The following is a 144,179-nucleotide window of genomic DNA, read 5'->3' as shown; positions in this document are numbered from 1 at the left end:
CAGCATTTATTGCCCATCCCTGATTGTCCTTGAGAAGGTGGTGGTGAGCCACCTTCTTGAACCGCTGCAGTCCATGTGGTGAAGGTACTCCCACAGTGCTGCTAGGGATGGAGTTCCAGGATTTTGACCCAGTGACGATGAAGGATCGGCAATATATTTCCAAGTCAGGATGGTGTGTGACTTGGAGGGGAACTTGGAGGTGGTGGTGCTCCCATGAACCTGCTGCCCTTGTCCTTCTAGGTGGAAGAGGTCACGGGTTTGGAAGGTGCTGAAGAAGAAGCCTTGGCGAGTAGCTGCAGTGCATATTGTAGATGGTACACACTGCAGCCACAGTACGCCGGTGGTGGAGGGAGTGAATGTTTAAGGTGGTGGATAGGTGCCAATCAAGCGGGCTGCTTTGTCCTGGATGGTGTCGAGGTTCTTGAATGTTGTTGGAGCTGCACTCATCCAGGCAAGTGGAGAGTATTTCATCACACTCCTTACTTGTGCCTTGTAGATGGTGGAAAGGCTTTTGGGAGTCAGGAGTGTTGACAAAGGAAGGCCAACAAGCAGAGCATCAGAATAACTGAGCCTAGAGATAAAAACATGGAAGAAGGTTGCAGTGGCAGAGGGGCTGAAGTAAAGACAGAAGCTAGCAATGAAGATACAGGAACACTAAAGTGAAGGACGAAACATAAAACACGGTGAGCCTGAAACTTCAATATTGTTGGAGCAAAAAGTTGGCATAGAGGAGTGGAATTTTGTGCATAAGTCAGATATACCAGAGTTACACCCATTCTAAAACACACGCTAAATTTCAGGAGAATTGGCTGCTGGAAGAAGATGCACCGGCTCCTATATATAACTGAGGTGGAGAGGGTCAGCAGCTTCAAATTCCTGGGTGTATTCATTACGGAGGACTTAATGTGGTCCCATCACATCGACGTTGTAACCAAGAAGGCATGCCCGACGCCTGTTCTTCCTCAGGAGACTGAAGAAATTTGGAATGGCCCCCCAGATTCTCACCAACTTCTACCGGTGCACCATCGAGAGTATCCTGTCCAGCTGCATCACTACCTGGTATGGCAACTGCACCGCCATAGACCGCAAGGCTCTACAGATGGTGGTGAAAGCTGCACAACATACTATAGGAATTAAACTACCTGCTGTGCAGGATATCTATCCCGAGAGGTGCCGGGGGAAGGCCCTGAGAATCATCAAAGACGCGAGCTACCCCAGCCACAATCTCTTCGCCCTGCTCCCATCTGGTAAGAGATACTGAAGCATACGGTCTTGTACCAGCAGGTTTCAAAACAGCTTCTACCCCCAGGCCATAAGACTCATGAATGATTAATTTATTATTATTATTACTGTTGTTGTATTTATTATTATTGTATTTCTATTAGTATTTTTATAATTGCTATGCCATATTTATTCCAATGTTGGGAGGACTCGTAAAAATCAACATTTCATTGTGCAGTACACACGTCTGCTGCATATATGACAAATAAAATTGAATTGAATTGAATTGAATTGAATTGACAGGATAAGGAAGGTCAAAAGCAGAATACTGCAGCTGCTGGAAATCTGAAATATAAACGGTTTATGAGAATCATTCCAGGAATGAGGGACTTCAGTTATGTTGATAGACTGGAGAAGCTGGGGTTGTTCTCCTTTGGAGCAGAGAAGATTGAGAGGAGATTTAATAGAGGTGTTCAAAATCATGAGGGGTCTGGGCAGAGTAGATAGAGAGAAACTGTTCCCATTGGCAGAGGGGCCGTGAACCAGAGGACACAGATTTAAGGTGATTGGCAAAAGAACCAAAGGCGACGTAGGAAAAAACTTTTTTACGCAGCGAGTGGTTAAGATCTGGAATGCACTGCCTGAAAGGGTGGTGGAGGTAAATTCAATCATGGCTTTCAAAAGGGAGTTGGATAAGTTCCTGAAGGAAAGAAATTTGCAGGGCTACGGGGAAAGGGTGGGGGAGTGGGACTAGCTGAAGTGTTCTTGCAGAGAGCTGGCATGGGCTCGACGGGCCGAATGGCCTTCTTCCGTGCTGTAACCATTCTATGATTCTATGATTCAATCAAAATGCTGGAAATACTCAGCAGCTCAGGCAGCATCTGTGGAGAGAGAAACAGAGTTAACGTTTCAGGTCGATGACCTTTCGTCAGAACCCGAGGAAATGGAGGGTGAAGGCTGCTGTCTCAAACATTCTGCCATTTACACCAGAATAGCACCTAACATACATTCAGCCTGTCGAAAGAAAGAGGAAAGTTTCTTGCATGACTTATCAAACCAGGAAGTGGCTGAGTTCAAAGGCTTTGAATATCCACAAGCTTTATCTAAAACATCAGCTTTGACTGAAACAACTACAAAAATCTTTTCTCAGCTGTATATTCAACAAAGCATTCTGCCAGCTGCCTTTCAGTAGTTTCAGTTAGGGAAATCTTTTGCTGCCCAGCCTTCTGTTATGTAGCTCTTCCCATGGGGTTCATTATGGGTAGTCCCATATATGTCCTTATAATGGAGGCAGAACAGAAGCAGGAAAAGGAAATGACAGAAGCATGGAAATGACTACATTGAAAGGAGAAGACCACCAACTGGGATGTGCGATCAGGGGGTACAGACCATACTGCTGCCCCATTGATGTCTCAGGAGAGGCCTGTTTAAGGAGGCAATGGTTTACTAAGGAGGATTGGGGGCAAGGTATTGACTTGGATAGAGAACTGGTTGGCAGACAGAAAGCAAAGAGTTGGAATAAACGGCTCTTTTTCCGAGTGACAGGCAGTGACTAGTGGGGTACCGCAGGAATCGGTCCTTGGACCCCAGCTATTCACAATATATATTAATGATCTGGACAAGGGAACTAGATGTAATATCTCCAAGTTTGCAGATGACACAAAGCTGGGTGGGCGTGTGTGCTGTGAGGAGGATGCCAAGAAACTCCAGTATGATTTGGACAGGTTGGGTGATTGGGCAGAAGCATGGCAGATGCAATATGATGTGGGTAAATGCGAGGTTATCCACTTTGGTGTCAAAAACAGGAAGGCAGATTATTATCGAAATGGCAATAGATTGGGAGAAGGGGAAGTGCAACGAGACCTAGGCGTCCTTGTGCACCAGTCGCTGAAAGTAAGCATGCAGGTGCAGCAGGCGGTTAAGAAGGCAAATGGTATGTTGGCCTTTGTAGCGAGAGGGTTTGAGTACAGGAACAAGGATGTCTTGCTGCAGTTGTACAGGGCCTTGGTGAGGCCACATCTTGAGTATTGTGTGCAATTTTGGTCGCCTTATCTGAGGAAGGATATTCTTGCCATGGAAGAAGTGCAGCCAAGATTCACCAGGCTGATACCTGTGATGGCAGGAATGACGTATGAGGAGAGATTGGGTCGATTGGGCTTGTACTCGCTGGAGTTTAGAAGAATGAGAGGGGATCTCATTGAAACTTATAAAATTCTAACAGGACTAGACAGACTAGATGCTGGAAGGATGTTTGCGATGGTCGGGGAGTCCAGAACCAGGGGTCACAGCCTAAGGATAAGGGATAAGCCATTTAGGACAGAGATGAGGAGGAATTTCTTCACCCAGAGAGTGGTGAACCTGTGGAATTCTCTGCCAAAGAAGGCAGTAAAGGCCAATTCATTAAATAAAGTCAAGAAGGAGTTGGATATATTTCTTAAGGCTAAAGGGATCAAGGGATATGGAGAGAAGGCAGTAACAGGGTATTGAATTTGGACGATGAGCCATGATCTCATTGAATGGCGGAGCAGGCTCGAGGGCCGAATGGCCTACTCCTGCTCCTATCTTCTATGATTCTATGAGGCATAGCAGGAACGTTGTCCCAGTCCAAACATCCTCTCAACACAAAAATAACAAAGAGACCAGACATATTTCAGAACACAGTTTTAAGGTACACAGACATTTACGACAGGCACTTCTTTTTACCAGTATAACTACCCTGGTGCCATTCTGTACTGTTATTAAACTTATCCTGGTGCTGTGCCAAGGTGATACCTAAGGACCAGGGATGCCAGTGGCGCCTATTAGTGCAGTTGTATCATGAGCCTCTTAGGATCGAAGTGACCCTCGTCTCAGGGCCTGCGAGTCTGAGGAGGACTCTTCAGGAGGCTTTGTTGCCATTGCAGGTGCATGGGCAGCATGGTTCTGGATCCTAACATCTACGTGTGCAGGTATCTGAGGAGGGCTGGAGACAGGGCATCATCATGAAGCCGGACTTTAGCCACACCATTTGTGGGAGGGCAGAACTAACCGTATCATTTAAATCCTTCACCCCCAAGTGATAGTCTCACAAATCTCTCGAAGGCTGGTTTCCATCGTACTTTCCAAACCGATCCCTAAAGCCTGAAGTCTAATGGACAAAGCATCCATATGGAATGCACTGTCTGGTCTGGAGGCCTCTCTGTGAGGGGGCTAGATGCAGCTATTCCTGGTGCAAACACTTGCTCTGGGTAGCGCTGCATTGTGTTGTATGCTCCTCAGTTATTGGTGCTGAGCAGGGTATTAGACTTTGCCATGACCCCTGCCATCTGGCTGGCATCCTTGGAGATGATCCTCAGTACCTCCACATGACTGTGATACTCATCCAGTATCCTTTTTAGAGCAGGACCCCAGAGATCTGAGTCCATAGGTTCAGAACCAAGGGATGACTTCTGTGGAGCCGCCACTCCCCACTGTCAGGTCCCATTTTTACCTCTGACTCTTCTGGGACAATGAGGGTAATGAGTAAATCACACATATCAATAGACTACAAGGAAGGGTTAGAGAAGCAAATAGCTTACCTTGCCTGCTCTGCTGAGGTCAGCAAAGGATGCACTGTAAAGGAGTCCTGGGGTTCAAAGAGATGACATTCATGGTCACAGCCACCTCTCTCTCTACAAACTATGTACCATATTCTTGGTGGGTTTCTTGCTCTCGACTTCAAACAAATTACCTTTGTGTCTCTGTTGGAACAACATGCAGCTTTGGCTTCCTGATGTTTTCCACTTGTTTCTTCAATCTGGCTGCCATTATGTTGCCCTGTTTTCCTGCTTTCACCATTGCTGCCATTCAAGAAGCACCAGCTCTCTGCCTCTCCTTCCCATATTTGTGAGCTCCAATTCACTCCAGGTATTTTGCATCTATTCCTCTTCATGGCCCATTTGGGGCCTAACTTCAGTTTTGACAGCAATTTTTCCCCCCCACCCCCACCTCCACCTCCCCAGTGCATCTCAGGCCTTGCGGGCTGTTTTTCCACAGTCTGCACGCCTCTGCCTATTAAATTATCTTACTGCAGAATGTACGGTGAGGTCAGCGCCATGACCTGAAGGTGGGTAGGTCTCATTCTGCCTCAGTTCTGATGTTGCAACGGTTCCGTTGGAACTTCGGGCTCAGTTAGATAGAAAATACAAGAAACAACTGTGTAAGATTCTGAAAAGTGTAATAAAACTGCTGCTACCGTGTGGAGATCGAAATTGCAAATGAATTGTAAGATGATAACAGACAGATTCAAAATGTAAGAAATCAGCAGGCGTTCTTTGTTTGTGAAGACACAAAATGGTGGTCAGTATGTGTTCTTTGTTTGAGAGGCCACCTGTACAAGAAGGGGAGAACACACATCTCACAGGAACAGGAATGTGTCATGCAGATGGAACTCCAGTTAGGGAAGGTTTGGAGTGGACAGACGTATCCAAGGGAGGCAGAGAGTAATTTACGATCAACGAGGCCTTATAACCCCGTGGCGGGAGTTTTCAGAGATAAGAAGAACAGAGAAGACAAAGCAGGAGGAAGATTGAAATGAGAAAGCTGGCCAGTTTATGTTTCGACCTAAAGTTTCCTTTGACCGATCATCCAGAAATAAAGGAGTATGTATGAAACAATAGCAAAATACTGCAGATGCTGGAAATCTGAAATAACAACAGAAAACGCTGGAAATATTCAGCAGGCCAGGCAGCATCCGTGGAGAGAGAAACAGAGTTAACGTTTTAGGGCGAAGACCTTTCATCAGAGTATGTATGAAAGTTGGACATGGGCTTAGATATTGTTAAAGGGGTACTTTTATGTACATTTGAATCATTAAATGGGCACTTTTATATACAGGTAGACTACCCTTTATCAGGACTTCCGAAAACCGAAACCCTCTAAAAACCGAAGGTTTTTTTGGTCAGCGTAAGTCCAGCATAAGTCATGCGCACGACCCCCCGTGGGCCCCCCCGCAGACCCCCGCCGGCCCCGACCCCCGCCGACCCCGACCCCCGCCGACCCCCCCGCGGACCCCCGCCGACCCCCGCCGACTTACGCTGAGCGTCAGCGTAAGTCGTGCGCACGACCCCCCCGCCGACCCCCCCGCCGACCCCCCCACGGACCCCCGCCGGCCCCGACCCCCGCCGACACCCCCGCCGACCCCGACCGTAAGTCGGCGGGGGTCAGGGTCGGCGGGGGTCCGTGGGGGGGTCGGCGCCGGCGGGGGTCCGCGGGGGGGTCGGCGGGGGGGTCGGGGCCGGCGGGGGTCTGCGGGGGGGTCGGCGGGGGGGGTCGGCGGGGGTCGGGGCCGGCGGGGGTCCGCGGGGGGGTCGGCGGGGGTCGGGGCCGGCGGGGGTCCGCGGGGGGGTCGGCAGGGCGGTCGGCGGGGGTCGGGGCCGGCGGGGGTCCGCGGGGGGGTCAATGGGGGTCGGGGCCGGCGGGGATCCGCGGGGGGGTCGGCGGGGGGGGTCGGCGGGGGTCGGGGCCGGCGGGGGTCGGCGGGGGGGTCGGCGGGGGGGTCAGCGGGGGTCGGGGCCGGCGGGGGTCGGCGGGGGGGTCGGCGGGGGTCGGGGCCGGCAGGGGTCGGGGCCAGCGGGGGTCGGGGCCGGCGGGGGTCCGCGGGGGGGTCGGCGGGGGTCGGGGCCGGCGGGGGTCCGCGGGGGGGTCGGTGGGGATCGTGGCCGGCGGGGGGTCAGCGGGGGGTCGTGCGCACGACTTACGTTGCGCGTCAGCGTAAGTCATGCGCACGACCCCCCGCCGACCCCCCCGCCGACCCCCCCCGCGGACCCCTGCCGACCCACCTTCCGAAATCCGAAATTCTCCGAAAACCGAAACACGGCTGGTCCCGAGGTTTTTGGATAAAGGATAGTCTACCTGTACTTTGAATTGATAAGTTGCAGGCATATTTATTGCTGGAAGTTGTTTGAATTTATTGACAAAGGTGCTTCTATGTTCACTTGAATTTTGAACTATAGTCTGATTAAAAGACCAATTTTATAGATCACATCCTTGTCTGTCATTGTTAAGCTAATTCGTCATTCTCGAGGTTTGAACAGTAGTAAGAGAAAGTGCTACAACAGTAAGCATCAATGGCAAGGACCTGTGCTGCCAGCATGGAAAACATGTATGGAAGCACAGAGCCATGGTAGCGATCTTGGAGGAGTGTGGGAAATTTAATTAACACTGATTTTTGTTTTAGAAAGTAATGTAGACTTTGCACTGACACTGCAAAACGGTGACAGTTGGCGTGTAGATTTTCTTTGTAGGGGTGAGTTGAGGCCATGGTGTAGATTGTGGTTGTGGCAAAGAGTTTGATGAAAACTGGGACCTTGGTGGAGGTTTGGGGAGCATCTTTGGTTGGCATGGAGATGAAAGAGAGAAAAATTGGGCATGCTGATTGACCCACTGTGAGTGTGGGTAAATGTCATGGCTGCTTTGTTCATGCGGTTACCACGGATTAATTAAATCACAGAAAGAGAGGCTTCAGCGACGTGAATCAATTGGAACTCACATAACAGGGCTTCAGTAAAACAGACTTTTTAATGATACTGATTCACAAATCAGGGGATGAATGGTTTTCCTTTGATCCCAAACATGTGCCTGTGAGCCAAGAGGTGTAATTTAGAATTATGAACCCTGAAAGACACAAAATATGAAATAATTTCCTCATAGAATATCCACAAAACAGTTTTTTCTGTTGGTTTATTAAAATAAGTGTCACATTTAACCTGTATCTAGCTTGTGTTATAACTGACCTGGGAGTATTCGATTCTGACGATGTGTGGGAAAAAATGTGGGAAAATGTTTCATTTCACAGCATTACTAGCTCTCATCTTGATAGGCAGAAGATTCATCAAAAAATGTTACAGGCGATTGTTACGAACTAGGGTTAGAGCAGAAAATTGAATCAAATAAAATCTGAACAAACCGTTTAATTCCTAGAGGGGAAAAAATTTATTGGCAGGAAATTCCTTGGAGCTATCATAACTTCACCAAGAAGTGCAGAGGAAACTCTGTTTGCATGCAGAGACTGCTTACGCCAATTAACACTGCATTCCACCAATATGAGAAGATCGTTCCCAATGCTAGAGAATGCCAAGCCACTGGAGGAAGACGTGCCAACATCTGGCATTTAACGGTACATGAGGAAACAATGGCAACAATTGGTTTCAATTCTGGTCTTGCAATTGTGAATGGAGATGTGAGAGTCTCAGTGCCTTAAGTAGGTTCGTTAGAACATATACCTTTTCTTATTGAGTGTTTCTATGTGTTCTTCAATCCTTCCACTACCACTTTCCTCAGAAGAGATCATAAAGTAGCTGATTAACATAGAATGCTGCTCATCAAAGTGAACAGATGTAGGATTGGAGTCTGATGTAGTGGAGCCGAGGCACAAGACATGCCAGCCCCTAGCTGCAAAGCATATAAATGATAATCTCAGGGGGCCTGCCATGAAGAGAAGGAAGCTAGCACAGCATGAGACACATATGGAGGTTCTGTGTGGCCTACCACAAAATGCGTGGCAAATGGCTGGTATAGCAGTGAAGTCCATTGCCCTGCAGTCCACCAACATCCAAGAGGGGCTCAACTCATTGTAAGACAGTCTGCATAAAGTAGCAGCTATCGGACAACGTGCAAACATTCTGTCGATTCATGAGAGATGCAAGCAAGTCAGTCAACTCAACGTGCAGGCAATGAAGGAAAGACTGCAGGTCTTGTGGGGGGGACCATCTCGAGAGGTCAATGTCGACTGGATTGCAAAGTATACCGGGCAGCATCTCAAAGGGACTAAAGGAGATTCAGTTGAATCTTTCTATGGTCAGAGAGGTCCATTCTCACACTGTTCACTGGTAACCAGAACCCTGTTCCTGGAGCCAGTGGAAAAGCTGGTGTGCAGAGCAGCCAAGTACCCAACCCCCATTTGATGCTTGCTCACATTGTGGTGATGCTGCATGAGGTACTTGCAAAGACAGTTGGCCTTTGTGCCACTCCATTGTACCATCCCCATAGGTCAATATTGCACCATACCTGTAAGGAGCCACATTTAAGGCCACAACTGGCCACTACTGTCCCTGCAAATGCCAGATTTCCTACATTTATAACAGTGGCTGCACTCCAAAAATTACTTCATTTACTGTAAATTGCTTTGGGACATCCTGAGGATGAGAAAGATGCTATATAAATGCAAGTCTTTCTTAGATATAGCCTTGCAGCAGATAGCATAATTCTGCCTCTGCTTCTCTGTGAAGAATTGTTTTACCCTTTTAGTTTCATTGAAAAGTAAATCCGGTTTCTCAGATCTATCACAATATGCACAACCTCTCAGTCAATACCTTCCTGGTATTACTCAGGCACCTACATCTGTGAGCCTTTTTAAAGGGCCTCCAGCCTGAAAGTTTGCTCCAAGGCTGTACTTCCACTAATGTTTCTAGGCCTGCTGTTGACTTGACATCCAACCTGCCCACTGGCTGCAAAATGGAACAGTGCTTTGCCCCACCCACATTTGGGTATAGGAGTGTAACTCCCACCTGCTTTGTCTAGCCTGCTTGACACTCAGCCAGAAAATGGAATGGAGTCACAATTTGGCGGTAATATGAATGGACTCCTTTCTGCAACATTTTGCAGTCTTGCAGTCACAATCGGAGCACACTGGTCATTAAAATCCGTCTTAGCACTTTACAGAAAAAACAGGAAAAGAGTGATTATTTTATGCTGCCAGACAGGTGGCCATTTGCCTCTCCTGCAACCAAAGTGTCGCGTCACTAGCATTGAATGTCTTTACCCAAGTTCTTGAAAGGAAGACAAAACCACTGAACAAGCACATTGAGTTTTGAAGGTAAAACAGTCAAATCTAGTTGTACTGCTGTTATATGGTATGTTGATTCCAGCAGGGAGTAATAGGCTCTGTCAAATGCAGAAGTTGACATTTTCCATTACAATGTCACATTGTTTTGATTTATTTGTTTCACAAAATTCGTCAAGCAGCAAGAGAAGCCAAAGAGCAGGGAAAGACAGGAGAAAGGATTGTAGCTTATGCAAAATGATTTGTCAACAGCACTGGCATTTTTATGATGCTGTTAGATCACAAACCTGGGATTGCCATAAGAAATTTAGAAACATAAATTAAGCTGCTAGAAATTTCTCTGAAGCTATTAGTCACAACATCCACCATTCCCCATGTTTGGCTACTCACTCTAAGTACTGAGGAGGAATGCCATAGAGGGGGTTTGGATGTCTTGTTTTATAAAGAATTGTTTTACCCTTTTAGTTTCATTGAAAGTCAAATCCGGTTTCTCAGATCTATCACAAATATGCACAACCTCTCACTCAATAACTTCTTGGCATCACCTAGTCACCTACAGTTCACTGTGCACAGTGGGGAAAGCTGACAATTGACTACTGCCTAGGTGTGTTCCATGTCTCCGTGTTGGTTCCTGTACATGTTTGCCACAAAGTGGGTCACACTGCATTTCCACTATACTGAGAGAGCAGGATAAGCTGTGGTGGGGATAGAAGAACTAACCTGGTATGCTTTTGAGTATCATGGAAATATATGGCAACTGTATGAATAGTATGCCTTTACTGCAGAAAAAGCATACTTGGTAATTATTGGGAATACATGTTGTTGTGTCGGTACCTTTTTGTACATAGACACAATTAGAACTCAGAACTCAGAGATTCAAACATGAAGTGCTTTATTCGAAGGGAAAGGGAAGTTCTGGAGAGTTCCGAACAAAAAGAGCTAAACTTAACCAAGAGAACACCCAACCATTTATCTCCTGTGACAGCGCCACCACAAGTGGGAGGAGAACAAACAATACATAACATATTCCTCCCCTCTTAAATGGAAGGTCCACATTATTCCTCAACAGGTAAGTTACTTTCAATGCACTCAACTAACCTAGGGTAGAGGTAGACTGCCTCAACCCCTGACTTTACCCTGGGGTTTATTCTGCCCCAGTCTTGTGGGTAAGTCGCTAAGCCTACAGATCCAAGCGTCTTGGAGGCCGCCGCTCTCTGACAGGATACCGGTGGTCATCGCTGGCTTCCACAGCAGTAGGCATTGACACAGGCCTAGATGGAGAAGGTGCCTGTGTCAGTTGACAGTCAGGAGTTTGCACAGGTGGAACAGTCTCTTTGACTTCCTGTGTTGGAGAAGAGCATTGTGGCAAAGGATGCTGGTTTGCGGTATCATCCGGAAACAGTTCAGGCCAACCAGCCGTTGGAGCCTCTGTGGCTGTCTCTGCTCCTAGCAACAGCTGATCTGTGTGTCTTCTCCAGACGACGTCCTCAGCAGTCTCAACCGTGTAAGACACAGGGCCCGTCTGCGCGATCACCGTAGCAGGAACCCATTTCGGTCCAGTGTTGTAGTTTCAAGCTAGGACATGCTCTCCCGGATGAAACTGTCTCTCCTTGGCTCTTTTCTCTCTCTTTTCAACTTGAGCTTGTTGTTAATGATGGACAACCTGCTCTACCCTTGTAGGTTTGAGTAAGTCAAAACTTGTCCGCAACTGCCTCTTCATCATGAGTGAAGCGGGGGAAGTTTTGGTTGTGATATGCGGCTCGTTCCTGTAGGACAACAGGAAGCTGTTCACACGTTGGTGGATTGAGCCCTGACCTTGCGATGCCTTCAAGGCGTGCTTCAAAGTTTGCACGAACCTTTCTGCCTGGCCGTTAGTTGTGGGATGATAGGGCGCAGACCTGATGTGTTGGACACCATTCACATGCAGGAAGGTTGCAAACTCCTGTGATACAAATTGTGGACCGTTGTCACTTACGAGTTGTTCCGGTGAGCCATAATGGCTGAACATCTCACCAAGTTTCTCAATTGTTTTCTCTGCCGTGGTAGACCTCATCACAGCGACCTCCGGTCACTTGTTATGAGCATCCACAACCACCATAAACATCTTCTCTTCGAAAGGACCGGCGAAGTCCACATGTACTCGCTGCCACAGTTCTGCAGGCCGATCCCAGGGGTGTAGGGTTGCCAGCTGTTGAACATTCCGGACCCTTTGACATGGGGAACATGTTTTGGCTTTCTCCTCAATATTCCCATCGAGACCTGGCCACCAGAAGTAGCTTCTTGCCATTTCCTTCATCTGAACCATCCCACTGTGGCCTGTATGAAGTTGTTGCAGTATAGGTTCCCTCAGAGGTGGCGGAATGATGACACGGCGTCCCCAAAGAAGACAACCTGCCTGGACGGAGAGCTCATTTCTTTTTGAAACGTAAGGTTTCAAACTAGGAGAATCTCATATAGCTCTCCCTCGAATGACATCGTCCATTACCTCAGACAGGACTAGATCATTGCGGGTGTACCTTCGCACCTGAACTGCAGTGACAGGTGCTCCCTCCACTTGTCTAAAGTAGAAGATGTCTACCTGACGAGGCTCTGGGGGAGTAACAGGCAAGGGTAGCCTCGAGAGACCGTCTGCATTGCCGTGCAAGTCTGATTTGTGATATTTGATGTCGTATGTGTGTCCTGACAACAGTAAAGCCCACCTTTGCATCCTGCTTGCAGCGAGAGACGGAATTCTGGTGTGGGGCCCGAAGATTGAAGTCAATGGACGGTGGTCCATCAGGAGTGTGAACCTTCTCCCAAACAGGTACTGATGAAATTTTCGAATTCCAAAAATGATTCCCAAGGCCTCGCGCTCGATCTGCGCATAGTTACTCTTGGCCTTGTTCAAGGTGCGTGATGTGAAGGCAATAGGTTTCTCTTCACCCGAAGGCATGATGTGGGATATGACTGCTCCCACACCATATGGTGATGCATCACATGCTAGCTGCATGGGTAGCTTTGGGTCGAAGTGTGTCAGGACCTTCGATTTCAGCAATGCTTTCTTTGCTTGGGCGAAAGCTTCATTGCACAATTCAGTCCATTTCCATGTTTTGCCTTGATGTAGCAACTGATGTAATGGCTTCAACAATGTTGCTAAGTTTGGAATAAACTTCCCAAAATAGTTAAGTAGCCCCAGAAATGAATGTAACTGGCTCACATTCTGGGGTGCTGGGGCCTCCACGATCGCCTTGACCTTTGACGGAGCATTATGCAGGCCAGTAGCATCAATCACATGCCCCAGGTACTCAACTGAAGACTGAAAGAATTCACATTTGTCTTTACGAACTCTGAGTCCGTACTCTTTCAGTTGCTGTAGTTTCACATCCAAGTTCAGTAGATGATCCTCCTCATTTGTCCCAGTGACAAGGATGTCATCCAGGTAGCTCTGGACTCCTGGCAGTCCACTCAAAATCTGATCCATTGCCCTTTGGAATAGAGCAGGGGCCGACATAATTCCAAACGGAAGGCAGCAGTACCTGTATAGCCCCTTGTGTGTCACAATTGTCAGCAGCTCCTTTGATTTGTCATCGACATGCATTTGTAGATAAGCCTGACATAAGTCTATTTTGCTGAACTTTTGCCCTCCGGCCAGGCCCGTAAAAAGATCATCAATGAGGGGAAGAGGGTACTGTTCTGCAGACAGCACCGGGTTAATAGTCACTTTAAAATCCCCACAGATTCGAACAGATCCATCCTTTTTCAGGACAGGAACAATGGGTGTGGCCCATTTGCTCACGCTCACAGGCTCCAGGACTCCATTCTCGACTAAGGCCTCCAAGTTAGCCTCAACTTTTGGCCTAATTGCATAGGGTACAGGTCGGGCTTTGTGAAACTTCGGCTTGCTGTCAGGTTTAATGTCCAGTCTCACGCTGATCTTTTTCATGCTCCCAAGTTCCCCATTGAAGAGTTCTGCATGTTTGTTTAACACTGCAGTCAGACCTGACTCCCCTTTTGACATCATGCGGACTGCAGGCCAGTCCAGCGTGATTTTCTCTAGCCACGCACGTCCCAGTAGCGATGGGTAATTTCCCTTTACCACATATAGTGCCAGTTTTGCAGTCTGTCCATTCAATTTAACTGTCACCTCAATGGCGCCTCTCATGGCCACAGCTTCGCTGGTATACGTCTTTAGCACAATGTTTGTTGGCTGAAGGGTAAGATGCTTTAGCATTTTGTTGTAGACAGTGTCTGAAACAAGGGACATAGCTGCGCCTGTGTCCACCTCCATCTGCACTGATTGTCCCTCCACCAGTGGTGACACCCAGTAGCCATTTGAACCACCTGCAACCATCAGTATGTGCACCTCTTCCTCCTCAGAGGTGTCGCTCCCCTCTGTTTTGCTTGTTCCATCATACTGCACTGAATGAACACTCTTTTTCCTCTCTTGTCCAAATACAGACATTTTGCTTCCACGCTTCCCAGCTCTGTCTGTTCTTTTTTTACCTCTACAGGCGCGTTCAATGTGACCCTTTTTGTCACAATTTCGGCATTCCAGCTCCGTACACCAGCAGTCATTAGCATGATGGCCTGTTTTCCCACAACGGTAACATGTGCCATTCCGCGCACCTTTAGGCTCAGACGACACCTTGTGAACTCTCCCTGTTGAACTCAACTGGTGAGCTTCCTTTTCCACCATCTCCATGGAGACACTAACTTCAATGGCCTTTTCAAGAGTAAGGTTGTCTTCAGTAAGAAGGTGCTTCTGTGTGGCTGCACTTTGCAGACCACACACAAATCTGTCTCTAATGGTGTCATTCAGCACCTCCTTGAACTGGCAGTGTTCTGACAACCTTCTTAAAGCAGCAATAAACATCGTCACTGATTCCCACTCCTCTTGATTCCGTTTGTGAAATCTCAATCTCTCAGCAATAACCAGAGGTTTTGGTGAAAAATGTGCTCCAAGAATTTCCACTAGTTGCTTATATGTTTTAGTTCCTGGCTTATCTGGCTGCACAAGGCTGCGAAGTAAATTGAATGTCTTCGGCCCCATTACACTCAAAAAGGTAGGCACAACCTTTTCGTTTGCCACCGCATTCGCCAAGACAAAATAGTCAAAACGTTCCGTATAAGTGCTCCATTGCTCCACATTTTCATCAAAATCACCGATGTTTCCTAATATAGTAGCCATCTCATGTTTCAAATTTAAATTTCTGTTTACTCACTGCACCTGTAACGTATGCAGATTCATCCGCTCCTCGTCGCCACTTTGTTGTGTCGGTACCTTTTTTACCTAGACATAATTAGAACTCAGAACTCAGAGATTCAAACATGAAGTGCTTTATTCAAAGGGAAAGGCAAGTTCTGGAGAGTTCCGAACAAAGAGAGCTAAACTTAACCAAGAGAACACCCAACCATTTATCTCCTGTGACAGCGCCACCACAGGTGGGAGGAGAACACACAATACATAACACACGTCATACTCTGAATGGACATGTCGCAGATTTCCTATAGTGTAACCAACATTACAGCAACCCTGCCACAGCAACTCACGATAAACTATCCATTTCAAGTTTGCTGACGACACAAAACTAGGTGGGATAGTGAGTTGTGAGGAGGATGCAAAGCGGCTTCGGGGTGATTTAGACAAGTTGAGTGAGTGGGCAAATACGTGGCAGATGCAGTATAATGTGGATCAATGTGAAGTTATCCACTTTGGTAGGAAAAACAGAAATGCATTACTTTTTATTTAAATGGTGCTAGATTGGGAAATGTTGATGTATAAAGGGACCTGGGTGTCCTTGTACAACAGTCACTGAAAGCAAACATGCAGTTGCAGCAAGCAGTTAGGAAGGCAAATGGTATGTTGGCCTTCACTGCAAGAGGATTTGAGTACAGGAGCAAGGCTGTCTTAGTACAGGTATACAGGGCCTTGGTGAGACCACACTGGGAGTAGTGTGCAGTTTTGGTCTCCTTACCTAAGAAAGGATATACTTGCCATAGAGGGAGTGCAGCGAAGGTTCACCAGACTGATTCCTGGGATGGCAGGACTGTCATATGAGGAGAGATGGGTTGACTAGGAGTTTAGAAGAATGAGAGAGGATCTCATTGAAACGTACAAAATTCTGACAGGGCTGGACAGACTGGATGCAGGGAGGATGTTTCCCCTGGCTGGAGGGCCTAGAACAAGGGGTCACAGTCTCAGGATACGGGGTAGGACATTTAGGACTGAGATGAGGAGAAATCTCTTCACTCAGAGGGCGGTGAACCTGTGGAATTCTCTACCACATAAGGCTGTGGTGGCCAAGTCACTGAATATATTTAAGAAGGAGATAGATAGATTTCTAGATGCAAAAGGTGTCAAGGGGTATGGGGAGAGAGCGGGAATATGGTATTGAGGTAGAGGATCAGCCATGATCATATTGAATGGCGGAGCAGGCTCGAAGGGCTGAATGGCCTATTCCTGCTTCTATTTTTCTATGTTTCAATTTCTGTATTCACGGGACAGAATTCAGATGCTGACAACAGATCGGGTGTTTCACACGCAAAGTTGTGCTGCAATAAGTGTTGCAACTATTCTGTGTTGACCTTTTGGATAGAATGCTGAGCTAATTAGCCTTTATTGCAAGGGGGTTGGAGTGTAGGAGTAAGGAAGTCTTGCTACAATTGTACAGGGCCTTGGTGAGACCACACCTGGAGTACTGTGCACAGTTTTGATCTCCTTACCCTAGGAAGGGTATACTTGCCTTAGAGGGGGTGCAATGAAGGTACATTAGATTGACTCCTGGGATGAGAGGGTTGTCCTATGAGGAGAGACTGAGTAGAATAGGCCTATATGCTCTGGCATTTAGATGAATGAGAGGTGATCTCATTGAAATGTAAAACATTCTTAGGTGGCTTGACAATGTAGATGCTGTGAGGCTGCTTTCCCAGGCTGGAGAGTCTAGAACTAGGTGTCATAGTCTCAGGATAAGGGGCCAGCCATTTAGGATTGCGATGAGGAGAAATTTGTTCACTCAGAGAGTTGTCAATCTTTGGAATTCTCTACCCCAGAGAGCTGTGGGTGCTCAGTCATTGAATATCGATAAATTTTTGGACACCAAAAGGAATCAAGAGATATGGGGATAGTGCGGGAAGGTGGAGTTGAGGTAGAAGATCAGCCATGATCTTGTTGAATAGCGGAGCAGACTCGAGGGGCTGTACGACCTAACTACCGCTCCTATTTCTTACGTTCTTATTTTCTACAACAGCTTTGTGTCCCTGGCATAAACATAGAGGTTTGGCTTATGCATAAAACATTCTTGTGGTACTCCTCCAGTCAGGAACTTTTAGAGAGGATGGGCAAACTAGTTAAATCTCTTCAGTGCTGAACAGGAACAATTCTAGCATGGACTTTATTTCATCTAGTCCACTGGACTACAAGATTGAACTGTATTGAGTCCAGGAACAAATATGGATTTTGTAGAATAAAGGTGGCAATATCAGTCAATCTTTCTCTACACAGTTATTGGCTAGATCTTCACATCATTTGTCAAGGCATGATATCATTCTGTCCACTGATCTTAATATACCAACTTGAATGGCACAAGTGAGCTCTCACATGTGTTACTAGTTTATAGTGGATGCACATGGTTGGATCCTTTGGCTTCCTTCGAACATCAGGATGTACTGCAAGTGCACATTTAAAGCCAGAGCACCGAACCTTAAGGTAGTACAGCCTGGTTAACAAGGTTGCACCTAGCAGTGCACCCTCTGCAGACATGAAGGCTGGGATAAATGTTGGTCGGTAGATTTAGGGCAATGTCAATATTTTCACAATGAATTCTGGATCAATTTGTGGACTTCAATTCTCAGACTAAAGACTAAGGGCTGGATTTTCCTTGCGGAGGCGAGATGGTGGCGAGAGAACTGTTTGGCGGGTTCCGGTCACGCTCCTGTCTGCAGCCGTTCTGTGAAAATTACTTTCCATAGATTGGCATTGTTAATCCCGCCCTGCGGGGTTGCTGGCCAATTAATAGGAAGCGGGTCTGATGATGTCATTTGATGACGCGTCATCAATCGGTTTCCTTAAAGGGACCACGGCCACATTGATTTTGACAGTTGTGCTGTCAGTGTTCTGCAGCATTGAGGTGCTGCAAACACTGACAAGCACTGCACAAAGGTGCACGTCTGCACCCAGGCTCATGCATGACTCCCTCCATATGCTTACGGAGGGAGTCACAAAATGCAGGGAGACTCTATTTCCTTCCCATGGGCGGAAGACACCTCCCTAGGAGATCAACGCAATCTGGTTGCACATTGCACAGGAGGGAAAAAGCAGGGATGTCGTCAGGAGTCCCAGGCTGCAGTGGTGCCAACCTTTCAATAGAAACATAGAAACATAGAAGATAGGAGCAGGAGTAGGCCATTTGGCCCCCAGAGCCTGCTCCGCCATTCAATGAGATCATGACTGATCATCCAAATTCAGTACCCTGTTCCTGCCTTCTCTCCATATCCCTTGATCCCTTTAGCCTTAAGAAATATATCCAACTCCTTCTTGAATATATTTAATGAAATGGCCTCTACTGCCTTCTTTGGTAGGGAATTCCACAGGTTCACCACTCTCTGGGTGAAGAAATTCCTCCTCATCTCTGTCCTAAATGGCTTACCTCTTATCCTTAGACTGTGACCCCTGGTTCTGGACTCCCCAACCATCGGGAACATCCTTCCAGCATCTAGTTTGTCTAGTCCTGTTAGAATTTTATAAGTTTCGATGAGATCCCCTCTCATTCTTCTAAACTCCAGCGAATACAAGTCCAATCGACCTAATCTCTCCTCATACATCATTCCCACCATCCCAGGTATCAGCCTGGTGAATCTTCGCTGCACTCCTTCCATGGCAAGTACATCCTTCCTCAGATAAGGCAAACAAAACTGCACACAATACTCCAGATGTGGTCTCACCAAGGCCCTGTACAACTGCAGCAAGACATCCTTGTTCCTGTACTCAAACCCTCTCGCTACGAAGGCCAACATACCATTTGCCTTCTTAACTGCCTGCTGCACCTGTATGCTTACTTTCAGCGACTGGTGCACAAGGACGCCCACGTCTCGATGCACTTCCCCTTCTCCCAATCTATTGCCATTCAGATAATAATCTGCCTTCCTGTTTTTGACACCAAAGTGGATAACCTCGCATTTATCCACGTTATATTGCATCTGCCATGCTTCTGCCCAATCACCCAACCTGTCCAAATCATACTGGAGTTTCTCAGCATCCTCCTCACAGCACACTCGCCCACCCAGCTTTGTGTTGTCTGCAAACTTGGAGATATTACATCTCGTTCCCTCATCTAGATCATTAATATATATTGTGAATAGCTGGGGTCCAAGGACCGATCCCTGCGGTACCCCACTAGTCACTGCCTGCCACTCGGAAAAAGAGTCGTTTATTCCAACTCTTTGCTTTCTGTCTGCCAACCAGTTCTCTATCCAAGTCAATACCTTGCCCCCAATCCCATGTGCCTTAATTTTACACGCTAATCTCTTATGTGGGACCTTATCGAAAGCCTTTTGACAATCCAAATACACCACATCCACTGGTTCTCCCTTATCTATTCTACCAGTTACATCCTCAAAAAATTCCAGTAGATTAGTCAAGCACGATTTACCTTTTGTAAATCCATGTTGACTTTGTCCGATCTGGTCACTTTTTTCCAAGTGCTCTGCTATTACATCCTTTATAATGGACTCTAGCATTTTCCCCACTACCGATGTCAGGCTTATCGGTCTGTATATCCCCGTTTTCTCTCTAACACCCTTTTTGAACAGTGTGGTAACATTAGCTATATTCTGCCCTTGCAGCGCGTTCCTATGCAGAGCTAGACAGGTAGCTAACAACTTGATATCTTCCCATAAAAATCACAAGGCTTGACTTTTCTTGTAAACTTTACTGAAAGATTCTTATTGTGAAACTGAAATACAATACAGAAATGGAAGCACACATTAGTATACAATCACATAACTGATATGCATACACAAATTTAGGTACGCCTGAGCAACACAGTACATTTGGCATGTAACTTACCAAACACGTGGAAACACAGCTTACTGTGAATATACATTTAGCAAACTGGAAGGCATTCTCTTTAAATTAGCCCTGTACATAGTGCATCAAAATACAGCTACAAGTTAACCAGCTAGACAGAGAGCGAGCACTTCATGGCTAGCTGTGTAAGTTTGCTTACAGAGAAAAGTTACAAACTAAACATTTTCTGCAAAATATAGTGTACACGAATCATCTGTAACATTCTCAAGTACTTACAGACAAATAGTGTCCAAGGCTGAAGCGTGACAATATAACTTCCCAGACCATGTGTGGCTGCAGGTCTGTGCTATACAGTAGTTTACTTTACTGCACGTTACTGTGCTTTACTGCACTTTACTGCGTTTTACTGCAGTTGCTAGGTACCAAATATCCACTAGGTGGCGGCACACAATGGGAATCGACCCAAATTACTCAAACCCCTGAATTAACTGGAAAACTAACATAAATTCCTAAAGAAAGGCAGCACACTCCCCGCTTGGTACAATTCCATTGTACCACTACAGATACAAAATAAACCTAAAGAAAACGTCCTTTGGCTGCAAACATACTCAGAATCCTTTCTCTAGGTTTCTTCAGAAAGGAGGACTACGATCTCTGAGACTGGCCTCAGAAACACTTTGACAGTACCCTCCTTGACAATCTTCACCTCTACCTTGTGGACCCTCTTGTCCCTGCTCAGCAGAGTTTTGACAACCAGTCCCACTGGCCATTCATTTCTGTGTGCTTGGCTGTCTTTCAGCAAGACAACATCTCCCACTTTGACATTTGGCTTGTCTTCTGTCCATTCCCTACAGCTCTGTAGGGTGCACAAATACTCTCCTCTCCATCTCTTCCAAAAGGTGTCTGCAAGACACTGGACTTGCTTCCACTGCTTCCTGTGCAGCTCAGCCATGTCGAAGTTTCCAGAGGGGGCTGAAATAGCACTCATCTTTTGAGTCAGGAGCATCGCTGGGGTGACGACTGCAGGCATGTCTTGGTCAGTGGACACCGGCACCAGGGGTCTTGCATTCATGATCGCCATGACTTCAACCATGAGAGTGCTCAAGACATCGTGTGTGAGATGAGTGGGTCCCGTCCGAAGCAGCATAGCATCCAGAATACGCCTGGCAACACCGGTGAGCCTCTCCCATGAACCACCCATGTGGGATGAATGCGGGGGGTTAAACACCCACGTGCATCCTTTCTTTTGGAGGTAGCTTCTTACCGCTGCATCATCCATGTGGATGTCCAACTCCTTACAGGCACCCACGAAGTTAGTCCCTCTGTCGAAGCGGAGAAGTTTGGCTGGACTACGGATTGAGAAAATCCTCCTCAGAGCACTGATGGTTAGGAAAGCTTTGTCATCCATGGATAGTGCTGGCTTGTCATCATCCTTGGACCTTTCAAACACTGAGCATCCTAGGCTGTCTGTGCCTGCCTCTTCCTCACAGGCAGAGGAGGTTGACCTATGATGCTGTGTCATGCCATCGTAGTCTTCCTTTACCTGGATCCTGTTTGGGCATGGGCTGAGACAGGATGTGCGACTGTTGTGCAACACGTTTGCTTTATAGACGCTGATATCCGCTGGTTTGTGGGATGTTCCCAGGCAAACTCCACCCACGAGGACCCATCCCAGGTCAAGCTGCTGCGCATAAGGAGCATTGTGGGGCCCGTTGATTTGCTCATGCACCTTGTGCACCCTTAAGATGTCTCTTCCCAAGAGCAGGAGGATTGGAGCGTCCGGGTCCACAGCTGGAATCTTGTTGGCAACTGGCTGTAGGTGGGGCTGATGGCGTGCGACCTCTGGGGAGGGAATTTCCATCCTATCATCTGGCATCATGTCACACTCAATTAAGGTGGGGAGGGGAAGCTCTAGTTTCCCATCCATGGACTCGATCATGAAGTTACCGACTCTCCTACCCGTAGTCTCTGTTGTCCCTGAACAGGTTTTTAGCGTGTATGGAGCTGCGCTGGCCTTGACTTCAAAGAGATTGAAGAATTCTGTCTTCGCTAGAGACTTGTTACTTTGCTCATCAAGCACTGCATACATCTTGATTGCCTTCTCCTTTCTCCCTGCAGGATATGCTTTAACCAAGCAGATTTTGGAGCATGAGCGTGGGCTGCTTGCATTTCCACAAACCTCTGTACACTTGGAGGTGACTGAAGAAGATGCGCTTTCGCTTAGCTCCCCGCTATCCTCTTTGTCAACCGCAGCACTCTCGGTGGTCGAAGGAGGAGGACCTGGATGCAGGGCTGCGATGTGTTTTTCACTGTTGCACTCAAAGCACTTGATTGTTGCCTTGCAGTCTTTTGCTATGTGCATAGTCGACCCACAACACCTGAAGCAGATGCGATTCTCTTTCAGGTATGATTTGCGCTCATCAATAGGCTTGCCTCTAAAGCTTCGACACTTTTTGAATGGGTGGGGCTTCTTGTGTATTGGACACTGACGATCTGGGTCATCCACTTTATTCCCAGCAGAACTGGATTGGTTGACTGGGGGTTCGGCTGGAACATCTGTTTTGTGCGCGCTCACAGAGGCTTTGTTGCTGTACTTTGTGGGTTTCTCTGTTCTCGAAGGAGCGTGACTGCTGGAGGTGGAGAAAGTGAAACTTGGATCATTCCTCACCTTTGCCTGTTGTTGGATGAACCTGGAGAAGAGAGAGAAGGGAGGAAATGTGTAGTGTTTGCACCTTTAAGAGCCCCTGTGTACTGTAATACCGGTAGTGACCACTCGGGTATATAAGCCTGTATAGCGTCTTGTATCTTTTAGTTCACCTCCAGACTTTGTTCAGTAAACACCTGTTAAACCAACTCCTGCATTCCGTGTCTCCATTAACACATGGATACAACAGTGGCGACGAATTGGAAACGGACTTACCTGCAATTCGGCAGCACCTCAAGGAGATCAATTCCTCAGACGAAGGTCGAAGAAAAAAAAACAACAAAGAAAAGCTGTGGTTTCACCAGCTAGCCGGGCTGGTGGCAGGTACTGCATTAATCCTTCCTGGGCGGCGGGCTGTGGCTCGATCGGGTGGCTCTGCAGCGGGGCCGAGCAGCGAGTCGGAAGGCGGAGGCAAACAGAGACGAAGGGTGGAGCACTCGGGAGACGGCCGGTGCTGCAAAGCAGGTCGGCGTTCGGACCAAGCAGAGGGAGGGAAAAGTCCCAGCGAGTCCGGCGGGAACGAGTCTCCAACTATTAAAAATATCTGTGTAAATAAAAACCGCGGAGAACAGCGTTGTCAGCAGTGGCAGTGGCGGGAAAGCGTGGGAGATGCCATTTTTTTCTCGGCAGGGAAGAAAGGAAAGCGCGGGAGGCGCCATTTTTGATTTTCAGGATGCCTAAGACTGGCAATATTACTGCTTTCGATAGAGATATAGAGGATTGGACCACATATGTGGAAAGAGTGGAGGTATATTGCACAGCGAATGAAGTAGAGGATGATAAAAAGGCATCGGTACTTCTAAATCTGATGGGCGCAAGGACATACGGGCTGTTACGAAACTTAATCACTCCAGCCAAACCGATGGACAAGAATTTTAAGGAGATTGTTGATACCCTACAGGAGCACTTAAACCCAACACCGCTGCTGATAGCGGAACGATTCAAATTCTTCAGGAGGAATCAGCACAAAAATGAAAGTAACGCTGATACCTCACCGAATTAAAAAAGCTGTCAAAGCACTGCCAATTCGGGGCAGGACTGGCAGATTCTCTACGAGACAAATTCGTCTGCGGTCTCCTAAGCGAAGGAACACAGAAAAGGCTACTTTCTGAGAAAGATTTGACACTGGACAAGGCTTTCAGTGTGGCTGTATCATACGAAGCAGCAGCAAGAGGAGCTGCAGAGATACAGCAAAAGCCACAGGACTTCGGCACCCATGAAATGACACGGGGTTTCGAGAGATGTTATCGCTGCGGCAGATCCACCCATGACCAGAGGGACTGCTGGTTCAAGGACAAAGCATGTAGGCAATGCGGAAAGATGGGACACATTGCACGTGTATGCCAATCTGGAAACAAAAAATCCACTGACAGAAAAAAAATCAATAAGGAAAAGTACAGAAAGGTACAAATGATGACAGACAGTAGATCCGAAGACCAGAAGAGCGATAGTGACTCCGGAAACAAGAGACTAAGCTGTCTCAAATTACATAATGTAATTGCCAAAGAAGATTACCAGACCATTTGGGTTACCCTCACGATAGCGGGGTCCCCAGTTAAAATGGAGCTAGATACAGGATCAGCTCTGACCGTCATAAGTCGACGGGATTACGAGCGGCTATTTCCGCATATACCTTTGAAAGACACATCCATTATCTTGAAGACATATACGGGGCAGAAAGTATACCACAGAGGGAAATTAAGGGTGCCTGTTGTATACAATGGCAAGGAAATACAGAAGTTGTATTTATACATTCTGCAAGATGGTGGTCCACTGTTGTTGGGACGTGAATGGATCAGGAAGATACGTTTAGACTGGCATTCCATTCAGGCACTGATGGTGACCAGTAAGAAAAAAAATGATGATGACGTCATACCTGAATGATTAAAAGACATCTTGGCTAACGCCAAAGAAGTGTTTCAACAGGAACTAGGAACCTTGAAAGGCGTCACTGCCTCAATAAAAGTGGAAGATGCGGCAATTCCCAAGTTTTTTAAGGCAAGGCCGGTGCCATACGCAATTCGTCCAGCTGTCGAGGCAGAGCTGGAGAATTTGGAAAAAGCAGGCGTGTTATCCAAGGTAGATTGGAGCGAGTGGGCAACAGCCATCGTCCCGGTCCTGAAGAAAACATTGAATAATGATAAATCTGAAGAACAGAGAAAAATTTGCATCTGTGGGGACTTCAAGGTGACTGTAAACCCGGTCCTTCACACGATACAGTATCCTCTTCCGAGGATAGAAGATATTTTCGCCTCATTATCCGGAGGGAAACGTTTCACCAAAATTGACTTGGCACAGGCATATCTACAGATGGAGGTTGAGGAGGCCTCTAAAAAGTATCTCACGATAAACACACACAAAGGCCTGTATCAGTACAATTAACTGGTTTTCGGAGTAGCATCAGCTCCAGCTACCTGGCAAAGAGATATGGAGCAAGCCCTGCAAGGGATTCCGGGGACTCAATGCTACCTAGACGACATCCTTGTAACAGGAGAAAATGACAACGAGCACCTTGCCAATTTGGAGCAGGTGCTCACTAGGCTGAGAGAACGGGGCCTATGAGCAAATCGCCCCAAGTGCGAATTTTTCCAGAATCAAATATCATATTGTGGCCATATAATTAACGAAGAAGGGTTGCATAAGTCACCTGAAAAAATTGAAGCGGTCATAAAAGCCCCAGCACCTGAAAATGTCTCACAATTAAGGTCGTTCCTGGGATTGATAAATTACTATCATAAATTTTTACCGAACTTGTCAACTGTTCTGCACCCTCTTAACGCACTGCTACAAACGGGAGTAATTTGGAAATGGAGCGAAGACTGTAAACGTGCCTTCCATAAATGCAAAGGCTTGATCACGTCCAAGGAAGTGTTGGCTCATTACAACCCATCACTGCCAATCAGACTGGCGTGCGATGCATCCCCTTACGGCGTAGGAGCGGTATTATCGCATAGATTCCCTGATGGCTTGGAGCGGCCGATAGCTTTTGCGTCACGTTCATTGAACTCAGCTGAGTGCAACTATGCCCAGATCGACAGGGAAGCACTCAGCCTGGTGTGGGGAGTGAAGAAATTCAACCATTACCTGCACGGACAAAAATTTACCTTGTTGACTGACCATCAACCCCTCGTCTCCATATTCAACCCTAAAAAGGGCGTTCCCATTATGACAGTGCAAAGGCTACAGAGGTGGTCCCTTTTCCTAGGGGCACACCAATATGACATAGAATACAAAGGATCAAAACAGCATGGGAATGCTGACGGTTTATCGCGCCTACCGTTGCCAACGGTGGAAGAGGCACCTACAGTGGACCCAGTGGAGCTGTTCCACTCAACCATAGTGGAATGTCTACCAGTAACAAATTCTACCATTGAAAAGGAAACGAGAAATGACCCGACTCTCTCACGAGTCTACGATTTAACGGTGAAGGGATGGCCAGCACATGGCGAACCACTGTTGCCAGCATTCTCGCAAAGAAGAGAACAGCTGTAAGTGTGCCGAGGAATCTTGATGTGTGGATCCAGAGTGGTGATTCCACCCAAACTCCAGGATAAAGTGCTAAAGGAGCTTCACGAGGGGCATCTGGGTGGAGTGAAAATGAAGAACCTAGCCAGAGCTTTTGTGTGGTGGCCAGGTATCGATGGAGACATCGAAGAAATGACCAAGAGCTGTCTAGGATGCCAGAAGGTCCAAAACGCCCCACCACAAGCCCCTCTACATCCATGGGAGTGGCCCTCATCTCCATGGCAAAGGGTACATATCGACTTTGCTGGTCCATTTATGGACTCAATGTTCTTAATCGCGGTTGATGCACACTCCAAGTGGCCGGAGGTAATAAAGATGTCCTCCACCACCACGGAAAAAACCATCACAGTATTAAGGACCATATTTGCCAGGAATGGGCTGCCTGAACAGATCTGTTCTGATAATGGACCGCAATTTGTGTCCGAAGAATTCAGGAAGTCCTTAAAAAACAATGGGGTTAAGCACTACACGTCCGCCCCATACCATCCCGCCACCAATGGATTAGCTGAAAGGTTTGTCCAGACCTTCAAGAAGGCCATAAAGGCCATGGGTAATGAAGACATAAATCTACAACATAAGGTAGATAACTTCTTGTTTGCGTACAGGAATGCAACACATATGGTTACAAACCAAACCCCCGCCATGATGTTTTTCAATAGAAGACTAAGATGCCAGCTGGATTTGATCAAGCCAAACATCAGAAGGGACGTAGAGAACCGGCAATTTCAAGGCATGAATGAAAGGCCAACTAGAACCTTCCAGATAGGTCAACAAGTTTTGGCCCGGGACTACCGTACCGAGAAATGGCAGCCTGGAACTATTTGCACACGACTAGGACCGCTGATGTATACCGTGGACATTGGTGAAAGCATAATAAGGCGCCATGCTGACCAGATCATAGTCATCCGAAAAGGGACAACCTACACCACAACTCTATATGCCTAATGATGAAGCAGAGATACCCATAGTATCTACCTCCGATCCGGTGATACTGGAACCAGATGAACCCGACACTGGCATTCAAGCCGAATCGACCTTGCCAAAAGAACCTACTACACCACCGAAAACTACTGCACCACCGAGGCATTATCCAGACCGAGTCAGGAAGCCTCCAGAGAGACTGACTTATAATTGATTAACTGCAGCAAATGTGTAGATTATTGTTCTTGTAAACATGTTAATTAATGATTACTTAAAATGTTATGTACTAATTATCTAAAAGGGGAGGAATTGTAGTGTATATACCTTTAAGAGCCCCTGTGTACTGTAATACCGGTAGTGACCACTCGGGTATATAAGCCTGCATAGCGTCTTGTATCTTTTAGTTCACCTCCAGACTTTGTTCAGTAAACACCTGTTAAACCATCTCCTGCATTCCGTGTCTCCATTAACACACGGATACAACAAAATGCTACTCCGTTGTCCTCCTTGTACTTGGATCCCTTATCTATCCATTTCTCTTGAAGGTTGTAGGGGAGCGTTTCCACTATTGGGTTTACCCCAGGAGCTGCATCCAAATACGAGAGGCCTGTCAGGTAACCTTCTCCCTTAGCACACTCCAGTTCGAGGAGAATGTCACCCAGTTCTCGAAGCTCGACATTATCTTTGTTGGTTAGCTTCGGAAAGTCCTCAATCTTCTTAAGCAGTGCGTGTTCAATGACTTCTGGTGTCCCATAACAGTCTTCGAGGCGTCGCCAAACCAGGTTGAGGCCTGCTGTGAGATTGCGGACGTGCGCTGAGCGAATTCTCCTCGCCTGTTCTGACGGCTCAGCTCTGAGCCACTTTATCATCAAATCTAGTTCTTCTCTGGCTGACAGATTCAAGTCCTTGGTGGTACTCAGGAAGGACGCTTTCCATGACCAATAATTTTCAGGACGGTCATCAAATTCTAGAAGACCTGAACTTAACAATTCTCGGCGGATGAGGTACCTAGCGAGGTCTTGTGCTCCTTGTGGCTCGGGTGAGGACTGCTCGGCTAGATTGGTTGAGTGCTGTGGAGGTCTCTGCAGGTAAGTCTTACTTGTTTCTTCTCTTTTAAGCTCAGTGTCTCCGAAAACAGGCTGTTTGTTACTGTGGTGAGTAGCTGGTTCTGCGTCGAGATACCTGGATGTTTCCTTGAAGAACAATTTGGAGTGTTGTTGGATATACACACTTGTACGTTGCACCGGACTGAGGGGCTGTTCTAGATCATATGCTTCATGGCTGTGCTCCCCGCCTTCGTTCTCCTCACCTTCTTCATAAGCTGCAGCTTCAGCTTCAGCGACAGCGGCAGCTCTCTGGCTTTGGAGAATTTGGAGACTGGCGTCGAGGTCAGCTCTCTGCTTCATAAAGTCAGCTCTCTGCTTCATCACACTAGCTTCTTTTTCAGCGAAGGACAATTGAGCCTGGGCAGCTTTTGCCTTGGCATGTGCTTTGGCGGCTGCATAAGCTGTCGATGACGACGGTCTGCTGGACCGCCGAGATGATCTAGAGGATGCTTTAGAGGACTGTGACTTGGCATCATTTGCTCGAAGAGGCTCATGCTTCTCGGTTGGCTGGTCGACGTCCTCTATGGTATATTGTCTTCCTGAGTGTAGACTCATGGTAGCTGAGTGGTATCTTCTTGTGCTTGAGCCCGCTGTGCTGTTGTCTTTTCACTATTCTGCCCTTGCAACGCGTTCCTATGCAGAGCTTAGACAGGTAGCTAACAACTTGATATCTTCCCATAAAAATCACAAGGCTTGACTTTTCTTGTAAACTTTACTGAAAGATTCTTATTGTGAAACTGAAATACAATACAGAAATGGAAGCACACATTAGTATACAAGCACATAACTGATATGCATACACAAATTTAGGTACGCCTGAGCAACACAGTACATTTGGCATGTAACTTACCAAACACGTGGAAACACAGCTTACTGTGAATATACATTTAGCAAACTGGAAGGCATTCTCTTTAAATTAGCCCTGTACATAGTGCATCAAAATACAGCTACAAGTTAACCAGTTAGACAGAGAGCGAGCACTTCACGGCTAGCTGTGTAAGTTTGCTTACAAAGAAAAGTTACAAACTAAACATTTTCTGCAAAATATAGTGTACACGAATCATCTATAACATCCTCAAGTACTTACAGTGTCCAAGGCTGAAGCGTGACAACAATATAACTTCCCAGACCATGTGTGGCTGCAGGTCTGTGCTATACAGTAGTTTACTTTACTGCACTTTACTATGCTTTACTGCACTTTACTGTGTCTTACTGCAGTTGCTAGGTACCAAATATCCACTAGGTGGCGGCACACAATGGGGATCGACCCAAATTACTCAAACCCCTGAATTAACTGGAAAACTAACATAAATTCCTAAAGAAAGGCAGCACAAGCTACCTGCCAATCCATGGGTACTGTTCCAGAGTCTATCGAATTTTGGAAGATGACCCGCAATGCATCTACTATTTCTAGGGCCACTTCCTTAAGTACCTTAGGATGTAGATTATTAGGCCCTGGGGATTTATCGGCCTTCAATCCCATCAATTTCCCTAACACCATTTCCCTACAAATACTGATTTCCATCAGTTCCTCCCTGTCATTAGACCCTATGTTCCCCGACATCTTTGGGAGGTTATTTGTGTCCTCCTTTGTGAAGATAGAACCAAAGTATGTATTTAATTGGTCAGCCATTTCTTTGTTCCCCATTATAAATTCCCCTGATTCTGACTACAAGGGACCTATGCTTGACTTCACCAATCTTTTTCTTTTCACTTATCTATAAAAGCTTTTACAGTCAGTTTTTATATTCCCTGAAAGCTTACTCTCACACTCTATTTTCCCCCTCTTAATTAATCCCTTTGCCCTCCTTTGTTGAATCCTAAACTGCTCCCAATCTTCAGGTTTACTGCTTTTTCTGGCCAATTTATATGTCCTCTCCTTGGATCTTATGCTATCCCTAATTTCCCTTGTTAGCCACGGTTGAGTCACCTTTTTTGTTTAATTGTTATGTCAAATTGGGATGAACAAATTCTGTAGTTCATCCATGCGATCTTTGAATGTTTGCCATTGCCCATCCACCGTCAACCCTTTGAGTGTCATTCCCCAATCTATCCTACCCAACTCGCACGTCATACCATCGTAGTCCCCTTTATTTAAATTCAGATTATTATTTAAATGCTCTCAGTAGATCAAGAACTGTTATTGCAAAGCCACACTCAAACTCACCCAGCTGTGCCATCATCACATCCCCATCACTCTGCCTTCCCTACCCTACTCCTGCACATCCTTACTCACACCAACTTACCTTGCACCTCCACCCATCCCTCTCTATCTACATTATCACATCCCCATCTCACTAGCCACTCCTCACACTCACCCTCATCCTACTGCAAGCATACCAACTAACCACACAAGGGTAGGCACTTGGGTGGTTTAGCCAATGTTCTTGTGAACTTTCTGGTAATGTGTTGTGATACATTGGAATCTATATTTTCCATACTTCACCTTATTGGACAGATCTGTCCGTACCTTGAGAAGTGTCTTAGTGAGTTCCAGTGAGTGTTGAGACATAATTCCACCCCCCTACTATAGTGATGAGTGTGAAACGAATGGCTTGGACATTTTCGGGATGTTCTATGGTGCTGGTGTGGGATGGTGTTAACCTGGCGCATCATGTGGCAGCCAGGGTGTACTGTGTCAAGTGCAGTAAATCTGGCCATGGTGATGCCATCGCTGGCCTCCCGGGCAGCAATGTTGTCAGGTCTTGATGCCCTGTGTCCTGTGCAGCACCAGGTGATGGTAGAGAAGGTTGGTGTTGTTGTTGGTGATGTTGTTGGTGATGTTGGTGTGCCTGGTGATGTTGGTGTTGGAGCTGATCATGGAAGGATTCAGAGGACCAAGGAAAGATTTTTTCAAGGGCACTGATGTTGCTGGAATAGATGGCAGCTGCAGTTTAGATGACAGAAGCGATCTGTCACTGGTGAGAGAGGTTGTTCCAATGAGGTGCCACTGGATATACAGTTGGCTCTAAACACTTGCAACCTAAAGAAATCTCTATATGTCTTACAAATGCAGTAACCAACAGTTTCTGAGCTCTGAAACTGAACAGCTGCAATATGGTATCCTTTATACCACTTCTGCAGCTGTCACGCTATTAGATAAATCAAAGCAGACTCAACTCATGCCAGGGTGAGCTGGCGTGTTCCCTGAGCAGCAGGGAACCCATGGGGGAGCACGTAAAATTGCAAGGTAGCCTCAAAATAGTATTAAATTGGCTGTTAACAAGCCATTTAATGATCTAAATTGTCTCCCCCGCCGCTTGGTGTTGGGTCAGTTCTGCGCAGACAGACCCGACACCTGGGAGACTTTGCTATTTTGGCAGCGGACCCGCCTCCAAACCCACACTCTGAGCACCAGCAAAATCCAGCCCTAAATATTACTCCATTGGTGATCATCACCTTGGGTGTGTCTTGCTTGAGTCAATTCAGGCAGAACAAAAATTTACCACCAAATCATAATGTATTAAGGGTGTATTTTATGTCTGCAATGACTGAATCACTGCTTAAGTTTCAGATGGATTTTCCATTCTATAGTGATTGGTATCATCAGTAAAATTATTTTTAATTATATTCACTAGCTTGCTAGTGAAGATGAGATACAGAGTAGGGTGAGAATGCTCCCTTGAGGGACATCTGCAGAGATATTGAAATAGGATGATGAGTCACCATCGTGTTTTGAGATTTTTGTTTGGTCACTTTGCCACAGAAAATTTGGGAAAATAGAGTGAATTGAGTTTTTAAAAGCATCACGAATTCACACAAATTATAAAAAGAGGCTCTCAGACAATAGATAGCTAAGATGCTAATGAGCTTGTGTGAATGTTTCCTGATAGACTACATAAAAAGCAATTCTTTTGGACTGTCCCAGTAATTGAGAAAAAAACCTTTCATCTGTTGTGTTGGAGAGTCATTGGCCCCGATTTTCTGCCAGCCGTCGGGCGGCTTTTCGGGCGGGTGGGGGGCCGAAAGTCGCCGAAATAGGGGGTCGCGACCCCCCCTGCCTGATTCCCCGCCCCGTCCGACTTTCGGACCACCGTTTCTCCGTGAGCCGATTCAGTCCCGCCCGCCGCTGGCGGGACTGGCCGTCGGGACTCTAATCAGCAATTATTGGCATGTTTAATGCCATTTTAGGGTGCCCTTGCGATTTTCAGGGGTTCCCCACGCTAAACACGCCTGCGGGGAACCCCGCTGATGAAACCTGGCGTGAAGCTTGCCGGCTTGCTTGCTCTCAGCTGCAGGTCATTCGGGAAAGCTGCGATTTAAAGGGACAGCATTTGTATGTTGAAGGACCTTGTCGTTGCAGGCTTGGGGCTACTTCTTCAAGGCTTAGGCACAGCTGCGGAAGGTTGGAGCCTCACACACTTCTCCAAAGTGATCTCCTGGGAAGCCCCTCTCGCCACCCTCACTCAGCGCTTCCTCAGCGGAGGCATCTACCAGAAGCATGGGACGCCTTTTCTTCCTTCCCTTCTTGCCATTAGAGGATCTCCAGCAGCAGAGGTGGCAGCAGCAGAAACAGGAACAGCAGGATGAGCACCAGGAGCACCAGGCTGCTGCTCACTCACCTGAAGTTGCACAAACCAGAAGGGGCCAGCACTTGGAAGTGGCTTGAGAGCACCTTGCTGCACTTGAGGGGGCCATGGGAACTTGTATCTGCACTGGCAGTCCTACTCAGAAGGACTTCCATGAAGGTCTGGTTTCTCTGTTGAATAGATGGCCAACGCTCCTCAAGAGATGTCATTTTCTTATGAGCACTCACCATGTTTTCCATACCCTGGCGAGTTATCTCCTCCATGGAGGTTGCCAACCTTTCCATGGTGATGCGTTCCTGCACCAATTACTCCACAAAGACTCTGCTCATGGTCGCTATGGACTCCTTCATTCACTCCGCTCTCGCAGCGACCCTGGAGACAAAACCTGCCAGAGACTCCTGCATCTGCGCATGGAGACCCATCACCTCTTCTCTTGCGGATGGACCCAGAGGCAGAGGGTCGAAATGCAGCGCAGCTGAGCTGAGCTGGCAGAGTCCTGCGCCCTCCGACAAGGACTCTCCACTGCTGTCCCTGTCTCCAGAATCTGCTGAGGCTCACTTGTGAGCTGTGAAACACCAGGTGACAACACTACTCTATGTCCCGAAGGTTCCCCTGAAGTGTGAGTGTCTGCGCTGGTGCTGCGTACACTTACTTCTGCTGACGCTGTGCCCTCAGAGGTTGGAGCTTCCTCTGAGGAGTCTGGCTGCATAGCCTCTTCCTCCTCCACAGTGGGGACGGGGGCTCTGGATGGTCCTGTGGGGGAGTAGAGGAAGGAGTTAGAGATGTGATGCCAAGGTTACATGTACATTCGAGTTGACATCTGTTGACACCTGCATCCATGCAGCCTTGGTCTCAGTGGGAGGCTTCTTCCTGCCTGACCTAGGGAAGAGGACCTCCCTGTGGGCCCTAACCCCATCCAACAATGCCTGCAGTGAAGCTTCGTTGATTTTGGAGGCAGCTCGGGGTCTGGCACTGGCCACAGCTGCTGCAGGCTCCTCTGCCATCCTGTATGGTTCATTTGGAAGCCAACAGAGGAAGCAATGCTGGCTGTGGACCTTGAAAGCACCACGAATGATGATATTATACAGTGGGGCTTCCTGACTGGAAATGGACAATAAGCAAGGCTGCCCACATGCTGGAAATTAATTGGCCACTTGAGGGAAAATTGCGTGCAGCTGGCTGACCCATTTTTTTGTGTGTCAGATCCCCACATTCGGGGAATGCGACCATTTCCCACACAATCCACAAAATCGGGCCCATTGTCTCATTTTTGGCTATGGACACAAGAGATAAAACACGGGCAGATAGGTTTTTAAATCAGAATGTCACAAAGCAATCAGGCAACAAAGGTTATGAGATGGAGAGACTGCAGGTGAGAATGGTCAGAAAATACGTCCGCAATTTTGCCGGTGCTCAGAGGGTGGGTTTGGAAGCAGGTCAGGAGTTAAAATCCAAATGATTGATGGTGGGTTGCTAACCTGCCGCCATACCACCTCCATGCAACTTTGCAAAGTGTCGGGTCTGCGAGTCCCGATCAGACCAGACACCAGGCGGTGAGAGAGGCATTTAAGGCAGTTAACAGCTTGTTAACTGCCTAGATAATGCCTTTTTAACTGTTTTTTTTCCATTTTAAGAAAATTTCAGCGTGTTGCCCGTCGTGCGACAAACACACCAGCTGATTGTGCCGGGTTCAGCAAGGATTTGAATAGTTGACAGCTGCTCCTGCAGCATAAAAGTGGAGGTGCAACATGGCTGACTGTCAGATGACAGAACTTTGTGCTTTGAGGTTTTGGAACATATTTTGCAGGTCTTTTGAGCTTGTGAGTGTTTAAGCTGAGATCCACATGCACTGTGATCTCCTTGGAAGACCCTGTGGCCACATTGACTGAGCGCTTATAACATCTCTTCTTTGACTGATATATATACCAGTGGGATGGGAACCATTTATACCCTCTCATCCTGGTCCTCAGAATCGGAGGAAGAACAGCCACAGCAGCAGCAGAACCCGGCACAACAGCTGCAGCAACAACAGGTGCGCCAACTTCCTCCTCACCCACCTGATGCTGCACAGGGCAGAGGGCGTCAGTGCAGGGCTGCACCTCGCCACAGTAGATACCCCCAACATAGGGTTTACAGGCTGAGGATGAGCTTCCTCAACATGACTGAGCAACAGTGCCAAAGAAGGCTGAAACTTTCGCGAGAGGTAGTCGCGGACATCTGCACAATGCTACACCAAGACCTGGAGCCCAGAGGACTGGGTGGCTGTCAAAGTCACCACTGCACTCAACTTCTTTGCTTCAGGGTCCTTCCAGGGATCAGCAGCAGACACCAGCGGCATCTCCCAGTTGGCCACACACACTTGCATCACGCAGGTTACCGATGCCCTCTTTGCCTCATTGCACAATTACATCCACTTCTCCACGGATGAAGCAAGTGTAACTGCACGTGCAGTTGGCTTTGCAAATATGGCAGGCTTCCCAAGGGTGCATGGCATCGTAGACTGCACACATGTGGCCATTAGGGCACTCCATTACAACCCAGCTGTATTTGTCAACTGCAAGGGCTTCCACTCCCTTAATGTCCAGCTGCTGTGTAACCACAGGAAGAACATTATGCATGTTTGCACCAAGTTCCCTGGCAGTTGCCATGACTCATTCATCCTGTGGCAATCTACTGTGCCTCAGCTCTTCAATCCACCAAGACAACTTTCTGGCTACTTGGAGACAAGGGCGATCCCCTGAAAGAAATGGCTCATGACACCGATGAGGAGGCCATCAAACGAAGCTGAGGAGCGCTACAAGGTGAATCATATTTCCACCAGAAGCATCATTGAGCAAACCGTCGGCTTGCTCAAAATGCAATTCAGAGGCCTCGAAAGATCTGGTGGAGCCCTGCAGTACACCCCAGCCAGGGTCTCCAGAATCATTGCTGTCTACAGTGCCTTCCACAACATCACAATGCAGCGTGGCTTAGCACTGCCTGAGGAACAAGTGGCTCAGCGCACAGCCTCCTTGGAAGAGAAGGAGGAAGCGGCAGATGAGGGATAACTTGCGGGGGCGGATGTGCTAATTCAACCAGCACGCGACCACATTGCTGGTCATGAGGTAAGGGATGCACTCATCCATACTAGATTCGCATAAGTATACGCATCAACCACATGTGGCTAGCATGTGGAAATGAATGTCTGGACGACCTTCTTAAAACACCATACATCATCTGTACAATAAACTGTGGTTTCCTATCACTCTCACCACCATCATTACACATGAAAGATGCCCTGAGCCCTCACTGTGTAACTTCAATTTCTGAGCATACATAGGCCAAATCTTTTATTCTTTGCCATCACTTTTGTTTAATAAAGTTAAAATCAGGATGACAAACTTTACTTTGTAAGAGAAGAAAACACCCAAGTGACTACCCTTGTGACTATTTGTGTGCTGACTTTCTCTTACGCGTGCTTCTATGTGGTGTTTCCCCTGTGGCTTCAGCAGATGTAGAGGCACCTTGCTCACTTCTATGCTGCACCTGCTTAGACGCCTTTGGCGGGCGTCCTCTGGGTTTGGGAGCCTGGGAGGGCTCCGAGACAGTCTGTTCTTCCTGCGGCTGTGCAGGGCTGAGACGGCCATCTCAGTTGGGTGCAGAATCTGGGGCTCTGACCAAGGGCTCCGAGTGGTATGGTCATGTGAGCGCTTGGAGAGGAGCCCATTCTTCCCTGTTGTCGACCACCAACATCCCTCTCATGGGTCACCCACACTTCACTGCTAGCAAGTGGCCGGAGAGCACCTTGCTGCACATCAGTGAGGCCATGAGAACCCGTCTCTGTACTGACAGTCCTCATAACGGGGACGTCCATGCTCCTCTGGTGCCTTTCTTCAATAGATGCCTATCTACTCTCTATAGCAGACCATCTATTTAGAAGAGTCACCGTGCTCATTTGAGTCTGGTGATTTATGTCCTCCATGGTTGCCATCCTTTCCATGGCAGCATGTTCATTCGTCATTGTGTTCACCACGGCAGTGCTCATGTTTGAGATGGACTCCTCCATTCTCTGCACACTCACAGTTACCGTGGATGCAAACCCAGTCAGAGGCTCCTGCACTTGTTCCTGAAGTTCCAGCACCGCTCTCTTTCTGGATGGCCCCAGAGCCACAGCGTCCACATGCAGCTGAGCAGAGCTAGGAGCATCCTGCGCCCTCCGACGAGGACTCTCCACTGCTGTCCCTGTCTCCACCATCTGCTGATGCTCACTTGTGAGCTGAGCTACACCAGTTGACAACACTACTCTATCTCGCAAAGGACCCACCAAGGTTTGCGTATCTGCGCTGGAGCTGACTGCGCTGATGTCTGGTGACGCTGGTCCCTCAGAGGCTCCAGGTTCATCTGAGGAGTCATCCAGCTCTTCCTCCTGGACAGTGGGGAGGGGGGCTCTCGATGATCCTGTGGGGGAGTAAAGGCATGAGTTAGACATGTGATATTTAAGTACCAGAAACATCCTATTGTGCAGATGATCAAAACTCAATTTGTATGAATATCAGATGCCACATCAGTTACTCATGAAATCTAAATCTATGCAGTTTTCCTGCAATTCCCTAAACATTGGTTAGACGTGCAACAACAAACAAACAATGTATAACTATGCAAACTATTCTGTCACCAGCTTGCTCAACTGCGCCCGCCTCCCCGTCCCCCACTTCCAGTTCCTCTGTACCTCTGACGATGTCATGAGCAGCCTCCTCAGCACTTGTTAAAGTAGCCAGGGATGGTGGACCTCCTCCTGTCCTCCCTCTCTCCCTCTTATTGTGGGCTCTCTTTTCCTGCAAGGAGGGACACAAGTGTTGTTTCAGTGAGATTGATGGAGTGAGTGTAGAGAATCCATAACATAGAAGCTAAGAGGGAGACAATGATGGAGTGAGGTGCCAATACCAAGGTGCCTCCCTGTGCGTTGTTAGTTGTTGTCATTGAATAACAATGAGAGTGAGTGTGAGGGGTGCATAGTAGGATGGTGAAGTGATTCTGTACATAGAGAGAGAGGGATAGGTAAGTGTGCAAGGAAAGTAAGGGTAGGTTGGGATGTGCAGGAGTAGGTTGACAATGCAGAGTGCTGGTGATGAGCGGAGATGGGGAGCAGATTGAAGGTAAGTGTGATGTTATACTCACTTTTGCTGAGTGAAGCAGATCATTGTACCTTTTCCGGCACTGCACCCAGGTGCGTGAGCATGACAACCTTGCGCTAACCTCCTCAGCAATTTGCAGCCAGGCTGCCTTTGTCTGCTGAGGAGGCTTCCTCCGACCATCGGGAGGGAACAGAACCTCCCTGCGCCCTCTTACACCCTCCACAAGAGCATGGAGGGAGTCATCATCAAAACGAGGAGCAGTCTTACATCTTGGAGCAGTCATGTTGCAGTGGGCCATTTTCAAGAGCAGCACAAAGAAAATGAAAAGCAAAGGCTACATGGACCCTTTAAAACCAACTGAAGCGATGACATCAGCAGAGACGAGCAGCAGACCCGCACCCACTGATTGGGCCGGGTAACGCGCACGGCGGGCTTAATGAGCCCAGTTAAATGAAAATTGTTATTTGAGAGTGGCTGAAACCGGCAGCGAGACCGAAACCTGTACACCAGCCAACCCGAATCCAACCCGACTCCAACTCCCGCCTCCTGTGGCAAAATCGCGGCCTACGGTTTTTTTTAAAGTCAATTATGATGACCCATTGATGTTGGAAAGCATGGCATCCTCGTTATTTGGCATTGCTACATGAAGATAAGTTGTCCTCTTTGAATTAAAGTGAGTTCAGTCTTAACTTATAATCTGTATGTTCACTTTACTGTGAAGCAGAACAACTTATCGATTTATATCAAAACTCATCTTAACAAGTGATTGCTTGGTTTACCTTTGAAGAAACTGAAGAAGCACTTGTTTGAAAGACACACATATTCCAAAAGGTCATATCACGAAAGATATTGGCCTGGAAATTGCGATTGGAGGCTTGCCGCCCCTGTATGCCTCCGAACTGAAAGAAAACTACACACTTACCTGATGGCTCTGGAGCTTTGGACTCTTGCGGTCCTGGGCCTGCAGGCGTATGCCTACATTAAGGCCCACGGATCCCAGTGGTGTGTGTGGTTCGCAAGCATCCCTGGGATCACGCGAGCCAGGCCAACCAATCAAAAAGGGAGGATTCCTATGACGCTTAGGATTCCATTTACGTCTGGAATCCCCATGAGCATAATAGGAATCGCTTAATAAATAAAATTTCACAACACTAAAACAAAAATAAATGATCACAGGTTCAAAATTAATTAAAATACCCTTTAATTAAACATTTAAAATAAAAATGTAATTATTTGAAAAATAAATTGAAATATTTTTAAATGGGACAAAATTTACCAAAACTAATTTTAAATATAAATGAATGTTTAAATAATTTTAAAAAGTTTTTTTAATGTTTATTTTAACACTTACTCTGGGAAAAGAAGGCCTTGGGCAGATCCCGAGTTCTGGGTTTTCGCGTATGCGCAGCACATGCGGAAACCCAGAACTCGCGGGGCCATTCTGAAGGCTTTCGACTGCGTACGCTGTCAGATGCACCGTGAAATCCGGGCCAATATTACATTCCTGGCAATGTAAGCCAACTCTCATAAAAGCAAGATGCACAGATGGTTTAGGGGAGCAATTAACATCACTGAAACCCAGAAGTTATCTACAGCAGACCTACATTTGCAACAGTAGCCATTTACCATGATTTAACGTATGCATTTTGTAGGGACCTTGTGCGTATAATTAAACATAATTCCAGATATGTTAAAGGTCAGCTCTCAGTGAGGTCAGGTGGCTATCATTGAGGATTATTATTCTGACATGTAATTAGCTTTACAAAATATTACTGGTCCTAGCAGGCTGAAACAAGAGGCCAATTATTACTTTACTCAAGAGTTTACCTAAAATTCAATTCCACAAAGGACAACAGAAACATAATTACAGCTGTAACTACAGTACTGCATTAATAGCATTTGATAAAAATGGAATTTTCTACAATCTCAACCAATATCTTGCCTTCATTTTCAATGTTACCTTCTGAGCCCTGCAGCCTGCAAATTATCTACAATGAAGATAATTCTTAATTGATGACTAGATTATTTGGAGCACGATGACACTTAGACCTACTGAAAATAATGATGTTTGGAACAGGGTAAGAACATATTACCAGAGTTGAGCAAAGAAAACTTTGAACCCAGGCCACCAACCATTAAAAGTCCTTAATCTTCTGTCCTAATTAATGCCATTACAAGCAGCAGCAATCATTTTGATTTAAACATTAAGGTATTTTTTTCCAATGCAATATGAATATTAAGGAGTTGAATAGTGGTTCTTAGAAAATTAGAGTGCAGTTGTTGACTAGACCTGTACATTCAAACTAGTATACTGACAATTGCTGGTTACCGTCCTGCAGGTTCAGGCATATTTCTAAGATTAGCCTTGAGGCTTCTTTGAGGGAGTAATGGTTAATATTAACCATTCCTGACTTAGACTATGTTAGTACAATAGCAAAATACTGCAGATGCAGGAAATCTGAAATAACACCAGAAAATGCTGGGAATGCTCGGCAGGTCAGGCAGCCTCGAGGAGAGAGAAACAGAGTTAACATTTTGGGTCGAGGACCCTTCGTCAGAACTGGAAAAGGTTAGAGAAGTGACAGATTTTTAAGCAAGTGCAGGGGCAGGGACAGGGAGGAGGGGAGGAAAGAACAAAGGGAAGGCCTGTGATAGGATGGAAGGCAGAAGAGATTGACTGACAAAAGGGATGATGGTGCAAAGCAAAAGGAGATGGTAATGGGACAAGTTAAGAGACAAAAGGTGACACTAGATGAGGTGTAACTGGCGATGGCAGAATCATCAACAGCTACCATGTGAGAAAAAAAATATAGGGGCCGAGGTTGTAGTCTGAAATTGTTGAACTCAATGTTGAGTCCAGAAGGCTGTAAAGTGCCTAATCGAAAGATGTGGTGCTGTTCCTCAAGCTTACATTGAGCTTCGCTGTAACAGTGTAAGAAGCCAAGGACGGTGAGGTCAGAGTGGGAGCGGAGCGGAGAATTAAAGTGATAATTGACCGGAAGTTCGGGGTCACGCTTACGGACTGAATGGAGGTGTTCTGCAAAGCGGTCACCCAATCTGCGTTTGGTCTCCCCAATGTAGAGGAGACTGCACCGTGAGCAGTGAATACAGTATACTAAATTGTAAGAAGTACAAGTAAATTGCTGTTTCACCTGGAAGGAGTGTTTGGGGCCCCAATTGTGCTACGTAAGGTATCAGAATTGTGTGGGGCAGGCTGCATGGACCAGAGGGGCTTTTCCTGTCCATCATTGTTCGTTTGTATGTTCGTAGGTCAGGACATGGGTAGGGACCCTCCAAGACAAGTCCCCATCCAGTTTTCTGCCCCTGCCCGATTTGCCAAGATAATCTTCCCTCGTGTTTGATTTTATTTTCATTATTTTAGTTTCAATGTTTATAGTTTAGGTTTAATGTTAACATTTGGATAGCTTTATTACCGTGAAATTAATGTTTGCTTCAACACCACAGTGCATGGGCTGAAAACTTGGAAGTGCAGCCAGCTGAGGAAGTCTTTCCTTTCCCTGGATCTGCTGGCCGTCTAAGGGTCAAATATTCACAGATAAAATCAAGGCAAAAACACCTAGAGAATTATTCAGGTTGCAAAATTTGATGACCTCACATTAGCAACAAACATGCTTTGTTAGCTTTTAATGTGATGTCATCAAGAAATAAGACCGCAGTGGTCACTGGATTTGTTTTACATAATTGTTAGAAATACGTGATATGCATGAATAATTAGCTGGCTTGTACCCAAGTGCCTGTGACAAGGTTGAACACCCTACCCTCATTATAAAGCTCTCAGTTATAATATCATGGGCATGATTTTATACTTTCCGTGATGTGCTTTTCCACAACATTACCTCAATTGTATTACACCACTGTTGCAAGTAAAGCCAACTATTGTATGAACACATTTAACTATTGCAGTAAGATGTTGCGCCTGGGGGCATTATTTTTTCTGCCCGTTGCAAAGCATTTCCTGGATAAATTGCTGTGAAAAATCAACCTGCCCAATAATACCCCAGCTTGCTTAAAAAATCCAGAAAAGCAAACATTAAAATGCTGGAGGGATGACCCTCATTCTGCACTGTGGGTAAATTCCTCTGGTTAAATTGATTCAAAATGATAATCTTGGGGCACTGCTACACCGGAACTTGGAATTTACTGTTGGTTCACTAATCAAGGGTTCATTTACTGTTATCTCAGGTTTTTGAGCAGTGCAGAAGAAGCGTGTTAATCTCTGATTGAACTGATTTCACTAGCTTTGCCAAAAGGTGTTTTAATACACGTACAGTGATCGATCTAACAAGCCCAACATTAATGAATACAGAGTAGCACTTGTTAAGTGCATTGAGCATCCATGGAAAGCCCTGAAGTAGTGCAGGGGAGACTGGGGAACGCCTCTTAATGCGAGATTTTCCTCAGCAATGCTGCGTTTCAGACAGAGGAGTCAAGCTTCACCGATGATGTCATGGGAGTCCTGCCAGATGGAGTGGGGGAGAAGAAACAAAGAAAGGCTTGCATTTCGATAGCGCCTTTCACAACCACCGGACGTCTCAAAGCGCTTTACAGCCAATGAAGTACTTTTGAAGTGGAGTCACAGTTGTAAAGTGGGACAGGTAGCCACCCTACTCCCTCCCATTGAGGCACCCGGTGCAGTAGGCATGAAAAAAGGTTGCAGAAAGATCCTGTGCTGTCTCCCAAATCCACCGGACCTGGAAGGATATCAGACTAGTGTGGCGGAGACCACATAGGGACAATAACACAATGTATAGCCAATGCTGTTATATGTAACTAAACACAATTCACTTTGTATAGCAATGTTGTGATATGTACATGCTGGGTTGGGTTTTGGTGCAGGGTCCCTTTAAGAGCGTCGGGAACGTGATGATGTCATGACGTCGGTTGCATGATGACGTCATAGCCCCTGCATGGGGCTGAGCCTTCAGACCTCGTGGAGATTGATTAAAGTAAGACACATTTTGTTTTTGCTTAAAGAAAAGTCTCAGCCTGTTGATTTCTGTCGACTCCAACACGAGGATAAATCTTTTAAGGTAAGCCAGAAGTTCTGTTCTGCAGGTGGCGGACCTGTTGCAGATTATTTCTGCTAATATTTTTGTTGTTTCCTGCTGAAACATCTATACAGTAACCGACTCAGGTACAAAAGAGGCATAATAGAACCAGGGGGTTGATTTTAACTCCGAATGGATTTCAGGCAGACGGGAGGGAGAGGGGTGGGTTAGGGTTAGGATTGGAGTGCAAAACACTCACTGGCCTAAGTTTCAGGCCTGGGTTATTTTAACATGTAGTAGATTGTTATGTTCATTAATAACTAGACATTCTTATTATGAACACAGCTAGCTTTTGCTAGACATTTTATTGAGCACATGTGGACCGGTACAGTATCTGTGGAGGCTTCCATCTTGACTGCTGCCTTGTGGGTAGCCTAGTGCCTCATGGGTAATGTAGTCTTAATATCATACAGCTGGGTAGTGTAGTCTTATACATACAGCTATATACAGCTCTACGGCTCCACTTAGTGTCCACTATAGAATGACATGTTATTGATCGTTACATCCCCCTTTCTTTGAGGTTTAACAAAATCAAGATCAATCAACTTTGAAGAAAACAATAACGATAATATCAGTAACACTTTTGTTAGTGCTCTATAAACATAAACATTTTCAAAACAGTCAACACATTTTCAAAGCTTTACATTGTACTCAAAGATTAAGTCTATCAGGCTCTTTTACTTCACGTGTGGATCTTCTCAACACGGGTAAGTCTGATGTGTCTCCATGAGATTGTTCTGGTGGTGAATGACCAGATGCAATTGTGGCATTGTCATCAATCTGCTCTTGTATAGATCGAGGTCTCCTTGCGATCTTTGCTTGGAGAGGGTTTCAGTGTTTCCTTCACTCTTCATGCCATAACTCTCAATGTAGTCAATGCTCTCTCAAAAAACTGCTGGCAGCTGGATCCCATCATACAGCATAGTCCTCTCAGCAGCCTCAGCTAATGGAACACCAAAGATTGGCCTGAGGGAAGAAGGAGTATCCACCAGAACTGCTTCCTGCTCTGGTGCAGGCTTCTTCTTTTTCTTTTTCTCTTTCCACTGCTTAACAACATCTGCTGCAGTTATATCTTTGGGCTTTTTCTCCTTGTGTTTTTCCTCTTTGTGCTTTTCTTCCTTTGGCTTCTCTTTGACCTTAAAGTCTTTTTCTTTCTTCTTGGAGAAACTAGGCTTTTTGAAGACATGGATACCCTTTGGCCTTTTCATCCTTGATGGGCTCTCTGCTTCATCACCTGAGTCATCTGGTCTGCTTATGGCACAGTTTATACGGTAGACTCTCTTGTCCAGTTCTAAGTCTTCACAAGCTTTGTCACCTAGTATCGAATCAAATCTTTCAGCCACAACAGAAAACATGAGATGATGCACGTTGTTTTTGACTGTCACTTTAAGTCTGCATACACCTAAGCTATCTATTTTCTGTCCATTATAGTCCTTCAGTAGTACTGACTTTTTCTGTATTTTGGGCTTTTCTTTCATATTGTTAATGTCACTCATACTGATTAAGTTTGCTTTTGCCCCAGTGTCCAGTTTCAATGTAACTAATGCTCCATTTATCTGCAGTGGGATCATCCATTTGTCCTCTTTTACTGCATTAACTTTATGTTCAGCATTGTCTATTTCTGAGTGCTGCACATTTTCTGTTTCTTTTTTGATATCGTCACATGACACCATTCCTACAAAAAATGTCTCACTTAAATCAGTGTCCTCAATCACATTAACTCGTTGCCCTTTCGTCGTTTTTACTTTTGAAAAGCATTGTGATTCTTTCCATTACACTTTGTGCACATTTTTCCAAACGCTGGGCATTGTCTTAACTGGTGTTTGTAACCACAGCATTTACAATTAAAAATTTCATCCTCCGATTGCTTTTCATTTCTGTTCTGCCCATGTTTCTTCCCCTTGTAGGACACAGCACCGACAGCAGCATTATCACTCATTACATTTGCATCATTATTGATTTCACTGAAAGTCTTCGCGTGCTTTCGAGCTAACTCACTGGCTTGGCATATTTTCACCGCATTTTCCAAATTTAGTTCGGTTTCTCTCAACAGACATTCCCTGACTTTTTTTATCATGAATACCAAACACAATCTGGTCACGAATCATGGATGCTTTGAGCTCAGAGAAATTACATGTCTGTGCTTTCAGTTTCAGATCAGTTATAAAGCTATCAAAAGTCTCATTTTGCTGCTGTGTCCGAGAACGGAAGATGTATCTTTCATAGGTCTCATTCTTTTTGGGAGAGCAATGTGCATCAATTTTTTTTATCACATCTTCTAGTTTTTCTCTGTTCTCCACTGGATTAAATACAAATGTATTAAATACCTCTATCGCCTGTGGGCCTGCAACCGTAAGCAGCAACGCTATCTTCCTTGCATCTGGCTTCGTACCGAATCCGATGGCTGCAATGTAGAGTTCGAATTGTTGTTTAAAAATCCGCCAATTGTAGTCGACATTTCCCTCGAGATTCAAACGCTCTGGTGGCTTCAAATTCTCCATGTCGCTTTTCACAATTTTCAGCAGATCTTCACCACCCTGGTACCATGTTATGTTCATTAATAACTAGACATTCTTATTATGAACACAGCTAGCTTTTGCTAGACCTTTTATTGAGCACATGTGGACCGGTACAGTATCTGTGGAGGCTTCCATCTTGACTGCTGCCTTGTGGGTAGCCTAGTGCCTCATGGGTAATGTAGTCTTAATATCATACAGCTGGGTAGTGTAGTCTTATACATACAGCTATATACAGCTCTACGGCTCCACCTAGTGCCCACTATAGAATGACATGTTATTGATCGTTACAGTAGATAAGTGGGCTGCCTCTCAACATGACCTCAAGTATAATGCATCAAAGATCACATGTAAATAATGGTAGATGTAACAGAAAGTAAGCAGGACTGGACACTATGCCTCATTTGCAACATTATAGGGTAGAGTTTCCGCTTTGGGTGCAGTCGGCGATCCAGGTGGAAATGGCACTAGTTTTGAGAAGTGGTTTTTTTTCTCCTCAAGTTTCCACTCAAGCTTATTTGCTTGTCGGCGAATGCTAAATCTGCCATGAACCAGCGTAATTGGGCAGCATATTAGAAGGTATTTTTTTTTTATTTTGCTTTTAAAAATATTCCATGATGGTAACTTGGTGCAGTTTGATTAATGGGTTTAAATGGGTGAAAATGGTTTTATCACAAAAAAGAAGCATTTTAATCAGCGTCTAACCCACCACCTGTGAGTAACCTGATTTTAAATAACTGAATATGACTTTAAAACCATTTCCCAGTCATATTGGTGTACAGTAGTCAGTTTCTTTGTAAATTAAACGTGACTACTAGTGCCCTTTTTAGAGCCTCCTCAAAGGCCTGCAAACGAGCACAATTTGCAAAAACTCGCCATGGTGATTAATTTGATCTTGGGTTGTGGCCAGTTTTGTGGGCGGGGCCAGCTTCCAGCACGATGTTTTTTAAACTGGCGCAAAAGTTCGCAGAAACTCAATTTACGCTGAACGTAATTTACGCTTAAAATTCAGCGGTCTTGTGCTGGTTTGGCAGATTTCTGGCAAATGGTGCTGAAAAAAACCAGTGCAACCTAGTGGAAATTCCAGGTCGTTATGTCTAGCAGCCATTTTCAGCAACCGCTGGTACTGTTCATCCACATGTGTTGCTCGGTTAACAATGAATGGTATATGTAATGTACATACCTTTAAGGGGGGAACTATCTTTTACAGCTCATGCATACTGCAGTACCGGCAGTGACCACACCTGTATATAGAACTGATTAGTAATCTGTACAGATCAGTCCAGTGTGAGCCACGTTGAGTAAACACCTGTTGTACCGTTCTCCTGCAGTCTGTGTCTTATTATACACGGACACAACATTGGCGACAAGGCAAGTTTGAACCTACCTGCAACTCTGCATCACCTCCCGGGGATTCGTTCCTGGAGATCAGTGGATTGGAGGTCAAGGCCAGAGACTCGGGTGTCGACCACGGGCAACCGCCCAGTCATCCAGCAGAGGCTCGAGAATTGCGGGGGAGGCTGTCGAGAGCCAGGCTTGGCTTTCCAGTTGAGGTGGTCCAGCGAAACGGGCTGGCAACAGGTAGTGCGCAGACCCTTCCCGGACAGCGGTGGACTAGAGCCGACCGAGCGGCACAGCAAAGGGCCGAGCAGCGTCGACGGGGGAGAGAGAGAGAGGGCAGAGCGCACAGGGTGCAGCCAGTGTTCAGGGGCCAAGCAGCGTCGAAAAGAGGGAGAGAGAGACACGCAGAAACCTACAGGGCGCCGCCATTGCCATGAGGACCGCCGAAAGTGGCGTTGGCAGCAGCGCAGGAGAAGCACGCGAAACCTACAGGGTGCCGCCATTGCCACAAGAACCTCCGGGAGCAGCGTTGGCAGCAGCGGGGGAGGAAGGAAAGCGTGGGAGACGCCATTTTAAGCCATTGGGAGACGCCATTTTAAACCACACCCAAAATGCCGAAGACTGGCAGTATCACCGCATTTGACAATGAAGTCGAAGATTGGACTACATATGTCGAACGAATAGAGGTATACTGCAAGGCAAATGAGGTGTCAGATGACAAGAAAGCATCGGTATTGTTAAATTTAATGGGTGCAAAGACGTATGGCTTATTACAAAATCTAGTAACCCCAATGAAGCCAATGGAAAAGAGTTTTGAAGAAATAGTAACGATACTACAGGAACATTTAAACCCCACACCGCTGCTGATAGCAGAAAGATTCAAGTTTCACAAACAGAACCAGCATAAGGATGAAAGCAATGCTGATTATTTAACAGAACTGCGCAAACTATCGAAACACTGCCAGTTTGGAGCGGGACTGGCAGATACCTTAAGGGACAAGTTTGTGTGTGGGCTTCAAAGTGAAGGAACCTAGAAACGGCTTTTATCTGAAAAGGACCTTACGCTGAAAAAGCCTTTCAGCATTGCGGTATCATATGAAGCAGCAGCACGGAGCGCTGCAGAGATACAACAGAGACTGCAAGAATATGGCACAAACGAAATGTCATATGGAACAGAGAAGTGCTATTGCTGCGGCAGAACAACACACGACCAGAATGATTGCTGGTTCAAAGACAAAGTGTGCAGACAGTGTGGAAAAGTAGGACACATAGCACGAGTCTGCAGGTCGGGAAAGAAAACCAGCAATAAGAAACCTACCAAAGAAAAGTACAAAAGGTACATAAGATGACGGAGAATAGTTCAGACGAACAAAAGAGTGATAACGACTCCGAAAGCAGGGAACTGAGTTGTCTGAAACTACATAATGTGATCACAACGGAGGATCACCAAACCTTTTGGGTCACTCTCAAGATAGCAGGAGTCCAGGTAAAGATGGAATTGGACACAGGATCAGCCCTGACAGTCATAAACCGACGGGACTACGAGCGGCTATTCTCAGACATACCCTTGAGAGACACAAAAATTATTTTGAAGACGTACACGGGGCAAAAAGTCTACCCCAAAGGAAAAATAAGGGTGACCGTTATATATAACGGTAAGGAAACACCAAAACCAAACCTGTATGTATTGCAAGATGGTGGACCACCATTACTGGGACATGAATGGATCCGGAAAATACAACTGGATTGGCATTCCATACAGGCACTGACTGTGGCTAACAAAAAGGATGATGACATCACACCTGGGCGACTGTCAAAGATCCTAACTGACGTGAAAGAAGTGCTCCAGCAAGGACTCGTAACACTAAAAGGCATGACAGCAATGATTAAAATTGAAGAAAACGCAAGCCCAAAATTTTTTAAGGCCAGACCGGTACCTTATGCGATCCTCCCAGCTGTCGAAGCAGAGCTGGAGAGTCTGGAATGTTCAGGTGTACTGTCCAAGGTAGACTGGAGCGGGTGGGCTACACCCATCGTCCCTGTGATGAAAAAGTCGTTGAGCAGCACGCCTGGGGAACCAAGGAAGGTTCGCATCTGTGGGGACTTTAAGGTAACAGTGAACCCGGTCCTTCACACCGTACAATATCCATTTCCGCGGATTGAAGATATTTTCGCCTCGCTATCTGGAGGGAAACGCTTCACTAAGATTGATCTGGCCCAGGCGTATCTGCAAATGGAGGTAGAAGAAGCATCAAAAAAATACCTCTCAATCAACACCCATAAAGGTCTCTACCAATACAATCGGCTGGTATTCGGGGTATCATCAGCTCCGGCTTTTTGGCAGAGGGCAATGGAACAAGTCCTGCAAGGGATCCCAGGGACCCAGTGTTATTTGGACGACATCCTGGTCACGGGCGAAAATGACAGTGATCACCTTGCCAACCTGGAGCAGGTGCTCACTAGATTGCAGGAATATTGGCTCCGAGCTAACCGCCCCAAATGCGAGTTTCTTAGAAAATAGATCTCGTATTGTGGTCACGTTATCGATAAAGAGGGGTTACATAAGTCCCCAGAGAAGATTGAGGCAGTAGTCAAGGCTCCAGCACCGGAAAATGTGTCACAACTGAGGCCGTTCCTCGGGCTGGTAAACTACTACCATAAGTTCTTGCCAAATTTGTCTACAATACTACACCCACTGAACACCCTACTGCAAACTGGGGTGCCATGGAAGTGGAGTGACGAATGTAGACGAGATTTCCAGAAGAGCAAAACACTAATCACATCGAAAGAGGTATTGGCCCATTACAACCCAGCATTAGCAATTCGGCTGGCATGTGATGCATCACCCTACGGCATTGGAGCAGTGCTGTCACACAAATACTCGGATGGCTCAGAGAGGCTAATAGCCTTTGCGTCACGATCACTAACCTCAGTCGAGCGTAACTACGCCCAGATTGACAGGGAGGCCCTCAGCCTAGTGTGGGGAGTGAAAAAGTTCAACCACTATCTGCACGGGCAGAAATTCACCTTGCTGACTGATCACCAGCCTCTTGTCTCCATTTTTAATCCGAAGAAGGGCGTTCCGGTGATGACTGCGCAACGACTACAAAGATGGTCACTTTTTCTAGGGGCGCACCACTATGAGATTGAATATAAGGGCACGAAACAGCATGGAAATGCTGATGGGCTATCACGCCTGCCACTGCCTACTGCGGAGGAAGCACCAGCAGTGGATCCTGTCGAAATATTCCATTTGACTATAGTTGAATAACTACCGGTAACTAATGCTTTTACCGAAAAGGAAACCCGAAATGACCCGACACTGTCTCACGTATATGATTTGATGGTGACGGGATGGCCAGCACATGGCGACTCACTGTTGCCAGCATTCTCAACAAGGAGAGAACAGCTGTCAGTGTGCCGGGGGACCTTGATGTGTGGATCTCGAGTGGTAATTCCACCCAAGTTAAGGGAGAGAGTGCTCAATGAGCTTCATGAGGGTCATCTGGGAGTGGTAAAAATGAAAAGCCTAGCCAGGGCTTATGTGTGGTGGCCGGGAATCGATAAACAAATCGAGGACCTGACCAAGAGTTGCTCAGGATGCCAGAAAGTCCAAAATGCATCACCACAGGCCCCTCTACACGCATGGGAGTGCCCCTCATCTCCATGGCAATGGGTGCATATTGATTTTGCTGGTCCATTCATGGACTCAATGTTTTTAATTGCCGTGGATGCACAGTCGAAATGGCCTGAGGTCATCAAAATGTCCTCCACCACCACGGAGAAAACTATTGCAGTCCTACGGACCATTTTTGCCAGGAATGGCTTGCCAGAACAGATTTGCTCCGACAACAGACCACAGTTTGTGTCCGAAGAGTTCCGGAGGTTCTTGAAAAAGAATGGGGTAAGGCATTACACATCCGCCCCATATCATCCAGCCATAAATGGATTGGCTGAGAGGTTCGTACAAACCTTTAAGAAGGCAATAAAGGCTATGTACAATGACAACATTCCGCTGCAGCACAAGGTAGACAATTTCCTGTTCGCCTACCGGAATGCGACACATGCAGTCACCAACCAGGCCCCAGCCATGATGTTGTTTAACCGAAGGTTAAGATCTCGCCTGGATTTGCTCAGACCAAACGTACGAAGAGATGTTGAGAGTAAGCAATTCCAGCGCATCCATGAGAAGCCAACAAGGAGCTTCAATGTAGGGCAACCAGTCTTGGCCCGCGACTACCGAACAGAAAAATGGCAGCCAGGAACGATATGCACACGGCAGGGCCCACTAATGTACACAGTGGACGTTGGGGAGAGCATCGTGAGACGCCATGCTGACCAGATCCTAGAGTCACAGGAACTAGTCAACCCCATGCCTCGCCCATACGTACCTGGTGATGAACCCGACGTACAGGTAGCATCTACCCCAGAAACAGTAGCATCGGAAGCTGATGAACCAACCAACGACAGGGGGCAGAATCGCCTCTGCACCAAGAGCAAGACACTCGGGAAAGGCGCTATCCAGAAAGGATCAGGAAGCCTCCCCAAAGACTGAATATATAAATAGACTATTTTCAGCTAATGTTGCATGTTAAAAGTGTTAATTGTAATTAGTTTGATATTTAATTGTTAAATGAGTGTTATGGTACTGTTAATCTAAAAGGGGAGGAATTGTAATGTATATACCTTTAAGGGGGGAACTATCTTTTGCAGCTCATGTATACTGCAGTACCAGCAGTGACCACACCTATATATAGCACTGAGTAGTATTCTGTACAGACCAGTCCAGTGTGAGCCACGTTGAGTAAACACCTGTTGTACCGTTATCCTGCAGTCTGTGTCTTATTATACACGGACACAACAGTATACTTTGTAATGAGAGTTTAACAGGCCAAGTATGCAATAGTTGCTTGTCACTACTGATGAGTAATTTGCTGCAATGTCTGATTGATTTTGGCAATAGGAACACACTACATGTGCCTTGCATTAGCCTTGTAATATGGTACACTTTTCCCTTATGTCACTATTATTACCAGTTATAACAGCCTAAAGTAGACATCTTCAATGCTGTTAGAAATTAGGGTATCCAAAATATATGAGCTTATAAGCGAATGAAATTGTGACACGAATAAGACTGTGTTTACATGACTGTATTAGAACCTGAGACAAAACGTCTCTTCAGACTAATATATTAGAATAATTAGATAAATACTTAGAATCTGCTTGTGTTTAGGTTCTCTGTGGATGTTATAGCATTCCGCACTGTGACGGTTATATATAATCTTCTTTCCAAGCTAACTATCTGCTGTTTTCAAGTTAGGATTTCGACTTTGTTTATGTATCTCTAATTTAGCCAGCTGTTGCCCAACACCTATGTTTCTTCCATTACTGCTAATAACCATATTATAATGCTAAGTTAGGATTTTGACTTTCTTTAACAAAACTGCTTTAAAATGCGTAAGTTAATCAGTGTGTGAGAATAGAATAGAAGATATCTTTGGGAATTTAATGATTCATTCCATGGTAAAATAGTCTAATAATGGAATGAAACAGTTAGTTTTGCAAAGCTACATGAACAGCGTGAACATAACTAACTGATAACAAGCAACTACGAACATCTGAAGGCCGAGAATGGCATGTCTGACTCCAAACTTGGAGGGAGAGATAGGAGGAATTACAATGGATGGGCCTTCAAAATGTATAAACGGAAAAAACATGTGAGGGAAAAGCAGGAAACCCCTTAGGGGAGGCTTTTCATCTAGAAGTTAAGACAAAGAACTCAAAATACCATTGGGCACCTTGTCTTAAGGGTTAAATGGTCCTGTCCATATTCAAATCAGGCCCACCCCTAAAAAGAGAATAAAAGCAAGATCTAAAGAGGCCTTAGCACAGACGGTGGAAGGGAGAGCCATACAAGAGTGGGGCTGGTCTAACACTCTTGTGGGAGTGGACCCATTCTTGGAGGTTCGAGACGAGAGGAAGAAAGGCCGTAAGCCGGAGAACTGTTCGTGCACGCCAGCCGTCTGTCCGACCAGCTGCTTGTCACTGTCGTATGTTTTTGCTGTATAACTAGTGTGTTATATTCCGTCTTAAACTCTGATTAAACAAAATATTCCCACCATATTGGTTTGCAGTCGATCCTGATTATCTGAAAGACCAGAGATAATCTAATCTCAACAATTCGGAATCCAATTACCCTGAACAGCAATTTATCAGCATACGATAAACGGTCGGGAAATGTGCACTGCTCTGCACTCTGAATATTATTCCTCCTTAGTATTCCCAAAATAATGCAGATTTTACAGCTCATGGCAAAAGTAATTTTCAGGTATAGACGTCATTACATGCTTACTTAAGCGATTGGCTTTTTAAACAAACTCTTCCCTATATTTGCTCTCCTATTCTTTCGATACATATGACACAAGTCTATTACTGGTGGACTAATATACAAAATTCAAATCCACACTGAAAAGTAACATTGTGCTTAAGTTTGCAGATATTCCAGTATTACTGATATGAATCAGTCATTCATGAAAGAAAGACTTATGAAATAATACTGGTGGCGCTGTCCAGGGAGAGTATAAATACTCGGGCACGGGCCCAGCTTGCGCAGGACATTCTTAACAGGAACTAGTGAAGGACACAACTAGACCGCCATGTTGTAAAACAGTTGATTAAAGCTTTGTTTAACGCTTAGACCAAGTGCCTAATAGATTTCTTACATCAATTACCATTTGAGCTGTGGCAAGTTCTGAATTTAAAATCACCCCTTACCTTTATTATAAAGTTGCTGATCCTTGGTTTCCAATGATTTCCCAATACATTTGATGATGGGAAACAGTTATTATTGCTCACATCTTGTTACAGCTGGCAAAATGCTGGACTCTCAAAGACAGCTGTAAACAATAAGGGTGAAGTATATGTTTGAAAAACATAACTTTTCATTCCCATTATATAGTATGGAATTGTTAACTTTTCTTCTGAATTTTGCTGCCAATCTACATTTTCTTGATGTTTTAGAAATACTTTCTCCCCTTTAACAGTGTCACTTGATTTATTGCCACCCCCACATTTTTATTGTAGAAAGGGCGGGGGAAATCTTAAAAACAATAGCTGGGAGGAGCTTTAAAGGTGTTAATCTAAGGCTGCACTGCATAAATGTGCTATTAGCTACTTAACCAAAGATATTTGTTTTTACTTTACTGCCTTATAAGAATGTCCCTGATTTTGCGGTGGTTATGATGGCGTACTTTCAGAGCACGCCCTCATATCTCCTATGGAATCCACCACAAGTTCGGGATTTCCCTCATGCGCTTAATCCCGAACTTGCATTCTGTTAGTGTACGCGTTCTACAAATCATCCGCTCCGCCTCCATAAACCTAATGGCTGGCGCCGAGTTGGGCTAATTGCCATCAGGTAGGTGCATATTCTTTTCGCAGGTCGGTGGCACACTCCAGAGGTACGCCTGCGACCACAATTTTTGGCCCATTGATTAAGAAATACTATAAACTATGTAAAAATGTTGTGTTTACCTTCTCTTAGGTCATTTGCACCAGCCGTAAAATTACCGTACGCAGTTGCTAGGCAATTAGCCCCACTCTGCGCCAGCCATTAGGTTTATGCAGGCTGAGCAGATGGCCTGTACAACATGTACATTGACAGAATGCAAGTCTGGGATTTAGCGTCATTGAATCCCCCAGCATCAACATCCTGGGGGCCACTATTGACCAGAAACTCAACTGAACCAGCCACATAAATACGGTAGCAACAAGAGCAGGTCAGAGGCTGGGTATTCTGCAGTGAGTGTCTCACCTTCTGACTCCCCAAAGCCTTTCCACCAACTACACAGCACAAGTCAGGAGTGTGATGGATCATCCACTTGCCTGGATGAGTGCAGCTCGAACAACACTCAAGAAGCTCGACACCATCCAGGACGAAGCAGCCCGCTTGATTGGCACCCCATCCACCACCTTAAACATTCACTCCCTGCATCACTGGCGTGGTGATGGCTGCAGTGTGTACTGTTAGATCCGTGTATCTTAATGTTGTGTCCTTCAATAATCAGACAACAGACTGCAGGGAATGATTCAACAGGTGTTTACTGAATGAGGGTTACTCTAGAACTAACTGTACAGATCACTACTCAGGGTTTATATACAGGTGTGGTCACTGCCGGTACTACAGTATACAGGAGCTGTAAAAAGTAGTGCTCTCCCTTAAAGGTACATACATTACAATTCCTCCCCTTTTAGATTAACAGTACCATAACACTCATTTAACAATTAAATGTCAAACTAATTACAATTAACACTTTTAACATGCAACATTAGCTGAAAATAGTCTATTTATATATTCAGTCTTTGGGGAGGCTTCCTGATCCTTTCTGGATAGCGCCTTTCCCGAGTGTCTTGCTCTTGGTGCGGAGGCGATTCTGGCCCCCTGTCGTCGGTTGGTTCATCAGCTTCTGATGCTACTGTTTCTGGGGTAGATGCGCCCTGTACGTCGGGTTCATCACCAGGTACGTATGGGCGAGGCATGGGGTTGACTAGTTCCTGTGACTCTAGGATCTGGTCAGCATGGCATCTCACGATGCTCTCCCCAACGTTCACTGTGTACATTAGTGGGCCCTGCTGTGTGCATATCGTTCCTGGCTGCCATTTTTCTGTTCGGTAGTCGCGGGCCAAGACTGGTTGCCTTACATTGAAGCTCCTTGTTGGCTTCTCATGGATGTGCTGGAATTGCTTACTCTCAACATCTCTTCGTACGTTTGGTCTGAGCAAATCCAGGCGAGATCTTAACCTTCGGTTAAAGAACATCATGGCTGGGGCGTGGTTGGTGACTGCATGTGTCGCATTCCGGTAGGCGAACAGGAAATTGTCCACCTTGTGCTGCAGCGGAATGTTTTCATTGTACATAGCCTTTATTGCCTTCTTAAAGGTTTGTACGAACCTCTCAGCCAATCCATTTGTGGCTGGATGATACGGGGCGGATGTGTAATGCCTTACCCCATTCTTTTTCAAGAACCTCCGGAACTCTTCGGACACAAACTGTGGTCCGTTGTCGGAGCAAATCTGTTCTGGCAAGCCATTCCTGGCAAAAATGGTCTGTAGGACTGCAATAGTTTTCTCCGTGGTGGTGGAGGACATTTTGATGACCTCAGGCCATGAATGGACGAGCAAAATCAATATGCACCCGTTGCCATGGAGATGAGGGCCACTCCCATGGGTGTAGAGGGGCATGTGGTGGTGCATTTTGGACTTTCTGGCATCCTGAGCAGCTCTTTGTCAGGTCCTCGATTTGCTGATCGATCCCCGGCCACCACACATAAGCCCTAGCAAGGCTTTTCATTTTCACCCCTCCCAGATGACCTTCGTGAAGCTCATTGAGCACTCTCTCCCTTAACTTGGCTGGAATTACCACTCGGGATCCATGCATCAAGGTCCCCTGGCATACTGACAGCTGTTCTCTTCTGGATGAGAATGCTGGCAACAGTGAGTCGCCATGTGCTGGCCATCCCTTCACCGTCAAATCATATACCCGAGACAGTGTCGGGTCATTTCGGGTCTCCTTCTCTATACCAGCGTTAGCTACTGGCAAGCATTCAATTATAGTCGAATGAAATATTTCGACAGGATCCACTGCTGGTGCTTCCTCCACAGTAGGCAGTGGCAGGCGTGATAGCCCATCAGCATTTCCATGCTGTTTCGTGCCCTTATACTCGATTTCATATTGGTGCGCCCCTAGAAAAAGGGACCATCTTTGTAGCCGTTGTGCAGTAATCACCGGAACGCCCTTCTTTGGATTAAAGATGGAGATAAGTGGTTGGTGGTCAGTCAGCAAGGTGAACTTCTGCCCGTGCAGATAGTGATTGAACTTTTTCACTCCCCACTCTACACTGAGGGCCTCCCTGTCAATCTGGGCGTAGTTACGCTCGGCTGAGGTTAGTGATCGTGATGCAAAGGCTATTGGCCTCTCTGAGCCGTCCGAGAATTTGTGCGACAGCACCGCTCCAATGCCGTAGGGTGACGCATCACACGCCAACCGAATTGGTAATGCCGGGTTGTAATGGGCCAATACCTATTTCGATGTGATTAGTGTTTTGCTCTTCTGGAAAGCTCGTCTACACTCGTCACTCCACTTCCATGGCACCCCAGTTTGCAGTAGGGTGTTCTGTGAGTGTAGTATTGTAGACAAATTTGGCAAGAACTTATGGTAGTAGTTTACCAGCCCGAGGAACGGCCTCAGTTGTGACACATTTTCCGGTGCTGGAGCCTTGACTACTGCCTCAATCTTCTCTGGGGACTTATGTAACCCCTCTTTATCGATAACGTGGCCACAATACGAGATCTGTTTTCTAAAAACTCGCATTTGGGGCGGTTAGCTCGGAGCCCATATTCCTGCAATCTAGTGAGCACCTGCTCCAGGTTGGCAAGGTGATCACTGTCATTTTCGCCCGTGACCAGGATGTCGTACAAATAACACTGGGTCCCTGGGATCCCTTGCAGGACTTGTTCCATTGCCCTCTGCCAAATAGCCGGAGCTGATGCTACCCCGAATACCAGCCGGTTGTATTGGTAGAGACCTTTATGGGTGTTGATTGTGAGGTATTTTTTTGATGCTTCTTCTACCTCCATTTGCAGATACGCTTGGGCCAGATTAATCTTAGTGAAGCGTTTTCCTCCAGATAGCGAGGCGAAAATATCTTCAATCCGCGGAAGTGGATATTGTACGGTGTGAAGTACCGGGTTCACTGTTACCTTAAAGTCCCCACAGATGCGAACCTTCCTTGGTTCCCCAGGCGTGCTGCTCAACGACTTTTTCATCACAGGGACGATGGGTGTAGCCCACTCGCTCCAGTCTACCTTGGACAGTACACCTGAACGTTCCGGACTCTCCAGCTCTGCTTCAACGGCTGGGTGGATCGCATAAGGCTTTAAAAAATTTTGGGCTTGCGTTTTCTTCAATTTTAATCATCGCTGTCATGCCTTTTAGTGCTCCAAGTCCTTGCTGGAACACTTCTTTCGCATCAGTTAGGGTCTTTGACAGTCGCCCAGGTGTGACGTTGTCATCCTTTTTGTCAGCCACTGTCAGTGCCTGTATGGAATGCCAATCTAGCTGTATCTTCTGGATCCATTCACGTCCTAGTAGTGGTGGTCCTCCATCTGGCAATACATATAGGTCCATTTTGGTGTTTCCTTGCCGTTATATATAACGTTCACCCTTATTTTTCCTTTGGGGTAGACTTTTTGCCCCATGTACATCTTCAAGACAATCTTTGTATCTCTCAAGGGTATATGTGAGAATAGCCGCTTGTAGTCCCTTCGGTTTATGACTGTTAGGGCTGATCCTATGTCCAATTCCATTTTCACTTGGACTCCTGCTATCTTGAGCGTGACCCAGATAGTTTGGTGATCCTCCGTTTTGATCACATTATGTAGTTTCAGACAACCCAGCTCCTTGCTTCCGGAGTCTGTATCACTCTTCTGTTCGTCTGAACTACTCTCCGTCACCTTATGTACCTTCTTGCACTTCTCCTGTGGAGATTTCTTGCTGCTGGTTTTCTTTCCCGACCTGCAGACTCTTGCTATGTGTCCTACTTTTCCACACTGTCTGCACACTTTGTCCTTGAACCAGCAATCATTATGGTCGTGTGTTGTTCTGCCGCAGCAATAGCACTTCACTGTTCCGTATGACATTTCATTTGTGCCATATTCTTGCGGTCTCCATTGTATCTCTGCAGCGCTCCGTGCTGCTGCTTCGTGTGATACTGCAATGCTGAAAGCCTTGTCCAGCGTAAGATCCTTTTCTGATAGAAGCCATTTCTGGGTTCCTTCACTTTGAAGCCCACACACAAACTTGTCCCTTAAAGTATCTGCTAGTCCCGTTCCAAACTGGCAGTGTTTCGATAGCTTGCGCAGTTCCGTTAAATACTCAGCATTACTTTCATCTTTATGCTGGTTCCTTTTGTGAAACTTAAATCTTTCTGCTATCAGCAGCGGTGTGGGATTTAAGTGGTCCTGTAGGATTGACACTATGTTTTCAAAATCCTTTTCTACTGGCTTTTCTGGGGTTACAAGGTTTCGTAGTAAGCCATACATTTTTGCACCCATTGAATTCAACAATACCAGCGCTTTCTTGTCATCTGGCACTTCATTCGCCTTGCAGTATACTTCTATGCGTTCGACATATGTCGTCCAATCTTCGACTTCATTGTCGAACGCTGTGATACTGCCACTCTTCGGCATTTTTGGGTGTGGTTAGACTGGCGTAAAATGGCGTCTCCCGCGCTTTCCTTTCTTCCCCGCTGCGGCTTAAAATGGCGTCTCCTGCACTGCTGCCAACGCCGCTCTCGGCGGTCCTCGTGGCAAATGGCAACGCCATGTGGGTTTCGTGCGCTGCTCCTGCGCTGCTGCCAACGCCGCTCTCTGCGGTCCTCATGGCAATGGAAGCGCCTCACGTTTTCCTGCGTGCCTCTCTCCCCCATTGACGCTGCTCGGCCCTTGAACACTGGCTGCGCTCTGCTCTCTCTCGTCTCTCTCCCCTGTTGACGCCGCTCGGTCCTGAACACTGGCTGCGCCCTGTGCGCTCTGCCCTCTCTCTCTCCCCCGTCGACGCTGCTCGGCCTTTTTCTGTGCTGATCGGTCGGGCTCTAGCCCGCCGCTGTCCGGGAAGGGTCTGCGCAGTACCTGTTGCCAGCCCGTTTCGCTGGACCACCGTGACTGGAAAGCCAAGCCTGGCTCTCGACAGCCTCCCCTGCGATGCTCAAATCTCCGCTGGATGACTGGGCGGTTGCCCGTGGTCGACGCCCGTGCTTCTGGTCTCGACCTTCTTCCACTGTTCTCCAGGAGCGAATCCCTGGGAGGTGATGCAGAGTTGCAGGTAGGTTCGAATCTGCCACATCGCCAATGTTAGATCCGTGTATCTTAATGTTGTGTCCTTCAATAATCAGACAACAGGCTGCAGGGAACGATTCAACAGGTGTTTACTGAATGAGGGTTACTCTAGAACTAACTGTACAGATCACTACTCAGGGTTTATATACAGGTGTGGTCACTGCCGGTACTACAGTATACAGGAGCTGTAAAAAGTAGTTCTCTCCCTTAAAAGTACATACATTACATGCACCATCTACAAGATGCACTGCAGCAACTCGCCAAAGCTTCTTCCACAGCACCTCCCAAACCCGCGACCTCTTCCACCTAGAAGAAGAAGGGCAGCAGGTGCATGGGGACACTATCACCTCCAAGTTTCCTTCCAAATCACACATCATTCTGATTTGGAAATATATCGCCGATCCTTCATCGTCGCTGGGCCAAACGTCCTACCTAACAGCACTGTGGGAGTACCTTCACCATACGGACTGCTGCAGTTCAAGAAGGCGGCTCACCACCACCTTCTGAAGGGCAATTAGGGATGGGCAATAAATGCTGACCTTGCCAGTGACACCTACATCCCATGATGAATAAAAATAACAGTAAAACTTTAGTTTATTCTGGGTAAACACATTATAATGGAGTTATGCAGTGAATATATGTTAAAGATCTTGGGGGAGAAATTCGGTTGTTAGCGCCAGCGATTAGCGTCCAAAGAGGCCGAGAATTGGGGCGTTACCCAATTTTCGGGCGGGCGCAGTGAACCCAGTGCCTCTTGCCATATTGAGTTGGCTTTTAGCGCCGGCGCTAAATCTTAGCGCCCGCTCGCGTGCGCAGGCTGATCATGATGTCATATCAGTGTGCAACGCCTTTTTGGTGCCCCGGACCGGAAATTCAGTGGCGCCCCCCTCTGTTCCGACCGGCGCTAATAAGGACAGCTTCCTGGAACGTTCCCCAGCCGCTCTCGGGCTTGGGGGGGGGCGCTCTTTAAAGGGGACTGCACTGGTTTCAAAGCGGCAGCCATTTTGGGAGCACAACTTATTTGAGATTTACACAGAGTTGCAAAGTTGAACTCTGAGCCATTTCACTAGTGACCCAGCGCTGCCAGAAGACCTTCAGCCTTCATACCATCACCCTGCTGCTGGTGAGCGTTTACACCCTATTTAATTTCTGCTGACCTATTATTATGGGGGCTGCTTTGGAGGGGAACGTCCTGCTGCTCGACCATCTGGAAAGGGCACAGGGACGGAGGGAGAGAGGGCCAGGAATAGCCAGACGGAGGAGGGCCAACAGGCGTCACCACACCAGACCTTACGCTGCCAGGGTATTCAGGCAGCAGTTCTCTTACCTCAACATGTCAGAGGAGCAGTGTGTTAGGAGGCTGCGATTCCGAAAGGAGGTGGTGACTGAGCTGTGCCACCTGCTTCAGGAAGATCTGCAGCTGCAGATAAGGTGCAGGACCTCTCTGTCGGTGGCTGTGAAGATAACAGTGGCATTGAATTTCGATGCGACCGGCTCCTTCCAGTCAGCAACTGGGGACATTGCCAACATATCCCAGTTTGCGGTGCATAGCTGCATCCAGCAGGTTACAGATGCCCTGTTTAAAAGGCGGCGTCAGTACATATCCTTCACTGCGACACCGGAGAAGCAGCGGGAGCCCGCAGAGGGCTTCGCGGCAATAGCGGACTTCCCCATGGTGCAGTGCGCCATTGACTGCACGCACGTGGCTTTGCAGGCGCCTGTACAGAATCCTGTGGAGTTCTGCAACCGCAAGGGGTTCCACTCCTTGAATGTGCAGCTGGTCTGTGACCACCGGCAGCTGATCCTGGCGGTCAATGCACAGTTCCCAGGCAGCAGCCACGACGCATTCATCCTGCACCAGACTTAAGTCGCTGACCTTTTCGAGGCCCCGGCTCACCCAGAAGGCTGGCTTCTCGGCGACAAGGGCTATCCTCTGTGCCCATGGCTGATGACCCCGCTCCGTACGCCCAGCACCCCTGCAGAAGAGCACTACAACGTCAGCCATCAGGTGACAAGCAACATTGTGGAGCACACAATCGATGTGCTGAAGCAGCGGTTCTGCTGTTTGGACCATTCGGGAGGAGCCTTGCAGTACTCACCAGAGAGAGTCTCCCACTTCGTCATTGCCTGCTGCATGCTACATAACCTCGCCACCCTGCGCACCCAGCCAATGCCAGCAGACATTGAAGGACCAGCAGAGGAGGAGGAGGAGCAGGAGCAGGAGGAGGAGGACCAAGACGGGAGGGTCCCAGAAACTGGAAGGGCTGTCCGTCTGAGGCTGATAAGGAGTCGGTTCTAGGCCCCTCTCATGGACTGCTTGGTGCCATTCGAAGACCAGGAATGGAACCATTCAGATAACCCAAAGCCTATGAAGGCCACAATGATTGTAAATAGCAGACATGGTCAATGACAATAAAAATTTTTGTTTATTTTGAAAATTGTGCTTCCTTCCAACATGACAAAGCAATGGCAACAGAAAGCTTAGCTAACAAACTAACACATAAGTGGCTCGCACACCCGGGAGACTATCCAAAACATGACTAACATTCAGACCAAGTGGCTCGCACACCCGGGAGACTATCCAAAACATGACTAACATTCAGACCAGCATCCACGGCCTTGATTTCTAGAAATAGGACGTTTCAGCAGCACCTTCTACTCTTTCCCCTTTGATGGTGATCTACTTCTCTTGCGAGAATGGCCCCTTCCCTCCCTGCAGCTCCTCCGTAATGGGACCCCAGTGGCTGCATGAAGGCTGGGGGATGCCTGCTGACTGTCCGAAAGCACAGATGCCCCTGAGGGACAACCTGGACGGACTCTGGGCTTGGAGAGGCCAGATGCTGACTGCTCCAAATGGGCATGGGTGGAAGCAGCTGTCCTGCAGGTGATGGCAGCTGCAGTGGAGACGTGCCAGCATTGGCATCAGGAATGCTGACATCCTGAGAGCGGACACCTGCTCCGTGGTCGGCCGACACACTGGCACTCTGACGGGGCAGCACTGCAGCATGCGGATCAATCGGCTGGTCCACAGATTGCTGGCCTGCTGTGGTGCTGCAAGGGCCCCGGGTAATCCTGCCTGATCCATCGAGAGTGGCAGCAGTCAGTGCTTGTGTGGCCTCAATCTGCCTCTGCATGAGGCCAGCGAGTGACTGCGTGGCAGCACCCAACTCTTGCGTGGCAGGTGCCAGTGCTTCGGTGAAGCCCTGAACAGTCCTTTCCATTGATGTAGCGACGCCCTGGACAGTCCTTTCCAGTGATGTACTGACGCCCTGGACAGTCCTTTCCAGTGATGTACCGACGCCCTGGGCAGTCTTTTCCACGGCTGCCCTGAAGCCCTGGGTGTTAGATTCGTGATTCTGAGAGTATGATGTTTTCAATAACCACACGGATGCTGTAACTTAACAATCAACAGGTATTTACTGGAGTAGGGTAGTCTCAAGACTGGGGGTACAGAGGCATGCTCAAGGCTTATATACAGGTGTGGTCACTGCCGGTACTACAGTATACAGGAGCTGTAAAAGTAGTTCTCTCTTAAAGGTACATACACTACAATTCCTCCCCTTTTAGATTAGCAGTACCCATAATATTCAAATAACAATTAACACTTTAACATGTACATTAAACAACAATAGTCCATTTATAGATTCAGTCTTTGGGGCGGCTTCCTGATCCTTTCGGGATAGCCCCTTTCCTGAGGTTCTTGTTCTTGGTGCGGAAGCGATTCTGGCCTCTTTTCGTCGGTTAGTTCGTCGGTTTCCACTGCTACTGGTTCTGAGGTAGATGCTACCGGTATGTCGGGTTCATCCCCAGGTACTCGAGACATGGGGTTGACTCGCTCCTGTGACGCTAAGATCCGATCGACGTGGTGCCTCACAATGTTCTCCCCGACATCCACTGTGTACATAAATGGCCCCTGCCTTGTGCATATCGTTCCGGGTTGCCATTTCTCTGTTCGGTAGTCACGGGCCAAGACTGGTTGTCCTACATTGAAGCTCCTTGTCGGCTTCTCATTGATGTGCTGGAATTGTTTATCCTCAACATTTCTGAGCAAATCCAGACGAGATCTCAACCTTCGGTTAAAGAACATCATGGCCGGGGTCTGGTTGGTGACTGCATGTGTCACATTTCTGTAGGCTAATAGGAAAATGTCCACCTTATGCTGTAGTGGAATTTCATCATTGCACATGGCCTTTATCACCTTTTTAAAGGTTTGTACGAACCTCTCAGCCAATCCATTTGTGGCTGGATGATATGGGGTGGATGTGTAATGCCTCACCCCATTCCTTCTCATAAATTTCTGAAACTCTTCGAACACAAACTGTGGTTCATTATCAGAGCAAATCTGCTCTGGCAAGCCATTCCTGGCAAATATGGTCCGTAGGACTGCAATCGTTTTCTCTGTAGTGGTTGAGGACATTTTTATCACCTCAGGCCATTTCGAATGAGCAGCCACTGCTATTAAGAACATTGAGTCCATGAATGGACCAGCAATATCAATGTGCACCCATTGCCATGGAGAGGAGGGCCACTCCCATGTGTGTAGAGGGGCATGTGGTGGTGCATTTTGGACCTTCTGGCATCCTGAGAAGCTCTTGGTTAGGTCCTCGATTTGTTGATCGATCCCCGGCCACCACACATAAGCCCTAGCAAGGCTTTTCATTTTCACCCCTCCCAGATGACCTTCATGAAGCTCATTTAGCACTCTCTCCCTTAACTTGGGTGGAATCACCACTCGGGATCCACACATCACTGTCCCCTGGCATACTGACAGCTGTTCTCTTCTGGATGAGAATGCTGGCAACAGTGAGTCGCCATGTGTTGGCCATCCCCTCACCGTCAAATCATATACCCGAGACAGTGTCGGATCATTGCGGGTCTCCTTCTCTATATCCGCGTTCGTTACGGGCAATCGTTCAATTATTGACGAATAAAATATCTCGATAGGGTCCTCTGCTGGTGCTTCCTCCACAGTAGGCAGTGGCAGGCGTGATAGCCCATCAGCGTTTCCATGCTGTTTCGTGCCTTTATATTCTATTTCATATTGATTCACCCCAAGAAACAGGGATCATCTTTGTAACCGTTGTGCAGTCATCACTGGAACGCCCTTCTTAGGATTAAAGATGGAGACAAGTGGTTGGTGGTCAGTCAGCAAGGTGAACTTCTGCCCATGCAGAGAGTGGCTGAATTTTTTTACTCCCCATACCAGGCTGAGGGCCTCCCTGTCAATCTGGGCGTAGTTGCGCTCGGCTGAGGTTAGTGACCGAGACGCAAAGGCTACTAGCCTCTCCAACCCGTCTGGGAATTTGTGCAACAGCACCGCTCCAATACCATAGGGTGAAGCATCACATGCCAAACAAATTGGTAGTGCTGGGTTGAAATGGCCCAACACCTCTTTTGATGTGATCAATTCTTTACACTTCTGGAAAGCTCGTCTACGTTCGTCATTCCATTTCCAGGGTACCCCTGTTTGCAGTAGGGTGTTCAGTGGGTGTAATACCGTGGACAAATTTGGTAAGAACTTATGATAGTAGTTTACCAGCCCGAGGAACGACCTCAGTTGTGACACATTTTCCGGTGCTGGAGCCTTGACTACTGCCTCAATCTTTTCAGGGGACTTATGTAACCCCTCTTCATCGATGACGTGGCCACAATACGAGATCTGCTTCTGGAAAAACTCGCACTTGTGGCAATTAGCTCATAGCCCATATTCCTTTAACCTGGTGAGCACCTTCTCCAAGTTGCCGAGGTGATCACTGTCATTTTTGCCCGTGACCAGGATGTCGTTCAAATAACACTGGGTCCCTGGAATCCCTTGCAGGACTTGATCCATCGCCCTTTTACCAAATAGCCGGAGCCGATGCTACCCCGAACACCAGCCGGTTGTATTGATAGAGACCTTTATGAGTGTTGATCGTGAGGTATTGTTTCGAGGCTTCTTCTACCTCCATTTGCAAGTACGCCTGGGCTAGATCAATTTTGGTGAAGTGTTTACCTCCAGATAGCGAGGCGAAAATATCCTCAATTCGTGGAAGCGGATATTATACCGTGTGAAGGACTGGGTTCACTGTCACCTTAAAATCCCCACAGATGTGGACCTTCTTTGGTTCCCCAGGCGTATTACTCAACGACCTCTTCATTACAGGAACGATGGGTGTAGCCCACTCGCTCCAGTCTACTTTGGACAGTACTCCTGAACGTTCCAACCCTTCCAGCTCTGCTTCGATGGCTGGTCTGGCCTTAAGAAACCTTGGGCTTGCATTTTCCTCTATTTTAATCGTTGCTGTTATGCCTTTTAGTGTTCCGAGTCCCTCCTGGAACACTTCTTTTGCGTCAGTTAGCATTTTTGACAGTCTTCCAGGTGTGACGTCGTCATCCTTTTTGGCCTCAACCTTCAGTGCCTGTATGGAATGCCAATCTAATTGTATCTTCCGGATCCATTCACGTCCTAGCAGTGGTGGTCCTCCATCTGGCAATACATATAAGTCCATTTTAGGTATTTCCTGGCCTTTGTATATCACTTTCACCCTTATTTTTCCTTTGGGGTAGACTTTTTGCCCCGTGTACATCTTCAAGACAATCTCTGTAGCTTTCAAGAGTATATGTGAAAATAGCCGCTTGTAGTCCCTTTGGTTTATGACTGTTAGGACTGATCCTGTGTCCAATTCCATTTTCACTTGGGCTCCGTCTATCTTGAGTGTAACCCAGATAGTCTGGTGATCCTCCATTTTGGTTACCTTATGTAGTTTCAGACAACCCATCTCCTTGCTTCCGGAGTCTGTGTCACTTTTCTGTTCATCTGAACTACTGTCCATCACCTTGTGTACCTTTTTGTACTTCTCCTGTGGAGATTTCTTGTTGTTGGTTTTCTTCCCAGACCTGCAGACTCTTGCTATGTGTCCTGCTTTCCCACACTGTCTGCACACTTGGTCCTTGAACCAACAATCCTTCTGGTCGTGTGTTGTTCTGCCGCAGCGATATCACTTCCCTGTTCCATAGGACATTTCATTGGTGCCATATTCTTGTGGTCTCCGTTGTATCTCTGCAGTGCCCCTTGCAGCTGCTTCGTGTGATACTGCCATACTGAAAGCCTTGTCCAGCGTAAGATCCTTTTCTGATAGAAGCCGTTTCTGGGTTCCTTCACTTTGAAGCCCACACACAAACTTGTCCCTTAATGTATCTGCTAGTCCCACTCCAAACTGGCAGTGTTTTGATAGCTTGCGCAGTTCCGTTAATCACAGAATCACAGAAACCCCACAGTGCAGATAGAGGCCATTTCGGCCCATCGAGCCTGCACCGACACATATCCCACCCGATCCCTGTAACCCCCCGTATTTAATCCCCCTAACACTAAGGGTCAATTTATCATAGCCAATCAACCTAACCTGCACATCTTTGGACTGTGGGAGGAAACCGGAGCACCCGGAGAAAACCCACGCAAACACGGGGAGAATGTGCAAACTCCACACAGACAGTCACCCGAGGCCGGATTCGAACCCGGGTCCCTGGCGCTGTGAGGCAACAGTGCTAACCACTATGCCACTGTGCCGCCAAGTACTCAGCATTGCTTTCGTCTTTGTGTTGGTTCCTTTTATGGAACTTACATCATTCTGCTATCAGCAGCGGTGTGGGGTTTAAGTGGTCCTGTAGGATTTCTACTATGCTTTCGAAATTCTTATTCACAGGCTTCTCTGGGGTTATTAGGTTTCGCAGTAACCCATAAGTTTTTGCACCCATGGAATTTAACAAAACCAGTGCTTTCCTAGCATCTGACACTTCATTCGCCCTGCAGTACACCTCAATACGTTCCACATATGTTGCCCAATCTTCAACTTCATTGTCGAACGTAGAGATACTGCCACTCTTCGGCATCCCTGGGTGTGATTTAACTGTCAAAAATGGCGTCTCCCGCGCTTTCCTTTCTTCTTCGCTGGCACAAATGGCGTCTCCCGCGCTTTCCTTTCTTCCCGTGCTCGCCCTTCTTCTCCGCTGCGGCTTCTAAAAATGGCATCTCCCGCACTCTCCCTTCTCCCCGCGGACACTGCTCAGCCCTTGAGCCCTGGCTGTGCTCTGCGCGTTTTTTTTTCTGTGCGCCTTTCCCATTTCCGCCGCTCGGTCCTGAACCCGGCTGCTGCTTTACCCTCTCTCTCTCCATTTTGTTTTTCCTCGACGCCGCTCGGTTTTCAACCCCCGGCTGCGCCCTGTGCGCTTCACCCTCTATCTTACCCCGTCGACGCTGCTCGGCTTTTTCGCTGCCGTCGGTCGGCTCCAGCCGCCGCTGTCCGGGAAGGGTCTGCGCTGTACCTGGTACCTGTCGTCAATCTGTTGCTGATCGTCGTGGCTGGGGAACCAAGCCCGGCTCTCCACAGCCTCCCCTGCGATGTTCACTCTCTGCCGGACGACTGGGTCGTTGCTCGTGGTCGACGCCCGTGTTTCTGGCCTCGACTTTCTTCCACCGCCCTCCTGGAGCGAATCCTCGAAGGGAAATGCAGAGTTGCAGGTAGATTCGAATCGACACTCGTCGCCACTGTTAGATCCGTGATTCTGAGAGTATGATGTTTTTCAATAACCACACGGATGCTGTAACTTAACAATCAACAGGTATTTACTGGAGTAGGGTAGTCTCAAGACTGGGGGTACAGTGGCATGCTCAAGGCTTATATACAGTTGTGGTCACTGCCGGTACTACAGTATACAGGAGCTGTAAAAGTAGTTCTCTCTTAAAGGTACATACACTACACTGGGCACTCCTTTCCAGGGCTGCCCCGAAGCCCTGGGCACTCCTTTCCTGTGCTGCCCCGAAGTCTTGCACAATCGGCTCCCAAAATTCCCTACCCCCCTTGCGCTGCTGGAGGCCGCTGGTTCCTGCAACTGGTTCTTCCTCAGAGCCATCCCCCCCGCTCCCTTCCAGGGAAGCACTATCCCCAGTCTGCAGATGGGCTGGCTCGCCTGAGGGTGGGACGGATGGTCCGGCTTCCTCCTGCTCGTCGCCTCCGGAGTCAGTGTCCCTGGCAGCTTGATGGCCCGGCTCCCGAGCTGGTGATGCAGCATCTGAAAGCAGGGAGGTTGAAGAGTGGCTTTAGCGAAAGGACAGGGTGGCAGCAAGGGATGCAAGAGTGCTGCAATGCTCTGACATGGGTCCAGACTGAAAAAGCATGCTGGTGGGGGGAAAAAGTGGAAGGAGTTCAAAAAGGTGATGACCTTACCATCGCTGTGCACAATGGGGTCGGCAGCTCCAGTGGTGACAGGACCACTCATCCGGCCTCCAACAATCTGGTGGACTCTTTCCTCCAGGTCCGTGAGTTCCTGCAGCTGAGGAGGGCCCCCTCCAGTACGAATCTGTTCCCTCCGGTTCCTGGCCAGCTTGCCCTGCAGGAGAAAGGACGGGAAGTTATGAAACATGCTGCCCTGAGTTGTCATCTCATGCCCCCCCATGGTGGATCAGCCCTTACATTATGCCCTGAGTTGAATGTGCATGTGCGTTCGCGGAAAGGGCCATGGGCGCTGGCTGAGAGATAGCCATTGGGGCATCGCGCACCCTCTGGCCATAAAGTCAGGTGCAGATGGAGGGATGAAGAAGATTGCCAACAAGCCACTCACCCTAACGACCCGAGTGAGATCGTTGAACTTCTTCCTGCATTGCACAGGAGTCCTGGGCGCCATGCTGCTGGAGTTGACTCTTTGACAAACTTCCCTCCAAGCTCTGCGGTACTCGTTCTGATGAGGCCTCCTGCCATTGTCAGGGTACAGCACTGCTCGCTGGCACTCCACTGCACCAACCAAAGCATCCAATGCCCTTTCGGTAAAGCGCTCCGCTCTCTGCCTCACCCTCTTCATCTGGTCAAAGTTTTAATGCCTCAGATTGCACAGCGCCGATTTTGAGGCCTACAGGGCGATGAGTGTGGCTGCTGAACCTAAATGACCCGCCCCTTTAAGAGCTGGCCAGCGCCAGCATGTCTCGTGGTCATCGATTACTGACAGCACCTGCGCTGCGCCCGTCCGCCCAGATATTGAGTGGCGCCGCCAGGTTAGCGCCTTAGGAGTCCCGTGCAGCACCTGATTTTACGCCGCAATCTCCTTCAGGGGCGATGAAACCCAATATCGCTGGAGGTGGCGATAAGTTGCGCCTGGCGATACAATTTGCGCTCTGCCAATTCTAGCGCCCCAAGCGGGGCTATACCTAATTTCTCCCCCCTTGTGTAGATTTAGGGCTCGATTTTGCCAGGCCTGAGGAGGCGGGATTGGAGGTGTGTGAGGTGTTAAAATCGCAAAAAATGGCAGGCGGACCGCCATCCCGCCTCATGGCAATTCTCCCAAATGCTTGTTTTCTGACCCCATTTCTATCCCACCTCCAAGAGGCAGGATAGGCCCTTAAGGCCCTTAACAACCACTTAAATGCCACTAGAATCCCATTTTGAGAGGCTTTTCCCATGTCCTGCACGTCTCCTCTGGAACACAAGTGGACTGCTTACTAACAGCTGCAGCTCCACAATTAAAAAGGAGTTTTCAGCAATCTTCATTTGCAGGTGGCAGAACTTTGTTGTCTCGGGTCTGAGGGAACTTTTAGCAGGTGTACCCATTGTTGTGGAAGTTTGGAGCCTGACACCCATCTCCAGTGTGACCTCCTGGGAAACCCCTCTCGCCTCCTTGACTGAGCACTTCCTCAACTGAGGCATATACCAGAAGCATGGGCACCATTTATTTCCTTGCCTCCTGGACATCAGATTCTGACGAAGACTAGCCTTGGCAGCAGCAGAACCATGAACAGACTCCTGCACCTGTTCCTGGAGTTGCAGCACCGCTCTCCTTCTGGATGGACCCGGAGGCACAGGGTCGACATGCAGCAGAGCTGAGCTCGGAGCGTCCTGCGCCCTTCGATGAGGACTCTCCACTGCTGTCCCTGTCTCCACCATCTGCTGATGCTCACTTGTGAGCTGTGATACACCAGGTGACAACTCTACTCTATGTCACGAAGGTCCCACTGAGGTGTGAGTGTCTGCGCTGGTGATGTGTGCACTTAATTCTGCTGATGCAGCGCCCTCAGAGGTTGCAGCTTCCTCTGAGGAGTCTGGAAGCTCAGGCTCTTCCTCCTGGACAGTGGGGACGGGGGCTGTCAATGGTCCTGTGGGGGAGTAAAGGAAAGAGTTAGAGATGTGAGGTCAAGGTTACATGCACATTGAATAGTGCAGATGATCATAAGTCAATCTGTTAGAGCATCAGATTCATTATCAGCGACTCATGCAATGTCAATGAGAGCGATGCCAAACTATTCTGTCACCAGCTTGCTGTGATGCGCCCGCCTGTCCATCCCCCACTTGGGAATCCTCCTCGATCCCGACAATTTCCAGGGCCGCCTCCTCTGAGGTGATGAGTTGGGCTACTGAGGGTGGCCCTCCTCCTGTCCTCGCTCTTACCCTCTTATTGTGGGCTCTCTTTTCCTGCAATGAGGGACAAAAGTGGAGTTTGAGTGAGAATGAAGGAGTGAGTGTAGAGAATGCATAGCATAGATGCGTAGAAGGAGACAAAGGGCCCTCCCTGTATGTTGTAAGTTGTTGTTGTTGCAGCACAGTGATAGGGAGTGTGAGGGCTACATGGTCGAATAATTAAGTGAATGTGACCATAGAGAGTGAGGCAATGGGTAAGGGTGCAGGGATGTAAGTGTCAAGTGGGATGTGGAGGAAGAGGTTGGCAAAGCAGAGTGCTGGTGAGGAGAGGCGATGGGGATGAGATTGAGGGTGATGGGAAAGTCATACTCACTTTTCCTGTGCGGAGAAGGTCATGAAACCTCTTCCTGCACTGCAGCCAGGTTCTGTGGCTCATTGCTATGGAGTTGACCTCCTCGGCCACTTGCAGCCACACAGCTTTAGTATGCTGGGATGGCTTTTTTCTCCCCGAGGAAGGGAAGAGCACCTCCTTATTAGATCTTGCTCCCTGCACCAGAGCTTGGAGGGAGGGCTCATCAAAGCGAGGTGCACACTTTTGCTTGCTGGTGGACATGGTCGGTAAATTAAGTCCTTCATACAATGTCCAAAGCGTTTCCAGTCTGCAGAAGAAGCAAGGCTGCTTGCAGGCCTCAAATCCAGCAGCACTGATGATGTAATCGCAGGCGACTTTCAGGATGGAAAGACTAATTGGGCCAGGGGTTCCCACACGCTGGAAATTAATTGCCTAATTAGGGGAAAATCGCAATTTTTCAACACTTCACTTCGGAGTCGGGGTCCTGATGCGAATCCCACCTGACAGGCCCCAGTCCGCCCACACTGGCAAAATCCAGCCCTTAAAGTCCAGTTTTTTTCTGCTCTTATAATGGCTTAAAGCTTGCTGAAAACTTGGGCCGTAGCAGCGGCTCATCAATTGCGTCCATCATTGTCCGAGCACAGAAGTTCCAAGCAATTCGGGCACGAGTAATTTTAACCATTACTTATGCCACACCATAATATCCTGGGACTCCGCCATTATCCCTCACCAAAAACAGGTGAAAGGTAATCATCATAGCTCCATCCCCCATTAAAATCACTGGGGATTGCAACTTTGCTGCATTTAAGTCAGTCGTCATGCCACTGCTTCTTAGACTGAAAAATAATAGCACTGGAGACCTGGCAACAGCGTGATTTATGTGATTATTCAAGATGGTTACATCTGATACCTCATCATCAACACTTGGTGCACACAAGATCAATCCAAAGAAAATCCCCAGACCCATTCTCATAATTCAAATCTCAGTTACCATTCTGTCTGCAGGAGCATGGAGGTCAACTCAGCAGCAGATAGGTCATCGATCAAAGCACACTCATTGAGATATATCATGTGGCATCGTAATCATTCCCATTGTAATAAGCATTAGGGTAATAGAACATTCCTTGTTGCTTTATTGCTGTTGAGTTCAGCGCTTCACTATTACCACCATAATATAGAAATCACACCATTAGATTACATCCTGTGCACGCGCTAAATTCGAATTAGTCCCATATTGATATCTGACATTGATTCACAGAACCATGGATTTGAATCAGAGCACAGTGTATTCCTGACCTTTGCATTACTGTATGTGCAGGGAAGTAAACTGTTAACAATAATCTGGTTCATATTTTGTAAAATAGCACGCAGTCTTTTTCCGAAAGCTAATTGTGGCCTCAATAAAGTATAACAGAATAAGGAATGGTAGCAGAAAAATGGTAAATGCTTATATATTCCCTTAACTTTCTCCATTCCTTTTATTAAATGAGGTTGTGAAATCTGCCTATAACACTGATGGCTTCTAAATAAACATTGAAAGAACTGTTACAGGTGGTTCTCAAAATGGGTTATACCTTATAGAATTAAGTGGACCTCAAATCTTTGTGGTACTTTAGGCAACTAAACTCGAGTGGGTAAGCATTACAATATGTCACTCGTAAGCATTTCTATATTGGTATATTAGCACATCGGGGCTTCTGAAAACTCAATGGCAGTCTACAAAATCGGCAGGATCAATCCATTGGCTGTGGCTCTTCTGAGTCACCACTATACCCACTGCGACATATTGCAATCGGTTTTCCAGCAAATTTCTGCGTAACTTCGCCACTGGAGGATCAGAGAGCACAACAGCCTGACTTATGATGTTTGTCGCCACTATTGCTTTTGCAGCGAATTCTGCACCAATATAATTCCAGTAAGCAAATTAAAATGAGACACTATTTTTAATTTGGACATCTAAACAGTCATTGAATCAGTAATAAGTGTTGCATGGTTGAAAAGACATGCTGAAGATTGTCTTTTCTATAGATTTCCAAATATTGACTGGAATTCTGTTGTGCTGTTTGTACATTATGCTAATGATGACCTGGGAGCTCAAAACCTGGTATCTGTTTAATGTTTTATATCATTCTTTGTGGATACAAGCCAAGCAATGATGTTAATGGTTCTGATTATAGTTGCAACCTATTTTCTCTCAGGACTGCTAAACTCCAGAACAGTCAAAAAGCATAAGTGTTTATTATGATTCAGGTGCCAAATTGCCATTGGAAATGACTTGGATGAATTGCCAACGTTCTCGCTTGTAAAATCTGATTAGTTTGGGCTCAGTGTGAACTGCTGCCTTTCAAAGGCCCATCTGCAGCTTTGTGCAGCTGATGAGAGCTGGAAATTGATGAGAGCAATAAGGGAGGAACAGATAGTATAGCTCAGGGATACTGCCGGGAATGTGTTTTGTTTTTAAATTTTGGACTCAAAACGCAACACAAGGCTGCAAGTAGACAGGAGTTGCCTTCTATCTTTTAATTCCCACACACTTCCAATGTCAAGATCCATTGAGGCAGAGGAGAAATGGTACTACGTGCATTTGTGATCCTAAAGGAACCTAGAAGATTTGATACAAGAGGCTTGTGAATATTGTGGAAAACACACATGGCTTGACAGCTTGTTTCTTTTAACAGCTGGTTTTCATAAAGGGTAAACACATTATGAATAATTAATATAAAATATTTGCCAAGATAATATTTTTGTGATCACTCGATACATATTATAAATGGGGCGGGGGGGGGGGGGAAGAATATATTCATTTGATTATTTTCATGTCTTTTTTTATTCTTAATGAAACAAGAATATAAAAGAACATGGAATAACTGAAGGTTATTAATGCAGCTGCTTCTCAAGGATTATATGCAATTTACAAGGTCAAGACTTTGCTTGAATTATTTAAACTCCTAAAGAGGCAAAATAACAAAGGGAAAAGCTCCAATAAGGAAAAACTCAATCTTTTATGGCCGGGGAATAGTATTATCAGATGAAAACTCTAAATGCGCATTTTTATCACTTGGATGATAAGGATACACAATCTAGAATTATTATAGCATATAGTTGACCAACTGCATTCATCAGAGAGCTTCCCATGGCTCCAATAGAACTGAAGCCATCATGTTCTGTCATGTGTTTGTCATCTATGCCTAGACATTGTAGGATTCTCAAAATTAACAGATCCCCCAAAATGAAAGAAAACCCTATTAAAAGTGACTTTGGACCCTTGCTAAAAAACTTCAGGAGGATAAAAAGCATGTTGGGCCTAACAGGGAGATTCAAGGTCAAAAACAGACTTGACATTTTAAAAGGGGCATGTTTGGGCCTGCAGTGGAAGAAAAAAGGCTGCAACAAAGAAATGGGATCAACCTCTGCAGTTAGACAGTTTGAGTATTGGAGTCAATCAAGCTGTCTGGGAGAACTGTAAATGTCACTCAGCCCCTATCAAGAAATGTACATGCTAACAATAGACCCACGGAAGAACAGCTTCACAGAACTCATCCAAAATCATGCATAAACCAAATCGTTTCACCAACCTACAAAGAATCTCAGGCCCCACAGGAAACTCAAAGCTTGAGGATAATTCACTACAATTAGATAAGAGCTCAACAGCTCAGGAAAACCATCCCGAAACCACTTCACACATTCTTAAAACTTCAACAGCCCATGGAACCATCCCGAAACCACTTTAAACAACTTAAGATTAGGAGGCCCCAATTAGTATAATTGAAAGCCTGTTTTCTAAAGACAGCGAAGTCTAGAAGTTCGAAAGACTTGTTCAGTCAGTTCAGCAGTTACACAGTTGCAACAAGTTCTCTACAAGCTCTACAGATCTGGGCAGTTCTCAGGAGTTCATCAAGTTCGAAGAAGTTCACAGTTCTGGAAACAAGTCAACAGACAAGAAACCAGAGCAACAGTTTCAGTGACCATCAGACACCTCGTGGCAACAAGGGCCTTACGAAACAACCAACTGGGGTACGGCAGGCACCAACCAACACATCCAGCAAACCCCGAAATCGCGAACCAGCTCAACTGTCAAGGAGTCATTTTGGTGAGCATTATCCCTGGTCCTTTCAGAGCCTAACTTAGCTAATAAGGTGGGATTGGGAGGGGTGAGATCTTTGTCTACTGTAATTTTTCCCTCGTGTATGTCGAAGTGTTTCCCCATTTTTAGTGTTAAGATTATTGTGTTGTATTTTCTTTCTCAAATAAAGATCAAAGTTCTTGCACCAAAATCAGTTGTTTGCTGCACTTTTATCACAACCCCCAAATAAGTCCAAGGTCTAGAACCAAGGGAGTGGGAGCGATTCGAACCACTCATAAGTCAGAGGTGAAGCTGACCCCACACACCACCCCCTAAAACATCACCTTATAATCAAAAATTATTTTCCACAACCAGATATCCATCCAACTCTGGGTTCTCCACTGAAGTTACAGTGGTCGATAGGAAAATCCCTCAAGGAAATTCCTGGTAAAAATGTGCATTGCAATGTGCAGTGTTGATACCTAGGTAATAAGTATAAGTATATATGCTTCAAATTTGAACTTCTGAAAATAGGCTCTCTCTTGTTGCCGTTCTTTGGTATATCTGCATTTGTTCCATTCCCCCAAAGAGCAAGATGGATGACGAAGCTGTTGCAATTCTATTTTGAAGTTACAATAGCAAAATACCGCGGATGCTGGAAATCTGAAACAACAACAGAAAATGCTGGAAAAACTCAGCAGGCCAGGCAACATCCATGGAGAGAGAAACAGAATTAATGTTTCAGGTCGAAACCCTTCATCAGGATTGAGAAAAAACACAGTAAATGAAACAGATTAAAAGGCCAGTTTGGGGGCTGGGAAATGGGGATGAAAGAACAAAAGAGAAGTGAAGAGACATTAAGAGATATTCAAGACAAGACGAGATGGTGATAGGACTGGTAAAGAGACAAAAGATGGCTCTAGATGAAGTGTGAAATGCGCTGGCAGAATAGGAGACAGCTGCCATGTGGGGGAGACAAAAAGGGGGAAGGGCACAAAACAAAGGTGTGGATAAAAAATATATAAAAGTGTAATAGGGGCCGAGGTTATGATCTGAAGTTGTTGAACTCAATATTGAGTCCGGAAGGCTGTAAAGTGCCTAATCGGAAGATGAGGTGCTGTTCCTCGAGCTTACGCTGGGTTTCTGTGGAACAATACAAGAGCCCGAGGATGGGGAGGTCTGAGTGGGAATGGGGCGGTGAATTAAAATGACAGGCGACCGGAAGCTCGGGGTCACCCTTACTGACTGAACGGAGGTGTTCCGCAAAGCGGTCACCCAATCTGCGTTTGGTCTATTTGAAGTTAGTTTAGTTTGCTGGCCTTGTTAAAATCTAGTCCAAGCATAATTTATAACTGTGATAGCATACATCATTTTAAACTTTGGAATATATAGCAGAGCAGGTGCAAATTGGGTCAGCCTCCTAATAACTGATTTAATGGTAATTTGAGTCCACGAGTGGCAAATGTTCAATGCTGTATTGAACTGAAATTGGAATATGCAATCCAGTATTAGGCAGCCAAGGCCTTGAAATGCTGCACAGATGTGTCATGTTGGTTCCTGGTGTCAGAGGGCTGAAATATGAAGAAAGGATAGAAAAACTCAGTCTTCATCCTTGAAAGAAGTTAAATAAGCAGGAAAGTGGAATATAAAAAGATTAATCCAGAGCACTATTTTAAGTTAAATCTCATGTTACAGCTCAGTTTACCCCTTCACATCCGTTCCATTAACGACTATTTTATTCCACCTAGGAGATATTTCTTGCCTCCACTCAACTTTTTCTTCCCCACCCACCACCGAAACCCTAGTCTATGCATTCATCACATTAAGACACGACTTCTCTATTGTGCTCCTAACTGGCCTCTTTACCGCAACCCTTCACAGGCTCCAACTCATTCAAAATGCTGTTGCCTGCACAAAGTCCTGCACTCGAGTTGGCGTCAAAGTTCTGGTTCTCATTTTCAAATCCCTTCATGGCCTTTCCTCACCTTACCTTGCATACATTCCTGCATGCTTCTTCTTCTCTTTGTCCATGACTCTCTCCTCTCCACCATTAGTGAATTCTCATTCTTTCAATATGCTTTAGTCCTCTGGCAATTTTTGTCCTGTTACCTTTGCTTTGCTACCTCCCTTCCTGCTTTTACAAATCTCTTTCAAAGCTCTTCTCTTTGATAATGTCTTTGGTACCCTTTAAAACCCTTTCCACTTCCCTCTTCCCTCTTGCTTAGCATTTATTGTTTGATACTCCTACTGTTTGAGCACTTTGAAACATAAGGGGCACTTTTAACCCTGCCTTCCCAGTGGGTATGGGGTGATTGGCATCGGTTAAAATTGCTATACAGAACGTGCCACTCCTGTCCCATTGCGTTCCTACTGACCGACATTTTAATGGTACAGTTTTATTTCAGTCAGCCAAGGGCAAAATTCTGGGGTAGCTCAAGGAAGACCCAGGAACACCTTCAAAAGTGGCTGCAGAGGTCAGGGGTGGAGGGCATGAACGAAAGACTTACCCACCTTCTATCCTCCCTTCAGATCAGGATTTCCATTACAGTCCAAGTGGATACAGGTTCAACACCAAATTGCAGTCCACCTGCCAGAAATGCAACATATTCTAGCTCTCCCCAGTCCCCAAAAAGTCCATGGTTTTCTCTTGCCTGACAAATTTTTATTTTCTCTCAGGTTCTTGACTCTGTGTTCAAGAATTTTCTCCTATTTCTGGAAAAGCTCTTCTAGGGTCCCTCTCTTTTGTTCCTAGACCACAAGGTAGTTATGAAGACTGCTATGTTTAGTCTTTCTCTGAACGTTCCCTCATTTTATTTAAGTTCAAAATATGCAGTTCTACATACTCGTTGTCCTCCTTACAAACTCACTGCTGAAATAGAAACAAACCAAACAATCACCTACTCTAACCCATTTTTAGCTAGGACCTTTAGTGTGGAACTACTATCGCAATCGTTCCTTTATCCTACAATCTTCAGACTTTTAAAATCCAAGCAAATAGCTAAAGTATCTTCACCTGGAATTTCTGCATTGGCGCATGATTGCCAAAAACCCTGAAGAAAGAGTGTAAACAGCCTATTTACGCCATTTCATCAGGGTTTCCACTGATCTTCCACTAAAGTTATGGCGGATGATTAGATAAACCCCAGCGGAAATTTTATCCTTTGACTTTTTTCAACCTTGTTAGTGTTCTGCATGTAAGCCTTGGGTCTTCATTTTAATATCTCAAAAAATAAGCTAGAGTCATTTTAACAAAAGAGTATGATGGAATAATGATGGTGGAAGGGTTTTTTGACATCCCATATAATATAAGTAGGATCGATTCCATGTACAGGAAACTTTGTGCTATCCGGCACCGACGGGACTGAGCTGTTGCCGTTCCCTCAAAACTGCCGGACACACCAGCGTTAATGTTGAAGCATACGGAGCTTTTCATCTCCGTATCTGACAACAAACACTGTTGCTTAGCAACAGCTTCTAAACAGTCGGCCCTTACCTTGGAAGCGTCTCTCTGAAGCTGTTGCTAAGCTACAGAGACTTTGCAGAGCCTGACAGTTGAAAAAAAAGCCACGAGAAGAAAAATAACCTAACAAAATGGCTCCTGATTTTTGCCGGTGGCTCGAGCTTGCTGGACATTTAGCCTCCGGATAACACAAAGTTTCCTGTAATCTCAAAATAAGTTTGGTGAAGTTATTTTTTAAGTCTTAAACCCCCTCAAGGTAAACAATTACAACTTTTGTGACAACACTTGAATGAATGGGAGAGAAGATTTTCTTGGGACAAAAATCGCAAGTAGTAGAATTTTGGGGGGGAAAATTCGGTTGATTTGCACCTCCCATTAGTGCCCAAAGGGGGCGCGACCCAAATTTTTAAAAATTCAATTACTTAGCAGTGCAAAGTGTAAATTATTTGCCTCCAAACCACAAAGTCAATGTATCAAGCCTCAGATATGCCTCAAAGATACAAGTTTTATTTGCTCCTTGATGCTTTGTATAGAGAGAAAAATGTACTTTGTTAAACTCTCAATGAAATTGTCCTTTCAGACTATACAAGACCACCCTTTAAAATAATAATTAAAGAAGCCCATGACCATGGCTGCCCAGCCCTTTTAGCTGAAGGGTGTATGGTCATGAATGGCTTGAGGCGAGAACAATGGTAGACAATATATAGCTTGCTGCAATGCTCCATCTCACCCTCAGTAAGCTCCTTGCTAGAGTGGAGCTAATTTACAGAACAAACGGGAAACTGTTCAACCTCCGTCACCTTCAGTCCAGATCAAAGGTCGTCCCATCCTCTGTCGTTGAATGACAGTATGCAGACGGCGCTTGCGTCTGCGCTCACTCGGAGGTCGAACTCCAAACCATCGTCAACGCCTTCACCGAAGCATACGAGAGCATGGGCCTTACACTAAACATCCGTAAGACAAAGGTCCTCTACCAACCTGCCCCCGCCACACAATACTACCCCCCAATTATCAAAATCCATGACAAGGCCTTGGACAACATGGGCCACTTTCCATACCTCGGGAGCCTACTGTCAACAAGGGCAGATGTGGATGACGAAGTCCAACACCGCCTTCAGTGTGCCAGTGTAGCCTTCGGTCGCCTGAGGAAGAGAGTGTTTGAAGACCAGGACCTCAAACCCGGCACTAAGCTCATGGTCTACAGAGCAGCAGTGATACCCGCCCTCCTGTATGCCTCAGAGACATGGACCATATACAGCAAGCACCTTAAAGCACTGGAGAGGTACCACCAATGCTGTCTCCACAAGATCCTGCAAATTCATTGGCAGGATAGGCACACCAACATCAGTGTTCTTGCTCAGGCGGACATCGCCAGCATCGCAGCTCTGACCACACTCAATCAGCTCCGATGGGCGGGTCAAATCATCCGCATGCCCGATACGAGACTCCCAAAACAAGCACTCTACTCGGAGCTCCTGCATGGCAAGAGAGCCCCAGGTGGACAGAGGAAACACGTCAAGGACACCCTCAAAGCCTCCTTGAAAAAGTGCAACATCCCCACTGACACCTGGGAATCCCTGGCCCAAGACCGCACAAAGTGGAGGAGAAGCATCCGGGAAGGCGCCGAACACCTCGAGTCTATTCGCTGTGAGCAAGCGCAAGCCAAGCACAAGCAGCACAAGGAGCGCACGTCAACCCAAGCACCCCACCCACTCGTCCCTTCAACCCCCGTCCGCCCCACCTGTGAAAGAGACTGTAGGTCCCGCATTGGACTCATCAGTCACCTGAGAACTCATTTTTAATATGGAAGCAAGTCATCCTCGGTTCCGAGGGATTGCCTAAGAAGAAGAGATTTTAGGCTCTATTATTGGCTACTTTCAGTCCTACTGTGATAACACTGTCACACTTAGTGAACAGACTTTCTTCTTGTGCTTCAGCTCTATTCTAATGCACAGCATCCTTACATGCATCAAATCACTGAAAATGGGACTTTACTTGGCAAAGGAGCACACCATTCTTAGCTGCCAAATCAATATAAATGAAGTCACTTAAAATGAGATTATGTTGCCTTGTGTCAGTATGTTGGAATTATACTATGGAAGGAAACAGACTCTTATGGCACCACGCCAATGATAAAACCATTTTCCTCTCAGATTTGTGCAAGCAGAGTTTTTATTTAAAAAAAGACAATCAGTGCTAAGAACAGTATATTAGGATCAGAAATATATGAAGTAAAAGAAAATGAATGCTGCTTTTAACTGGTATTATGGGTAGCGTGGGAGCTAAGGACAGTGTACTCTAACTTAACATAAAATAAATGACTGCATTTGGCACAGTATTAATATTTCAGTACATTTTGCATTGCATTATTATCCCTGCCCAGTCCTAAATGATGTGAAGTCAGTGTTACTGCTAAATGGGTAGAAGGCAAAATAAGCATCGTTTATATCCCACAAAAAAAGACAAACACAACTGTTATAAATCTCATCATCATAAAGAAACTACTCATGAAATAACACTGGACGGCCAGCTGGTGGCGCCGTCAAAGGAGTATAAATACTCGGGCGTGGGCCCAACTTGTCCAGGGACATTTTGTAAGACAGGAACTAGTGAAGTACAACTAGGCCTCCATGTTCTGAAACAAGTTGATTAAAGCCTTGCTTTATACTCAAACCAAATGCGTAGTGAGTTTTATTACATCAATTTAATCAACTTGATATCAACTCCACGCTCTGACTGATTCGGGAACAGCCACCAAGACTTCAACTGCAGAAGGGAACTCTGGCGTAGTAATCAATCCATCATGGACAAACTACTCAGACCCGCCTGTCTTGACCTGGACCCGAATTCACCTACAACTGCTAAGGTATGGAAACACTGGTATCGTACCTTCAGCAACTTCCTCAGGGTGTGTGGTGAGAAAGTTCCTGATAAATTAGAGGTACTTGCCAATTATGTATCTCCTCATGTGTTTAACTATATCGAACACTGTGTAGACTATGACTCCGCTATCCTAATATTACAGCGAATATATGTTAAGGCCCCAATCAAAATTTTTGCTCGGCATCTACTGGCCACAACTTGACAACAACCCGGGGAATCACTTGAAGAATTCCTTCAGCAACTTTGCAGGCTCAGCAAGGATTGTAATCTTAAAGCTGTCACAGCTGAGCAGTACCAGGAGGTGTTAATTTGTGATTCCTTTATTAATGGGATTGCGTCTCCCTTCATACGCCAGCGTCTGTTGGAGAATAAAACCCTCGAGTTACAGGCTGCCTATGACCAGGCATGTTCCCTGAACTTAGCAAAGAGGAATGCAGATACCTATCTTTTACCTCGGGCACGGGCTGCTACTATCACTTTTAATGACTCCTTCGATAGGTCTCGGGCGGAAGCCCTCACTGATGATGACTCTAAACTAGCGGATGGCAACCCTACTCTAGAAGCCTTCACTGATGACAACCCCACCCTAGCGGCATCTTGGCAATCTGGAAGGAAGTGTTTCTTCTGTGGAGGTGCGTTCCATTATTGGAAATTTGTCCTGCTCGTAACACAACCTGCAATCATTGCAGCAAGAAAGGTCACTTTTCTAAGGTATACCGGTTGAGAGCTCCTGTTAGTTTTGCAGCTACTATCTATAAAATTGCTCCTCCCCCAAGAACCACAGCTGTCAAGGGTAGAACTACCCCTCCTTCCATCACAGCTGTTTTTCCCCAAAGTCTGTCCCATGCAGCCACAAAGGTTTCGGTAAATGGACACATTTTGAGCGCACTAATCGACTCATGCAGCTCTGACAGCTTCATTAGTGAGTGAGCTGTCAGTAAGTTAAAACTGCATATTTACCCCTCAGACAGGGAAATTGCAATGGCTCTGACGACACTGAGCACCAACTCTTCCGGCTTTTGTCTTGTCGACCTTATTCTCAATGGCCGCACTTATTTCTCCACCCGGCTCAGGGTGCTCAAAAACCTATGCAGTGATGTGCTCCTGGGACAGGATTTCCAGAAACAACACAAAAGACTCACTTTCGAGTTTGGAGGGTCAAAGCCGGAGCTTACTATTTCCAAAGTACAGTTTTGTGCACTTTCAGCGGCTTCACTCGACGAGCCCTCCTTGTTTGCCAATCTTTCCCCCCGATGTAAGGCCATAGTCAATAAATCACGATGTTTCAGCCAAGATGATCGATCCTTTATCGAGGCAGAAATCTCTCGCCTTCTAGCTGATGGTATCATTGAGCCATGTTCATCTTCCTGGCGGGCTCAAGTCGTCATTGTTAAAAATCCTCTGAAGCAACACAAGAAACATCTTTGCATCGATTACTCGCAAACTATTAACCAGTATGCCAATCTGGATGCCTACCCACTACCACGCATTGATGACATGGTCAATAACCTTGCCAGCTACAAGGTATTTTCAACTTTTGATTTAAAGAGTGCATATCACCAAGTACCGTTAAAGGACTCTGACAAAAAGTATACGGGCTTTGAGGCCAATGGTCGGCTTTACCAGTTTTGTCGCCTTCCATTTGGGGTCACCAATGGGGTGGCCGTCTTTCAATGGGCAATGGATAGCCTAGTCAAACAGGAGACCTTAATGGACACTTTTCCATATCTGGATAATATCGCCATTGCTGGTCATGACCAGAAGGAGCATGATGCCAACCTCCAGAAATTTTTTGACGTTCTCCATCGTCGCAACTTAACCTTAAATGAGTCTAAATCTGTGAAATCAGTACCATCAGTCAACATCCTTGGCTACTGGGTGGGCAGCAGTGTCATCAAACCGGGTCCGGAGCAACTTCGTCCGCTTCAGGAGCTCCCTCCCCCTACAAATCTCGGCTCTCTTCGTCGGGCACTCGGCAAGTTCGCCTATTATGCAAAATGGATACCCCACTTCTCCGACAAGATCCAGCCCCTGCTTCACGCAAAGTCATTTCCATTGGAGGCAACGGCTATTTCCGCTTTCAACCTCCTCAAGCGACAACTGGAAAAAGCCATGCTTCGTTCCATTGATGAAAATCTTTCTTTCGTGGTCGAGTGCGATGCATCGGATGTGGCGATCTCTGCTACCTTGAATCAAGGTGGTCGACCCATTGCATTTCTGTCCAGAACTTTGCAGGGTAGTGAGCTCCATTATCCTCCTGTCGAGAAGGAGGCTATGGCCATCATCGAAGCTGTACGTAAATGGAGTCATTTTCTCGCTCATCGCCATTTCAGCGCTCCGTGGCCTTTATGCTGGATAACCGGAAACGCATAAGATCAAGAATAACAAAATACAACTCTGGATGATGGAATTGGCCACCTTTGGATACACCATACATTATCGACCTGGCAAAGAGAATGTGGCCCCGGATACCCTTACGCGGGCATTCTGCTCTTCTATGTCAATTTCAACTCTTGCGGATCTTCATACTGACTTATGCCATCCTGGCGTTACCCATATGTTGCACTTTGTGCGATCTAAAAATCTCCCATTTTCTATGGAAGTTGTGAAAAGAACATGCTCCTCCAGTAGAATTTGTGCGGAATTAAAACCGCAATTCTTCCGTCCATCGGATGGCTCGCTCACACACACTATGCAGCCTATGCAGCGACTCAGCATTGACTTTAAAGGGCCATTGCCTTCCTCAACGCAAAACACCTACTTACTGATTATGGTGGATGAATATTCACGCTTTCCCTTTGCTTTCCCCTGTCCCAATATGCTTACTTCCACAGTGATCAAATGCCTTGATCAAGCATTTTCCCTTTGCGGTACGGCCAATTTCATCCACTCTGATCGGGGTCCCTCCTTCATGTCAAGCGAACTCAAAAGTTATCTTTCCCAATGGGGAATCGCCACAAGTAAAACGGCACCGTACCATCCCATCGGTAACAGACTGGTTGAGAGATACAACGCTATCATTTGGAACGCTGGGCGTCTTGCACTAAGGTCATGCAACCTACCAGACCAGCAGTGGAAAACTATGCTCCCTGACGTGTTGCATTCTATCAGGTCTCTTCTTTCTACGTCCACCAATGTCCCGCCTCATGAGTGATTCTTCAGGTTCCAGCATCACTCCACTCATGGGACATCCCTACCGTCATGGTTGGCAGCATCCCGCCCCATGCTGCTCCGAAGATTCGTCTGATCTTCTAAAAATGATCTCCTCGTCGACGAGGTAGAACACATGGACGTTAATCCCATGTATGCGCACGTGCGGTACCCTGAAGGCCGGGAGTCCACCATTTTGCTCCGGGACCTGGCTCCCTGTCCAGCCGGTCCCACGGACCTAACTGATATAGGGACCCACGGTGATGATGCCGACACTCTGCGCTCCCTTGAAGATGACGCCCTACCTGGGACATCGAGAGATCTGCCGGCTGCCCCACCGGATCCACTCGGGGAGCCGAGCGCTCCTCGTGGGATGGCCACCCGAGGCCAGGACGCCGGTCAATCGCCGGCTATCCAACAGGATGAAGCCAGTTCTGCGCCTGTGGGGACATGCACCCGGAGTTACGATCTCCCCAGCCTCCCTCGGGTCAATCAGGGCAACACGGGCCCTGTTGATCCACTGGTACAGATCAAGCGGCCCAGGGACCAAGACACGGTCCGGGAAGACATGCCTTCTAGCCATAAACAAAAATCTAAAAGACTGCGGCTATTCGTAGTCCACCTAATCCGTTAAGAGGAAGTCATTGGACTTCCAAATCTTTTAGGCAGGAAGAATGTTATAAATCTCATCATCGTAAAGAACTACTTATGAAATAATGCTGGACAGCCAGCTGGTGGCGCCGTCCAAGGAGTATAAATACTCGGGCGTGGCCCAGCTTTCCCAGGGACATTTTGTAAGACAGGAACTAATGAAGTACAACTAGACCTCCATGTTCTGAAACAAGTTGATTAAAGCCTTGCTTTATACTCAAACCAAGTGCGTAGTGAGTTTTATTACGTCAACAACTGTATGACAGTGTATTTGGTATTAAACATTAACATATGTTTTCTAGTTCCCCATTTATTTCTTATCATCATTTCATCCCTCCACCATTTTGGCAAAACAAGTGGAACCATGGAATTACAAATAGAATTGTCAATCCCCCTCTACATTGAACAGACAGGAAGGGTCCTTTTGAAGACACTGCAGTTCTACATTCAGTGTAAACACTGAATAATTTAATGAGTAAATCTTCTGTGGTGTTGCACATGTTAAATCAATGAATATGGTCTCCCTCTCCCTTACCTGTCTGTTGTCTTTATGTTGCTGTTTCTCTGTCTTTGCTCTTCTGATTCTGTCTCTTGCCTTTAGTCTCTTTCTCCCTAGCTTGACTTCTAGCTTTGTCTTGTTCTCACATTCTTATCATTCCTTGAGTGAGATTGTTAGATGGTGTGGCATGTTTTTTTTTATTCGTTCATGGGATGCGGGTGTCGCTGGCAAGGCCAGCATTTATTGTCCATCCCTAGTTGCCCTTGAGAAGGTGGTGGTGGTGAGCTGCCTTCTTACACGGCTACAGTCCGTGTGGTGAAGGTAGTCCCACAGTGCTGTTAGGAAGGGAGTTCCAGGATTTTGACCCAGCGGCAATGAAGGAATGGTGATATTCTTCCAAGTCAGGGTGGTGTGTGACTTGGAGGGGAAATTGGAGGTGGTGGTGTTCCCATGCGCCTGCTGCCCTTGTCCTTCCAGGTGGAAGAGGTCGCGGGTTTAGGAGGTGCTGCCGAAGAAGCCTTGGTGAGTTGCTGCAGTGCATCTTGTAGATGGTACACACTGCAGCCATGGTGCACTGGTGGTGGAGGGAGTGAATGTTTAAGGTGGTGGATGGGGTGCCAATCAAGCAGGCTGCTTTGTCTTGGACGGTGTTGAGCTTCTTGAGTGTTGTTGGAGCGGCACTCATCCAGGCAAATGGAGACTATTCCATCACACTCCTGACTTGTGCCTTGTAGATGGTAGAAAGGCTTTGGGGAGTCAGGAGATGAGACACTCACCGCAGAATACCCAGCCTCTGACCTGCTCTTGTTGCTACAGTATTTATGTGGCTGGTCCAGTTGCGTTTCTGTTCAATGGTGACCCCCAGGATATTGATGGTGGGGGATTTGGAGATGGTAATGCCATTAAATGTCAAGGGGCAGTGGTTAGATGCTTGCTTGTTGGAGATATTCATTGCCTGGCACTTGTATGGCACAAATGTTACCTGTCACTATTCAGCCCAAGCCTGAATGTCGTCCAGGTCTTGCTGTATGCGGGCATGGACTGCTTCATTATCTGAGGAGTTGTGAATGGCACTGAACACTGTGCAATCATCAGTGGACATCCCCACTTCTGATCTTATGTTGGAGGGAAGGTCATTGATGAAGCAGCTGAATTTGGTTGGGCCTAGAACACTGCCCTGAGGAACTCCTGTAGCGATGTCCTGGGGCTGTGATGATTGACTTCCAACCACCACACCCATCTTCCTTTGTGCTAGGTATGACTCCAGCCAGTGGAGAGTTTTCCCCCCTGATTCCCATGGACTTCAGTTTTACTAGGGCTCCTTGATGCCACACTCAGTCAAATGCAGACTTAATGTCAAGGGCAGTCACTCTCACCTCACCTCTAGAATTCAGCTGTTTTGTCCATATTTGGACCAAGGCTGTAATGAGGTCTGGAGCTGAGTGGTCCTGGCGGAACCCAAACTGGGCATCAGTGAGCAGGTTATTGGTAAGTAGATGCTGCTTGATAGCACTGTCGACGACACCTTCCATCACTTTGTTGATGATTTAGAGTAGACTGATGGCCGGATTGGATTTGTCCTGTTTTTTGTGAACAGGACATACCTGGGCAGTTTTCCACATTGTCGGATAGATGCCAGTGTTATAGCTGTACCGGAACAGCTTGGCTAGAGGCGCAGCTAGTTCTGGAACACAAGTCTTCAGCACGACAGCCGGGATGTTGTCGGGGTCCACAGCCTTTGCATTATCAAGTGCACTCAGCTGTTTCTTGATATCACGTGGAGTGAATCGAATTGGCTGAAGACTGGCTTCTGTGGTGGTGGGGATCTCAGGAGGAGGCCGATATGGATCATCCACTCGGCACTTCTGGCTGAAGATGGTTGCAAACGCTTCAGCTTTGTCTTTTGCACTCACTTGCTGGGCTCCACCATCATTGAGGATGGGGATATTCATGGAACCTCCTCAATGATGGTGGAACCCAGCACGTAGGAAAGAGACAATGACTGCAGGCTATAGTTGTGGTTGTAGGAAACATGTGGCACACAGCAGTTCCCTTTCCACCTGCATCACTACCCAATTGCTTCCCCCTTGAACTACCTGATCTGTAAACACTCCTTCCGACCCTCCACTGTCACTCAAATCTTCATCCACTCCCTCTGACTCCTACTCACATCCACTGAAGGCAGGTGTTGAGGTCGGAGGCCCCCTCACCATCAACCTGCTTTCTTCCTCCTCCCTTTAAAGTTTTTAAAGCCTTCTAAATGAAACTTTAAAAAAAAAGGAATGAGTAAGACACTATCCACCTGCCTCACTGCTTTCCCTCTCTCTACCTATGTCTGATGTGTTAGCAATTAGAATATTTGCATTTTCTAACAATCAGCAAAACATAGGTCCAATTAATTAGAGGCTTTCTAATAGCTTCAAAATGCAGCTTAATATGCTTTCTCAAGTTTATAGTACACAACAAAAGGTGCATAATCAAAAGCCCCCAGTGTTGGGATGACCAGCACTTGTATCACTCTGTTCTCAACATCAATTCAACCCAGTCAACTAAAGGCAGCCCAGCACGCCTACACACTTTTATTGTCCCAGTCACAGACACCAAATCTAAGCTCGCAGACCTATGTCACTCCTCCCTGAAGGTCTGCCTCTGATCTGCACCATTGGGTTTTTAAACTCCTTTGCTTGTTACTGAATCAGGGATACCTGTGATGCCATTGGGAGTCCGGCTGTCTGCCACCATCCACTCCCTGTGGTCCTAGTGCCCTAAAATAACAGGAGTGAATGTACACTTCCTCGCAACTATCATATTTTCTCACAATCTCACGAGTGCATGCATGCACACATACACACCTCCGTTTAAAAAAAATACACTCAATATAAACTTTACCTGATTAAAACACCGGAAATTTGTCCTCCAGCTTCTCTTCAAATAATCTTGAAACTAAAGAAAAATATTCAGCAGTTGAGCGGACTAAGGGGCACTGATGCGTCCAAGAAAACGGTGTACAGAGCACGTGCTTCGACTAACAAAGAAAATTATGTTACTATTTAATTAAGTGGTAAAATTATAATAACAACAACTTGCTTTATGAAACTAAATTTGACAGCCAGCCACATAAGGAGATATTAGGACAGGTGACCAAAAGCTTGGTCGAAGAGGTAGGTTTTATGGAGCGTTTTAAAGGAGGAGAGAGAGGTAGGGAGGGAATTCCAGAGCTTAGGGCCGTGGCAGCTGAAAGCATGGCTGCCAATGGGGGAGCAAAGAAAATTGGGGACGTGCAAGAGGCCAGAATTGAAGGAGCGCAGAGATCTCAGAGAGTTGTAGGGCTGTGGGATGTTACAAAGATAGGGAAGGGTGAGACCATGGAGGCGTTTGAAAACAAGGATGAGAAATTTAAAATTGAGGCATCGCTGGACCGGGACTTTATCTGTGTAGGTAGACCTTAGATACAGAAGCAGCCTCTGTGAGGCTTGCATTTACCAGAATCAAGTAGATTTCGAATTTCAGTAATGATTGCAGAGCTTCATTCAATAGGAGCACATATTGGGAATTCAGGCATGGAGGACAATATGTCCAATTCACAGCCTGAAGGATTTTCTGTCTATTACAATTAGTGGTCAGAAAACTGTTTCAGCCATGACTTAGGCATACTGTCTTCTATGCCGAATTCCCACTATGCACTCCCTTCGCGTTAAGCTCTGTGATGGGAGCACAAACTAATAAAACTACGCTTCATGTCTCTTTTTGGTGGCATGTTGTTCTCCTTGGAGCAGAGAAGGCTAAGAGGAGATTTGATAGAGGTATTTAAAATCATGAAGAATTTAGATAGAGTAAATAAAGAAAAAGTGTTTCCAATGGCTGAAGGGTCAATAACCAGAGGGCACAGATTTAAGGTGATTGGCAAAAGAACCAGAGGCGACATGAGGAAAATCTTTTTTATGCAATGAATGGTTAGGATTTGGAATGCACTGCCTGATAGGGTAGTGGATACAGATTCAATAGTAGCCTTCAAAAGGGAATTGGATAAATACTTGAAGGAGAAAAAAAATTGCAGAGATATGGGGAAAGAGCAGGGGAGTGGGACTAACGGGATTGCTCTTCAAAAGAGCCGACACAGACTCAATGGGCCAAATGGCCTCCTCCTGTGCTGTACTATTCTATGATTCTATGTCAACTACACTTTTATCAAACAGCGACAGTTGGAAATGACATTTTTAGACTGCCACTACCAGGATGAATCCACATATAAAAGCCCTGGGCAGGATCCCATGGAACACATCCTGGGCATCCAAACATGGTTCTGAAACATCAGAAATACAGTTAGCTCAGACGTACATGTCGAGTAAGTTGATGAGGTATTATTTTGAGAAATTCAATTGACAGCCAGCTCAGATTCATACGAAAGTGTAAATCATTCTTAACAGCTGCATTGCAGCCAGGCTTGTGAATTGGCTAGAAAATTAAGTTTTTTTTTGTATAAGACAACTCAGAGACACAGCTCCCATTTATAATGTGGAGTTGTCCAAGTACTTAGAACAATATGGAACTAAAGGCAAACCATTCATACACAGCCATCAAATAAAAATGCCAACCAGCCCTAATCACAAACTCTATTTTTAAATGTAGGCACAGAAAAAAATATATTTGTTTTAATCAAAATTATTGCTCAACATTAACTCCATAATCGTTCAAAATGCAGTATCTATAAGATTAACTAGGGTTATTCAAGGATTGAACTAAATTTCTATGTCACTTTGTTAACTGTACAAAGTAATTTGTATACATATAAAGTCATGGTATATATCAGGTGACATGCTTTGTATGGTATCCATAGGGACAGGAGTAGGCCATTGGGCCTGTTCCACCATTCTAGTAGATCATGGCTGATCTGTACCTTAACTCCATTTACCTGTCTTTTTCCCATATCCCTTGATACCTTTCCCTAGTAAAAATCTATCAATCTCAGTCTTGAAAATTTTAATTGACCTAGCATCCACTGCCCTTTGGGGGAAAGAGTACCAGATTTCCACTACCTTTTGTATGAAAAATGCTTTCTGATTTCACTCCACTATGCTTTTATCAACACAAGGAAATGTGTTCTTATATTGAATATGGCTTTCCTGTCATTTTGATTATCTTAGGCAGTTATTAAAATACATTGCCTTTGGCAACATATGCAAAATACGGATGAGTGCTGTTTGGAAGCTGCACAGTTGCCTCTACCGTGTCAGCCATGGTTCCGTATTAGCACTCATGCCTCTGAATCAGAAAGTTATGAGTTCAAGCCCCAACCCAGAGACCTGAGCACATAATCTAGGCTGATGTTTCAGCGCGGTGCTAAGGCAGTTCTGCACTAGCAGAGTTGCTGTCATTTGGATGAGATGTGAAACTGAAACCTCCCTCTCCCTCTCAGGTAGACATAACAGATCCCATGGCACTGTTCAAAAAAGAGCAAGGAGTTCTCCTGGTATCCTGGTCAATATTTATTCCTCAGCTAAAATAGAATATTGATCATTTATCTCCTTGCTGTTTGTATGAGCTGGCTCTGTGCTAGTAGGCTGGTGTGTTTCCCTGCACTGCAACAGTGATTGAACTTCAAAAGTACTTCTTTGACTTTAATCACCTTGGGGTGCCCTGAGGACGTGAATGGCATCATATAAATTGAAGTTCATTCCAGTCACTCTTTTTCAGAATGATTTTGGCAGTGGATTTTAAGATTTTATTTTAAATAGACAATAGAGTCCATCTTAAAACAGGAATGGGGAAGATGGCCATATCCAACAATACAATGTGGATGCAGGACACGTGGGCCCCGATATTTAAGGGAAGGGAGTGGGGGAAGGAGTTAAACATAGAAACATAGGAGATAGGAGCAGGAGTAGGCCATTCGGCCCCTCGAGCCTGCTCCACCATTCAATGAGATCATGGCTGATTATCCAAATTCAGTACCCTGTCCCTGCTTTCTCCCAATATCCCTTGATCCCTTTAGCCTTAAGAAATATATCTAACTCCTTCTTGAATATATTTAATGAATTGGCCTCAACTGCCTTCTGTGGTAGAGAATTCCACAGGTTCACCACTCTCTGGGTGAAGAAATTCCTCCTCATGAGTCCTAAATGGCTTATCCCTTATCCTTAGACTGTGAACACTAGTTCTGGACTCCCCCGCCATCGGGAACATCCTTCCTGCATCTAGTCTGTCTAGTTCTGTTAGAATTTTATAAGTTTCAATGGGATCCCCTCTCATTCTTCTAAACTCTAGCGAATATAAGCCTAATCGACCCAATCTCTCTTCATATGTCATTCCTGCCATCCCAGGTATCAGTCTGGTGAATCTTCGCTGCACTCCCTCCATGGCAAGAACATCCTTCCTCAGATATGGCAACCAAAACTACACACAATACTCAAGGTGTGGTCTCACCAAGGCCCTGTACAACTGCAGCAAGATATCCTTGCTCCTGTACTCGAATCCTCTAGCTATGAAGGCCAACATACCATTTGCCTTCTTAACCGCCTGCTGCACATGCATGCTTACCTTCAGCGACTGGTGCACAAGGACACCCAGGTCTTGTTGCACTTCCCCTTTTCCCAATCTATTGCCGTTCAGATAATAATCTGCCTTCCTGTTTTTGCCACCAACGTGGATAAACTCGCATTTATCCACATTATACAGCATCTGACATGCATGTGCCCAATCACCCAACCTGTACAAATCATACTGGAGTTTCTCTGCATCCTCCTCAAAGCCCACATGCCCACCCAGCTTTGTGTCATCTGCAAACTTGGAGATACTACAGCTAGTTCCGTTGTCTAGGTCATTAATATATATTGTGAATAGCTGGGTTACTAGCACCGATCCCTGCGGTACCCCACTAGTCACTGCCTGCCACTCGGAAAAAGAGCCATTTATTCCAACTCTTTGCTTCCTGTCTGCCAACCAGTTCACTATCCAAGTCAGTACCTCAACCCCAATCCCATGTGCTTTAAATTTGCACGCTAATCTCTTATGCGGGACCTTATCGAAAGCCTTCTGAAAGTCCAAATACACCACATCCACTGGTCCTCCCTTATCTATTCTACTAGTTACACCCTCAAAAAATTCCAGTAGATTAGTCAAGCATGATTTACCTTTTGTAAATCCATGTTGACTTTGTCCGATCCTGTCACTGTTTTCCCAGGGCTCTGCTATTACATCTTTTACAATGGACTCTAGCATTTTCCCCACTACTGATGTCAAGCTTACCAGTCTGTAATTCCCCATTTTATCTCTACCACCTTTTTTAAATAGTGGGGTTACATTAGCTACCCTCCAATTCATGGGAACTGTTCCAAAGTCTATCGGATTTTGGAAGATGACCAGCAATGTATCTATTATTTCTAGGGCCACTTCCTTAAGTACCCTAGGATGTAGATTATCAGGCCCTGGGGATTTATTGGCCTTCAATCCCATCAATTTCCCTAACACCATTTCCCTACAAATACTGATTTCATTCAGTTCCTCCCTCTCATTAGACCCTATGTTCCCCAGCATCTCTGGGAGGTTATTTGTGTCCTCCTTTGTGAAGACAGAACCAAAGTATGTATTTAATTGGTCTGCCATTTCTTTGTTCCCCATTATAAATTCCCCTGATTCTGACTGTATAGTGTATGTACCCGTCTACCTTTAAGGGAACTATTGAATGTAACCGTTCACCTTTAAGGGAACTACTTTAGGTGTGGCACTATTTGTTTGGCTTCTGTAAACTGTAATACCGATAGTGACCACACCAGTATATAAGTGTTGTAGCAGGATTTCTGGGGCAGATTCGCCCGAACCTTCGAATAGTAAAGACCTGTTTGTTACTTCTGAAGTCTGTGTATTTATTAACTGCACAACCCACAGACTTTACAGTGGCGACGAGTCCGATCGTACCCTGCAGCAAGATTACCATAAGCAACGAAGAGCGTCGAAGAGAGACAACCGCCCTCATCGTGCTACCAAAAGAAAACACGAGGCTGCAACAACAGAAAGCAGGAAGACTAACAACAAAAGCTGTATCAGCAACAGGCACTGACTACCCTTCTGCCACGGTGCGGAGTGAGCCGACCAGCAAGAAACAAGGCGGCCGAAGAGACTGTGAGTAGGGGAAGGTGTAGAAGCATCCGGAGGATAAGGGCAGAGCACTCGACCTCGGTCGAGGGGGAGCTGTGCCGGCCAAAAGTCGGGTCCAACGGCGTCGGGTGACAGCCGGACCGTGATCGGCGGGACAATCGGGGCAGCGACCGCAGCCACGAAGCGCTGAGCCTGCGAGTAGGCGCGGGACGAGAAACCCAGCCGCAGCCGGGGAGGGAAACACCGGTCTGCGAGAGGGCTGGGGAGGCAAACGGGAACCGTGCGGGTGAGAGCCGGGTGCGGAGAGAGAGACTGCGAGGAGCCGGTCCAGCGGCTGAGCTGTTCTCCACCAACGGGGTACTCAGAGCCGGCAAAACCGAACGTGCGGGAGTGGGTGAGAGACACAGCCGAAAACGGGGTGAGAGACTGCGCGAGAGCCAGTCCAGCGGTGAGCTGTTCTCCACCAACGGGGTACCCAGGGCCGGTAGCATCGAACGTGCGGGTGAGAGAGACAGAGCCGGGTACGGAGAGAGAGACTGCGCGAGAGCCAGTCCAGCGGCTGAACTGTCCTCCGCTAACGGGGTGTACCCAGCGCCGGTAGAGCCGTGCGGGCGGGAGGAAAAGACATAGCCGAGTAAGGGGAGCTGTGCGGTAGCCAGCCAGCGGCTGAACCTGTCCGCCGAGGGGGAAGCATACCCCTTCCACCGGGAAGAAACGCGGGAAGCCGCCATTAGGCGGAGAAGACGCCAGAAGCGGGAAACCGCCATTGAAGTGGGCGGGGCGAGAAAGGAAGAGCGGGAAACCGCCATTTTCTCGGGAAAACCGCCATCTTGATTGACATACCGCCATTGAAGTGGGCGGGGAGAGAAGGAAAGAGCGGGAAACCGCCGATTTCGCGGGATAACCGCCATCTTAGAAACAAATAAATAAATAAGAAATACTGGTGCTGCTCCCAAGGGAAGAAAGATGCCTAAGCGAAGGAATATTAACGACTTTAATTCTGAAATGGATGATGATAAGGCCAAGTCGAAAACGAAGACAGGCAGAAGGACTTATGGTACCAAGAAGAATAGAACTGCAGAGCAGAACTCCAGGTTGACAGAGAATTCTGAGCCTGTTCAAGCAAAGGATTCATCCATGACGGAAGAACACCGAGCTCGGACGCAAACTTATGTCAAAGTACGACAACAATTAGAACAGTTGAGTGATCGTCTCGTACAGGAGGTGAAAAATATGGAAAAGTTCTGGGACACCGAATGGGGGAACCTGGAAAGACTACAGAGACAGCTAGCTCAAGCAGAGAGCGACCATAGAGCCATCATGGTCAAATACCAATCACATTCCCCTGATGCTGTTCAGGAACTAGAATATTTACAGAATGAACCAAAGGAAGAGGAATCTTCAGGGAGCCAGGATTTTATTCCAGTTCTTCTTTACGACTCCTTACAAGCAGAGTGTGAGAAGTTGAAAGAACAGTATGAACAGGCCCAGGCTACAATTCAGAAGGGGGTTAACTCGGCAGCCTCCGAAAAGCTAGTTTCAGTAGAAGCATATGAACAACTAAAGGTTGAACATGAGCAAGAAGTCCAAAGGCTGCAGGAAATTCTTGATGAGCTCAAGGCCAAGACAGACTCATCGATAGAAGCTCCATCCATAGATGAGCAATTAGAGGTGAAAATCATGGCAGAGCATGAAAGACAGGATGTCCAAGAACTTATAAAAACATTGAAGGACACCCAAGACAAATATGAGGCGGCAATGTCTGAGGTTCAACAACTTGAAGAACAGATTCAACTGGGAATCCTTGCAGTGGAAGAACAGGACACTGTAAGAATGGTCCCTGAACATGAACTAGAGAGCATCAGGGCGCAACTTTTCCGAGCGCTGAAAGCCAAAGTTCAAGAGGAACGTAAGGTGGAAGTATTGGAGAAAGAGGTGGACGAAATGGAGAAGACTCTGATCCACCGTGTTCCCAGGGAAGAGTTAACGGTCGGCCAACTCCTTCATATGCTGAAGGACAAGACTCTACAAGGGGAACAATCTGAACACGAGCTTCAATCTTCAGGGGGAACGAGTTCGGAGCTCTCAAAAGTCACGGAGATAGCTGAGGTGGCAACACAAATTTTACAAGGATGCCAAAAGTACGTTGAATCACGTCAAGGTGAACAGAAGAAGGTGGAAACCGTTACTTCAGTAGAAGGGTTAAATAGCCTGATAACGCAATTACCGGTGGAAAGGAAGGTATTGAACTCACAAATGAGGTCCGTCGTGAAGGAATGGCAGATAACCCAGGAAGAGCGGGATTAATATGAATGCATGAAGAAGGCTTTTCAAGAAAGATGTTTAGGGAAGGAACCACCGTCAGCTAACGTCCAGACGGGTGAGGAGGAAGAAGAAGTCTCTCTCGCTGGCCTAACTCAGGACGAACCTGAATATTACCATGACCTGTTGAGTGACACTGAATATTATGAGGATGTGGTCTGCCCAGCTTGCGATGAAAACTCTCAAAGTGCTGAAATCCGGATGAAGCACTTAAGGTCTAAGGAACATAGAGAGTTGGTGGCGCTACAGCTGGCAGCCGAGAAAGGAGCTCCGAGAGTTTCAAAAAGGCAGAAAAGAAAAAGAAGAAGCAGAAGATAATAACTGTCTAAAATATTAGCACTTCTACCATTCCAGGCGGGACATTACGAAAGGAGCTAAATTAGTTGAAAAACTGGAAAATGTCAAGACAGCCAGTTGGTTGTCAAAGTCCGCACTGCTGGTTCAACAGGACGAAAGTTCAAGCTGCTACGTCAAGAAAAAGGCTATGGAGGAGTCACGCTAGCCAGGTGAACCGGCTACCCCAAAGAAATGTTGTTCGGAACGAGTCAAGATCAGAGACTGAATCTATGAACTGTTTCCGCAGAGACGGAACCTGTGAACTGTTTCCACTGAGATTATATTTGTAAATTGTTTTATATGACATTGACTCCACCGAGATTATAGCTGTAATTTGTTTTATAGGAAGTTGAAGATATGTATGTTTAACGGGGACTCTGTAAGTAACAAGCTAAAAAGGGAGGATTGTAGTGTATGTACCCGTCTACCTTTAAGGGAACTATTGAATGTAACCGTTCACCTTTAAGGGAACTACTTTAGGTGTGGCACTATTTGTTTGGCTTCTGTATACTGTAATACCGATAGTGACCACACCAGTATATAAGTGTTGTAGCAGGATTTCTGGGGCAGATTCGCCCGGACCTTCGAATAGTAAAGATCTGTTTGTTTGTTACTTCTGAAGTCTGTGTATTTATTAACTGCACAACCCACAGACTTTACAGACTGCAAGGGACCTACGCTTGACTTCACCAATCTTTTTCTCTTCACATATCTATAGAAGCTCTTACAATCAGTTTTTAAGTTCCCTTCAAGCTTACTCTCATACTCTATTTTCCCCCTCATAATTAATCCCTTTGTCCTCCTTTGCTGAATCCTAAACTGCTCCCAATCCTCAGGTTTGCTGCTTTTTCTGGCCAATTTATATGTCCCCTCCTTGGATCTTATGCTGTCCCTAATTTCCCTTGTTAGCCACGGTTGAGCCACCTTTTTTATTTTATTTTTTTGCCAGACAGGGATGAACAAATTCTATAGTTCATCTCTACGATCTTCAAATGTTTGCCATTGCCTATCCACCGCCAACCCTTTAAGTAACATTCCCCAATCCATCCTAGACAACTCGCGCCTCAGTTTCCTTTATTTAAATTCAGGACCCTAGTCTCTGAATCAACTACTTCACTCTCCATCTTAATGAAGGATTATATCATATTATGATCGCTCCTCCCCAAGGGGCCTCGCACAACAAGATTGCTAATTAAGCTTTTCTCATTATCTAATACCCAGTCTAAGATGGCCTGATTTCTACTTGGCTCCTCGACATATTGGTCCAGGAAACCATCCTGTATACACTCTAGGAATTCCTCCTCCACAGTATTGTTACTAATTTGGTTAGCCCAATCTATATGTAGATTAAAGTCACCCATGATAACTGCTGTGCCCTTATTGCACGCATCTCTAATTTCCCATTTAATGCCATCCCCAACCTCAGCATTACTGTTTGGGGGTCTGTATACAACTCCCACTAACATTTTCTGCCCCTTGGTATTTCTCAGTTCTACCCATACAGATTCCACATCATCAGAGCGAATATCCTTCCTTACTATTGTGTTAATCTCCTCTTTAACCAGCAATGCTACCCCACCTTCTTTTCCTTTTTGCCTGTCCTTCCTGAATATTGAATACCCCTGGAGGCTGAACCCCTTGGTCACCCTGGAGCCATCTCTCCGTAATCCCAATTATATCAAACCATTTACATCTATTTGCACAGCTCATTCATTCACCGTATTATGAATGCTCCTCGCATTAAGACACAAAGGCCTAGAAATTGGGTATAGCCCCGCTTGGGGCGTTAGATTCGGCGCTGCGCAAATTTTATAGCCAGACGCAATTTATCGCCACCTCACGCGATATTGGGTTGCAGCGCCCCTAAAGATGATTGAGGCGCTAAATCATGCGTTGCACTGGACTCCTAAGGCGCTAACCTGGCAGCGCAACCCAATATCGGGGAGGGCGGGAGCAGCACAGGTGCTCTCAATTACTGATGACCATGAGACTTCCAGGCACTGGCCAGCTCTTAAAGGGGTGGGTGAGTAAGCATCAGCAGCCACATTCTGCGCCTTGTAGGCCTGAAAATCGGAGCAGGCCATTCTCTGGCACAAAAAACTTGGAGAAGATGGAGAGGGTGAGGCAGAGAGCAGAGCACTTCACCAATGGGGCATTGGAGGAATTGGTGGCCGCAGTGGAGCGCCGGAGAGATGTACTCTACCCCGACAATGGCAGGAGGCCATTCAAAAGGAATACCGCCGAGCTTGGAGGGATGTTTCTCAGAGGGTTAACTCCAGCAGCATGGTGACCAGGAGCCCTGTGCAGTGCAGGAAGAAATTCAATGACCTCACTCGGGTCGTGAGGGGTGTTTATGCAAACTTCTGCATCCCTCCATCTGCACCTGACTTTATGGCTACAATGTGCGCGATGCCCCAATGGCCATGTGTCAGCAAGTACCCATGGCCCTTTCTGGGCACACACATGCACATTTGACTCAGGGCATCATGTAAGGGCTCTTCCACCATGGGGGGCATGAGATGATAACTCAGAGCATCATGTAAGGGCCCTTCCACCACGGGGGGCATGAGATGATAACTCAGGGCATCATGTAACATAACTTCCCGTCCTTTCTCCTGCAGGCCAAGCTAGCGAGGAGCCGCAAGGACCAGCTTCGCACCGGGGGAGGATGTCCTCAACTGCAGACTCTAACGGATCTCGAAGAAAGAGTCCACCAGATTGTTGGAGGTCATCTGAGTGGTCCTGTCACCACTGCAGCTGCCGACCCCATTGTCGACAGCGATGGTAAGGTCCTCACCTTTTACAGCTGCCTCCTTCCACTTGTTCCCCCCACCAGCATGCTTTCTCACTGTGGACCCATGTCATAGCATTGCCGCAATCTTGCATCCCTTGCTGCCAAGCTGTCCTTTCGCTAAAGCCACTCTTCAACCGCCCTGCTTTCAGATGCAGCATCACCAGCTCAGGAGCCGGGCCCTCAAGCTACCAGTGCCACTGCCTCCGGAGGCGACGATCAGGAGGAAGCCGGAACATCCGTGCCAGTCTCAGGGGAGTCAACCCATCTGGAGAATGGGGATAGTAGTTCCCTGGAGGGGAGGGGGGGTGGTCTCTGATGAGGAGCCAGTTGCAGGAACCAGCGGGCTGCAGCCACGCAAGGGGGGTAGGGAAGCTTGGGGGCCGTCTCCCTGGAGGGCGAGGCAGGCCACGATGACTGCTGCACAGAGTGCAGAGGAGGTGCGTAGCCTTTCCGAAATGAGCGCCCAGGCCCGCCTCAGGCACACTGAGCTGATGGCTGCAGTGGGGAGGATGCCTGACTCGATCGACACACTGGCAAAGAGTGTGCTGGACTTTGGGGCAGCAATGGAAAGGACTGTCCAGGGCTTTGGGGCAGCAAAGGAAAGGACTGTCCAGGGCTTCGGGCCATCCCTGGAGAGGTCTGTCCAGGGCTTGTCCGAGGCAGTGGAAAGGACAGTCCCGACCTTGTCCGAAGCAGTGGAAAGGACTGTCCAGGGCTTCTCTGAAGCACTGGCACCTGCCACACAGGTCCTCAGTGCTGCCACGCAGTCACTTGCTGGCCTCGTGCAGACGCATATTGAGGCCACGCGAACGCTCACTGCTACAACCCTAGCTGCATCAGGCAGGATTACCCAGGACCCTTGCAGCACCACAGCAGGCCATGAATCTGTGGACCAGCCGATTGTGTCGGATGCTGCGGTGCTGCCCCGTCAGAGTGCCAGTGTGTCGGCCGACTACGGAGCAGGTGTCCTCTCTCGGCATGTAAGCATTCCTGATGCCACCGCTGGAACGTCTGCACTGCAGCTGCCACCACCTACAGGACAGATTGCCTCCAACCATGCGCAGTTGGAGCAGCCAGCTTCCGGGCCCACCAAGGCCAGAGGTCGTCCAGGCTGTCCCTCAGGGGCTTCTGCGCTTCCAGACACTCTGCAGGCGTCCCCCAGTCTTGACGCAGCCACTGGGGTCCAATTACGGAGGAGCTGCAGGGAGGGAAGGGGCCGATCTCGTAAGAGAAGTCGGTCTCCATCAAAGGGTCAACAGTAGAGGGAGGTGCTGAGACGTCTCTTTTGTAGAATTCAAGGCCGTCCACACCTGCTGTGATTGTCTGTCATGTTTTGGTTCGTCTCGCGGGTTTGCCAGACAGTTATGTGTTAGTTTGTTAGTTATGCTTTCTGCTGCCATTACGTTGTCATGCTGGAAGGAAGCACTTTTTTGAAAATAAAGAAAATGTTTTATTTACAATGCAGCTCTAGACTATTTACAAGCATGGTGGCCGTCATAGGCTTTCAGCAAACCGAAGGGCGCTGTTCCAATCACACCCCGCATTCCGTCAGAGGGGCCTAGAACCGAGTCCTTATGAGCCTCTGACGGACGGACCTTCCAGTTTCTGGAGCCCTCCCATCTTCCTCCCCCTCCTCCTCCTCCTCCTCCTCGTCCTCCTCCTCCTCGTCGTCCGCCTGCTCCTCCTCCTCGTCCGCCTGCTCTGCTGGACCTTGAGTGTCGGCTGGCATTGGCTGGGTGCATCGAATGGCCAGGTTGTGGAGCATGCAGCAGACCACGACGATACGCGCCACTTGCTCCGGCGAGTACTGTAGGGCGCCCCCCGAATGGTCGAGACATCGGAAACGCTGCTTGAGGACACCAATTGTGTGCTCCACAATGTTCCTGGTCGCCCGATGGCTGTTGTTGTAATGCTCTTCTGCCGGGGTGTTGGGCAAACGGAGCGGGGTCATGAGCCATGGGCAGAGAGGATAGCCCTTGTCGCCAAGAAGCCAGCCTCGTGGGTGAGCCGGGGCCTCAAAAAGGTCAGCCACTGAGGTCTGCCGCAGGATGAACATGTCGTGGCTGCTGCCAGGGAATTGTGCGTTGACCGCCATGATCATCTGCCAGTGGTCACGGACCAGCTACACATTGAGGGAGTGGAACCCCTTGCGGTTGCGGTACTCCTCGGGATTCTGTAATGGCGCCCGCAAAGCCACGTGTGTGCAATCAATGGCCCCCTGCACCATGGGGAAGTCCGCAATAGCCGCGAAGCCCTGCGCGCGCTCCCCCTGCTTCTCCAGGGTCAAAGGGAAGGTGATTAATTCCCGCCTCCTTCTATAGAGGGCAGCTGTCACTTGCCGGATGCAGCAATGCACCGCAAATTGTGAAATATTTGCAATGTCCCCTGTAGCTGCCTGAAACGATCCGCTGGCGAAAAAGTTTAGGGCAACAGTGACTTTGATGGTCACCGACAGAGAGGTCCTGCACCGTAGTCGCGGCTGCAGATCTTCAGCAAGCAGGTGGCACAGCTCAGTCACAACATCCTTACCGAATCTGAGCCTTCGCAGACACTGCTCCTCCGACATGGTAAGGTATGACACCTGCTGCCTGAAAACCCTGGCAGCGTACGGTCGGATTTGGTGACGTCCATTGCCCCTCCTCCTTCTGGCCAATCCCGGCCCTCTCTCCCTCCGCCTCTGTGCCCTTGCCAGATGTTCAGCCAGGAGGACGTTCCCCTCCAAAGCAGCTCCCATTATAAAGTGAGACGAGTAAGACGCAGTAATCTCTCACGATCAAAGTGTTCTGGACAGGGCTGAAGGTCCAAAGGCACCGCTGGCTCAATGAAAAGAACGCTCTCCCACTGAAGGTCAGCAACTCTCTCCAGCAACGAGCAGGATGCCCACCCCAAATGGCTGCTGCTTTTATACTACTGCTGTCCCCTTTAAAGAGCGCCCCCTGAGTCCGACAAGGACCTGGGAACATTCCATCCAACTGTCACTATTAGCGCCAGACGGAGCGGAGGCGGGCGCCACTGAATTTCCGGTCCGGGATGCCAAAAAGGCGTTGCACACTGAAATGACGTCATGATCTGCCTGCGCCCGCGAGCGGGCGCTAAGATTTAGCGCCGGTGCTAAAAGGCTACTCAATATGGCAGGAGGCGCTGGGTTCACTGCGTCCGCCTGAAAATTGGGTAACGCCCCAATTCTCGGGCTCTTTAGGTGCTAATCACTGGCGCTAGCAACCGAATTTCTCCCCCAAAGACTTCAGCCTTGTCTTTTTAACACTCTTCGTCCTTTTAGAATTATTATTTACTGTGGCCCTGTTTGATTGATACCCTTGATTTCTCTGCCTTCCACTTTTGCTTTTCTCCTTCCTGGCTTTTGTTTATATCTTTGCTTCCCTTTCCTCTGTCTCCCTGCACAGGTTCCCAGCCCCCTGCCATTTTAGTTTAAACCCTCCCCAACAGCACTAGCAAACAGTCCCCCAAGGACATCGCTCCCGGTCCTGCCCAGGTGCAAACCATCCAGTTTGTACTGGTCCCACCTCCCCCAGAACCGGTTCCAATGTCCCAGGAATTAGAATCCCTCCCCCTTGCACCATTCCTCTAGCCATGTATTCATCTGAAATATTCTTCTATTTCTACTTTGACTAGCACGTGGCACTGGTAGCAATCCTGAGATTACTACCTTTGAGGTCCTATTTTTTAATTTACCTGCTAACTCCTATATTCAGCTTTTAGGACCTTATCACATTTTTTACCTATATCGTTGGTACCTATATGCACCACAACAACTGGTTGTTCACCCTCCACCTTCAGAATGCCCTGCAGCCGCTCCAAGACACCCTTGACCCTTACACCAGGGAGGCAACATACCATCCTGGAGTCTCGTTTGCGGCAGCAGAAACGCCTATCTATTCCCCTTACAATAGAATTCCCTATCACTATAGCCTTCCCCCAATAAGCCATCTCCCCCAACAATATCCAAAGTGGTATATCTGTTTGAGAGGGGGATGGCCACAGGGGACCCCTGCACTACCTGCCTGCACCTACTACTCTGCCTGGCTGTCACCCGTTCCCTTCCTGCCTGTGCAGCCTTTACCTGCGGTGTGACCAACTTCCTAAATGTGCTATCCATGACATCCTCAGCATTGCGAATGCTCCAGTATGTATCCATTCACAGCTCCAGTGCCGTAATGCAGTCTGCCAGTAGCTGCAGCTGGATATACTTCCCGCATGCATAGTGCATGAGGAGCATGGCACGGGGCTGACCTGTGCTGCCATGATTTACCATTTAATTAATTCAAATTAAATTTAATCAAATCAAATCAATACCACTAATTACACTACAATTAAATGATATACTCAAGGGCCCTTGTTTATTAGCACTCCCCGCTACACAACAGAGATCTTAGAAACTATAAACCACAAAAATTAAGACCTTCTAAACTTTATAAACTATTAACCTTCACTGTCAAACTATAGAGTAGTATAAGTACTCGCCTAATCAGCTGCTTCCTCTTGCCCACACCACTTTTTGAATCGCGAGATGGCTCTGGAACGCCACCGCCAGACTGCAAGATTGGCAAGTCTCCGAGGAAAAAAGCCCGTGAAAGTGTGTTTAAATACTCACTGTGCGGCCGCTCTCCTGCTGCCCCCGACACCGGTCTCTGAAGACCAATTCCTAACTCCCTGACTCACCCATCTTGCAGCACTCTGTTCACACCACACTCAGTCCGCACAGAGTTCCGGACGGGAAACCTGGAAGTACGGGATCGAGAGATCGTGGTCGGGGGGGGCGAGATCTTGGTCGGGGGGGGTGGAGATCGTGGTCGGGGGGGAGAGCGTGGTCGGGGGGGGTAGATATCGTGATCGTGGTGGGGATAGATCGTGGTTAGACAGAGAAATTGCGGTCCGTGGGAGAGATCGCGGTCGGGGGGAGAGATCGCGGTCAGGGGGAGAGATCGCGGTCGGGGGGAGAGATCGCGGTCGGGGGGAGAGAGCGCGGTCGGGGGGAGAGAGCGCGGTCGGGGGGAGAGAGCGCGGTCGGGGGGAGAGAGCGCGGTCGGAGGGAGAGAGCGCGGTCGGGGGGAGAGATCGCGGTCGGGGGGAGAGAGCGCGGTCGGGGGGAGAGAGCGCGGTCGGGGGGAGAGAGCGCGGTCGGGGGGAGAGAGCGCGGTCGGAGGGAGAGAGCGCGGTCGGGGGGAGAGAGCGTGGTCGGGGGGAGAGGGCGCGGTCGGGGGAGAGATCGCGGTCGGGGGAGAGATCGCGGTCGGGGGAGAGATCGCGGTCGGGGGGAGAGATCGCGGTCGGGGGGAGAGATCGCGGTCGGGGGGAGAGATCGCGGTCGGGGGGAGAGATCGCGGTCGGGGGAGAGATCGCGGTCGGGGGGAGAGATCGCGGTCGGGGGAGAGATCGCGGTCGGGGGGGGAGATCGCGGTCGGGGGGGAGATCGCGGTGGAGGGAGATCGCGGTGGAGGGGAGATCGCGGTGGAGGGGAGATCGCGGTCGTGGGGAGAGATCGTGGTCGGAGGGAGATCGCGGTCGAGGGGAGATCGCGGTCGAGGGGAGATCGCGGTCGAGGGGAGATCGCGGTCGTGGGGAGAGATCGTGGTCGGGGGGAGATCGTGGTCGGGGGAGAGATCGTGGTCGGGGGGAGATCGTGGTCGGGGGAGAGATCGTGGTCGGGGGGAGATCGTGGTCGGGGGAGAGATCGTGGTCGGGGGGGAGATCGTGGTCGGGGGGGAGATCGTGGTCGGGGGAGAGATCGTGGTCGGGGGAGAGATCGTGGTCGGGGGGAGATCGTGGTCGGGGGAGAGATCGTGGTCGGGGGGAGATCGTGGTCGGGGGAGAGATCGTGGTCGGGGGGGAGATCGTGGTCAGGGGGAGAGATCGTGGTCGGGGGGAGATCGTGGTCGGGGGAGAGATCGTGGTCGGGGGGGAGATCGTGGTCGGGGGAGAGATCGTGGTCGGGGGGGAGATCGTGGTCGGGGGAGAGATCGTGGTCGGGGGGAGATCGTGGTCGGGGGAGAGATCGTGGTCGGGGGGGAGATCGTGGTCGGGGGGAGATCGTGGTCGGGGGGAGATCGTGGTCGGGGGGGAGATCGTGGTCGGGGGAGAGATCGTGGTCGGGGGAGAGATCGTGGTCGGGGGAGAGATCGTGGTCGGGGGGAGATCGTGGTCGGGGGAGAGATCGTGGTCGGGGGGAGATCGTGGTCGGGGGAGAGATCGTGGTCGGGGGAGAGATCGTGGTCGGGGGGAGATCGTGGTCGGGGGAGAGATCGTGGTCGGGGGGGAGATCGTGGTCGGGGGGGAGATCGTGGTCGGGGGGGAGATCGTGGTCGGGGGGGAGATCGTGGTCGGGGGAGAGATCGTGGTCAGGGGGAGATCGTGGTCAGTGGAGATCGTGGTCAGGGGGAGATCGTGGTCAGGGGGAGATCGTGGTCAGTGGGAGATCGTGGTCAGTGGGAGATCGTGGTCAGGGGGAGATCGTGGTCAGTGGGAGATCGTGGTCAGGGGAGATCGTGGTCAGGGGAGATCGTGGTCGGGGGGGAGATCGTGGTCAGGGGGAGATCGTGGTCAGGGGGAGATCGTGGTCAGTGGGAGATCGTGGTCGGGGGGGAGATCGTGGTCAGGGGGAGATCGTGGTCAGGGGAGATCGTGGTCAGTGGGAAATCGTGGTCAGGGGGAGATCGTGGTCAGTGGGAAATCGTGGTCAGGGGGAGATCGTGGTCAGTGGGAGATCGTGGTCAGGGGAGATCGTGGTCAGTGGGAGATCGTGGTCAGGGGAGATCGTGGTCAGGGGAGATCGTGGTCAGGGGGAGATCGTGGTCAGTGGGAGATCGTGGTCAGTGGGAGATCGTGGTCAGGGGGAGATCGTGGTCAGTGGGAGATCGTGGTCAGGGGAGATCGTGGTCAGGGGAGATCGTGGTCAGGGGGAGATCGTGGTCAGGGGGAGATCGTGGTCAGTGGGAGATCGTGGTCAGGGGGAGATCGTGGTCAGGGGGAGATCGTGGTCAGGGGGAGATCGTGGTCAGTGGGAGATCGTGGTCGGGGGAGAGATCGTGGTCGGGGGAGAGATCGTGGTCGGGGGAGAGATCGTGGTCGGGGGGAGATCGTGGTCAGGGGGAGATCGTGGTCGGGGGAGAGATCGTGGTCGGGGGAGATCGTGGTCAGGGGGAGATCGTGGTCAGGGGAGATCGTGGTCAGGGGGAGATCGTGGTCAGGGGGAGATCGTGGTCAGGGGGAGATCGTGGTCAGGGGGAGATCGTGGTCAGTGGGAGATCGTGGTCAGGGGGAGATCGTGGTCAGGGGGAGATCGTGGTCGGGGGAGAGATCGTGGTCAGGGGGAGATCGTGGTCAGGGGGAGATCGTGGTCGGGGGAGAGATCGTGGTCGGGGGAGAGATCGTGGTCAGTGGGAGATCGTGGTCGGGGGAGAGATCGTGGTCGGGGGAGAGATCGTGGTCGGGGGGAGATCGTGGTCAGGGGGAGATCGTGGTCAGGGGGAGATCGTGGTCAGTGGGAGATCGTGGTCAGGGGGAGATCATGGTCGGGGGGAGATCGTGGTCAGTGGGAGATCGTGGTCAGGGGGAGATCGTGGTCAGGGGGAGATCGTGGTCAGGGGGAGATCGTGGTCAGTGGGAGATCGTGGTCAGGGGGAGATCGTGGTCAAGGGGAGAGATCCTGGTCGGGGGAGAGATTGAGGTCGGGGGGGAGATCGTGGTCAGTGGGAGATCGTGGTCAGGGGGAGATCGTGGTCAGTGGGAGATCGTGGTCAGGGGGAGATCGTGGTCAGGGGGAGATCGTGGTCAGTGGGAGATCGTGGTCAGTGGGAGATCGTGGTCAGGGGGAGATCGTGGTCAGGGGGAGATCGTGGTCAAGGGGAGAGATCCTGGTCGGGGGAGAGATTGAGGTCGGGGGGGAGATCGTGGTCAGTGGGAGATCGTGGTCAGGGGGGAGATCGTAGTCGGGGGAGAGATTGAGGTCGGGGGAGAGATCGTGGTCGGGGGAGAGATCGTGGTCAGGGAGAACATAATAACATAAGAAGTAGGAGCAGGAGTAGGCCATACGGCCCCTCGGGCCTGCTCCGCCATTCAATAGGATCATGGCTGATCCGAACCGAGACTCACGTCCACTTCCCTGCCCTCTCCCCGCAACCCCTAATTCCCTTATCTGCTAGGAAACTGTCTATCTCCGTTTTAAATTTATTCAATGTTGCAGCTCCCACAGCTCTCTGGGGTAGCAAATTCCATAGATTTACTACCCTCTGAGTGAAGAAGTTTCTTCTCATCTCAGTTTTGAAAGGGCAGCCCCTTATTCTAAGATTATGCCCCCTAGTTCTAGTCTCACCCATCAGTGGAAACATCCTCACCGCATCCACCCGATCAATCCCCCTCATAATCTTATATGTTTCGATAAGATCGCCTCTCATTCTTCTGAACTCCAATGAGTAGAGGCCCAACCTACTTAATCTTTCCTCATACGTCAAGCCCCTCATCTCCGGAATCAACCGAGTGAACCTTCTCTGAACTGCCTCGAGAGCAAGTATATCTTTTCTTAAATATGGAAACCAAAACTGTACGCAGTATTCCAGGTGTGGCCTCACCAATACCCTGTATAACTGCAGCAAGACTTCCCTGTTTTTATACTCCATTCCCCTTTGCAATAAAAGCCAAGATTCCATTGGCCTTCCTGATCACCTGCTGCACCTGCATACTAACTTTTTGTGTTTCACGCACCAGGACCCCCAGATCCCTTTGTACTGGAGCACTTTGCAGTTTTTCTCCATTTAGATAATAACTTGCTCTTTGATTTTTTCTGCCAAAGTGCATAACCTCACACTTTCCAACATTATATTCCATCTGCCAAGTCTCTGCCCACTCACTTAGCCTGTCTATGTCCTTTTGCGGGTTTTTTATGTCCTCCTCACTCACTGCTTTCCCTCCTATCTTTGCATCGTCGGCAAACTTGGATATGTTGCACTCGGTCCCTTCCTCCAAATCGTTAATATAGATTGTAAAGAGTTGGGGTCCCAGCACTGACCCCTGCGGAACACCACTAGTTACTGATTGCCAGCCCGAGAACGAACCATTTATCCCAACTCTTTGTTTTCTGTTAGATAGCCAATCTTCCACCATGCCAGTATATTACCCCCAATCCCGTGATTATTTATCTTGATCAGTAATCTTTTGTGTGGTACCTTGTCAAAAGCCTTTGGAAGTCCAAATACACTACATCCACTGGTTCCCCCTTACCCACCCTGTTTGTTACATCCTCAAAGCATTCGAGCAAATTTGTCAAACATGACTTCACAAAACCATGCTGACTCTGTCCTATTAAATTATGTTTATCCAAATGCCCTGTTACTGTTTCCTTAATAATGGACTCCAACATTTTACCAACCACAGATGTTAGGCTAACTGGTCTATAGTTTCCAGCCTTTTGTCTACTTCCCTTCTTAAATAAGGGCATTACATTAGCAGTTTTCCAATCTGCCAGGATCTTTCCTGAGTCCAGGGAGTTTTGGAAAATTACCACCAATGCATCCACAATCCCTACCGCCACTATCTCTCAAGACCCTAGGATGTAAGCCATCAGGTCCGGGGGATTTATCTGCCTTAAGTCCCATTATTTTACCGAGTACCACCTCCTTAGTGATTTTAAACATGTTTAGCTCCTCCACCTCCCCCCCCACCCCATAGTCCCCTGTTTGTCCAGTGTTGGGATATTTTTAGTGTCTTCTACTGTAAAGACTGATACAAAATATTGGTTCAGCGTTTTTGCCATCTCCATGTTCCCCACCACTAATTTCCCGGTCTCATCCTCTGAGGGACCACTTTAGCCACCCTTTTTCTTTTTATATAACTGTCGAAACTTTTGCTATCCGTTTTTATATTTTTTCCTAGTTTACTTTCATAATCTATTTCCCCTTTCTTAATTAATCTTTTAGTTAATCTTTGCTGGCTTTTAAATGCTTCCCAATCTTCTATCCTCCCACTAGATTTGGCTACTTTATATGCCCTTGTTTTCAGTTGGATACTATCCTTTATTACTTTACTAAGCCACGGATGGCTATCTTTTCTTTTACTCCCCTTTTTCCTCAGTGGAATATATTTTTCTTGAAAGTTGTGAAATATCTCCTTGAATGTACACCACTGCTCTTGTACCGTCCTACACTTTAATCTATTTTCCCAGTCCACTTTAGTCAATTCTACTCTCATACCTTCATAGTCTCCTTTATTTAAGCTCAGTACGCTGGTTTGAGATCCAACTCTCACCCTCCAACTGAATTTGGAATTCAACCATGTTATGGTCACTCATTCCAAGGGGATCCTTTACTAGGACATTTTTTATTAATCCTGTCTCATTACACAGGACCAGATCTAAGATTGCCTGCCCCCTGGTTGGTTCAGTTACATACTGCTCAAGGAACCCGTCCCTAAGGCACTGTATGAACTCTTCCTCAAGGCTGCCATGCCCAATTTGATTTGTCCAGTCAATATGAAAGTTAAAATCCCCCATTAGTATAGCTGTCCCCTTATTACAAGCCTCAACTATTTCCTGATTTACACTCCGACCAACAGAGTTGCAACTGTTAGGAGGCCTATAGACTACACCCACTAGTGACTTTTTCCCCTTATTATTCCTTATCTCCACCCAAACTGTTTCACTATCCTGATCCTCTGACCCAATATCATTTCTGACTATTGCAGTGATTCCATCCTTGATTAACATAGCAACCCCACCTCCCTTTCCTTCCTGTCTGTCCTTCCTAATTGTCAAATACCCCTGTATGTTTAGTTCCCAGTCATGGTCACCTTGCAGCCATGTTTCTGTAATGGCCACCAGGTCATAACCATGTGTAGTTATTTGTACCGTCAACTCATCTATTTTGTTACGAATGCTGCATGCATTCAGATAAAGAACTTTCAAATATGTGTTGTGACAATTTATTTCTGCTTTTACCCCTTTTATTACTTTACCTTTATCTTTATACATTCTGTCCCTTCCTGACATGCTCTGGTTTTTAATTCCCCTGCTACCTTGCCCTATTGCCTTCTCCGATGTCATTTTTATTTTTTGCTCTCTTAATACCTCCTCCCCACTAATTAGTTTAAAGCCCTCTCTACAGCCCTAGTTATTTGATTTGCCAGGATTCTAGTCCCAGCACTGGCCAAGTGAAGTCCGTCCCAATGGAACAGCTCTCTCCTGTCCCAGTACTGATGCCAGTGTCCCAAGAAGCAAAACCCATTTCTCCCACACCAGTCTTTGAGCCACGCATTTAACTCTCTAATTTTATTTACCCTAGCCAAATTTGCTCGTGGCTCAGGTAGTAATCCAGAGATTATTACCCTTGTGGTTCTGATTTTTAATTTGGCCGCTAGCTGCTCAAACTCCCTTAGCAGAACCTCTTTCCTTGTCCTATCTATGTCGTTGGTACCAACATGGACCACGACAACTGGATCCTCCCCCTCCCACTCCAAGTTTCTCTCCAGCCCAGAGGAGATGTCCTTAACCCTGGCACCGGGCAGGCAACACAGCCTTCGGGACTCTCGCTCTCGGCTGCAAAGAACCCTATCTATCCCCCTAACGATACTATCCCCTACCACTACAACATTTCTTTTAACTCCCCCCACTTGAATGGCCCCCCGTTCCATGGTGTTGTGGCCAGGTTGCCCATCCTCCCTGCAGTCCCCGTTCCTGTCCTCACAGGATGTAAGAACCTCAAACCTGTTGGACAAGAGCAAGGGCTGCGGCTCCTGCAACACTACCCCCTGGATCCCCGTACCTGCCTCACTCCTATTCACACCATCCTGTCCCTGACCACGGACTACATCTGAATTAATTAATCTCAAAGGTGTGACTACCTCCTGAAACAGAGTCCAGGTAACTCTCCCCCTCCCTGATGTGTCGCAGTGTCTGACGCTCGGTCTCAAGCTCATCAACACGGAGCCGGAGTTCCTCTCGCACCAAACACTTACCGCAAATATAATCACCGTGAGCATCAATCATCCCACATTTTGCAGCAGTAACACATCACCTGCTCATCCATTCTATGTAATTAATTTAATTTATTATTATTTAAAAGACCCTCTGCCCCTATTCTAGGTGAGGATCACACCTCTAATTAAAAGAACTTACCAACTTATAAAGGTTTTAAGAAGAAAGACAGAAACAGCCCCTCACTCCCCACTTGACCCAAACTCTCTCACTTACCAAACTCTCAGCAGAAGCACCTTGTCACCCGCACTGCATGCCACCGCCCCCCCCCCCACCCCCGCCACTGGCCTTTTTAAACTGTTAGCAGCCAATCAGACACCCCGGTTCAAATGGTTACAGAACCGGTTTTACCAGTTTTCTAACGGGTTCTACTGCCTCCAATTAACCCTACTGTTTTACTCTTTAAAACTACAGAATCCCAAAGACTTGTTATCCCCTAAACTTAACTGCTTAAGTAATCTTATTAATCTTTTAATTAATTAATCTTATTAAGAACTACTGGCAATGCCACTAACAATATGCACGACTCCAAAAATCTCTCACTTAGCAAACTCTCAGCAGAAGCACTCTTTGCCACCCGCAATCGTGGCAGGTCGTGGTCGGGGGGGGAGAGGTTGTGGTCGGGGGGAGAGATCGTGGTCAGGGGGAGAGATCGTGATCGTGGCAGATCGTGGTCGGGGGGGAAGAGGTCGTGGTTGGAGAGAGATCGTGGTCGGGGGGAGAGATCGTGGTCGGAGGAGAGATCGTGGTCGGGGGAGAGATCGTGGTCGGGGAGAGAGATCGTGGTCGGGGAGAGATCGTGGTCGGGGAGAGATCGTGGTCGGGGAGAGATCGTGGTCGGGGGAGAGATCGTGGTCGGGGAGAGAGATCGTAGTCGGGGGAGAGATCGTGGTCGGGGGAGAGATCGTGGTCGGGGGAGAGATCGTGGTCGGGGAGAGATCGTGGTCGGGGAGAGATCGTGGTCGGGGAGAGATCGTGGTCGGGGAGACATCGTGGTCGGGGGGAGACATCGTGGTCACGGTGATATCGTGGTTGGGGTGAGATCGTGGTCGGGGGAGAGATCGTCGTCGGGGAGAGATCGTGATCGGGGAGAGATCGTGGTTGGGGAGAGAGATCGTGGTCGGGGAGAGATCGTGGTTGGGGGGAGAGATTGTGGTCAGAGAGAGATCGTGGTCAGGGGGAGAGATCGTGGTCACGGTGATATTGTGGTCGGGGAGAGATCGTGGTCGGGGAGAGATCGTCGTCGGGGAGAGATCGTCGTCGGGGAGAGATCATCGTCGGGGAGAGATCGTGGTCGGGGAGAGATCGTCGTCGGGGAGAGATCGTGGTCGGGGAGAGATCGTGGTCGGGGAGAGATCGTGGTCGGGGAGAGATCGTGGTCGGGGGGAGATCGTGGCCGGGGGGAGAGATCATGGCCGGGGGGAGAGATCATGGCCGGGGGGAGAGATCATGGTCGGGGGGAGATCATGGTCGGGAGGAGAGATCGTGGTCGGGAGGAGAGATTGTGGTCAGGGAGAGATCGTGGTTGGGAAGAGAGATCGTGGTCAGGGGCGGAGATCGTGGTCGGGGAGAGAGATTGCGGTCGGTGGGGGAGTTTGTGGTTGTGGGGGGCGTGTCGTGGGGAGTGCATGGCGGTGGGGGGAATGTGGAGGTGGCGGGTGCGGGGAGGGAAGCAGGTAAACTTGTTGGGCCAGTAAGGAACATTCTTGCTCCTCCTGACCCAACAAGCAGTGCTGTAAATGCATTTACCTTATGGATCTGGCCCATCTCGCCTCCTTTTATCTTTCAAGATTGCCGAAGCCCGGGAAACCTGACCGACATAAGTTAAAAATAAAAAGCCTATCATAATGGAGGCATGCAACCTCCTTAAAAGCTTTTACTGACCCGCCCCCTGAGAGCGGATTGGTCGCCCACCCCCTGACCTGCTTCAGTTTAAACCAGAAGTGGGCAGGTTGGAGGTGGGTTGGGGTAAGGTTTGAAATTTTAAAAACTTTAATTTCTCATCCGAACCCAACCCACCCATTCTTGGGGGTTAAAATTGCCCCCTGTAGTTTCTGCTTGATCATAAATATGTTCCTCTTTATGTCTTACTCAAATTATGTGCTATTTGCCAGGATGAGAAAAGGGGCAGATTGCTCTGCAAGTCCTGCTTTTGCACTGATTTGCTGGGAGGTGAGGAAGAGCAACTGAGGATTACTTGATTGGTGATTTTTCTCTCCTCATGAGAAAGTGCAAAGCCTTTGCTTGACATTTTCCCTGAGGGCACAGCTGAGATTGCATTGTATGTGAAATCATTGACACAACCTGCATCCTTCCTCCCGTGGGTCACTAACATCCTGCATCGCTACATGGCTCTTCCACTTGAATGATATTAAAATTTCTGTAATATCATTGTAAATTCTTGTGGAGCAAAGTGTCTTCCTAGTTAATTATCCATCCACAAGCCTACTATTAAGGATGATTGCAAAATTGAATTCCTCACCTAAAGTGACTCAAATTGGGTTATTTCATTTACTGATTGTAATGATCAGTAACATGTCATTCTAGAATGGTACACTAGGTGGAGCTGTATGTTTAAGAGTGGGCTACCCACAAGGCAGTAGTCAAGATGGATGCCTGTACACTAGTCCACATGGCTGAATAAATTACTAGCTCCAGCTAGCTGTTCATAATGAAAACGTCTACTTATTTATGAACATAACACTGACGAGCACCCAAGGGACCCAATAATGCTTTGTTTTACTGTTGAAGACAACAACACTTGACAGAAACCACTTTGAAAATCAAAGTATGAACTGCGAGCATCTATAACCATGTCAACAATGTTGAACCTAATGGTTAGTAGCCGATGTGACCTGCGAGGTTCTCTCTGCTCAATGTCAGTAAATTGCATGTTTCCAAACTGTGGTCATTGAAATCTGTGAAAAAGATTATGAAGCAAAGTTTTTCTTTAAAATGTGGAACTCTATAAGAAAAACAATAAGCAGCTGAAATCCAGGGTTGGAAGAGTGGCAGAGCGGAACTCCTGGCCGCCTGCCTCCATGAATGCCAACCCTGTCCAAAGTCCCAGGTATTGTGTCATCGGATGCTCAGGGTGGGGGAAATGGTGCGTCAGCAACTCCCGCCTCGATCCGCAGGAAGGGGGAATGGCACAGCCACACATTACGGGCATTCAGAGCTCTTTGCTGGGCCAAAGGGAAAGTGCCTGCAAGGTATCTTCTGCTCCAATAGGAGCCATAACATAGGAGCAATCAAATCTGGTAATCAATTTTGTCTATTCTTTCTGGGGCCTCAGCGCTCAGATGGTGTGAGTTTCCGCTGAGGCTTTCTAAATGTGTAAAGAGTTGAATTCCTGGAATAGCTTGACATGTTCCCCTGACATACATCTTTGATATAGGAGAGTGGATATAACCTAAAATTTGTGGAGCTAAAAACAAGGTGGAATCAGGTACAACCTGGTTCCCTTCAAGTATTTATCCAATTTCCTTTTGAAAGTTACTATTGAAACTGCTTCCTCCACCCTTTCAGGCAATGCAATTGAGACAACAACTTGCTGTGTAAAAATATGTTCCTCATGTTGACTCTGGTTCTGTTGCCAATCACCTTAAATGTGTGTCCTCTGGTTACTGACCCTTCTGCCACTGGAAACTGTTTCTATTTATTTATTCTATCAAAACCCTTCATGATTTTGAACACCTCTATCAAATCTCCCATTAACCTTCTCTGCTTTAAGGATAAGAATCCCAGCTTCTCCAGTCTCTCCACATAACTGAAGTCCCTCATCCTTGGTACCATTCTAGTGAATCTGTTCTCAGGCTATTTTAGATCTAGTATTGTGTAATGAGACAGGGTTAATTAGTAATCTTATTGTAAAGGATCCTCTGGGGAAGAGAAATTCTGATATGATAAAATTTCATATTAAGTTTGAGAGTAATGTGGTTAAGTCCGAAAGGGGCGTCGCTGGCAAGGCCAGCATTTATTGCTCATCCCTAATTGCCCTTGAGAAGGCGGTGGTGAGCCGCTTTCTTGAACCGCTGCAGTTTGTGTGGTGAAGGTACTCCCACAGTGCTGTTAGGTAGGGAGTTCCAGGATTTTGACCCAGCAATGATGAAGGATCGGGGATATACTTCTAAGTCAGGATGGTGTGTGACTTGGAGGGGAAATTGGAGGTGGTGGTGTTCCCATATGTCTGCTGCCCTTGTCCTTCTAGGTGGAAGAGGTCGTGGGTTTGGGAGGTGCTGCCGAAGAAGCCTTAGCGAGTTGCTGCAGTGCATCTTGTAGATGGTACACACTGCAGCCACGGTACACCGGTGGTGGAGGGAGTGAATGTTTAAGGTGGTAGAGGGGTGTGCCAATCAAGTGGGCTGCTTTGTCCTGGATGGTGTTGAGCTTCTTGAGTGTTGTTGGAGCTGCACTCATCCAGGCAAGTAGAGAGTATTCCATCACACTCCTTACTTGTGCCTTGTAGATGGTAGAAAGGCTTTGGGAGTCAGGAGGTGAGACACTCGCCGCAGAATATCTAGCCTCTGACCTGCTCTTGTTGCCACAATATTTACGTGGCTGGCCCAGTTAAGTTTCTGGTCAATGGTGACCCCCAGGATGTTGATGGTGGGGGATTCGGTGATGGTAATGCTATTGAATGTCAAGGGGCAGTGGTTAGACTCTCACTTGTTGGAGAAAGTCATTGCCTGGCACCCCTGTGGCGTGAATGTTACCTGCCACTTATCAGCCCAAGCCTGAATTACGGAGGTACCAGAGGTGAATTGGCTCAGGTAGATTGGGAAATTAGATTAAAAGATATGATGGTAGATAAGCAATGACAAACATTTAAATATATATAATTCATAATTCTCAACGTATATACATTCCCTTGAGGATTAAAAGCGCCACTGGAAAAGTAGCACAACCATGGCTAACTAGAGAAGTTAAGGATAACATTAGTTTAGAAGAAGAGGCTTACAATATAACCAAAAAGAGTAGTAAGCCTAAGGATTGGGAGGGTTTTAAAAATCAGCAAAGGATGACCAAGAAAGTGATAAAGAGGGAGAAAATAGAATATGAAAGTAAATTAGCAAGAAATATAAAAACAAGTTGTAAGAGCGTTTACATGTACATAAAAAGGAAGAAATTAGCGAAAGTAAACGTGCGGACTGTAAACGGCTGGAGAAATTATAATGGGGAATAAGGAAATGGCTGTAAGTATATACAGACCCTTCATTTTTAATTTTGGTAAATATTAAAATGCTTTGCCAGGCCAAAAGGTTTTTTCGAAGTGAAATAAAGTTGGTGAATGAACAGACTGTTTTTCACTGATAAGTGGACATGGAATGTGCTTTGATGCACTTCATTAAAAGGCAGCAAACGTTTGGTGAGCAAATGTGCTTTGAAAAGAAACTGTTGGATTTGAAAGCTGCTTTGTGATGAAGATAATTCAAGAGCTGGATGTCGGATAGTAGATACTATCAGAACAAATGGTTGTGACTGCGGGAGGTACTCAGACAACAGAGATAAACAAATCCCCTTAGATTTGCAGACTTCATGTCTACAACGACTATGCCACAAGGTTGTAGAACGGCTTTTGGTGGCTAAAGGGGAGGAGTCAAACCTTTGGAGTTCTGAAATACAGGATGCAATGTAGCACGTGAAATGTGACCAAGTGGTTGTCTGCCACTCCTGTAAACTTTTATGAGTGAATGAATGGGTAACCACACAGGATGCATGAGTGTGAAAGTTTGACAGCTCACACAACTTAGGTCAAACATTAAAAGGAACATCTCACAATCTCTGAATGATTGATTTACTGGAAAAGGCAAGGAAAACTGTATAAAAAAAGTGAATACAAATATCGGCACTGCAGTCAGGAGGAGGTGCCTGGCTGATCATCTCAACTTGAAGAGCTAATGCAGTCAAAAGGCAAAGAGCTATTGCAGTCGAAAGGCAAAGAACTACTGCAGTCAAAAGGTGATGAGTACGGTTTAAACAGAGTGCTGCGAGTTGGGTGAGTCAGGGAGTCTTAACTGTTTGCTAAAAATCAAACTTTTGTTTGTTTCGATCCAGAACCCAGCCGTCGAAGTACTCATAAATTTCTTACCAATATAATTTATTTTATCTTTTTTGTTTCCTTTCTTTTAATTTTCCCCTGTTAACTTATTTTTCTCCCTTTTATAAAACATACCATTTACTGGACAATAATCTCAAAGTAAATTCCACATAGACCCTAATTAACACCACAATGTACAAAGTCCCATAGCCTTATCAGAAATCAATTAAAGCTTCAAGTAGACTGCTTTCAACCAGAAAACCAGAAACTTCTTCAACAAAACAAGCAAATACCAGTTCTACGCCAGTCCCATTGGCAATCTAATAACTCCTCGTTTTCACTTGATGTTGTCTAACCATTTAATGTCATAATCCTTGTCCATGGTCTTCAGCTTTTCCATGGAAAAGAATCCAACCACTTTCTCAAATCTCGTAACAAGACTGAATACTCAAATTTTCTTCGACTTGCTGTTATTACTCACAGGACCCAACCATCAAAATACTCATTATTCCTTGCCGATATTACTTTGTTTTGTCCTTTATCTTCGTTTTATTTTCCTTTATTTTCCCACTTTTATTCTGTTCTCTTTTCCCATCTTACGGCCGCTCATGCGCCATGCTACAGATGGAAACAGTCTGGCCTAGAAATTCAGTGCCCTTAGCGCCGATTTTGCGGCGCTAGAGGGCCTAGCGCTGCAATTGGCGCCGGCGCCTAAATTGCCTGGGGCCCTTCCGCCGCGGTAGACCGGTAGCGCTGCGCCGGCACCGATGACGTCATCGGTGTGCGCAGCGTCCCGGTTGCCATGGTAACCCGCCCGAACTGGGAAATTGACTTGCGGCCGCCTCGCCCGTGGCAGCCGCAAGCAACGTTCTGGCAGAGGTGCCTTGCACAAGTTTGCGCCGGCGCATTAAAGGCCCCGCGGCGGCCGGCCGCTTTCCCGCCGCCCGCCTGGCCGCAGCTCCCTCCCCGGACTTCCCCCCCCCCGCCGGAACAGAAGCAAGCCCGGCACTTGTCCGAGGTGCCGGGCTCATTTTTAATAAGATTATCGCGGGCCGCGGCCGGGTGCAGGCAGGTCCTCCTTAAGGGAAGGAGGAGGCCTGCACTTCCCGAACCTGCCGCACCGCAGCGGGCGCTGCAGCGCCGGAATAGCGCCGAAATTCAGCGCATAGCGCCAGTTTTCAGGCGCTAACAGCTTTCAGCAGCGCCGGCAGCCGTTTGGGCGCAGAAGTAGTGAATTTTTGGCCCGACCAGCGCGACTTAGCTCCGGCACTAACTTCCGGCGCTAAAGCCGTTGCTGCGCCAAAACCCAATTTCTAGGCCTCTGTCTTTCCTCCACCAGAATGGCGGAGCACAAACCCGATCCCATCACCGAAACAAAACCTCACAGCTGCCACCAGATGGAGCACAGGCGGGGCTGCTGGAACTCATTCGGGCCCGAGACCATTCTTCAACCTTAGAAACCGTTGAGCATGCTCACCCACAGCATCACCCGACTCCGCTTCTGCCGACCAGCCGTACCGGCCTGGGCCCCCCGCCTAGGGTCCTCCGTGCTGGGCCTCCCGCCTAGGACACTCTCCTCTGGGTCTTCCACCCTGGGCCTTCTGCACTGGCCCTCCGCACTGGCATTCCCCGCGAGCAGCCGAGGTGTGGAGCAGCCCGTTCACACAGCACCGAGCAGAGCTGGGCTGAGCTGCTGAGAATCTCGCAGCCTCTGTATCTCTCTCCACATTTACTGTGACTGTCTACTGTTTAAAATCTAAATTTCCCAGCTTTAAGCAGGGTTATAAAGGGATATACAAGGCCTACAATTCAGAGCAGCTGAAGGCAGTTAATTAGAGAAATTAGATTAAACTGGTTCTCCTGTAGCAGAACCCAGCAAGCTCCTTTGTTTCAGGGCCTATCAAAACAGGCTTTGCAGTGCAATTTTGCACTGAGTGCGGCTTAAACAGAGTGCTGCGAGTTGGGTGAGTCAGGGAGTCAGGTGAGGAGCAGAAGGAGGAGCTCCCTTGCTTTGCCTTTGTTTTTCCTAACTTTTCACCCTGTAGGAATTGGCTCTTACTTTACACCAAGGAGGGAGTCCGAGAACGGGAGCAGTCAAACAACAACAACTGTGAAACCATTAAAATGACAACACAACCAGGGCAGCAGCTGATTGGTAAGTAGGACCTGGTGAGTATTTATACAGTCCAGTCGTTAAAGTAAAAGTAAGATCTCTAGTTTAGAGTAAGTAGTGTTTAAAGGGAAGTAAGGTCCCTAGTGTATTTAATATTCTTTAATTTAAAGGAAGTAAAGGGAGTAAATTAAGGGTAGGACATGACAGGGCAGCTTGGCAGCGTGGAGTGCTCCTCCTGTGCTATGTGGGAAGTCAGGGACACTTTAGGTGTCCAGTGCGAACAAATGTGCAGGAAGTGTTTCCAGCTGCGGCTATTCGAAATCCGTGTTTCGGAGCTGGAGCTGCAGCTGGAGTCACTGTGGAGCATCCGCGAAGCTGAGATCTTTGTGGATAGCACGTTTAACGAGGTGGTCGCACCGCAGGTAAAGAATGCACAGGTAGACAGGAAATGGGTGACCGCCAGACAGAGTAAAAGAACTAGGATGGTAGTGCAGGAGTCCCCTGGGTCCATCTCCCTCTCCGACAGATTTTCCGTTTTGGATACTGATGGGGGTGATGAATTCTCAGGGGAATGCAGCAAGAGCCAAGTCTGTGGCACTATGAGTGGCTCAGCTGCACAGGAGGGGTCGAAAAAGAGTGGGAGAGCAACAGTGATAGGGGATTCAATTGTAAGGGGAACAGATAGACCTTTCTGTGGCTGCAGACGTGACTCTAGGATGGTATGTTGCCTCCCTAGTGCCAGGGTCAAGGATGTCACTGAACGGCTGCAGGACATTCTGAAGGGGGAGGGCAAACAGTCAGAGGGTGTGGTTCACATTTGTACCAACGATATGGGCAGAAAGAGGGATGAGGTCCTGCAACAAGAATTTAGGGAGCTAGGTAGCAGATTAAAAAGCAGGACCTCAAAGGTTGTAATCTCTGGATTATTCCCGGTGCCACGTGCTAGTGAGCATAGGAATAGGAGGATAGAACAGATGAATACGTGGCTAAAGAGTTGGTGCAGAAGGGAGGGCTTTAGTTTCCTGGATCACTGGATCTGCTTCTGGGGAAGGTGGGACCTGTACAAGTCGGATGGGTTGCACCTGAACCGGAACGGGACCAACACCCTTGTGGGGAGGTTTGCTAGTACTGTTGGGTGGGGGAGGGGGGGTTTAAACTAACTTGGCAGAGGGATGGGATATGGAGTGGAGCTGTAGTAGGGGGTGAAGCACAGCTAAATATAGAGGAAAAAACAAGTCAGCCTGGAAGGCAGAGCAAATATATAATGGCACAAGGGAGTATGGCAAGGCTGGGTGGCATTTATTTTAATGCAAGGAATCTTGCGAGTAAGGCAGATGAATTGAAGGTGTTGATGAACACATGGGAGTATGATACTGTTGCTATCACAGAGACATGGTTGAGGAAGGGGCAGGACTGGCAGATCAAGAATCTTCAGGCGAGATAGAGGGGGGTGTAAAAGAGAAGGGGGCATTGCCATATTAATCAAGGAGTCAATTATTGCTGTAAGGAGGAATGATATCCTAGCAGGTTCCTCTAATGAGGCCATATGGGTAGAACTTAAAAACAAAAAGGGGGCAAGCACTTTGCTGGGAGTGTACTATAGGCCCCCAAACAGTCAGGGGGAGATAGAGGAACAGGTATGTAGGCAAATCTCAGAGAAGTGTAGAAATAATAGGGAATAATAGTAGGGAATTTCAACTTCCCCAATATTAACTGGGATAGTCAGAGTGTTAAAGGCTTAGAGGGTGCGGAATTCTTAAAGTGCATCCAGGAGAGCTTTTTGAGCCAGCATGTAGAAAGTCCTATAAGAGAGGGGGCGGTACTGGACCTAATTCTAGGGAATGTAGCCGGGCAAGTGGTAGAAGTGTCAGTAGGAGAGCATTTTGGTGACAGTGACCATAATTCGGTGAGATTTAAGGTAGTCATGGAAAAGGACAAAGATGGACCGGAAATAAAGGTTCTAAATTGGGGGAAGGCCAATTTTAATATGATAAGGCAGGATCTGGCCAAAGTGGACTTGGATCAGCTACTTGTAGGAAAATCCATCTCAGAGCAGTGGGAGTCTTTCAGAAAGGAAATAGAGAGAGTACAACACCAACATGTTCCGGTAAAGGTCAAGGGTGGGACCAACAAACCCAGGGAACCCTGGATGTCAAGGGGTATACAAGAATAGATTAGGAAAAAAAGGGAGGCTTTTGGCAGATACAAAGGACTAAAAACAGTGGAAGCCCTAGAGGAGAATAGAAAGTGCAGGGGGGTACTTAAAAAAGAAATTAGGAAAGCGAAGAGGGGGCATGAAGAAACACTGGCGGGCAAAATAAAGGAAAACCTCAAGGTGTTTTATAAGTCTATTAAGGGCAAGAGGATAACCAGGGAAAGAGTAGGGCCCATTAGGGACCAAAGTGGCAATCTGTGTGTAGAGCCGGAAGATGTAGGTGAGGTTTTAAATGAATATTTTGCATCTGTGTTTACTATGGAGAAGGACAATGTAGGCATAGCAATCAGGCAGGAGGATTGTGATATACTTGAACAAATTAGTATTGAGAGGGAGGCGGTACTAGCAGTTTTAGTGGGCTTGAAAGTGGATAAATCCCTAGGCCCTGATGAGACGAGAGTGGCAGGAGGCAGAGGGTGATGGTCGAAGGTTGTTTTTGTGGCTGGAAGCTGTGTCCAGTGGTCTACCGCATGGATTGTGCTGGGTCCTTTGCTGTTTGTAGTGTACATTAATGATTTAGATGTGAATGTAGGAGGTATGATCAGTAAGTTCACAGATGACATGAAAATTGGTGAAGTGATAAATAGCGAGAGGGAAGCCTCAGGCTACAGGACGATATAAACGGGTTGGTCAGATGGGCAGAACAGTGGCAAATGGGATTTAACCCTGAAAAATGTGAAGTGATGCATTTTGGGAGGACTGAAAAGGCAAGGGAATACACAATGAATGGTAGGATCCTAGGAAGGAAAGAGGATCAGAGGGACCTTGGTGTGCATGTACATATGAAGGGATAATTACTAGTCCTAGCCACTTTAGGGCTATCCCAGATCAGGCGTATTCCCCAGACGTTCACTTTCAACTAAAGTTTGAGGTAGCCAAATTTAAAGATGCTTAATTGGATCTTAAGGTCCAGACTACCTCTCCCGGGTCTAAAGGTCCAGACTATCTCTCCCTAAAGGAAAGGAACAACCTGAAGATGTTACCGTCCTCCAGATAGCACTTTTAATAAGTTTAACTAGACTGTAACCTTCCGGATATTATGAAGGTCCGGAAAACTCCCCCAGAATTCCGCAACTCCTCACCAAAGAGCGTACAGAGATTGAGTTCGCGAGTTTGATACAGAAGTATTATGTGAGACAATTCTAAAAATATATAGATTTATTAAAGAACTGACATGTAATTACAGTTGATGTTTCAATCACAACATTAACAGTTCCAAATACAAAAGGAGACAGTAACAGGACATTTGGATAATCATAATTTAATAGGACAAAGTCAGCATGGTTTTATGAAGGGGAAGTCATGTTTGACAAATTTGCTGGAGTTCTTTGAGGAAGTAACGTATAGGGTAGATAAAGGGGAACCAGTGGACGTAGTGTATTTAGACTTCCAAAAGGCATTTGACAAGGTGCCACACAAAAGATTATTGCTTAAGATAAGAAATCACGGGATTGGGGGTAATATTCTGGCATGGATAGAGGATTGGCTATCTAACAGAAGGCAGAGAGTTGGGATAAATGGTTCATTCTCAGACTGGCAATCAGTAACTAGTGGTGTTCCGCAGGGGTCAGTGCTGGGTCCCCAACTCTTTACAATCTATATTAACGATTTGGAGGCGGGGACCGAGTGTAACATATCAAAGTTTGCAGATGATACTAAGATGGGAGGGAAAGTAGTGAGTGAGGAGGACATAAAAAACCTGCAAGGGGACATCGACAGGCTAAGTAAGTGGGCAGAGATTTGGCAGATGGAATACAATACTGGAAAGTGTGAGGTTATGCACTTTGGCAGGAAAAATCGTAGAGCAAGTTATTATCTTAATGGCAAGAAACTGGAAAGTACTGAAGTACAAGGGGATCTGGGGGTCCTGGTGCACGAAACTCAAAAGGTTAGTATGCAGGTGCAGCAAGTGATTAAGAAGGCCAATGGAATGTTGGCTTTCATTGCTAGGGGGATAGAATATAAAAATAGGGAGGTATTGCTTCAGTTGTACAAGGTATTGGTGAGGCCGCACCTGGAATACTGCGTACAGTTTTGGTGTCCATACTTAAGAAAGGACATACTTGCTCTCGAGTCAGTACAAAGAAGGTTCACTCGGTTAATCCCGGGGATGAGGGGACGGACATATGAGGAGAGGTTGAGTAGATTGGGACTCTACTCATTGGAGTTCAGAAGAATGAGAGGCGATCTTATTGAAACATATAAGATTGTGAAGGGGTCGGATCGGGTGGATGCGGGGAAGATGTTCCCGATGATGGGTGAAACTAGAACTAGGGGGCATAGTCTTAGAATAAGGGGCTGCTCTTTCAAAACTGAGATGAGGAGGAACTACTTCACTCAGAGGGTGGTAGGTCCATGGAATATGCTGCCCCAAAAAGCTGTAGAAGCTACATCATTACATAAATTTAAAACAGAAATAGACAGTTTCCTAGAAGTAAAGGGAATTAAGGGTTACGGGGAGCAGGCAGGAATTTGGACATGAGTCTAGGTTCGGATCGATCATGGCCCTGTGGGTAGCGGAGCGGGCCCAGGGGCCGTGTAGCCTGATCCTGCTCCTATTTCGTGTGTCTAATTCTGTTAGATTCAGGAGATGGTTCTGTGATAGTGGATTGGCGGTTAGGATCAGATCAGCCATGATCTTATTGAATGGCGGAGCAGGCTCGAGGGGCCGATTGGCCTACTCCTGCTCCTATTTCTTATGTTCTTATGTTCTTATGTTCTTACAATTCTATTATCATAGATACTTATTCTCAAATCTTAACTTCGTTAGTTTTACAGTTCTGTTTTAATCAAAATATCCACCAAAATCAAATACAATACCGTTGATCCCCGAGATACAAAGAGTTGTCGACTTACAGAGCCTGCCTCTGAAGCCCCTTTACAGCGAATCTATCATCCCATTTGAAAGTTCAATTTTTATACCCTTTTGCAGTGGCATTTCCTTGAAGTTTTCTGCTGATGTAAGCCAATTATCTCTAGTCATTTTTCTGCTGACTTTTGCTATTCTTACAATTAGATCAGCTGGTAACATTAAGAATTACGTCTCTACCCTAGGTGTTCAAAGCTTATCATAAAAAACGGTGTAACCAGCAGGTGCATCTATTTGATGTCATTCTTACCAAGGTCTTCTGTTTGTGTCTTTTTATGATGTGTAAATTAAAACACCTAACCAGGGTGATCTATGCAATTCTGAAGTCACCTCAGCTGGTTGCAACACAGAATCGTGTCTCCTGTGTTTCATTTGATGTCATTTTTACAAATGCATATGTTTCTTCTTCTTTTATGTGCCTGTTTCCAAAGTGTAATTTAAAACACCTTAACAGGGTGTACCATTGTGTTCTTTCCAAAGCTGCAGACTTCAGGAACCTCCAACCTCCTGGTTCAACAAGGCTATTGATTCAGTTTCAACAACTTATCTTATCCCAATAGCCTGTATGTTGTTTACAGCTTCTCCATTGTTAGGTTTTTAGATTTTCAAGCCCATTTTTTCATGTTACAAAGGTGTATTTTTCTGAATATGGATTATTCCTTCACACATCGATCCCTGAAGGCAGCAGGACAGGTAGATAAGGTGGTTAAAATGGCATATGGGATATTGCCTTCATTAGCCAAGGCAGAGAATATAAGAGCAGGAGGGGTATGATGGAACTGTACAAAACGCTAGTTAGGCCACAGCTGGAATACTGTGTGCAGTTCTGGTCGCCCAACTATAGGAAGGATGTGAATACATTGGAGAGGGTGCAGAGGAGATTCAACAGGATGTTACCTGGGCTGGAGCGCTTCAGCTATGAAGAGAGACTGGACAGGCTGGGGTTGTTTTCCATAGAGCAGAGAAGGCTGAGGGGGTACCTGATTCAGGTGTACAAAATTATGAGGGGCATAGATAAGGTAGATAGAAAGGAACTTTTCCCCTTTGTAGAAGGGTCAATAACCAGGGGGCATAGTTTCAAGGTAAGGGGCATGAGGTTTAGAGGGGATTTGAGGAAAAACTTTTTCACCCAGAGGGTGGTTGGAATCTGGAACTCACTGCCTGAAAGGGTGGTAGAGGCAGGAACCCTCACAACATTCAAGAAGCATTCAGATGAGCACTTGAAACGCCATAGCATACAAGGCTATGGACCAAGTGCTAGAAAATGGGATTAGAATAGACAGGGCTTGATGGCCGGCGCAGACACGACAGGCCGAAGAGCCTCTTTCTGTGCTGTATAACACTATGGGGGAGAAATTCAGTTGTTAGTGCCACCCGTTAGCGCCTTAAGAGGGCGCTAAGTGGGGCGCTAACCAAAAAGCGCCCGGGCACGGCGATACCTGCGCCTCTCGCGAAATTGAGCGGACATTTTGCGGCGGCACTAAACAATACCGCCCAATCTCCTGCGCACGCAGATCTTGACGTCATTCGAGAGTGCAACGCCCTTGGGGTGCCCCGGAGCAGAAATTCAGTGGCGCCCCCCTCCTTTCCGCCTGGCGCTACCAATGACAGGTTGACTGGAACGCTTCCCAGTCGCTGTGGAGCTGGGGGCGGGGCGCTATTTAAAGGGGGCCTCTTCCTGGCTTTTGTGTGGTAGCCATTTTTGCACCACTCATTCTGAGAGAGAGAGAGAGATTTGCAGAGAGACAAAGAGAGAAAGAGAGACTTCTGCATTGAGTCAATGCTGTCTGAGGTAGTTTTGGCTTCTGACCATAACTTTGCAGGTACTTTGCTTTTTGACCGTCATAACTTTGATTGCCCACATACGATGGGGGCTGCAATGGATGGGAACGTCGTCCTTCTCCATCACATTGAGAGGGCACAGAGATGCAGAGAGAGAGTGGCAATCATGGCCAGATGGAGGAGGGCCAACAGGCGTGGGTACAGGAGACCTTACCCTCCCAGGGTTTTTCGCCAACAGTTCTCGTACATTAATATGTCTGAGGAGCAGTGTTTGCGAAGGCTGCGATTCAGCATGGAGGTGGTCACTGAGCTCTGCCACCTGCTTCAGCCAGATCTGCAGCCTCAACTGAGGAGCAGGACGTCTCTGTCAGTGGCAGTGAAGATAACAGTGGCTCTCAACATTTATGCCACCGGCTCCTTTCAAACCGCTACTGGGGACATCGCCAATATCTCCCAGTTCGCGGTGCATTGCTGCATCCGTCAGGTCACAAATGCCCTCTTTAAAAGGAGACCAGGGTACATCTCTTTCCCCATGACCCTGGACAAGCAGCAAGAACGCGCAACGGGCTTTGCAAGGATAGTGGGCTTCCCCTTGGTGCAGGGCGCCATTGACTGCACCCATGTGGCTTTGTGGGCGCCGCAAGAGAATGCCGAGGATTTCCGCAACCGAAAGGGCTTCCATTCCTTAAACGTCCAGTTGGTCTTTGACCACAGACAGCTGATACTCGCTGTCAATGCCCACTTTCCAGGCAGCAGCCACGATGCCTTCATCCTGCGCCAGACTTCTGTGGCAGACCTTTTCGAGGCACCGCTTCACCCAGGAGGTTGGATTCTCGGGAAAAGGGATATCCTCTGTGCACCTGGCTGATGACTCCGCTCCGTTCGCCCAGCACCCCTGCTGAGCAACGATACAACAAGAGCCATCAAGCTACCAGGAACATCGTTGAGCACACAATCGACATGCTCAAGCAATGGTTCCACTGTCTGGACCATTCTGGAGGAGCCCTGCAGTACTCGCCTGAGCGAGTCTCCCACTTCATTGTTGTGTGCTGCATGCTGCATAACCTGGCAATCCTCAGGACCCAGCCAATGCCACCAGACCTTGGAGCACCAGCAGAAGAGGAGGAGGAGGAGGAGGATGATGATGATCGCCAGTGTGTCTGTGTGCAATCGCTAACTGACAGCACCTGCGCTGCGCCCGCCCTCTGAGGTAACGCCTCGCTCCTCGGGCTTAGCGCCTTAAGAGAGTTGTGCAGCTCTTGATTTAGCGCTCCAATCACCTCCAGGGGCGATGGAGGCGAATTTTGCAGTCGGCGGCGATAATTTGCGCCAGGCGCTAAACTTTGCTCCTGGCCGATAATCGCGCCTCAAAATGGACGATGCTGAATTTCTCCCTCTATGACTCTACTGCAGTCGAAAGGCGAAGAACTGCTGCAGTCGGAAGGAAGTGCCCTACAATCAATGCTGGACTGATCATCGGCGGGTGGCTGTATGTATGATTTCCTGTAATATTATTGGTGAACTGCTCGAACAGTGGTTGGGGTTTTGAATCTGTCTTAGGAACAATAAAAGGTTAAAGACGGAACCCGTGTGTCTGGTGTCATTTATCATAAGTCTCAAGTCTGAACTCTATAACCTGTTGGACGGGGTGAGGGGTACTTCCGCCACGTCTTACGTGGCAGAGACATTAAACAAATATTTTGTGTCTGTCTTCACAGTAGAAGACACAAAGAATATATCAGAAAGTGTGGGGAACCAAGGGTGAGTGAGGAACTTAAAGTAAGAGGAACTTAAAATAATTAATATTAGTAAAGAAAAAGTACTGGAGAAATTAATGGAATTAAAAGCCAACAATTCCCAGTGACCTGATGGTCTACCTCCTAGGGTTTTAAAAGAGGTGGCTGCAGAGATAGTGGATGCATTGGTTTTGATTGGTCCCCTTGGATTGGAAGGTAGCAAATGTAACACCGCTATTCAAGAAAGGAGGGAGAGAGAAAACAGGGAACTATAGGCCAATTTGCCTGACATAAATAGTAGGGAAAATGCTAGAATCGATTATTAAGGATGAGGTGACAGAACACTTGGAAAATCACAATATTATTAGGCAGCGTCAACATGGTTTTATGAAAGGGAAATCGTGTTTGACAAATTTATTAGAGTTTTTTGAGGGTGTAGCTAATAGGGTAGATAAGGGGGAACAGTGGATGTAGTATATTTGGATTTTCAAAAGGCATTCAATAAGGTGCCAAACAATAGGTTGTTACATAAGATTAGGGGGGAGAAATTGGGTATAGCCCCGCTTGGGGCGCTAGAATTGGCGGTGCGCAAATTCTATCGCCAGGCGCAACTTATCGCCACCTCGAGCGATATTGGGTTGCATCTCCCCTAAAGGTGATTGCGGCGTAAAATCAGGCGCTGCACGGGACTCCTAAGGCGCTAACCTGGCGGCGCTACTCAATATCTGGGCGGCCGGGCGCAGCGCAGGTGCTGTCAATAATCAATGACCACGAGACATGCTGGCGCCGGCCAGCTCTTAAAGGGGCGGATCATTTAGGATCAGCAGCCAAACTCATCGCCCTGTAGGCCTCAAAATCGGCGCTGTGCATTCTGTGGCGTTACAAACTTTGACCAGATGCAGAGGGTGAGGCAGAGAGCGGAGCGTTTTACCGATGGGGCATTGGATGCTTTGGTTGGCACAGTGGAGCGCCGGCGAGCAGTGCTGTACCCTGACAATGGCAGGAGGCCTCATCAGAACGAGTACCGCAGAGCTTGGAGGGAAGTTTCGCAAATAGTCAAATCCAGCAGCGTGGTGCCCAGGACTCCTGTGCAATGCAGGAAGAAGTTCAACGATCTCACTCGGGTCGTTAGGGTGAGTGGCTTTTTGGCAATCTTCTTCATCCCTCCATCTGCACCTGACTTTATGGCCAGAGGGTGCGCGATGCCCCAATGGCCATCTGTCAGCCAGCACCCATGGCCCTTTCTGGGAACGCACACGCACATTCAACTCAGGGCATACTGTAAGGGCTGTTCCACATGGGGGGCATGAGATGACAACTCAGGGCATACTGTAAGGGCTGTTCCACCATGGGGGGCATGAGATGACAACTCAGGGCATACTGTAAGGGCTGTTCCACCATGGGGGGCATGAGATGACAACTCAGGGCATACTGTAAAGGTTGTTCCACCATGGGGGGCATGAGATGACAACTCAGGGCAGCATGTTTCATCACTTCCCGTCCTTTCTCCTGCAGGCTAAGCTGGCCAGGAACCGGAGGGAACAGATTCATACTGGAGGAGGCCCTCCTCAGCTGCAGACACTGACGGACCTGGAGGAAAGAGTCCACCAGATTGTTGGAGGCCGGATGAGTGGTCCTGTCACCACTGGAGCTGCCGACCCCATTGTGCACAGCGATGGTAAGGTCATCACCTTTTTGAACTCTCTCATTCCACTTGTTCCCCCCACCAGCATGCTTTTTCACTCTGGACCCATGTCAGAGCATTGCAGCACTCTTGCATCCCTTGCTGCCACCCTGTCCTTTCGCTAAAGCCACTCTTCAACCTCCCTGCTTTCAGATGCTGCATCACTAGCTCGGGAGCCGGGCCATCAAGCTGCCAGGGACACTGACTCCGGAGGCGACGAGCAGGAGGAAGCCGGGCCATCCGTACCACCCTCAGATGAGCCAGCCCATCTGCAGACTGGGGATAGTGCTTCCCTGGAGGGGAGCGGGGGGGGATGGCTCTGAGGAGGAACCAGTTGCAGGAACCAGCGGGCTCCAACAACGCAGGGTGGGTAGGGAAGCTCGGGGGCCATCTCCCCGGAGGGCGAGTCAGGCCACGATGACTGCTGCACAGAGCGCAGAAGAGGTGCGTTCCCTCGCAGAAATGAGCACTCAGGCTCAGCTCAGGCACACTGAGGTGATGGCTGCAGTGGCAAAAATGCCTGAATCCATCGAGACACTGGCAAGGAGTGTGCAAGACTTCGGGGCAGCACAGGCAAGGAGTGTACAAGACTTTGGGGCAGCACAGGAAAGGAGTGCCCAGGGCTTTGGGGCAGCACAGGAAAGGAGTGCCCAGGGCTTCGGGGCAGCACAGGAAAGGAGTGCCCAGGGCTTCGGTACATCACTGGAAAGGACTGTCCAGGGCTTCGGTACATCACTGGAAAGGACTGTCCAGGGCTTGACCAAAGCACTGGAAAGGACTGTCCAGGGCTTCACCGAAGCACTGGCACCTGCCATGCAAGTGCTGAGTGCTGCCACGCAGTTACTCACTGGCCTCATGCAGAGGCAGATTGAGGCCACTCAAGCACTGACTGCTGCCACCCTCGATGGATCAGGCAGGATTACCCGGGGCCCTTGCAGCATCACAGCAGGCCAGCAATCTGTGGACCAGCCGATTGTTCGCATGCTGCGGTGCAGCCCCATCAGAGTGCCAGTGTGTCGGCCGACCACGGAGCAGGTGTCCGCTCTCAGGATGTCAGCATTCCTGATGCCACCACTGGCACGTCTCCACTGCAGCTGCCATCATCTGCAGGACAGGCTGCTTCCACCCATGCCCAGTTGGAGCAGTCAGCATCCGGGCCCTCCAAGTCCAGAGTCCGTCCAGGCCATCCCTCAGGGGCATCTGCACTTTCGGACAGTCAGCAGGTGTCCCCCAGCCTTCATGCAGCCACTGGGTACCATTACGGAGGAGCTGCAGGGAGGGAAGGGGCCGTTCTCGCAAGAGAAGTAGATCACCATCAAAGGGGAAAGAGTAGAATGTGCTGCTGAGACGTCTTATTTCTAGAAATCAAGGCCGTGGGTGCTGGTCTGAATGTTAGTAATGTTTTGGATAGTCTCCTGGGTGTGCGAGCAACTTGGTCTGAATGTTAGTAATGTTTTGGATAGTCTCCCGGGTGTGTGAGCAACTTGGTCTGAATGTTAGTAATGTTTTGGATAGTCTCCCGGGTGTGCGAGTCACTTGGTCTGAATGTTAGTAATGTTTTGGATAGTGTCGCGGGTGTGCTAGCCACTTATGTGTTAGTTTGTTAGTTAAGCTTTCTGGTGCCATTGCTTTGTCATGTTGGAAGGAAGCACAGTTTTCAAAATAAACAAATTATTTTATTGACATTGGCCATGTCTGCTATTTACATTCATACTGGCCTTCGTAGGCTTTGGGTTATCTGAATGGTTCCATTCCTGGTCTTCGATTGGCACCAAGCATTCCGTGAGAGGGGCCTAGAACTGACTCCTTATCAGCCTCTGACGGACGACCCTTCCAGTTTCTGGGACCCTCCCATCTTGGTCCTCCTCCTCCTCCTCCTGCTCCTCCTCCTGCTCCTCCTCCTCCTCCTCCTCTGCTGGTCCTTCAATGTCTGCTGGCATTGGCTGGGTGCGCAGGGTGGCGAGGTTATGGAGCATGCAGCAGACAACGACGAAGTGGGAGACTCGCTCTGGTGAGTACTGCAAGGCGCCTCCCGAATGGTCCAAACAGTGGAACCGTTGCTTCAGCACGCCGATTGTGTGCTCCACAATGTTCCTCGTCGCCTGATGGCTGACGTTTTAGTGCTCTTCTGCAGGGGTGCTGGGTGAACGGAGTGGGGTCATCAGCCATGGGCACAGAGGATAGCCCTTGTCACCGAGAAGCCAGCCTTCTGGGTGAGCCGGGACCTCAAAAAGGTCTGCTACTGAAGCCTGGTGCAGGATGAATGCGTCGTGGCTGCTGCCTGGGAACTGAGCATTGACCGCGAGGATCAGCTGCCGGTGGTCACAGACCAGCTGCACATTCAAGGAGTGGAACCCCTTGCGGTTGCAGAACTCCACAGGATTCTGTACAGATGCCCGCAAAGCCACGTGCGTGCAGTCAATGGCGCCCTGCACCATGGGGAAGTCCGCTATTGCCGCGAAGCCCTCTGCGCGCTCCCGCTGCTTCTCCGGTGTCTCAGTGAAGGAGATGTACTGCCGCCGCCTTTTAAACAGGGCATCTGTTACTTGCTGGATGCAGCTATGCACCGCAAACTGGGAGATGTTGGCAATGTCCCCAGTTGCTGCCTGAAAGGAGCCGGTCGCATAGAAATTCAATGTTACTGTAATCTTGACAGCCACCGACAGAGAGGTCCTGCACCTTATCTGCAGCTGAATATCTGCCTGAAGCAGGTGGCACAGCTCAGTCACCACGTCCTTTCTGAATCGCAGCCTCCAAAGACACTGCTCCTCCGACATGTTGAGGTAAGAGAACTGCTGCCTGAATACCCCGGCAGCGTAAGGTCTGGTGTGGCAACGTCTGTTGGCCCTCCTCCATCTGGCCATTCCTGGCCCTCTCTCCCTCCGTCTCTGTGCCCTTTCCAGATGGTCGAGCAGCAGGAATATCCCCTCCAAAGCAGCCCCCATAATAATAGATAACAAGAAATTATCCAGGGTGTAAAGGCTCACCAGCAGCAGGGTGATGGTCTGAAGGCTGAAGGTTCTCTGGCAGCGCTGGGTCACTAGTGATATGGCTCTCAGAGTGCAACTCTGCAACTCTGTGAAAATCTCAAAGAAGTTGTGCTCCCAAAATGGCTGCCGCTTTTATACCAGTGCAGTCCCCTTTAAAGAGCGCCCCCCTAAGCCCGAGAGCGACTGGGGAACGTTCCAGTAAGCTGTCCTTATTAGCGCAAGGCGGAACGAAGGGGCGCACCACTGAATTTCCGGTCCGGGGTGCCAAAAAGGCGTTGCACACTGAAATGACATCATGATCTGCCTGCGCCCGCGAGCGGGCGCTAAATTAGCGCCGGCACTAAAACCCACTCAATATGGCAAGAGGCGCTGGGTTCACTGCGCCCGGCTGAAAATTAGCTAACGCCCCACTTCTCGGCCTCTTTAGGCGCTAATCGCTGGCGCTACCAACCGAATTTCTCCCCCTAGGGCTTTTGGGATTGGGGGTAATATTTTGCATGGATTGAGAATTGGTTAATGGACAGAAAACAGAGAGTAGGAATAAACAGCTCATTTTCAGGATGGCAGGGTGCAACTAGTGGTGTGCCGCAAGGATCAGTGCTTGGGCCTCAGCTATTTACAATCGATATTACAATCTATCAATGACTTAAATGAGGGGACTGAGTGTAATTTATCCAAGTTTGCTGATGATACAAAGCTAGGTGGGAATCTAAGCTTTGAGGAGGACGCAAAGAGGCTGCAAAGGGATTTAGACAGGTTAAGTGATTGGGCAAGGAGGTGGCAGACGGAGTATAATGTGGGGAAGTGTGAAATTATCCATGTTGGTAAGAAGAATGGAAAAGCAGAACTAATTTTAAAAGGCGAGAGACTTGCAAATGTTGGTAATCAGAGGGATTTGGGTGCCCTTGTACACAAATCACAGAAAGTTAACATGCAGGTACAGGAAGCAATTAGGAAGGCAAAAGGATATGTTAGCCTTTATTGCAAGGAGGTTGTAGTATAAGAGTAAGGAAGTCTTGCTGCAATTATATAGGGCTTTGGTGAGACCACACCTGGAGCACTGTGTACAGCTTTGGTCTCCTTACCTAAGGAGGAAGGACATACTTGCCAGGGAGGGGGTGCAAAGGCTCACTAGATGCTTTCCAGGGATGAGAGGGCTGTCCTATGAGACAGGGGAGTGTTCTGGCCAATATTTATCCCTTAACCAACATCACTAAAACAGGTTACTGGTCATTATCACATTGCAGTTTTTAGGAGCTTGCTGTGCGCAAATTGGCTGCTGCGTTTCCTACATTACAACAGTGACTACTCTTCAAAAAGTACTTCATTGGCTGTAAAGTGCTTTGGGATGTCTGGTGGTCATGAAAGGCGCTATATAAATGCAAGTCTTTCTTTTTTACTTCTTATCCAATATCGCTACTGCCTCCTCCTTTACTGCGACATTGGCACCATCCTGTTCGCTTGTGAAGACAGATGCAAAGTATTCATTTAGTACCTCAGCCATGCCCTCTGCATCTACAAGAAGATCTCCTTTTTGGTACCTAATCAGACCCACCCTTCCTTTGACTACCCTTTTTCTATTTATATGTTTATAAAAGACTTTTGTGTTCTCTTTAATGTTAGCCGTTAATCTATTCTCATACTCTCTCTTTCAGAACACATCCAGAACTATATATACTTGATGTGATATGTGCGGGCGGTAGAGTGAGGGAAGGTGTGTGTTCTGAAGAGCTAGCATACGTGGATCCTTTGGGGATTGGCTGTATTTTCAACTGCAACCCTGGACAAAAGGAGGAAATTAGGCGTAGAGCATTCATCAGGACATGAGAGGGTAAACTGAGAGTTCTTTTTAGAACAAATAATATGTGGTGAATATCACTTGTAACAACCAAGGACTTTTCCTGCAAATGAATAATCTGTGTTTATAAAGATAAACTTAACATTTTGGTGAGGATGATGCTTCAAGTATATTAATGAGAGAGTCATAGATAATCTGGGGAATGAAGGGTAGTTCAAAAGGTATGAATATGATTAATGAATTCATGTACATTTTGCAGGCTTTGTGTAACCCGAGGCTGTGTATGTCAAATGGATCCCGTGTGTCCACATCCGTTTGAATATCAATACAATCCTACTGATAATATGGCCTCAGGATTGCCATATATTATCAACAAATTGAGTTACCATTGTATTACTTTGAGTTGCGAGTGACGCTCCACCATGCACAGATTGTGGTTTCATTTGGTACAAACACATCTCTTCCAGTGCTTGGTGAATTTTTTGTTTGCTGAGTCTTGCAATCAAGCGGTCTCAGTTGATGTGTTTGTCACAAAGGGAAAGGCTGGTTGTTACTTGGCCTCCATACAGCAAAAGCACTACAAGTCAATAATCTAACTTCCACAGAATCAATATACCAACATCAGAGGATGTTTTCTTGCAGTGTGAATTCTCTCAGGTTTTTCACAGTAGAGGCAAGCTGAAGGGTATGCAGGTCAGACTGAATATTGAAAAGTCTGTTCTTCCTATTGCTTAGCATCATTTCAAGAAACCATTTTGTCTATGAAAGAAAGTTGAGGTAAAGCTATTAAAAAAACTTGGAGGATGGGGGCATAATTAAAGATGCAGATAACCCAGGAAAAATTGACCAGTTTACATTTTTGAAGATGTGGTTATTAGTTATAGGTAAAAAGATAAAGGGGGGGATTTGTGAAGGAATAGCCTTGATTCAGAGAAATACACAATGGCCCAGAACTTGGTGTCGGGGGCTTGCCACGCGTGCAAGCCCCCGATGTGCACTCACCCTGCGCGCCGACATCTGAAACCTGGCCCGCAGTGGATTTCCTTTCAGTGGCCAGGTTCAGCTGTCGGCGCGCTGTGCTAACCTGACCCAGCGGCGTAGTTAGTGCGATGTGCCGGCTGGGATCAGGTGAGCACTGTTCAGCCAATCAGGGGAGGGGAAACTTCATTCATAAGTTTGAGAGTAAGAACTGTCAAACTCATGAGAAGTACTGCACCCCAAAACACTACTTCAACTTTAAATAAAATTTTAAAAAACATCCCAATCATTAAATTAAGTATAAATAAGTTTAAAAAAATAATTTAAACAATAATTTTTTTTTTTTGAAAAAAATAAATTTTTAATAAAAAGGGTCTAAAACCAAACTTACCTTATTGTAGATTCTTTAAAATAATAAACCTGTGAACATTTTTTTTCTAAATTGCACTAAAACACCACTTACCTGTAAAAATAAATACTTACGTGTGCTTTTTACAAGCGTAAAGACCGGAGGCCTTTACACATGTGCAAATCCCCCAAAACAGAGGAAATCCAAGACGCACGCGCTGCCCCCTACAGTGCACGCGCTAGCCTCTTCAACTCTTGGGTTAGAGGAGAGGAAATGCCGGTTTTCAGCGCATGCGCTGTGCATGCTGAAAACCGGCATTTCCTCCGGCCAGACGCGTGAGTACCCCATCCGTACTCACGCGTTTGGGGAGGAATTACTGCCCCAATACTATGAACAGATTTCTAATATATATATAGATAAAAGGATCGATCGATCTGTCTGTCTGTCTGTCTGTCCTTCCATCTGTATGTCCGGCTATACACTCTAAAGTTATAGAGCGTACCTACACGTGCGTTACATCCAAAGAAAGCTTATGATTCCAGAACGGTCATAAGCATATTTACTTTTCAGTCGGACAAAAATTGTTCGCACATTATACAAAAAACCTTCAAAATTCCACTCATTATCCACTCATTAGCATTGACTGACATCAAGGTCGACCAATCCTGTGCCGTCATGATTCACCAATCCTACAGTTCAGTCACCTGATGGTTGACCAATCAGTGTGTGTGTGGGTGGGACTAATCGTTTTCATCTCAGGGATCTGTCAGCCATTATACATCAGCCAGGGCAGCTCAAAAGTTTCGTAATCCAGGTCAGTTTCTTTTTAAAAAAAAATTACATTTACCAAAAATGTTTTATAAGTACTTTAACTTTCATCTTTGAAGGTATTAAAGGCTAGAAATGTTTAGGTTAAAAAACAATACAAAATGGGCCTAGGCTTCTCCAACTGCCAACAGCCCAAATCCAGTCCCAGGCTTCCGGCCCACACATCCCCCAGGCCCAAAAAAGCCCTGGAAACTGCTGACAACCCAAATCCAGTCCCAGGCTCCCAGCCCACACATCGACCAGGCCCGAGAGGGGGGACAGACAGGGGCAAGGAGACCGCGCAGCCCAAAATTCCCCTCGCATCGCGGGGCTCCCCTGCTAGTTATTAATAAAAGACATACTGGGTTTAAAAGACACAAGTCTCAGCAGAAAGGCTGTAAACAGAAATACAGGCTTCTGAGAAAAGATCAGTTGATAACAAAGTTGTAAACAAGCTTTGAAATGGGAATTAGTTAAATATTCTAAAACAATGAAAGATTGAAGCAAACCATTGGTGGTTCCGAAAGGTCTACGGTTTGCAACGAACACAATGGGAAGACCCAATTTAGGTGTTACAAGCTGACATGATAAAACAGAAATACAAACATTAAAAGAGGCATGTGCCTTTGTATACATGACATCAAGTAAAGAAACCTGCTGGTCAAATAGTTTTATGTTAAACTTGGATGACAGGAAACACGATTAAATATGCAACCAATTGAGATAGCTAGAAAACAAGTAAACACACAGTTAAAGTGGCTTTGATTTACATATAGTAACAATCATACCAACAAGACTTTGAAGATATAACTTCAATAGATGACACCAAGCAATTGCATTGTGTTTGAATTAAACTTGAAGCAGAACGGAGTCAAAATGTCTGCTAAAAAGCAGTAAAGCCAATATGAAGAATCTTCGGTAAGAATGGCATCAAACAGAAACCATAGCTGTCATTGTTTTTATGATAGTTTTTGGAACACCTAAAAGTAGAGAAATAATTATGCATGCAACAGTTGAATTGATAGTAACATAGAAAGCATTCAAAGGAAGCATTCAAACAGAGGTACCAATAAAGACAATTAGCTGACATCAGCAGAGAACGTTAAAGAAGAAACCAATGCCAAAAGGTATAAAAATAAGACCTTTTTAACAGAACGTCCGAACAAGCTGAACGGGCAGGGCGTTTCTCAACTTTCCAGAGGCATCTCTGTAAGTTGTTAGCTATGAATCTCGGGTATATCAAAGTGATTGATTTTTGGTGGAGCTTCTGGATTTAGAAATAAGAAATAAGAAATGTTCTGGATTTAAAAATAAGTCAGAAATAAGAAATATAACGAAGTAAAGATTTGAGAATAAGAATCTTTGAGAAATAAGAAATGTAAGCTAATTGCACTTTGAATTGTTAATGTTGCGACTGATTCAACAGATGTTAACTGAATGCCGGCTCTTAAATAAAACTATATGGCCTAGAAATTGGGTGGGGGCGCCAAAGTGGCGCAAAAGTCGGCTAAGCACAGGATTTAGCGCAGCAATCGGTGCGATACCGATCGCCAGGAATTCAGTTTCAGTGCCTCTCGAGGGAGACGGGGCGAGGCTCGAGGCGCTCCGCGTCCCTCTTAGGGCGCTGAAACTGATTATTGCAGTGCAACGTGCTGCAGTGCCACATGCTGCGGCACGGCATGCTGCGGTACTGCAGGCCTTCCTCCCACTGTTAAGGGGGAGGTGCCTGCAACAGCGCGATCCCCGATCGCGAGTGCCGGCAAATGAGCCCGGCACCAAGGAGAAGTGCCGGGCTCTCGGGAAACAGCCGGCAATGCCGCGGGTGGGGGGTTAGGAGGCCGGGGACGGAGGTGCTGGCAGGCGGCTGCCGAAAAAGCGGCCGCCCCGCACCTCCACCTTAACTTGCGCCGCTGCCAGCACAGTAAGGCCCCGTGAACCGGGCGCGGGTAGCGAGCGGCGCAACTGCGGCGTTCACTACCAAATATCGCGAACGGGGCACGAATGGGGTGCTGCGCACACCGATGACGTCATCGGTGGTGGCGCAGCGCAAATGCCTAACGCCACCATTAGCGCCCCTACTGACTATCGCCGGAGACGCAGCCAGTGGCGCTACAGCCACTGACTGTCTCTTTAGGCGCTAATAGGTGGCGCTACTCACCCAATTTCTCCTCCTATATTTTTAGAATTGTCTCAAAGAGTGAATCTGTATAGACTCGCGAACCCACACATTCTGTACACTCTTTTGTAAGGAGTTGCAGAAATCTGGGGGATATTCCAGACCCTCATAATATCCGAAAGGTTACAGTCTAGTTCAACTAATTAAAAGTACTATCCGGAGGACGGTAACATCTTTAGTTGTTCCTTTCCTTTGGTGAGAGATAGCCTGAACCTTTAGACCCGTTTAAGCGTCTTATGGAATTCGGCTATCTCTAACTTAAGTTGAAGGTGAATGTCTGGGGAATACGCCTGATCTGGGATGGCCCAAAAGGGCTAGGACTGTAATTAACCCTTCAGATTTTCTTCAAAGGTAGGATTGCCACCAGAAGTGGGTTTAGGCCAGACCTCTGCCCACCTGTCCAACCCCGTAGTGACCCCATCCCATTTTTCTGGGTTGAAGTCAATTCAGTATGCAGGGCAGCCACTGAGGCGTCTCTCCACCCTTCAATTGAGGGAGAGGAAAATGTTCTGGTGCTCCCATAAGGAACTTCCTTCAGCACCTGAAACTGGTTAATTTAGAGCTGCTAGATCTACCACTTTTAAGCCTCCCACCCCCATAGTCCCCAATCAGCTCCTTCCTTCTAGCCTTCTAGCCTTCCCCTCCATCGGTGGTGAATGGATGGAAATTGGACAGAATCCCAAGCCACTCACCTCGCAGTTATTTATATGTGGGAGGGTTTGTAGTGGGCAGATGTGGGACTACCTTCACCACACGGACTGCAGCGGCTCACCACCACCTTCTCAAGGGCAATTAGGGATGGGCAATAAATGCTGGTCTTGCCAGCGACGCCCACATTCCACAAACAAATTTAAAAAAAGATGAAACTGTTGGTAGCTAATTTTAGGGGCTGAGTTCATGAAGCCTCACTGCTTAATTTTCCTTGGTTCTCTGCCTCAGACCTGCCTGTTTTCCTAATTGGGGAAAGCCCAGTAAATAAATTGTTAACAGCAAATGGGGGCAGTGTGTGTACAAAAGTTGATGTGTTTGTAAATATATTGTTCAGTTTGGTAAGAAATAGTTCCATTTGCTAAGAACCAGTTGTGTTTGTTGTTAAATTGTTGTGTTTGTTTATTATTGGTTGTGCTGGATAAGAGAGAGTTGTGCAGAATAATAAATGTTTATTTCGACGTAACACATTTTGTGATGTTTCTCATTTGAGCTTTGCCTGGTGATAGTGGCTGCGAGCTGGCAGTAATGATGTACAGGAAACTCTCATTTAAATGGCACCTAAATATCTGGAATTCTCTATTAACCGGCAAAATTCATACTCCGAAAACAACACCTCAATAACCGGAATAAGTCCGAGTCCAAGTCTCCCACAATAGCCGAGTTAGTCAGTGGGGTAGTTCTCCAAACTGCCACTACTCGGCTTCTTGGCGCCAATTACTGTATACTGCACATTTCTTGATTTTTTTTATTTTTGTTTGTTAAAAATAGCCTCGGTAGATAACCCTCTCCGTTATCCGGAATTTTTAATCAACCGGCACCATCCCGGTCCCGTCGGTGCCGGATACCAAAGAGTTTCCTGTAGTTGTTCTGCGCAAATGCCATGTGTTCTCTCATTTATTGGAAGCGCTGTGCGATGAGGCAATCATGAGCGGCCCTTGCAGAAGCAATATTGAGTGGCTCCCTCCTATATTGGTGCTGCTCCTCCTCCTCTTCATCCTCCGCCTCCTCCTCCTCCTGTCCCTCTTTCTCTTCCTGAGGTGGACCTGCAATCCCTGGTGACAATGGCTGAGCCCTCAGAATGGCCAGGTTGTGCAGCACACAACAATGAAAAGGGAGACTCGATCAGGGGAGTACTGCAGGACTCCTCTAGAGTAGTCAAGGCAGCGGAACCGTTGCTTTAGCATGTTGATAGTCTGTTCAATCAGGTTCCTGGTGGCGCTATGGCTTTCATTGTATGCTTGCTGAGCAGGAGTGTTGGGGTTGTGGAGTGGTGTCATCAGCCAGGTGGCGAGTGGATAACCCTTGTCTCTGAGCAGCCAGCCATGAGCTTCATGTGGTGGGTGGAACAGGGCTGGGACACCAGTCTGTCGCAGGATGAATGCATCGTGGCTGCTGCCAGGATAGCGGGCATTAACAGCGAGGTTGCGCTAACTGTGGTCGCACACTAACTACACGTTCAGAGAGTAGTAGCCTTTGCGGTTGCGGAACACCTCTGTATTGTGATGAGGTGCCCACAATGTCACGTGGGTGCAGTCAATGGCACCCTGAACCAAGGGGAAGCCCGCTATCCTTGCAAAGCCACATGAGCGTTCATGCTGTTTCTCTCTGGTCAAGGGGAATGAGATGTACTCCCTTCTCCTTCTGTCACCTCCCGGATGCAGCAATGGACGGTGAACTATGAAATGTTTGCAATATCCCCTGATGAAGCTTGGAAGGAGCCACTGGCATAGAAATTGAGAGCGACTGTGACCTTCACTGCCACTGAGAGAGATGTCTTGGTCCTGAGCTGAGACTGGAGGTCTGGTTGCAGGAGGTGGCAGAGCTCTGTGACCACCTCCTTGCTGAAGCAGAGCCTTCTAATGCACTGCTCCTCTGACAGATGAATGTAGAAGAACTCCCGGAATACGCTGGGAGGGTAAGGTCACCTGTGGAGAGCCCCGTTGGCCCTCCTCCCTCTAACCATGTTTTCCAATCTTTCTCTCCGCCTCCGCTGCCTCCGACAGTGACGCTGGAGGGCGTGGTCCAGTGCCAGTACAGCCCCCATTAAGTGTTGAAAATGTTGCAGTATCAAAAGTAAGACAAATGAACCTGATAAATTTTTGTCAGGAGCAAAACTCTTTCAAGTAGGAAAACCTGAAATGGGTCAAAACGCCTGTCTGCTTCTGTCAAACTGACAAGGCAGCATTGTTTGCCAACAAAAAAAACCCAGGAAGCGAGCACCTTTAAATAGCGCTCCTCCAGCTCCCAGCTGACTGCCAACCGCCTCCTCTACTTGTCGTTCCTAATGGCAGGTGCTGGGGCAGGGGGCGAAAATGAATATCCAGTCCAGGGCACCACCGGGACGATTCGTGGCTGGATGACGTCACGATCTCCGGGCGCAGGTGATCGTGGCGGTAGTGTTTAGCGCCATCGCAAACCGGCAGGTGAATTTCACCAGCGGCGCTAACATCGCCGCGCCCAGGCAGTAAGTCGTTAGCGCCCCCCCCGCCTCCCGGAGGTGCTAACAGGAAGCGCTAACCATCTGAATTTCTCGCCTTAGATTCCTTCTGGTGTCCAGATTGTTGTACCTCCGAGGGAGGTAGACCTGAGGAAATTCCCAGTATGAGGAATTCCTCCCTTCGGCCCTGGCGACTCTGGCATAAGGGGTCACATTTGGGGCAGGTGGAAGTTATGACCACCGTGGCAGCCATGAGGTTTCTGGGCGGAGACCCAGCATTTTTGGGCCCTGCCCAGATTTCTGTCCCTGCTGTGTCTGTAGCGTCCCCCTATTTGCCAGCAGGCCTCAGGATCTTTGGGTTCGTAATGTAGTCATCCAGACCCTGAAGGAGGAACTCGGAATTTTCTGTTGGAACAAAAAACCATGCAATGATTGTATCACTTGTAACAAGCAAGGATTTTTTCTGTAGATGAATAATCAGTGTTTTTAAAGACAAACACAACAAGCGGTTACAATGATGCCCTTCTTGGCAGCTATCACATAAAGCTTTCGGTGGAAGAAGTGACATTGTAAGGGGTTTCAGTGTCGCCTTTGCTGACAATAAGTGGATGAGAGAGTAAAATGAAAATAATAACAGTAGAGGATCATCACGGACCTTGGGATGGTGCCAGTCCTCCTTGTTCCCAGTTTCCTGTAGCCCTTATCCCCGGCCCCCGTGGATTTCTAAAGTTTTCTCATCTTATTGGGTTCGAGATCAAAGTTAGGGGGGGTCCTCCTCCTGTGTGTGCTCTCTCTCTGTTGTTGTGGCTGTCCTCTCCTATAACGAGACTAGGAGTGAGAAGTGTTTATTGTCACAATGACATGCAGGAATACCCAAGCATAGGCATCCACTACATTAGATGGAAGGATTGTTTTAGGCTAAGTGTATGTAAAGCTGTGACTGTTGCAGGTGAAGGCTGAAAGTGCTAAGTGCACTCGTGGGCATTCGTAATTAGGTCTGAAAGTAGTTTATGACAGGGTAAGGGAGAAGTAAATGCTAGTGCCGTACATAGCTATGACACTGGAAGGTATTGATGGTTTTTACTATCTTAGCTGTCCTGATAATATCATTTGGCATTCTTTCTAGTTGCATTTTGTGGTGGAGATGACCTTCACACTGGTGGGCACCTGCTGCCATTTCACGGGCTGCTTTTCTTATTGGCCTTCAAGGCTCACTGCCAAAGAGGGTTACCCTCTTCTGCCTCACTTTTTCCAGTAGAATTTCAGAGATTTCCTTCAAATTTGCCTTTTGGTTGCAAGTTCGCTGTCTTCCAAATTTGAGAAAATCACAAGGCCTCCCCTGTTAAGCTGCCGCGTAAGTCCTTTTTATTTAATTCCTTTATGGGATCTGGGTATCGCTGGCAAGGCCAGCATTTATTGCCCATCCCTAGTTGCCCTTGAGAAAATGGTGGTGAGCCGCCTTCTTGAACCGCTGCAGTCCGTGTGGTGAAGGTAGTCCCACAGTGCTGTTAGGTAGGGAGTTCCAGGACTTTGACCCAGCGACGATGAAAGATCGGCAATATACTTCTAAGTCAGGATGATGTGTGACTTGGAGGGGAACTTGGAGGTGGTGGTGTTCCCATGTGTCTGCTGTCCTTGTCCTTCTAGGTGGAAAAGGTTGCGGGTTTGGGAGGTGCTGCCGAAGATGCCTTGGTGAGTTGCTGCAGTGCATTTTGTAGATGGTACACACTACAACCACGGTACGCTGGTGGTGGAGGGAATGAATGTTTAAGGTGGTGGATGGGGT

Source organism: Somniosus microcephalus, chromosome 15 (assembly GCF_052327205.1).
Source record: "Somniosus microcephalus isolate GS21.2 chromosome 15, FLI_Smic_1.0, whole genome shotgun sequence".
Classification (NCBI taxonomy): Eukaryota; Metazoa; Chordata; class Chondrichthyes; order Squaliformes; family Somniosidae; genus Somniosus; species Somniosus microcephalus.
This window is presented reverse-complemented; position numbering follows the sequence as displayed.